Source organism: Sardina pilchardus, chromosome 21, assembly GCF_963854185.1.
Source record: "Sardina pilchardus chromosome 21, fSarPil1.1, whole genome shotgun sequence".
Lineage (NCBI taxonomy): Eukaryota > Metazoa > Chordata > Actinopteri > Clupeiformes > Clupeidae > Sardina > Sardina pilchardus.
Window position 1 is genome coordinate 2,052,573 of NC_085014.1, and position 144,179 is coordinate 2,196,751.

Sequence of the window (144,179 nt, forward strand, 5' to 3'; positions counted from 1 at the left end):
TTACTATGGGCTAAAATATGGAGTTTTCACAAATTTATTTGTGTTGAAATACCTATGCGAGTCATTTTTAGAAATCTGCCAGAGTAGCAAATTAATATGTAAAGTTATCCTTTTTCTTTGATTCTATGACAGTCAGTGTCATGCAAAAGTGGATAAAACTAGAATCTCCAGAATGTTAGCTTTCATTTGACACCAAGATTATGTTTCTACTCAAAGGGGTTCTTGTGTAGTAAGGGTTTTATTGTTTGTATGCACCATCAAATCTCTGAATTCTTTTGGCCGAAATGACTATTTCCTTGTTTGAATGGATTTGGAAGGGCTAGCTCTATGGTATATCCGGTAGTGTCACATATCAATCGATCCGTCTAACTCTTAGCATCCCGGAACCGTCGGTCCCATCTCCGAGACTTGCTGCAGTCCCGCGTTATCGTCATTCAAAGCGGAGGTCCCTGATTGACAGCTTTCTTGCCCAATCCCCTCCGGTTACGGATATCTCGACAACCAAAGGTCGCAGAGAGACATGGGAGGGCTCTATGAATGCGGAAGAGGCAGACGAATCTTCGGATGTTTTTAGCTTAGCGATAGCACTTTGCTATGGAATGCTACGCGGCTATACAGATAAGTTTCAAGTCGCAGATTATTTATTTCTAGTTTGTTGCTTTTGTATGAACTGTATTATACATCTACCAAACGTATTATGGATAAAACAACGTGGATATTCCATTACTATGGGTTCTTACGGACATGTGAAGGCCCAGCATTCTATGGTTGGCAGATCGCTATGGGGTCGTACAAGGACTGTAAGGTAAGGAGTCACTGATTCGAGATGGGTTTGGTGGGAGGGGGGGTACAGTACAGTACAGTACAGTAAGTTTTTTTTTTTTTCTTTTCATAACGAACTATACATATCTTGATTCGTGAGAGTCTAAGCTTTCAACCGATATGTGACATGACTATGGAACTTCGTGATATGATGCCTAAAATTATGGGAGGGGGGAGTGGGGGAGGTGTGGGGGTGGGGGGTGAGTCGTGAGCGGCACGCCCGTTCCAGTACTGGATAAATCACCTAAAGATGATTTTTTAGACCTATTTTTAGTCAACTTTTACCAAGGGTGCCAATAATTCTGGAGGGTACTGTAGGCCTATACTAAATAATGTAGTCAAAATTAGAACTGTATGTTGGTTTAAGTTCAAACAAAACATGTCATGAACTGAGAAAATCCATGGTTCTACATCATTGTTGGCAAAATGATCATGATAGCCTATATATTTCAGCCATATCTGGTTTAGAGTAGGCCTAGCTACTTTGCTCCATTATAAATGAGTTTTCTTTAGGCCTTACAGACTATATTGTAATATGCTATAATGTTTGAAACATGTAGGCCTATCTCAATTTATCAATAATTCTCATAAAAGTCATCAGATGTCGTCATTTAAGGGGTTATTTTTTAAAATTTTCTCCCGGGGGGGCATGCCCAGTGCACAGTGGCTAACACTATAATACCTGAACTATACACCACAGTATACACTATAGCAGCGGTTCACAAACTCCCCCCCCCCCGCCCACGCCCACCTCCTACATCCTTATTTGGTGCTCGTGCGCGGCGGGGGGGGGGGGGGGTGGGGCGATTGGGGATTGGGAGGTCGTCGGTCCAGTGGTGGGCCGGTCCAGGAGAAAAATGCCAGGGCCCAATTTTGTTCCCAGTCCGACCCTGCCAACCACTTATAACTCCTGAGTTAATCATGAATTATAGTATTAGGAAGTGGTTTTTAAAACATGTATTCACATCCTTACTAATCATTAGTGCATATGTAACAACTGTTAAACTAGAAATGCAATTCCAAGGAATTACCAGTGCATGAAAATGCAAAAAAAATATAGATAGATAATGTAGATATGGTTACTAAGGTGTAGCTATGGTAAACATGGTGGTTGCATAGTTTGAAGAGAGTTGATAGTGTTAAGGTAGACAGTTTAAAGCTTAAACATTCCTGTTCTAACTTAACTAATGATTTCCAACAGGTATGTTAAAATGTTAACTATGCTAACAATGATAACCAGGTTGATTGGTTTACTTAGCTAATGATTTTTAACAGTTATGGTAAAAATGCTAACTATGTTAACAATGCTAACCGGGTTGATCAGCCAACTTAGTTGATTATTTCTAGCAGTTATGCTAAAACTGTTAACTATGTTAACAATGCTAACTTTGCTAACAATGCTAACCAGGTTGATTAGCTAACTTAGTTGATGATTTCTAACAGTTATGCAAAAAATACTAACAATGCTAACTATGCTCACTAGCTAACTTGCTAGTGAGGACTTTTATTTTGAAACATTTGTTGCTAGGGTGTCCATGGTGGCCACTATCAAGAATAAAGCAGTTACTGCAGTATAAACATGTTGGTTGCTATGGAAATGGTCATAAACACTTAATTTTAATGGTTGCTATGTTGGTTGCTAGGTACATGGAGGTTTCATGTAGTTGACTGGAGGCATAGTGGATGATAACTGACAGTTGGAATGGTTGAACAGTTCAATAGTTGAGTAGTTTCAATGGTTAAATGATTTAATAGTGTATTATTGCAGTGAGGACTTTTGAAACAGTTGTGGACAGAGGAAACAGTTCAACAGGATATGTAGTCTTCAGAGAGATTGTATGCTTAAAGCCTGAGAAAATGACAGTTGGTGCCCAGGTGGCCGGCCACCTGGCGTAAGATTCTAATTGCTGCCGTGATGTCATAATGGGTAATGTTAAGTCTATGGGGAAATTGTTAATAGTTTTTATTTAATAGTTCAACAAGTATAAAAGTTACAAAGTTGAAAAATACAAAGCACACATGGCATAAGCAAGACCTACGCAACAACATTTCAATGAAGTTTCTACGTTAAATGGTTGAAGCTGAATTGCGAGCGTTAGAAGAAGAAGTTTAACTAGAAATGCAATTCCAAGGAATTACCAGTGCATGAAAATGCAAAAATAGATAGATAATGTAGATATGGTTACTAAGGTGTAGCTAGGGTAAACATGGTGGTTGCATAGTTTACAGAGAGTTGATAGTGTGAAGGTAGAGTTTAAAGCTGAAACATTCCAGTTCTAACTTAACTAATGATTTCTATTCATGTTAAAATGTTGATTAGCTAACTTAGCTAATGATTTCTAGCAGTTATGCTAAAAATGCTAACTATGCTAGCAATGCTAACTTTACTAACAATGCTAACCAGGTTGATTAGCTAACTTAACCGATGATTTCTAGCAGTAATGCTAAAAATGCTAACAATGCTAAATTTGCTAACAATGCTAACCAGGTTGATTAGCTGACTTAGTTGATGATTTTTTGCAGTTATGCTAAAAATGTTAACTATGCTAACAATGCTAACCATGCTAACTAGCTAACTTGCTAGTGAGGACTTTTATTTTGAAACATTTGTTGCTAGGGTATCCACGGTGGCCACTATCAGGAAACAAGAAGTTACTGCAGTAAAATCATGTTGGTTGCTATGGAAATGGTCATAAACGTTTAATTTGAATGGTTGCTATGTTGGTTGCTAGGTACATGGAGGTTTCATGTAGTTGACCGGAGGTATAGTTGATGATAACTGACAGTGGGAATGGTTAAACAGTTAAATAGTTGAGTAGTTATAAGGTTGAATGATTTTATAGTGTATTATTGCAGTGAGGACTTTTATTTTGAAACAGTTGTGGACAGAGGGAACAGTTTAACAGGATATGTAGTCTTCAGAGAGATTGTATGTTTAAAGCCTGAGAAAATGACAGTTGGTGCCCAGGTGGCTGGCCAGCTGGCAGATGAGTCTAATTGCTGCCATGATGTCATAATGAGCAATGTTAAGTCTATGGGGGAAATTGTAATAGTTTTTAACTAATAGTTTAAAAAGTATAAAAGTTTCAAAAAGTTAGGACATCCCTCCGATGTCCTAAGTAAGATCTACGTAACACAGTTTGAATGAAGTTTCTACGTTAAACGGTTCAAGCTGAATTGCGTGCGTTAGAAGAAGAATAATAAGAAGTTGAAGTAGAAGACTAGGAAGAACAGTACAGTGCATTTTCATGCACTGTAACTAGAGAATGTAATTCCAGGGAAATTACGAGTGCATGAAAATGCAAAAATGTACAGATAAATCATGTAGATATGTTTACCAGTGCTAACCAGGTTGATTAGCTAACTTAGTTGATGATTTCTAGCAGTTATGCTGAAAATGCTAACTATGCTAACAGTGTTAACTATGCTAACAATGCTAACCAGGTTGACTAGCTAACTTAGCTAATGATTTCAAGCAGTTATGTTAAAAATGCTAACTATGCTAACCATGCTAACTTGCTAGTGAGGACTTTTATTTTGAAACATTTGTTGCTAGGGTATCCATGGTGGCCACTATCAGGAATAAAGAAGTTACTGCATTATCATCATGTTGGTTGCTATGGAAACTGTCATAAACGCTTAATTTTAATGGTTGCCATGTTGGTTGCTAGGTACATGGAGGTTTCATATAGTTGACTGGAGGCATAGTTGATGATAACTGACAGTTTGAATGGTTGAACAGTTAAATAGTTGAGTAGTTTCAATGGTTAAATGATTTAATAGTGTATAGAGAGCCGAAGTCCCGCCCCTTCCGTTTGCCTCCATGGGACCTATCTTTGGATTTTTTTTTAATGGCAGTCAATGGAGAAATATAAATTATTTTCTGGTCCCGATTGTCTTCTGCCTTGAATTACCCATATGATATTTGTCAATTTTAATGACAATTTTTCATGTAAAGACATTTGAAAAGTATGTTGTAACTAGTGAATTACAACATTGTGAAAGATCGTGTTTCCAACGACTACAAACACATCAGTCGCGTTAGTGACGTTAGACCAATTCACAGCCACGGGCGCCAGCAACAGGTCTTATTTGAGCTTCCCCCTTGCCGATGAAAATATCATGAGTCAGAGGATTAAACACACCAGATAAGTTGTATTTCATTCATAGACTGTACAAACACTGCTGTTAAGTGACTTAGCTGGCAGCAAGATGTAACCGTTAACTGGCATAGTAGCTAGCTAACTAGCCAGCCTCTCGTTTGCTAGTTGGTGACGTGCATCGCTTGAGACAAGAGATGTAGTCCACTGAACGGATTCGCACAAAACTTACATAACGTTTAAAGTCTAACGAAAAACAGAACTTTATTAATGTGGAAAATTATCTTTTAAATTCCCACACATCATATGTGAAATGCACGGTCCAACTCGAACGGGACCAAAAAATAATTGTTATCTCTCCATTGACTCCCATGCATTAAAAATCGTAAAATAGGTCCCATAGACCGGAAGTAGAAGGGCGGGAATTCGGCTCTCTATTATTGCAGTGAGGACTTTTATTTTGAAACAGTTGTGGACAGAGGAAGCAGTTTACAGGATATGTAGTCTTCACAGAGAGATTGTATGCTTAAAGCCTGAGAGAGACAGAGCTCCTGCAGGTGGGACTGGCCACCTGGCATAAGATTCTAATTGCCCTATTATGATGTCATAATCCAATGTTAAGTCTATGGGGAAATTTTAATAGTTTTTATTTAATAGTTCAAAAAGTATAAAAGTTACAAAGTTGAAAATTACATAGCTGAAGTCACCTGAGTAAGACCTACGCAGCGCAGTTTGAACTAAGTTTAAACGGTTGAAGCTGAATTGTACGCACAAAAACGTAATAGTAGTTATAAAAATAAAGATAAGAAGAAATCGGATAACAGTAGAGTGCATTTTCATGCACTGTAATAATGAATAGTATTTCATTAACAAAATGTTATTGCATATTATATTAAGTATTAGCAACAATTTATACATATTTTAGAAATAGGCTTATTCACTATAAACAAACCAATCATAACTTTGTGAACAAATGCTTAAGTGATGATAAATAATGCATGAACAATTAATTCCTAATGATGAACAAACCATTAACCAATAGGTAACAAATGCTTAATAGATGATGAATTGTGTGTAGTTATTATAAAGTGTTACCCAAGTTTATTTCCTGAAGTTAATTTTGTATATTGTGCCCATGATTCATATTTTTCAATCTAAAATGTAAACACACAACAGCACCTCACTTGACTCCCGATCCATTCCTACACACCCCATATGACTCCTGCTATGCTCCCCCCTTCCCCATATTCATTATACACAATAGACACACAGTTAGATTTATTAATACTTTTTAATAATATGGTACTCCGTTTTACACAAAGTACAACATAGTCTGTTTGAATGAACAACAACATGCTCATGAGCAATTAAGCAATAACACAATTTCTACTCATCTTTGTATTATATTCTTGGACAAAAACAACTCAGTCAGTCCCCCTCACTAACTTAGCTAGCCTACTTTACAAATGATCTCTTGCACATGCTGTGATGCAAAATTCAAAGTTGATTAAATACCAAGTTACACACCAGAAATCATGGAATAGTGAAACTTGTCATAATGGGAGAGAATATAAATGTGGATAAATGGTATTAAGTATAAACTTAATTTGTTCATTTCTTAGTAATTTTACCAAAAGGCCAAAATCCAAAACTGGTTCCCTCTGTATTAGAATTCTTCAAGTCGGCATTGTTATTCTGGAAATCACATTCTGAGACTGTAACTCCGTCGACCTCCCTCACCAGTGTAGCTACCTTCCCAATGAGCTCTCTCACCTGCTGCTTTGCCTCCTCCTTGTCCCTGTTGTTGAACACCTGATATCTGTTACCACAATTCTCAATGAGTATCTGGAGGTGTCTGTCGGTGCGGTTGACATAATTAACAATAGTCTGATTACCCAGGTCATCCCCATGTGTGAAGAGGATGATGGTTCTATCCTTTAATTTGGGCCCCAGTACTCTATCTAGCCTCTCTAAAATGTCTCTCTCTCCCTCAGTGAAGCGGCCAATCTGAATGGCCAGCAGGTACACACGCGCACCATTCCCACACAGCTCCTTGCATTTCATAGCTTGTTTCAATTGATCTGGATGCTCATCATCAGATAAATCTGGAGTGTCAATGATGTTTATATTTGCTCTAACATTAATTGGTTGTATCTGGCATTTAGTGGTGATAGGGATGGAGCTTGGTTCTGCTCTAAATCGTTTCTCCCCCAGGATGGTGTTTCCACTGCTGCTCTTCCCAGATCCGGACTCTCCTAAAAGCACCAGTTGGACACCTGCACAAATAAATGTCACAAGCTCTTAGTACAGTTTTGTCCTGTATCATTGTATCATTGTTTTCAAACAGGGGGACCAAATTTATATTCTGAACACAATGACTGGGGCAGGGTTTGCCAAAAACCTCCTTACACATAAACTATACCTTAAACCTGTGTAATGATTTGTGGCAGAATGTGCTTAGGTAAGTGGCTTGCAAGGTTGGTGAGGGCGACTCTTAGCTATACCTTAAAGGAATAGTTCGGAATTTGGGACATAGGACCTTATTTCCAACTTAGTCGGGGTGATATAGGTCGGTGAAGACCATTTTCAGTGAATTTCTGCCCTTCCTTGAGTTGCAGCGTTCATCTCCTGCTAACCTGTGCCAAGATAACGCAAGTCAACGGTAACATCCAGCCTGCCACTGCATGCGTTGTGAACAGTGCAGCAATTTCTGGAAATGGTGGAAGTCGCAGTAACCTATATCGTGTTCAATGCTGTAAATCCGTCTGTTCCAGAATATTTGGTTCATATTGTCAATCTTTGGTTTTGGTGTTTATGCAACCGGGCCCTGAAGATTTAACAAAAGTCTGAGTAGCCCTACGTAGAAATTAGGAAAGTATATGTAAAGGGAGATCAAAATTTGTTTCCTTCATTCCCCAAAGTCATCTCAGCGCGAGAAAAAAAACATCGCGGAGAACGTGCACTTTTAATTGGTCGTTAACTCACTGTGAGTCCTGTGTATCGTAGCAACGAGCACAATACTAATGTGATGAATCCAGTGGGAAAATCTCATGTAGGCCTAGTTTCTAGGCTATCGTTTATTTTTCGCGTTTGTCTCTATGATATAATTATTTTTAGATGCAAAAGTCTAACTGACTTAGCCAAAATTTGTCAGATGGCGGCTCAATTTGGCTTAGAAAATTATTGGCTGGCAAAATTATTTTTCGTTAATAGTAAAAAGTAGCCTTTTATTTCAGGTAGTTTGTAATTAAAAACTATTAACAAAAAATAATAGTTTGTCGACGTTGAAAAACGGTCAGTGAATCCAAACGCAAATCCAAATGTAAGTTACAACATTCCGCTCGTGCCTAGATATGAACCCAGGCCGACTGCGTATTGGGGCGAGGGAGCTACCGTTGCGCCACTTGACGTTTCACACTTTACACATCATTGTATTGGAAATAGGCCTCTGACGAGACGTAACTCAATCAGTCCAGCAAATATGTAATAAAATGCTTATACAGTCTGAACTTTAAAAGATAGCCTACAACTATAGAAGATATACAACTTAGAAGATATACAACTATGAAAGTAGGCTACGTAGGCATACTAAGTAGGCCTAAGCCCAAATAAATGCATAAGAACAGTTTGCCCGCAGATGAATGATTTGTCCGAAACTAATTTAAATTTGACGGGATTCATCTGGAAATAGCCTAATTCATAAGAATTGCTTGCCAATATACTTTGTCAGATGAGCGCAGATAAATGATTTGGCCGAAACTAATTTAAATAAGCTATGACGAATTTCAGCTGAAAATAATTTTTACACACGTGGGCCTGCCTAATAGAAGAACGTCGCAACGTTTTCAAAACAAACTTGCATTTTACCACTGTAAATCGCCTCCATAGACTATGCCATGCAAATGAAAAATATGTATTAAAAATACATATTGCACATATATAAACTATATGTTTATGGTAAAACATTATTCTCATGCCTGACTGACAGAAAACTCCCTTGCGACATCTGCTGTGAGAAAAGAGAAGAGCAGTCTGAAAAAAACATTGCGGAACAAGACTATAGCAGCATTGTCACATAAGAGGAGCAAAATAGCTCTAAACTAGCTTGTACCGGTGTGCTTTTGATCATGTAAAAATACTGGGTGACAAAACACGCGTATTTAGGAAAAGTCGTGAACTTAGGGTCCTGGAATTTAATCGAGTGAAAAGATTTATTTATTTTTTTAAATCACTGCAGTCAAAAGACCGCAGCCCGGTAGTTCTAGGTATATCCAGGTCAAATCTACACGGCGCTTCTAGTAATATGTCTCAGCGGTCAAATGACCGGCGCTTGGCGCTTCTAATGTTAAGCACTTTATAATTTGCCCATATCAGCTGTGATGGTACTGCATAATTCACAATACATTGTGAAAAATAAAGATGATAAAACAAAACCTTGAAACATACCTTGATCAAGCTTGGGAAATCTCTGATGTTGATGCAACCTTGCCTTCTTCCCTGTTAGCAGTTCACGGAAGCAGTGCACAGGAATCTTGTCAAACATGACCATACAGCTTTTTATAAGTTGCTGTGTGGTGTCACCAATTACACATTTAGTATCTAATCCTTCCAATTGATTTGGTCTATTTCCATTGTATATAATGTTGTGAGAAATGTCATTTCCGAGGATCCTCTGCCACTCCTCCAATTTTACCCCTTGATTCAACAGGTAGACGTTAGGGCCAGGGTAGCACAGGTGCATGAGATGAAACAAGTCTTTTTCATCAAATCTTGATGCCTCCGGGGTGCTGATGATCAAAGTGTCGCCCTTCATTGTAGACTGACATTTGACTGGTGATTGGACATTCCCATCCACTGTCCAATCACTGCCCAACACAACTATGATAAACTTGGCTGAAAAAGACATATGGACATTTTTGTTAAATGTCAACTTGTTACAAGTCTAAAGCGATGTCAGAAGTCAACTAGAAATGCAATTCCAAGGAATTACCAGTGCATGAAAATGCACAAAAATGTAGATATGGCTAATAAGGTGTAGCTAGGGTAAACATGGTGGTTGCATAGTTTAAAAAGAGTTGATAGTGTTAAGGTAGACATTTTAAAGCTTAAACATTCCTGTTCTAACTTAACTAATAATTTCTAACAGGTATTCTAAAATGTTAACTATGCTAACAATGCTAACCAGGTTGATAAGTTAACTTAGCTGATGATTTCTAGCAGTAATGCTAAAAATGCTAACTATGCTAACATTGCTAACTATGTTAACAATGCTAACCAGGTTGATTAGCTAACTTAGCTAATCATTTTAGCAGTTGTGCTAAACATGCTAACTATGCTAACAATGTTAACTATGCTAACAATGCTAACCAGGTTGATTAGCTAACTTAGCTAATCATTTTTAGCAGTTATGCTAAAAATGCTAACTATGCTAACAATGCTAACCATGCTAACAATGCTAACTTGCTAGTGAGGACTTTTATTTTGAAACAGTAGTTGCTAGGGTATCCATGGTGCCCACTATCAGGAATAAAGAAGTTACGAAAGTATAATCATGTTGGTTGCTATGGAAACTGTCAAAAACGCTTAATTTTAATGGTTGCTATGTTGGTTGCTAGGTACATGGAGGTTTCATGTAGTTGAATGGAAGCATAGTTGATGATAACTGACAGTTGGAATCGTTGAACAGTTCAATAGATGAGTAGTTTCAATGGTTAAATGATTTAATAGTGTATTATTGCAGCGAGGACTTTTTTTTTGAAACAGTTGTGGAAAGAGGAAACAGTTAACAGGATATGTAGTCTTCACAGAGAGATTGTATGCTTAATAGCCTGAGAGAGAGAGGGCTGCTGCAGGTGGGGCTGGCCACCTGGCATAAGATTCTAATTGCTCAACGACCCGATTGTGATGTCATAGAGGCCAATGTTAAGTCTATGGGGTAATTTTTAATAGTTTTTAATTTATAGTTTAAAAAGTATAAAAGTTACAAAGTTGAAAAATTATAGCAACCCGATCCATTAGAAGACCAACGTTACAGAGTTTGAATGAAGTTTCTAAGTTAAACGGTTGAGAGGAATTGCGGGCAGAAAAAGTGGTAAGCAGAATAATAATAACTAGAAATGCAATTCCAAGGAATTACCAGTGCATGAAAATGCAAAAATAGATAGATAATGTAGATATGGTTACTAAGGTGTAGCTAGGGTAAACATGGTGGTTGCATAGTTTACAGAGAGTTGATAGTGTGAAGGTAGACAGTTTAAAGATGAAACGTTCCAGTTCTAACTTAACTAATGATTTCTATTCATGTTAAAATGTTGATTAGCTAAATTAGCTAATGATTTCTAGCAGTTACGCTAAAAATGTTTATTATGCTAGCAATGCTAACTTTACTAAAAATGCTAACCAGGTTGATTAGCTAACTTAACCGATGATTTCTAGCAGTAATGCTAAAAATGCCAACTATGCTAACAATGCTAAATTTGCTAACAATGCTAACCAGGTTGATTAGCTAACTTAGTTGATGATTTTTTGCAGTTATGCTAAAAATGCTAACTATGCTAACAATGCTAACCATGCTAACTAGCTAACTTGCTAGTGAGGACTTTTATTTTGAAACTTTTGTTGCTAGGGTATCCATGGTGGCCACTATCAGGAAACAAGAAGTTACTGCAGTATAATCATGTTGGTTGCTATGGAAACGGTCATAAACACTTAATTTTAATGGTGGCTATGTTGGTTGCTAGGTACATGGAGGTTTCATGTAGTTGACTGGAGGCATAGTGGATGATAACTGACAGTTGGAATGGTTGAACAGTTCAATAGTTGAGTAGTTTCAGTGGTTAAATGATTTAATAGTGTATTATTGCAGTGAGGACCTTTATTTTGAAACAGTTGTGGACAGAGGAAGTAGTGAAACAGGATCTGTAGTCTTAATGAGATTGTATGCTTAAAGCCTGAGACAGAAGGTGCCTCTCATATAGCGTTTACGCGTCCTCTCTCGCTCCTCACTGATCTACATAAAGAATGATGGAGCGGCAACAATGGGATAGTCTAGCCCAGAGGTCGGCAACCTTTGAGACATCCAGTGCCAACTTCAACATTTCTAGTCAATGAGTGTGCCACTATCAACAATAATGGTTAAAAAAAACACACAAAAACAACGGGAATATACTTCTACAAAGTTGGATTTTTTTTTTACATTGAAAATGTGCTAATAAAATAAAGATGTAATTATTATTATTATTATTATTATTATTATTATTATTATTATTATTATTATTATAGCCATGCATAACAAACGAAACGGCCACATTTTATAGGCAACAGCAGGCCTATTTAACTGAACAGTGTGGGCTGAGGCTAAAATGAATCATAGGCTAAATGTCTCAATTAAAAGGTATATCTTGCCTACCAGTCAGTGTGATCCCTGTCCTTGCTTTTCTTGGCAGAGCTTTTTTATCTGGGGTTCGTGGTTTGTCACTGTCAGTCTGAGATTTTTATTTTATTTTTTTGCTGATGCTGGTGAGGTGTGCCAGTGATTATGCCTCGGCGTGCCAGCAGTGGCACCCGTGCCATAGGTTGCCTACCCCTGGTCTAGCCCTTCTTCTATCTTTCTTTATGTAGATCATTGAGGATCGAGGAGCGAGGGAGGACATATAAACGCTGCTTGAGAGGGACCCACAGTAAATACTTTAAAAGTTGTATGTAGATAGTCTAATTAATGTTGATAGACAGAATGTTTATTGGATGTTGATAGGCAGATTGTTTAATAGATATTGATTTGACAGTTTAATGGTGGATGAGTGAATGGTCTGAAGAAGATGAATGGATAGAAGGTTGGATGGAATGTGCCTTATATTCTTGTTAAGAGAGACACTGATACAGCTCTCTGAGAGTAGTTGACACAGGTGTAATCAATTTAACTGGCTAGTCTTAAAGGGATATTCCGCCATTTTTGGAAATACGCTCATTTTCCACCTCCCCTCGAGCAAAACAATCGATATTTACCTTGTTCCCGTTCATCCAGCCATTCTGTGAGTCTGGCGATACAACTTTTAGCTTCAGCCTAGCATAGATCACTGAATCGGATTAGACCATTAGCTTCTCGCCTGCTAGCTTCATGTTTAAAAGTGACTAAGATTTCTGATAATTTTCCCATTTAAAACATGTCTCCTCTCAAGTTAGAAAGTGCAATAAGACCAACTGAAAATGAAACCTGGCGTTTTTCTAGGCTGATTTGACATGGAACTACACTCTCATCTGGCGTAATAATCAAGGCAACTTGCAAACGTACCATAGGCGCAGTGATATCGTACGCAGCATCTGAAAATAGTCCCCATAGACATCAAGCAGTAGTAGTGCCAGTAGCTGCAAGTTGCCTTGATTATTACGCCAGATGAGAATGTAGTTCCATGTCAAATCAGCCTAGAAAAACGGCAGGGTTCATTTTCAGTTGGTCTTATTGCACTTTCTAACTTGAGAGGACACACGTTTTAAATGGGAAAATTACCAGAAATATTAGTCACTTTTAAACATGAAGCTAGCAGGCGAGAAGCTAATGGTCTAATGCGATTCAGTGATCTATGCTAGGCTGAAGCTAAAAGTTGTATCGCCAGACTCACAGAATGGCTGGATGAACGGGAACAAGGTAAATATCGATTGTTTTGCTCGAGGGAAGGTGGAAAATGAGCGTATTTCCACAAATGGCGGAATATCCCTTTAAGAGAGCCAGAGTGTACTCTTAAAGCCTGAGACAGAGTAAATAATTAAAAAGTTGAATGTAGATAGTCTAATTACAGTGCATGAAAATGCACTGTACTGTTCTTCCTAGTCTTCTTCAACTTCTTATTACAGTGCATGAAAATGCACTGTACTGTTCTTCCTCGGTCTTCTTCTTCTTATTATTCTTCTTCTAACGCACGCTATTCAGCTTCAACCGCTTAACGTAGAAACTCCATTCAAATTTTGTCGCGTAGGTCTTACTTACGCAATGTGGGCTTTGTATTTTTCAACTTTGTAACTTTTATACTTTTTAAACTATTAGTTAAAAACTATTACAATTTCCCCCATAGACTTAACATTGCTCATTATGACATCACGGCAGCAATTAGAATCTTACGCCAGGTGGCCGGCCACCTGGGCACCAACTGTCAGTTTCTCTGGCTTTAAGCATACAGTCTCTCAGAAGACTACATATCCTGTTAACTGTTTCCTCTGTCCACAACTGTTTCAAAATAAAAGTCCTCACTGCAATAATACACTATTAAATCATTTAACCATTGAAAGTACTCAACTATTGAACTGTTCAACCATTCCAACTGTCAGTTATCATCCACTATGCCTCCAGTCAACTACATGAAACCTCCATGTACCTAGCAACCAACATAGCAACCATTAAAATTAAGTGTTTATGACCGTTTCCATAGCAACCAACATGATTATACTGCAGTAACTTCTTGTTTCTTGATAGTGGCCACCATGGATACCCTAGCAACAAATGTTTCAAAATAAAAGTCCTCACTAGCAAGTTAGCTAGTTAGCATGGTTAGCATAGTTAGCATTTTTAGCATAACTGCAAAAAATCATCAACTAAGTTAGCTAATCAACCTGGTTAGCATTATTAGCAAATTTAGCATAGTTAGCATTTTTAGCATTACTGCTAGAAATCATCGGTTAAGTTAGCTAATCAACCTGGTTAGCATTGTAAGTAAAGTTATCATTGCTAGCATAATTAGCATTTTTAGCGTAACTGCTAGAAATCATTACCTAAGTTAGCTAATCAACATTTTAACATGAATAGAAATCATTAGTTAAGTTAGAGCTGGAAAGTTTCATCTTTAAACTGTCTACCTTCACACTATCAACTCTCTGTAAACTATGCAACCACCATGTTTACCCCAGCTACACCTTAGCAACCATATCTACATTATCTATCTATTTTTGCATTTTCATGCACTGGTAATTCCTTGGAATTGCATTTCTAGTTATTCTTCTTCTAACGCACGCAATTCAGCTTCAACCGCTTAACGTAGAAACTCCATTCAAACTATGTCGCGTAGGTCTTACTTACGCGATGTGGGCTTTGTATTTTTCAACTTTGTAACTTTTATACTTTTTAAACTATTAGTTGAAAACTATTACAATTTCCCCCATAGACTTAACATTGCTCATTATGACATCACGGCAGCAATTAGAATCTTATGCCAGGTGGCCGGCCACCTGGGCACCAACTGTCAGTTTCTCTGGCTTTAAGCATGCAGTCTCTCAGAAGACTACATATCCTGTTAACTGTTTCCTCTGTCCACAACTGTTTCAAAATAAAAGTCCTCACTGCAATAATACACTATTAAATCATTTAACCATTGAAACTACTCAACTATTGAACTGTTCAACCATTACAACTGTCAGTTATCATCCACTATGCCTCCAGTCAACTACATGAAACCTCCATGTACCTAGCAACCAACAAAGCAACCATTAAAATTAAGTGTTCATGACCGTTTCCATAGCAACCAACATGATTATACTGCAGTAACTTCTTGTTTCCTGATAGTGGCCACCATGGATACCCTAGCAACAAATGTTTCAAAATAAAAGTCCTCACTAGCAAGTTAGCTAGTTAGCATGGTTAGCATAGTTAGCATTTTTAACATAGCTGCAAAAAACATCAACTAAGTTAGCTAATCAACCTGGTTAGCATTGTTAGCAAATGTAATATTGTTAGCATAGTTAGCATGTTTAGCATTACTGCTAGAAATCATCGGTTAAGTTAGCTAATCAACCTGTTTAGCATTGTTAGTGAAGTTAGCATTGTTAGCATAATTAGCATTTTTAGCATAACTGCTAGAAATCATTAGCTAAGTTAGCTATTCAACATTTTAACATGAATAGAAATCATTAGTTAAGTTAGTAGTGGAATGTTTCATCTTTAAACTGTCTACCTTCACACTATCAACTCTCTGTAAACTATGCAACCACCATGTTTACCCGAGCTACACCTTAGTAACCATATCTAAATTACATTATCTATCTATTTTTGCATTTTCATGCACTGGTAATTCCTTGGAATTGCATTTCTAGTTAATGTTGATAGACAGAGAGTTTAATGGATGTTGATAGACAGATTGTTTAATAGATGTTGATAGACAGTTTAATGGGTGGATGAGTGAATGGTCTGAAGAAGATGAATGGATAGAATGTTGAATGGAATGTGCCTTATATTCTTGTAGAATGGAGAGACACAGCTCTCTACTGAGAGTAGTGGATACAGATACAGGTGTAATCAATTTAACTGGCTAGTCTTAAGAGAGCCAGCCTGAGACAGAGTAGATTGTTTAAAAGTTGAATGTAGAACGTCTAATTGATGTTGATAGGCAGACTGTTTAGAATGGGTGGATGAGTGAATGGTTTGAAGAAGATGAATGGATATAAAGTTGGATGGAATTAGGAGGACTTATTTTGATACTGTTGTGCACAGAGGATACAGGGGAACAGAATATGTAGTCTTCAGAGAGATTGCCTGAGAGAAACTGACAGTTGGTGCCCAGGTGGCTGACCAGCTGGAGTAAGATTCTAATTGCTGCCGTGATGTCATAATGAGCAATGTTAAGTCTATGGGGGAAATTGTAATAGTTTTTAACTAATAGTTTAAAAAGTATAAAAGTTACAAAGTTGAAAAATACTTTGCCCACATCGCGTAAGTAAGACCTACGCGACATAGTTTGAATGGAGTTTCTACGTGAAGCGGTTGAAGCTGAATTGCGTGCGTTAGAAGAAGAACTAGAAATGCAATTCCAAGGAATTACCAGTGCATGAAAATGCAAAAATAGATAGATAATGTTGATATGGTTACTAAGGTGTAGCTAGGGTAAACATGGTGGTTGCATAGTTTACAGAGAGTTGATGGTGTGAAGGTAGACAGTTTAAAGATGAAACGTTCCAGTTCTAACTTAACTAATGATTTCTATTCATGTTAAAATGTTGATTAGCTAACTTAGCTAATGATTTTTAGCAGTTGTGCTAAAAATGCTAATTATGTTAGCAATGCTAACTTTACTAACAATGCTAACCAGGTTGATTAGCTAACTTAACCGATGATTTCTAGCAGTAATGCTAAAAATGCTAACTATGCTAACAATGCTAGATTTGCTAACAATGCTAACCAGGTTGATTAGCTAACTTAGTTGATGATTTTTTGCAGTTATGCTAAAAATGCTAACTATGCTAACAATGCTAACTATGCTAACTAGCTAACTTGCTAGTGAGGACTTTTATTTTGAAACATTTGTTGCTAGGGTATCCATGGTGGCCACTATCAGGAAACAAGAAGTTACTGCAGTATAATCATGTTGGTTGCTATGGAAACGGTCATAAACACTTAATTTTAATGGTTGCTATGTTGGTTGCTAGGTACATGGAGGTTTCATGTAGTTGACTGGAGGCATAGTTGATGATAACTGACAGTTGGAATGGTTGAACAGTTAAATAGTTGAGTAGTTTCAATGGTCAAATGATTTAATAGTGTATTATTGCAGTGAGGACTTTTATTTTGAAACAGTTGTGGACAGAGGAAACAGTTAACAGGATCTGTAGTCTTAATGAGATTGTATGCTTAAAGCCTGAGACAGAAGGTGCCTCTCATATAGCGTTTACGCGTCCTCTCTCGCTCCTCACTGATCTACATAAAGAATGATGGAGCGGCAACAATGGGATAGTCTAGCCCTTCTTCTATCTTTCTTTATGTAGATCATTGAGGATCGAGGAGCGAGGGAGGACATATAAACGCTGCTTGAGAGGGACCCACAGTAAATACTTTAAAAGTTGTATGTAGATAGTCTAATTAATGTTGATAGACAGAATGTTTAGTGGATGTTGATAGGCAGATTGTTTAATAGATATTGATTGACAGTTTAATGGTGGATGAGTGAATGGTCTGAAGAAGATGAATGGATAGAAGGTTGGATGGAATGTGCCTTATATTCTTGTTAAGAGAGACACTGATACAGCTCTCTGAGAGTAGCTGACACAGGTGTAATCAATTTAACTGGCTAGTCTTAAGATAGCCAGAGTGTACTCTTAAAGCCTGAGACAGAGTAAATAATTAAAAAGTTGAATGTAGATAGTCTAATTAATGTTGATAGACAGAGAGTTTAATGGATGTTGATAGACAGATTGTTTAATAGATGTTGATAGACAGTTTAATGGGTGGATGAGTGAATGGTCTGAAGAAGATGAATGGATAGAATGTTGAATGGAATGTGCCTTATATTCTTGTAGAATGGAGAGACACAGCTCTCTACTGAGAGTAGTGGATACAGATACAGGTGTAATCAATTTAACTGGCTAGTCTTAAGAGAGCCAGCCTGAGACAGAGTAGATGATTTAAAAGTTGAATGTAGAACGTCTAATTGATGTTGATAGGCAGACTGTTTAGAATGGGTGGATGAGTGAATGGTCTGAAGAAGATGAATGGATAGAATGTTGAATGGAATGTGCCTTATATTCTTGTAGAATGGAGAGACACAGCTCTCTACTGAGAGTAGTGGATACAGATACAGGTGTAATCAATTTAACTGGCTAGTCTTAAGAGAGCCAGCCTGAGACAGAGTAGATTGTTTAAAAGTTGAATGTAGAACGTCTAATTGATGTTGATAGGCAGACTGTTTAGAATGGGTGGATGAGTGAATGGTTTGAAGAAGATGAATGGATATAAAGTTGGATGGAATTAGGAGGACTTATTTTGATACTGTTGTGCACAGAGGATACAGGGGAACAGAATATGTAGTCTTCAGAGAGATTGCCTGAGAGAAACTGACAGTTGGTGCCCAGGTGGCTGACCAGCTGGAGTAAGATTCTAATTGCTGCCGTGATGTCATAATGAGCAATGTTAAGTCTATGGGGGAAATTGTAATAGTTTTTAACTAATAGTTTAAAAAGTATAAAAGTTACAAAGTTGAAAAATACTTTGCCCACATCGCGTAAGTAAGACCTACGCGACATAGTTTGAATGGAGTTTCTACGTGAAGCGGTTGAAGCTGAATTGCGTGCGTTAGAAGAAGAATAATAAGAAGAAGTTGAAGACTAGGAAGAACAGTACAGTGCATTTTCATGCACTGTAATAATAAGAAGAAGACTAGGAAGAACAGTACAGTGCATTTTCATGCACTGTAATAAGAAGAAGAAGACCGAGGAAGAACAGTACAGTGCATTTTCATGCACTGTAATAATAAGAAGTCTAGGAAGAACAGTACAGTGCATTTTCATGCACTGTAATAACAATTCCAGCATCCCAGTGAAAACACACACACACACACACACACACACACACACACACACACACACACACACACACACACACACACACACACACAACAAGACAGGTATCTAAATGCATGGGAAATGTCATCCTTCATGTATGTCTTGGGGCGCTATGTTATTTAAACAGTGACATGGGCTGGGGTACAACTACACCCTGCTTCTCTCATCCACAGGAATGCAAGCTAGCGAACATCCATGCAAAACAATACAAATGACATGATTACAATAGGAAACATAATTATAATAAAGATATTGTGAAATATCTCTCAATGAGTAGTTATTCACCATCATTTAAAAATGGATAATGAATAGTGCAACAAGGCGTTCCTATGTCTCTTACAGTTTTTCTCAAATGCTAAAACACTTTTCACAAACGTTTCCTCCATGTTCCCCAATGTCTAAACACAATACCCTTTTCTAAAGCTACATAAGCACAACCACACCACCTCACTTCAAAACTCAAACTTTCACACCAAAAGAGCAGCTCGAAGCTTTCAAAAATGTAAACACTATACACATCATTACACACTACAGCAAAACAATTGAAAACACAATGCTCAATTTGTGAGAAGGTTCTTTGTTTCATAACTGCCAATGCAAAAAAAAAAAAAAAAGCTTTAGAGTAACGGATCTTCTTAGATCTCTTCAGAGGATTAGGCATTTGAAGAGTTTTTTTTCCAAAACGCTATATCCACCATTTTACTAATGAATTTTCATAAATATATTTATATTTGTATATAAATATATGTATTGTATGTTTTTCAAGGAATCTCAGTGAAACTGTATGGGTTATGTTTACAGTACTTACAGTAATTCACCTTTACTCAATAAAAACAGAACAACTGCATTTTTATTGATATTACCTGAAACACACAATTACTGTAAATACAGTAACATGATTTGTTACAGTACAGTAATGTTTTCAAAAATGGATTCATAGCGTTTTGGAAAAGAGCTCTTCATTTAGAGTTGTGAGTTTCATATGAAGAGTACAGAAAATTCTGCAAGTACACTACTGTAACACAACTCAGTGCAAAAAATTAGAATCTATTGCACACAACAGTACTCTTGAAACATGATCAGGGTGTGAAGTAACATGTATTTTATTTTCTTCATTCACACCACACACACACACACACACACACACACACCCCATAGTCACTGTGCGCATTAGCAACAAGTGTCTTAAATATTGAGTCGTTGTGTGTAATAAATGACGCCTGATGTGTTCATTGTGTTCAGTTATTGCTGACTGTGGCAAGCATTTTGCATCACATGAGCTTTCATTTGAGAATGTTTTGCAACATGTGTTTTAGCAAGGAAAAATGTGCTTAGATTTATGAGAACGGAGGATTGTGTTTTGTGAATTGTGTCTTCATGTGAAATGTGTTTATGGTATTGAAAAATTATGGCTAGATTTAGTAAATGTGTTTAGACAACTGGTCATTTGGTTTAGAGGATTGGCTTTTGTGTTTTAGCATTTGAGAAAAACTGTTATCAGTAATGGGTGTGTTTTCTGTCACTGTCACTTTAACAGCAAGCAGCGCAACTTCCAACAGGACATCTGTATTTTGATGGTCACCGGCACATTTGAAGGAATCTGCTTGCACGCGACCGTATGGATCAGACTAAACCAGGGGTCGGCAACCCGCGGCTCTTTAGCGCCCCCCTGGTGGCTCCCTGGAGCGTCTTCAAAAATGTATGAAAATGAATGGAGTTCTGTAGGATGACAAACATTCTTTACGTTTTCCAATGCTGTAAAAATGCGCATACTTAATATTAAAGTTAAACATTTCTGTCAAAGAAGATTTGATAGGCTGCAACACACGTTTCAGGGCGGCGCCATGCAAGGCAGCTGGCTGTTGTAACTATGGTTGTAAACAAACCGGCAGGTGTGTCATCATGGGCCATGAAAGAGAGAGAGATAGCGGATGAGAACAGAGGATTCAAAGCAGAATGGACCGAATCATCTGCTTTTGTTGCCAATGCGGAAGGATTGCCTACATGTTTGCTTTGTGATGAGAAGTTGTCCAACAACAAAAAGAGTAATTTAGAAAGACATTTTAAGGGAAGGCATGCTACATTTGCAGCATGACCACCCAGTTGGGACTGAAGCCGCTTTCAGACAGACGTGTATTTCCGCAGTGTTCACAGACTTTTTACGGTTCTTTTTTTTCCGTTGTGCTGTCTGAATGCATATGTCCATATATCTACTACCGGAACTTTTCCTGCTGCCAACCTAGTCATGTTTCCGTAATGTTGCTGCCACAGCTGCTATGTGAATGCAATCGCGGAAAAAATCTGCACTTGTCAGTGATGATCAAGGGAAGTATTGTGCATTTAAAGCACCCAGTGTTGGGAAGGTTACTTTAGAAATGTAATGTGTTACAGTTACAAGTTACCCTGTTTAAAATGTAATAGTAGTGTAACTATTTGGATTACTTTTTCTGAGTAACGTAACTAATTACTTTTGATTACTTTTCCGATTTTTTAATGATATATATAGTCCCCAAATCCATGCGAAGATTTCGGCCTTGGTTTACAGGCTGCTGAGCAGTTCTGTACAATCGCACAAGGCAGCAAGGGCATTCAATACATGAATTAGCATCACATTTTTTGTGAGGATAATACAATGATAATCATAACACGTTTACAGGCAGGCATGTAGGCCTACGCTGATGGCTCTGTAGACATGATAGAGCCTATCAGAAGGTCCCGTGTCAAACTATGGCTGTGGAGGGAAACAGTTCTTTTTACATACAATATTCTTTGCAAGGTTTTGCTGACAATATTGAGATGTACTGTAATTCAAATTGTAATTTTGAAAAATGTCAAAAGTACCTGTAATTGAATTACACATTTTTCTACAGTAACTGTAATATATTACTGTTACATTTATTTAGTAATTAAATTACGTAACTCAATTACATGTAATGCGTTACTCCCCAACACCGATGTCACTGAACAGTTCTGTTACGGGGTCTAGTATAGCTGATGACTTTTAGTATGACATACATGACCCCGGAAGTTAGAAACTTGTACTTGCGTTTTCAATGCAAGCTGAGACTGCACCTAATATGAGTAGAAATAGAGTTCTACTTTATTCAAACGCACAACATGGTGTCAGAAGTTAGTGGACTTGAGCCTTTGTTTATAATTTAGTTAAGTTACCGTCAAGTGACCTAGTAGAATATGTCTCGTGGATCGAGTAGCGATGCCTCTGCTGCACAAGCGGCCACGATGCCAGGCATGGCTGCTAATATTCCGCCGCCTTCGCCCATGAGTTTTGCGGGTGTAACCTGCGTTGTGTAGAACCACCGCGGTCCAGCCCTGCACACACCCGGACTCGAATCCGGGAGACAGCAGCACCTCGGATCGGGAGTTGAGTGCGCTAATTGCAATGCAAATTGCCCAAAGCACGAGTTTTCGAATTGGTGGATGCGAAGCAGGCTTTCTTGCAGTGTAGGCTGGATGAAGAGAGCAGCCTCATGACCACTTTCTGGACCCCCTGGGACAGGAAACGCTGGCTTAAACTACCGTTTGGGGTATCTGTGGCCCCTGAGGTATATCAGCGCAAGCAACATGAGGTCCTAGCTGGGCTGAAAGGAGTTGAACACATTGCTGACGACATTCTGGTGGTGGGATGCAGAGACACAGATGAAGAGGCAGAGAGGGACTATGACCATAAACTGCAGACATTGATGGTGCGCTGCAGAGAGGTGAAATTACGGCTAAGCTTGAAAAAGCCTACAGTTCAAGGTAGCTGAAGTTCATTTCCATGGACACATTGGAAGTTGTGGACACAATTTGAGTTGTGGAGCAACGTTACGGCTATGTCTTTTGACCATGTTATATTAAACATGACTTATTAATACTCAATGCTAAATATAGCATTATACAGTCTCTGCTCTGTTTCGGGAAGTTGCAAGAATCCACATTGTTCTATTAAATAATTAAACAGCCTTCCAACAGTTTGAAGCGGAGCTTGCCACTGATTAGTTTCGGTTTCTGTCGCGCAAATACGCACACGTATGCATGCATTCAATGAACACTCACCTAGTTGTATTGTTCTATGTTTAATCACACCAAATTAGCAAGTATTTCCTCCTGATGGCAGAAATGTTTGTTTTCGTTGCTACAGCAACCTGTCAGATCTGTTACTAATGTGACCCAGTCTGAACAGAGCCATATCCGATTTGGAAACTTGCTAAAGGCAGTGTGAACAGTCAGCCCTAAAAATCGGATATGAGAAGGAATCAGATTTGAATCAGATTCGTCTGCAGTCTGAACACGGCCTATGTGTATGCTCACTGGCCCTCATTTATCAACAGAGCGTAGAAACCAGCGTATATCTGAGTGCAGAAATCATCTTACGACGGGGCTCACGTGTGATTCATTAGACTTTCGTATCACTCCAATTCCAGCGTAAGAATAAACGTTTGTTGATAAATGTGGCGGCTGGAAACAAGCGTGATTTAAATATCACGCCCCTATATTATGCTCGTTTTAATGGCCTCGCCCCTAGAATTTACGGCATGAAGGTGCATTATACGTCCAAGAGAGATCAATAGTGATCTCGAGCCACAGTGACATCCAGCTGAACCTTGTTGATTTTGACAGCTAGAAGCTGTCATCAAGGAAGGCGGGAAACTAGAACGATTTATGCGCAACAGACTTTATTTTCGCAGAGAGAACGCGTCATACTATAAATACATTAATTATAAAACTGAACGACACTGAAATTTGCCCTTTGAAAATAATTCAAAATAGGCTATATATGCCTAGGCTTAACTCATGAATTTTGCGTTTGCCAAAGGGAAAGTAATCATCGCCTATGGCTATTCTAAGCCATGAAATGTGTCAGTATAATATGCTACATTACAGCAAATAGGCTGCACATGTATAGGAAAGGTGTTATGTCCGAGATAGTCCATCAATTCAACTATTCAACTTTCTAATGCACCGCCGATCTACTGCTGCGCGATGCTATGCCGCCTGAAAAACTTGCGTACACTAGTTGAGACTAGACGGGAGATTTGAGCGTAGCCACCGATCACGTTCACATTGATAAATGTCATACTTTGCGTGGAAACAAGCATACGCCTGTTTTACGCCTGTTTTTGGTCGTAAGCTCTGTTGATAAATGAGGGCCACTGTGTTCTCTGCCGTCACTGTCACTCCAATATCAGATCACACACACACACTCACGCAGGCACACACTCACACACACACACATGCGTGCGCGTGCACACACTAGGGGTGGCACGGTTTTTGAAAAATGCTCCGAACCGTGCGGATGGCATGTCACGGTTCGGAGTGTGTGTTCGTCGTATGGTTCTACGGTTATGCGTGCAACTTTACCAAACAGTAGAAGTAAACTCATTCTCCTTGGCCCGCTCTCGTGCGTTTTCAATGAACACGAGCCCTCAACATGCACATTTAATCCAAATAAAACATTCACAATCGTGAACGCAATGACTCACAGAAGACGACTAGCTAAATTACTGCTAAAATACTGTGAAATCCGGTCAGCATCATTAGTAGGCTATGCTGCAGACATTTGATTAAAACTCTTGCATTCAAGTTGACTGACCATCTCAATAACAATGTTTTAAACTCCAAGACTTAAAAGGGCCTGTCCCAAGCTTAAGGAGAAAAAGCATTAGCTTACTGTAACAGGACTAGGTCCACGCCCCTTTAGTTAGCTCGGCAGTGCCCTTCTGAGTGGCTCTGGGTAATTGGAGGTGAGCCAATCTGTAGATGGAAGTGGATATAAAGTTCCAACTTGTATTTTGAAAGCTGACGTCGTAGTTACACGACATTGTTTACCTGACTCCAGCCTTCACCGTTTCCCTGTATTGGCCTCTCCTCTGGCCGGTTCTGTGTGTCCGCCGACTTCTTGGACTGCAGCTAGTCGCTGAACATGGGCCTTCATAACTGACCACATCTGAGCGATCTCAGGCGTAACAGGGAGCGGCAACATCAAGGCATCTTGGTTCCAGGTCGAACGCTGCTGTTTTGTTTTGTGTTTGTTTTGTCTGTTTCATTCCGTTTGTTGAATCGGCTGTGTTTAGCTAACCTGACTTTCGCCAGATTCTGTAGTTCGCTGTCTGCTTCACACAAGGATCTGGGACTTCTCGATAGGAGATGTATTTCTGAAGGCGGGTCCTTGTAAAACATCCTCGCATGTGATTTGATAAACCACTTGCCTGTTATCTTGAATGACGTGCTAGGCTTCTTCAAGCTCTTGCCAAACCCGGCCGGAAGAAGAGTAAAAACATCCTTGCCACCAATAAATGTCTTCAAAACTATTCTCTGTTAATCTTTTAAAGAATGAATACTCGATAGATTCGACAAAACGGTTGAAATAGCAGAACCAATGTCAGCTCAAGACTCCTCGCTGCGTGCCGCCATTGTTATTTGAATCAAACACTCACTTCGGCGCTCCTGATTGGTTGCTCATTTTTTGAGATCACTGGCAGGGGTTTGGATTGCCCTCGCGTCCAGACCCTTGTGTGGAGCTCAGCGAAACGCCTCTGGTGGAGCATGGCGGAACTACAAGGGTCTGGCGAGAGTCAGGCTAGTGTTTAGCCACCTCGAAGTTGATTAACTGAAGTGACAACAGGTGTGTTGCTGTTTGCTTACCGAGTGACTACGAATTCAGTCCGGTTGGAGGCTATTCCTTAATTGTTTACACTGCGTGTCATAATTGTCACCATAGGCATGTGTGTAGTGGTTTTATGCTAACGTACACTGTTTGCTGTGACAACTGAGTGCATTTGGAGTGCTGTTTTATTCACTAGTGTTTCATTCCCTCTACTGACCTTATCAAACCCACACTGGAGAGTACTACTACGGACTTTAGCGAACCCACACTGGAGAGAATTCACTCCCTATGTTTTTAATGATAATAAAGAAGAGTTTATTTTTGGACACACGCCTCTCTGGTTTTAGAATAGAATATATACTTTTTTGATCCTGTGAGGGAAATTCAGTTCTCTGCATTTAACCCAATTTAACCGAATTAGTGAACACACAGCACACAGTGAACACACAGTGAGGTGAATCACACAACCCAGAGCAGTGAGCTGCCTGCCCAGCCAGCAGCGCTCGGGGAGCAGTGAGGGGTTAGGTAGGGTGACCAGACGTCCTCTTTTGCCCGGACATGTCCTCTTTTTGAAACCTAAAAATGTGTCCGGGCGGAATTTCAGAATCGTCCGGGATTTTGTTATTCTAACCTAACGTGTTTTCACCGAATTTGCATTGCTCTCTCTTTCATTCACATAGTAGGCTAATCACGCCCTCCCCCTACAGTTCGCTTTGCATTGAGTTGAAGTGTAGAGCCTGACCTTAGAGCTACCGTCATTGGTCGATATTCTCGGCCTAAACATTTAATTGGTTATTCACCTCATCAGCGCACACTTCCTTGTTTACCACTGGCAACGCACAAAACTATCTGGCATCTTCAGCCATGCCGAAACGCAAGTGCAAGTTCACTGACGAATTGAAATGTAATTTCCATGTTTTCGTCTCGGTCGAGATCAATGCAAAGCAGGCAGTTTAGGAGGACTGAAAAGTCATTGGACAACTTTTCAACTTTTAAAATGTCTCATTTTGTGCAATTAGGTTTTATTTTTTATTATTTTTGTTTTACCATTGTTGTGAGTGTGACTATACTTTACATTGTATAGCCTACAAATGTATAGTTTGTTTTTGCACATTTAAAACTTTCAACTACAAAATAGCCTTTTGAGGCAGTGTTTTTCTGTTAGTGTTGGGCAGGCCAATAAAGCTCATTATCATATATCACCATGTATGTTGACACAATTGTATGAATGCACGTGTTCATAGGTGCATATGCCCCCCGCTGAAGTGTCCTCTTTTTTGCAAACTCAAATCTGGTCACCCTAGGTTAGGTGCCTTGCTCAAGGGCACTTCAGCCGTGGTGGACTGGTCGGGGATCGAACCAGCGACCCTCCGGTTACAAGCCCGATGCGCTAACCAGTACACCACGGCTGCCCCAATATATAGTCCTCGGGTAGAGGACGTATCAGATATTAAACTGATAAGAACAGATACTACACTTGATCTTAGCCAAAAGAACGAGAAGCGATCTTCTGTGACCCCGAACCTGTGTTGCCTGGTAGCTTAACACTAGAAGCGCCGCGCCGTTCTGACCCACTTATACCTAGAAGCGCCGCGCCCCGGTCATTTGACTGCTTTGACGACCTACTAGAAGCGCTGTGCTGGTGTGAACTACTTAAAGCGCAGCGAGGCGGTCAAAAGACCGCGGAGTCCTTAGACTGGGAGGCTGTTACTTACACAAAATGACTGCTAGATGGCGCTTCGTGCACGAATCAAATCGTTTGGTCATAAATTCAGTTTGCACTAAGCCATGTATCATTCGTGTCAGACCGTGTTGTTGATAGTCTGTGGTTGTTTCATTATGACATACAGCACGTTTGAGTTATCTGTGATTTGTGTTGATTTGTGTTGTTTGAGGTAAAAACTCTGGAAGAGTTCTTGAACAAACCTTAACCCTCTAACCGCCCGGGTTTTTTTTTATTTTTGCATAAAAATTTCAAAAGGCCATGGCTTGAAAGTGGTCAGAGATAAAGTCCTACTGTAAATGTGAAAATCATTGAGTATGAACTAAAGTTTATGAAGGAAGTAAATTGACTCATCTAATTTGCATATTATGACGTCACAGGATGGCAATAGCATCAAATTATTATTTCAGTAAATACTGGTTGTTGAACACATTTGAGCAGTTTTACTTTGATTTTTGTAATTTCTCTGACATAACAAACAAACAGGACCACAGCCAAATGTAAACCAACAATAGTAAACTATTAGTATTACCACAATCCCTATGTTACTATGCAATAAAGTAGCCTGGTCAAATCAGTTCATTTCGCGGATGACTTTGTAGTTCTTCAGAGCCCTATTTTCACTAGCCCTGCTGTCTGTAACATGAAATTACAGATACTATCATCATGATTATCACTGGCACCGAGCACACCATGCTTATTTGAACCCTTTGGTCAACATTGCTGCAGGTAAAAACTGACGTACACAGGCAAAGACGCACCTCCATTCACAGACGCATCTTGACTGTCACTGCCAATGGACGACCGATCATAATCTCCAAAAGGCAGATATTCGCCTTCAGAATCAGAGTAGGTGACTTACAGACCCAAGACTTCATGGGCCCTATCATGCCAACCGGGCAATGAGCTTTCGCGACTGGCGCAACCTTTAATTACTATTCTCTGCGAGCGCATCCTTCATTTGTCCAGCGCAAATGTACGTTCTCTAAATGGGAGATGATATTGCGCCCTAACGGGCGTGTCAGTGAAGAGAAGAGGTGTGGTCCGGCGCAAAGCTCGCCAGTCGCTAATATATGGATGAAGAAAGTAAGTGCGCCACTGACCAGGAAAAACCTAGTCGGAAATCACTCGCGCATAGCTGAAAGGCTATTATATGAGCGCATGAGGCTTGGGGATATGGAAGAGTGCACAGTGCGCACTTCTTTCATCAGCAGGAGCGCGCGCAGCCCGAATATAATTAAATAATATTTGTCCGTTTCTCGGTTTTAGGTTCGTGTATTGGTCAGCAAAAAGTAGCATACATAGCATAACAACATCCACATGCAAAAATACAACAATAACGTCTAACAGTGACCTGCTCATTTAGACAACATTACACAGCCCTATGGCTAAGTTACCTTCAGTTAGTTTTGTTCTAGCATACCTTTAACGTCTGGCATTAAACAGCTGTAGTGTTCTGGCAACTGTCTACCTTGTTATTGCTCATCTGGAATAACTTCTCTAGCTGCCTCCATCCTCCATCCTTTCTGTTTTGTTTGTTTAAAGAACTTGCGATATCCATGATGAGTAGGCTATTGAGTTAGTGAATTAGCTTCACATTGTGTGCTGATAGCGGAGTAAAAGAAAACAACACGTAGCCTAGTTGCGCGCCTGCGTGCATAATCTCTCCTGTTCAGACGAAATGTGTGCGCGTGGATATAGCTCTATAGCGCATTAAGTTAATTTTGATAACGTATTGACTGACTTTTTCTTAAAATAGAAGATTGTAAATAGCCTGATGGCAGGCAGCTAATGGGATGCTGTGCATATTGGGTGGGTACGGTATGGCATGCCAATTTGGTGTCAATACACACACACACAAGGGAAATGTAATAATGATAACGATCAATAGTGAGAACTGGCTTCTGGCTACTGATGCGGCTGCTGCATTCATTCTGAAATAATCTATTTAAGTCATAAGCCCCGAGAGACCGTAAGCAAGTGCCTAAAACCCCCCTTAGCTGTTCTAAAATCAGTGTAGCCTAAACTATGGATTAGAGTGACTTATTGCTTTTCTAAAACGGTAACTATACGTCGATGTATTCATAGATAATCATTCTTCCGCCAATAAATATTTCTTCCATAGGAATGGTTGCCATGAAACATCGACACGCAGCCACTTTAACTTTTGTGCAAGTTGTGGTAGTGCATTAACGAAATGCGGTCAAGGTGTATGTTTGTGTTGGATTTTATAACAGCATCGAACGCGATTCAGCCAATCATCATCAAGGACTGGAACTATCCGTGTTAGAAAATAATATTCACACATCATGTACATTATTTTCACAATTTCCCAGCATAAAAGTTGGGAAGGCTTAGGAAACCTTGGAATGAGAGTGTGAAATCTAATTGGTTTATAGCATGCTACGCCCAAAAGACACCCACGACTAATTAACTAAATTAAGACAACCCCTTTTCACTTTGCGCTGAGCGCAATGTTCACTTTTCAAGCTGTCATTATAGCCTTTTGCGCTAGGACCGCCCCCAAAGAAACTAGCACGAGTGACTTGCGACAATGCCCAGTTGATCCTGATAATAGAGCCCAATAACACACAACTTTGTTTTTTAACATTTGCCGTTTTTCTGCTTCAATTTGTGCAATACGATCGCGCATTTCACTTCCGCGTTAAAAACAGGAAATGCGTCTTCTTCTTGTGTTTCTCGCGAGTAATACAGGTCCTTGCTGAAAACTTTTTTACTCAAATTTGGGCTTGAATCGAAGCTCTGGATGTCTGCCAACTAGTGGTGGAGAGTACAAAGGCGATTAGTCACCCTCGGATCTACCGTCTGTTTTAATCAGTGATGTTGCTTGTCTTGGGCGGTTAAAGAGGCAAACTTGACTTTCAACTAAAATGCTCTAAAAGTGAATGGGTGGCTAGTTCCAATTCACTCCCCAAATTCACTTCTATTAATTTAATAGGTAGCCTAGTATGTTTGCGCCGCCGAAAATGATCGTACCTGGAACAAAGAGCCTAACAGTCTGGTTTCAATTACACAGTAGCCAGGATTTCAGGCTGCATTTTACAGGCTACCGTGGCTACTTTCTAAAACATTTTTTATTCATTTAGGGAGAGGCATCTTATAGGGTCTAGCTACATCGGAGGGAGGGAGATAGAGAGCTATGCTGAGCAGAAAGATATTCTCCATTTTGTGAATGTGTATGATATGTTTGCGATATCTGCTGAAAAAAAAAAGCTATAGCCTAGGCCTATTGTTTTTACAATTTAAGCTAACGTCTATGTGAATTTGAGATTTAGGATTGAGACACACACTTTAACCAAATCAGTAGAGGAGAACTGTAGTCCACTGGTTAGAGCTTCGGCCTCATATGCAGAGGGTTGCTGGTTCGATCCCCGACCTGTTCATGGCGGAAGTTCTTTTAAGCAAGGCATCAATAGATATAGGCTATATTCTATTCTATTTTTTTCTATTCACACAACTACACGCACGCTGGCGAATTCGAACATTCTGAAACGCGCATATGCGATGAAACATGATTGCGAATTCTTCCACGAGTTGCCTATTAGCCAGCCTGCAGCCTAGCCTATGCAGGGGACAGAGAGAGGCGGTGGTGGTGGGGAGGCAGTTAATTGTCCTCAATGCTGCGGTGATGTCTGTAGTAGCCTAGCCTAGACGAGTGTATGGGGGAGGGGGAATGATCGGTTTCAAATAGGCTATGTTTGCAATGGATAGCGTGTTATGTATAGACCCCGAAGCCATTTGCTTTGAGAATAACGGCTGGCTGATGAAGTAGTTGGCTGGCTAGCTGGCTCAGCCAAAACCTAAACGAGGCTGCAGCCGCCAGCGTTTTCATGACTGATCATGGCTTTAGTTGCCACTTCATGTCTACAGATGTCTATATTGTACTAGATCTCAACACACAATGTTATTGTATTGTTTTGGACAACGTTCTGCACGTTTCACTTCAATGTAGACTGCATGCGTTGTGAACAGCGCAGCAATCTCTGGAAAGGAAACGGTGGAAGTCGCAGTAGCCTAATAGCCTATTGCGTTCAATGTTGTAAATCCGTCTGCTCCAGAATATTTGGTTCATATCATCAATCTTTGGTTTTGGTGTTTGTGCAACCGGGCCCTGAAGATTTAACAAAAGTCTGACTAGCCCTACGTAGGAATTAGGAAAGTATGTAAGGCGAGATCAAGATTAGGCTACGTTGTTTGCTTCTTTCCCCCATGTCATTTTGTCGTCAACTCACTGTGAGTCCTGTGTAGGCTTGGGAATCGGTTCCAGGTTCCGGTTTGGAACCGGTTCCGAACGTTCCGATCCATCGGAATCGTACAGGTCCACACGTTAACGATTCCCTTAACGATTCTGAACGTTCTGTTCTGTCATGCTCAAGCACTTAAACAACATCCATGGCATTAGATACCAGGAGTGCACTGTATTTGACAGTTTGCAAAACGGCAGGCTTAGACTATATCAAAACATTATTGCTACTGTAAGTAGCCTATTTTTTTTCGTTTGGCAAAAATGACAACGTGTTGACTATGCTATCATGAACAGGCTTTTTAGTTAGGGCTCAGCCTAGCCGAATTTAGCCCACTACGTGTTTTATAAATGGCTATTCAAATTATTTTACATCAAACCTGGATTAAACTCTGAAAGAGAATATGCACGAAGTTAACTGGCTATCTGAGGGAGTTTCTGCATGGACAACTAGAAATCACGTAGAGAAGAAGGACAGAACAGCTGCACTGACTTGTGAACGTCAGCTCAGCTGGCTAGCTTTCAAGGTAGGCTATCCCAGTGCTAGCAGGGCATCAGGCTATGTCATCAATTGCCTCTAAATTAAGTGAACCGTCTATATCAGCGAGAAAAATAAACTAAAGGTTTCCCCAGTCAGGAAATTATACTTTCTAATTTGGTGCCATCAATGCAACCCGTGAGCACTCAACGTGCGTGCGTTCCTGCGTGTGAAACTTCACAGTGGATAACGTGGGCTAAACGCTGTCTATGGCTAGAAGCAATGTTATTTAAAACTAACGACTTGGATTTCATGGAAACTGCAGAGACTGCCTAATCCTAGTCTTTGAAAAGAATTATGGAATGCAACACACTTTATATTTTCATTGCACACGTTATAGCCTAGAGAGCCTCAAAACTCCGTTGTCTGTTATGCTTAAGTCACGATTTATTGTAACAGATCTTAGCAACAGCAGCAACATTTCTTTCATTTGGACTTCAAAGATTCATTAGGCATAATACATTTACGCACATTGTTTGACAGGCTTTGTTTCACTGTATATTGACATTACAGTTGACAAAATTGTGGTAGCCTATGATGAAATTGCTGCTGCAATCGCCTTATCTAATGCAAGATTTTACACAAGGCGCACCACGTCGGCTATAGCCTACGGCATATTAAATTAAATTGGTACTTTCTGCAGCACGGAGCTGTGTAATAAGTAAACTCAATTGCGGGTTTGTTGTTTGCAAAATCAGTATTTTTCATATGGTTCAACTTAATGCTTATTCGGCTACACACAACAAATGAACGCTTTTCATGATCCCATGGAATTAAAAACACCTGTTGAATCATTGAGATCAGAAATGGCCCTGGCATTGCAGCCCACCAATTTTTGAGCGTTTTTGATGAGTAGGCCTACAATTTTACTCAATTTGACCTAAAATGTAAACCATGACGTGTTGTTCAAGCTACTCTTTTAGAACACACGACTGTGTGATTAGGCTACAATACGAAGCTTTAGAAATGTTTACTTTTTAGAAATATAAAAGCATTCAATACATTCAAAGCCAACAACTCTCAAAGCCATACTGTATAAATGTTCTGTAGATGGTACAGGAATCGATATGGGAATCGATAAGGAATCGCATCGATAAGCAGACTCGATAATGGCATCGATATCGATAATATCTTAACGATGCCCATCCTTAGTCCTGTGTATCGTAGCAATGAGCACAATACTGATGTGGTGTGTCCAGTGGGAAAATCTCATGTAGGCCTAGTTTCTAGACTCGTTTATTTTTCGCGTGTCTCTATGATATAATTATTTTTAGATGCAAAAAGTCTAACTGGCTTAGTCAAAGTTTGTCAGATGGCGGCTCAATTTGGCTCAGAAAATTATTAGCTGGCGAAATTATTTTTCATTAATGGTAGCCTAAACAGCTTTGTGATTCATCCGTTTATTTCAGATAGTTTGTTATTAAAAACCATTGACAAAAAATAATTTTTCGTCGACGTTGAAAAACGGTCAGAGAATTCAGTCAATATAAGCTACATAATATCGCTCGTGCCTAGTTGCGAACCCGGGTCTCTTGCGCAATAGTCGAGCGAGTTAACATTGCGCCACTTAATATCCTCTAATTCAACCAAATGGAAATAGGTATTTGAAGCGATCTCAGTTTGTCCAGCAAATATGTAAGAAAATGCAAATACACACATACTGAGCTTTAAAAGATTGCCTACAAATAGAAGATAAGATACAACTATGAATGTACGTAGGCATACGCGCTCTACGTACATTAATAGGCTTTGACGAATTTCAGCTGAAAATATTTTTTACACACGTAGCCCTGCCTAATAGAACGTCGCAACGTTTTCAAAACAAACTCGCATTTTACCACTGTAAATCGCCTCCATAGACTATGCCATGTAAATGAAAAATAGTTATTAAAATAAATCACATATATATAATAGGCCTACATATTTCACATATATAAACTATAGCCTATGTTTTATAGTAAAATATTATTCTCATGTCCGACTGACAGGAAACCCTTGCGACATCTGCTGTGAGAAAAGAGAATAGCAGCCTGGACAAACATGGCCGAACGCGAGACAACATAGTGTTGTCACATAAGTGACCGCAAAATAGCTCTAAACTAGCTTGTACCGGTGTGCTTTTGATCATGTAAACATTCTGGGTGACAAAACACGCGTATTTAGGAAAAGTCGTGAGCGTAGGGTCCTGGAATTTAATCGAGTGAAAATATTTTTTTTTTCACTGCGGTCAAATGACCGCAGCCCGGCCGTTTTAGGTATATCTAGGTCAAACCTACACGGCGCTTCTAGTAATACGCGCAGTGTTGGGGAGTAACGGAATACATGTACTGGCGTTACGTATTTAGAATACAAATTATGAGTAACTGTATTCCGTTACAGTTACAACTTAAACAGGTGGTATTTAGAATACAGTTACATTGTTGAAATCAATGGATTACATGAGGATACTTCACTGTTTCGAAGTTGATTCACTCTGTAAACAAATTAAGGCAACTCCATGCATTTTCCGGAAAGCAATCTAGATTAAATTATTTCCATGTTTAAATCCAACCCACGTCGTCTTGCACTAGCCACATTGCACCCGTCAGAACGCAGCCAGCGCGCATTATGGACTCGCCATCGGAGATAACTGACAGCAAATTTGGAGTGAAGTAAGTGTTAGTAACTCCTACTCACCGACCGTGGTTCTTGATGTCTGTTCAAAAGATATTCCCAAGTAGGCCTATTAATTGCTTACTTCGGCCAATCGGTTATAAAGTCTTAGCAATCAATAAACAAAGCCTGGTTCACGTGTTGATTTAGACCTAGGCTACGATGAAACCCATCTTAATATGCACTGCATTCATTCTGAGGTTTTCATTCCAACTTAAAATAGCTCATGGGTTGTTTGTTTGTAAGTAGATTTAGGCTATATTTAAGTTTTAAAATGAATTATGATGCAGCCTACTGTATGCAAGTGTATTTATTATTCTTGCGAGTAGGCCCTAGCGTAGCCTATTTTAACGTGCGGTTTTTGATTGTCATTTAGCGATCACGTTCATTTTTGAGAGCACTGATATAGGCTATGCAGTAGGTGTTTACATTTCCAGGTAAATTGAATCCCACCGACCGGTTATATCTGCACTGCACCCCTCATTTTTACTGGGTTGATGCCACCTAAAATCTCACACACCTTATAATTTCTGGCTATGCCCCTGTTCCAACTTGAATTCATATTCTCGTACAGTATAGGCCTACGTGGGCCGCATTCAGCCATTTGGAACAGACGAACACACCCGAATTTTGGATTTGATGGGCGCATTCCTACACTTATAAAACGCAATTCAATGCGGAAGTAATCCAAGTATTCAGAATACGTTACTCAGACTGAGTAACGTAACGGAATACGTTACAAATTACTTTTTAGGGCATGTATTTTGTATTCTGTAACGGAATACGTTTTGAAAGTATCCTTTCCAACACTGAATACGCGTCAGCGGTCAAATGACCGGCGCTTGGCGCTTCTAGTGTTAAACCATTAACCAGTCTCAGAGATTTCATATTCTGAGGGGAAGAGCCTCAGATGGCGTAGTCAACATGTTGCAAGTTAAAGCAAACCATCCACTTTGCCACATTACCTTGAAACTTAAACACATGTGGGGAAACTGAACAGTCCAACCAGTAGAGTATGATAAGCTTAGCCTGCTACTTTGTTTACAATATTTTGAGGCTTCAACCAGACAGCTGAATTCAAGAGGTGTTGTAATATGAATAGTAGGCTATAATCTGCATAAAGATTGCTGTTAAGAATATCAGAAATGCCAGTATATAGAATGTATAAATAATTACATAATGTGTATATGTTTCAAATAAAGACAAGCGTTACATCTTGTTAAAAAAACATTCACACTATATGAAAGGAGAGCGATAAAAAGGCGATGCAATGGAAAATATGGGTGGACCTACATTTTGTGCTGGTGCACCATCCCTGCCAAATAAATGAAAAGATTGTTGAAACCATCAATGTCTTCCCTCTTGCTGTATCAAAATTTTCCTTAGACAATAATGTGCTTTATGTGAAGTGAAATTCAGTTTGTGCATTATCCCAGTTTCCCAAATATTAACAAAGTAGCACTCACAAAACTGTTCGGAAGTCGCAACCAAGTGTATATTTGCAATCTACAGGAGTAAATGAACAACCCCTTCTCCAGTTGAACGGCCCTGACGAAATGTAGGCTATGCAGCAGAGACGTGCAATAGGCTAATAATTAATTTTACTGTAAGGTAACCCCCGATATCAAAAGCCCTCAAAAATAAAAAAAAGCTATCTTTAAAATGTATAGGGTCCTCCTTTGAAGATAACGTTCAGTTTCAGTGAAGTAGCCCTGTGAGAAACTATAGAAATCCGACAGACAGAGAAAGTGCACATTTACTTGTCATTATGCCTATAAGCTATCATGGCAAGTTCGCTACATATATGCAAATGAAATGGCTTGGATTTGGTGAGTAGCCTATTCAAGTCTTTTTCCCCTCCTGAAGTTGGAAGTGGGCCTATAATGAAATTATTTCCAGATTCCACTCTGATGTACAGTATCTGGTAGCTATGCCTAGTCTTTCAAGGGTGATTAGGCTAATATACATTTATTTATTAGCTCAGGGGAGGGTATTCCATCCTATATGATCCTATCCAGTGAACGCGCTTCATTCAGCCAAATTGTAGTAACGCGACGCTTCAAATTCTCAGTAACGATAACGGCGTTGCAACGATGAGAAAAGTAATTAATTAGATTACTTTGTTACTGACAAATTAACGCCGTTAGTAACGCCTTTATACTTAAACGCCGTTACTACCAACACTGGTGCTCACTCTATGGACACCAGCCCCTCGACATGCACATTTAATCCAAATAAAACATTCACAATTGTGAAAGCAATGACGCATAGAAGACTAGCAAAATGATTATTAAATCCGGTTTGCATAAATAATTAGCATGCTGCACAGATTTGATTAAAACTATTGCATCTCAATAGGCTTACCAATGTTTTCAAACTCCAAAACTCAAAAGGGCCTGTCCCAAGGAGAAAAAGCCTACCAAACTGAACAGTCCGACCAGTAGACTTAAGCTATAGCCAACTATACTTTGTTTACAATATTGACCACCACACAATCGAATAATTAGCCCAGCGTTTCTCAAACTGTGGGGCGCGCCCCACTAGTGGGGCGCAGAGAAATGCCAGGTGGGGCGCGAGCTGACGTGAAAAACCGGAGATTTCTTTTTAATCTGTAGCCTGTGCCTTCCTTTATTGATAATTACGAGAATGCACCTCCATCTCACAAAACAAACACAAACAAGGTAATCTAGACTCTTGTAGGCCTATCATTGACCAGATGAAAATGTTAGTCTGTCCTGGAACCATAGTCCGAAAAAAATGATTGATGTCGGAATTTTAATTGCAGCGGAAACAAAAAAAAACATTGATGTTCGAGACGAGCGCAGTAAATTATCTGTCCGACGACACAATTGCTGTTCTGCGATCTCGAAGAACAACTGCTTGACAAACGCAAACACTCATGTTTTGCCTTGCAAGTGGACAAGGCCACCGACAGTTACAAAGGTGGTTAGTTATTGCTTATGTCCGCTTTGTTAACTTGACAGCGGCCGAAGATATTCTATTCTGCGAGTATGCCAAAAGTATGGCCACTGCAGATGAACTATTCAACGTTGATCTCACCAATTAGTCTACCTGGCAGAACAGGACATCAAATGGGAAAACTGTGAGGGACTTTGCTCGGTTGGCGCACAGACGATAGCAGGTAAAAGAAATGCTATCGTCGTGATAAAGAGGGTAGTGCCCGATGCGCAACAGACAGACTGTTTCATTCAGGGAAGCGCTCGCGTCAAGGCTTGACCTGAATAAGATTTTGAACGAGGTTGTGAGAGTGTTGAACTTCATTTATAACACAATGGTAGCATGTAGTTGGCCCTTTTGCTCTATTATTGGAAATCAGCTTTTTTTTGAAGCAAGGATTGACACCTTGTCAATGACAAAAAACTGACGTTATTGGTCATTGATTTAGATTTTTATTTTCTCTATTTTTGAACTGATATTTATCTTTAGTAGCCTAACTGTTATTTGTTAGGCCTACTGATGTATATTTAGCAAGTGACGTTATAAATATGACAATTTTGAGCTTGACCTATACTTTCTATAGAGCGATGATGGACAGGTGGGGCTCGAGAAAGCCCCCTTGATCAAAGTGGGGAATGAAAGAAAAAGTTTGAGAACCACTGAATTAGCCTAATCGAAACGCCGAGCATAGGCCTATAAGCCAAAGAAAAACTGTTGTCTTATAAATCGTTATGCATATCAATATGTTTTATCTGGACACGTCCAGGACATTTTGTATCACGATTTTGAGCAGACTTTTGTGTTGTAGAATAGAATAGAATAGAATAGAATGTATACTTTTTTGATCCCGTGAGGGAAATTCAGTTCTCTGCATTTAACCCAATTTAACCGAGTTAGTGAACACACAGCACACAGTGAACACACAGTGAGGTGAATCACACAACCCAGAGCAGTGAGCTGCCTGCCCAACCAGCGGCGCTCGGGGAGCAGTGAGGGGTTAGGTGCCTTGCTCATGGGCACTTCAGCCGTGGTGGGCTGGTCGGGGATCGAACCGGCAACCCTACGGTTACAAGCCCGATACGCTAACCAGTACACCACGGCTGCTCCCCTGTATGGGCAGATGTCCTGCCAAGCAGCGGCATCGTTAGACCTGGGCATTCAGGGCTGTAGCCCCGGATCTCAATGCCTTAAAAGTAATGATGAAAATCACCCCAGAGGTTTTTATGATATTCCAAACGAACGCCACGGCTAGCAGCCACCAGAGCCGTATATGTCTCTGGCAGCCACAACTGCAACATTGTTACTAGCGCTGACCTGGCGTTATGGAGTCCGAATCATTTGTTGCAACTTTAGAACGATGTGACCGGCCACCCGGCGTCCAGTTTTGTTTGTAAACGGGAAATACCTGTAGCCTATTGAAGTCAATAAATTACATATAGGGAACTCCAAAAAAGGAATAGCCGAAATATGCTCTTCTACAAGCAACTGGTGCATCCACAGCAGGGGACAAGTTGATCAAAAAGAGAAAAATACCGGAGCAGCACAGTTTATAAGGCTTAATGTTTTTTTTGTTTGTTAGTTTATTGTAGGCTAATGCAAAGTTGCATGACAGTTGCATGGATATTGACCGCTAATGTATACCTGCATAGCTGGGTAAGGAAGTATTGTAAGCTTGCAACTTCTCACGACTTCTGAGAGTTCACTGTCGCGTAAGCAAACCATAAACAAAACGGCACAAAATGCTAACCTTAAACCCCTCCATAATGTAGTGAATGAGAGCGACTGGAAATGTGTCTAAATAAACAGACTGATCGTCTAAATAACGTAACTTAATAGTTAGCTAAACACTAATGCTTTGTCATAGCGATGTTGAAACAGGCTAACTTTGTTATCATTCAACGCTCTCATCATTCTCCGTCAACACTGTTATTTCTTTTATCATTTGATTCACTTTCACAGGCTATAGTTCCTGTTGTAGTTGCTGTCATATTCAAAATTGAAATAGCTGAAAGAGAAAGCACGATAGAAACATCAGTGACATCTTGAGAGACTGCAGGAAAGAAGTGAAACCAGCTTCACTCAAAGACATCAGCTTCCAAAACCCCAAAAAAACAGGCAGTCAACTCTACAGACATAGGCTGGGGCAACTATTAAGCAGCCGAAAATCACAAAAGGCATGTAGTGTGTAGGGAATGTAGGGAATAGGTTAGCTTAATCGTAAACCCTTTGCCACCTGCTGCAAGCCCCCCTCCTTGCTAAAGTGTCTTCTGCAGGAAAACAAAACACCCTCCTATTTTTTTTTTTAGGAGTCATGTTGTTTTACATAGCCCTTATGGCATCACGATGGGATCATTAACCTAACATAGGCACCAAGAAAACTAACACCAGTAGCCTATGTCTGCGTCTGACATTGCATTAGCCTCAGCGTAGAGAGAAAAAAAAACTGTAGGCCTGCCTGTTTGTGTGCCTCCCTTACTGATTTCCCAAGAATGATCTTTCAAGGTTTCCACTAACGCTGATATCGCACAGAGATATTACTACGATACTGACAGGCAGGTTGGCTTGCTAGTCTACTTCTCACAACTTCTGAGAGTTCACCGTCGCGTTCTTAGTAGGGCTGGGATAAACGATTATTTTTTAAACGATTAATCTAGCGATTATTTTTTCGATGCATCGATTAATCTAACGATTCATTTTTTCAGTTCGATTCGATTTCGATTCAATTCGATTATCGATTATCTCCCCACTAATTGACTAATAGCTAGCCTATATGTTGATTTACATATCTGAATGAAATAAAACATGAATGTCTTAACACGCAATGTATGTTTATTGCTCTTAACATTCCAAAATGAAAGACTGTACAAGTGCAAAGTAATGCATTCTAAGTCAGAGGTAGCATTCAATAAAACCTTGAAGCCTTGAAAACACTTGGAGTGTTGTCAAATTGAAGGAGACAAGATCCCAACTGTCATCAATAAAATGACAAGTTAAGTAGAGGCCTATTGTCTTTAGAACTTTGGGGCCATAGAGCTCACTTACACGTATACTGTATACCCCCATCAAATCATCATCATTATGATTATCATTATTACAATTATTATTATGCTGTATTAAGTGTACTTTCACTTCAAAGCAGTCAATGTTTGCAAAAAGTTTGAAAAAATCAGAGACCTGCTGAAGTAATGTAAGATACCGTATAATTGCAATAGCTAATTGTTTTTGCATGGTTGCATGATGAATACTTCTGAAAACAACAGCAACTATATGGGTGCTATTGTTTTGGGATGTTTCCCTCATGCAAGCATCAAACTCTGGCAAATGGAGACAAAATTGACATGCTTTTAATGAAATTCCATTTGAATCTCTGAATGTAAGGATTCAGGAAACACAATACCAACTTGTGTCTATGTATTACGGGCGAGCAGATACAGTAGGCGTCTCAGCCGACAGCGCCGCAGGTTTTACAGAAGCGGCCCGCTCCTAATTTCTAGCATGGAGCCGATGCCGCAACTCAGCTGACAGCGCCGGAGGTTTTACGGAAGAGGCCCGATTGTAATTGCTAGCTGGGAAATGAAATCACTGATCTGGAGATTTTTAAATGAAAGACTAAGGCTACAATCTTTTGACCATATTAAGATTTGACTGAACTACACTCTGCTCTGTCTCAAGAATCCACGTTGTTCTATTAAATGTCGTTAAATAATTAAACAGCCTTCAAACAGGTTGAAGCGGCCAACGTTATCGTTTAGTTTCAGTTTCTGTGGCGCAAACACGCACATGCATGCATTCAATGAACGCTCATACCAACACTTAATTGTGTTGCTCTAAATTTAATCACATGGAATTAGAAAGTATTTCCTCCTGATCGCTGCAACGTTTGTTTTCTTTTTCTGTCGGGCCACGGTTGCTTGATCAATTGCGCAACAAATGATCAGGTGAAGCACCAAGTCTAATTTCACTCCACGCCTCACGGACAAGCAGTCTACATAGCGGACCGGTGCAGCTCTGCGGCCCATAGTTAGAGAAACGCTGCAGAGGAACGACTGCGTGCTGCCTTGCACTTTTGAAAGTCTGAGGAGTCACTCACGTTGCCGCCAATCTTGTTTTGATTTTTGACGACGTGTCGATTCGCATATTTTGAACCGACGTATTCTTTGCGTCGAACTAATCGATTTAGTCGATGCGTTGTCCCAGCCCTAGTTCTTAGACATCAAGATCTTCAAATTTGGTGCTCTAACCACTTGTTTTGATAACAAGTTATGTTATTGCAGTGTAGTGCATGAAGCACAATTATTAACTAGAAAATGTAATTCCCTGGAAGGAATTACCGGTAACACTTTACATTACAGATCGGTAATATGTGGGTAATGTTATGGTAATATGTATGCAATTTAATGGTAATAATATTTTTAAACCACATATTACAAATAATTAATGTGTAATTTCTAGACAATTACTGTGCAATTACCATACAGCAACAATGCAAATAACTTGGGTTTAAGGGTAAAATAAAATGGTAATAACTGCTGTAAATATGTACTTACTGAAGCAATAGATATTTAGGATTTACTTATTGTGACATAATATGTGACCTGTTATCTGTTGTTATGATGTTGTTTATTTCATCATAATAACAGATAACAGGTCACATTTTACCATCAAACTAACTACCACAAAAATGTTGACGATTGTGTAATTGTGCCATAACACTTAGAAGTTACTATGTAATTTAGTCCTTCATAGCACCATAATGTTGGTATAATTACAGAAATATTATGTCACAATAAGTAAATCCTAAATATGTATTGTACGGAGCCCGTGAAGGGTCAGGTGTGTGAATATTTTTGAGTGCACTTTTGCGTTCCCTCGCAATACTTTTTGCGTTCCCTCGCAATACTTTTGCGTTCCCTCGCAATACTTTTTGCGTTACCTCGCAATACTTTTGCGTTCCCTCGCAATAATTTTGCATTCCCTCGCAATACTTTTTGCGTTCCCTCGCAATAACTTGTATGTATGCCCTTAAGCCGCAGGTTCCGTTTGCAAAGTGGGAGGGGTAGAGAGGGAGCAAGGGTGTGTGTGTGTGCGTGCTGGTGTGTGAGATTGGAGTGGGAGAGAGAGGCATGTTACAGGGACCTGAGTGATGTGAATGTAGGCTATATTATAAAGATCACAAAATAAATTTTCTGATCCAAACCACTGTGCAAGTTATTAACCCGCTGCTGTTGTGAAGGAGAGAGGGAGTTAACCCGAGTCAATTCAAGTACCTCGGCCCTGGAGCAGCCAAATATAAGTCTCCCCTGAAATCTCAAACTACTGAGACGTAAACAAAAGTTAACATTGGGCTCCGTACTGTGGCTAGCCTAGGCTACATCAGGTTAATGCGCTGTCAACTCTCATGCTGCGCCGAAACAAGCCGTTTTTCTCACATTGTGTCTCACAGACAAATCCGCCAGTATATTGCTGTAGCCTATGTGAGCCCCAGGTTAAAGTAAAACTTAATAATGTCCAGATTATCCATGAGTTGAACTGCAGTCCATGTAAACCTGTATGGTGGGCTAATGCATGGAGCCCAAGTTGACAGGAACACATACAAGTTATTGCGAGGGAACGCAAATAGTATTGCGAGGGAACGCAAAATTATTGCGAGGGAACGCAAAAGTGCACTCAAAAATATTCACACACCTGACCCTTCACGGGCTCCGTAGTATTGCTTCGGTAAGTACATATTTACTGCAGTTATTACCATTTTATTTTACCCAAGTTATTTGCATTGTTGTTGTATGATTATTACACAGTAATTGTCTAGAAATTACACATTAATTATTTGTAATATGTGGTTTAAAAATATTATTACCATGAAACTGCATATATATATTACCATAACATTAACTACTTATTACTGATCTGTAATGTAAAGTGTTACCGAATTACCCTTGCATGTAAATGCAAAAAGGTTGCTGACTGTGTAAAACATTGTTAGGCCTATTGTTAAAAAGACAACTAGGCTGCACAGAAGAATAGATAAATAACAATAACCCAATTACAATTCCACTGAAATTACTTGGAAAGTCACATTTAAGTGATTTATGAAAATGCATCAAAATTGTGGATATAGGCTATTTTGGAAAATAACTCTTCATTTATTAGAATTTAAAAGACTGAAATGAAGGTGCCTACTGTACTTAAAACGAGTTGCAAGAGCTGACACTTTAGTAGCCTACAGTGACGACTGGTACGGTAGCTTACATAGCCTTCATATCTACACTAATGCAGGTTAAAAGTAGGCCATAGGCTATAGATTTAGACACCATTGGAATACGGAATACAATCTCAAACAACGCCAATCAATCAACAATGATGCAGCAACAGGTAGGATATCTAGCAAATGTAACGTTAGCTTACAGTAGGATATTTTATGTAGGCTACACATATTACAGGATGAGCTAGTATGTTCTTCAAAGTGTTTCCAGGTGTCTGATTGTATATCAGTGAGGATCGAGGCCCGAGGGGCGAGGGAGGACGTATAAACGCTGCATGAGAGGCACCCCATGTCTGCAGCACTCATTCCCAGATTGACACGAAATCACCAGTGGGTGGAGTTATGGGGTGCAGTCACATTGTAGGGCAACACTAAAGCACTTTTCTTCTGTCACAGGCACGCTATTTGTTTATCCAACATATAACATTGTCCACAGACAAGGTAGAGTATGTGGTAACACTTTACGATAAGGGTACATGAATTCTCATGAATTCATGCATGAATTAATGCATGAATCATGCATTAATTCATCCCTTGATATATCATGAATCATTATGACTTAACATGAATTAACTGATTGTCATTAATAAATTCATGCATAAACAACTCATCATCTTAAGCATTAAGTACGGTTGGCACATCATCATGAATCATGATTAATTAAGCATGATCATGATGACTTTTTGTCGGACAAAATCGTGGACGTCATTGTCATGGAGAAAAAAGAAAAGTTATTACACATGAATTCATGTTAACTAAATGTTACGAGTTATCATGAGTTAATTAACTCATGCATTAATTATACATGAAAATCTCATTAATTAATATGAATCAATTGTCTGTCATTAATGACATCAGTTATGGACAACAAATCATCTTGAGCATTAGCTACAGTGGATAAATCATTAAGAATAATGATCAATTACACATGATCATGTTGATTTCTTGGTTTTTGAAATGTGTTCCAAGGGGTAAGTAAACTATACATTAACTCATCATGAACTAATTCAGATAATTTTCAGAGAATATCGAAGAATCCACATTGTTTAAATATAGGCATGTCCTCATTAGCCAAGCATTATATTTTCATTAGTTAATCATGTCTGTGGCCCCTCAGGTAAAGTGATGAACAGGTTGTTATTAAAGTATGTACACCTATTAATACCCTGTGGTGACTGATGGAACATAGATGGAACATACAACTTGTAAAAGTTATCTAAATGCATGTCAGTATTCACCACTTTAGTTGAGGGGCCACGAACATGATGAACTCATGAGCAATTCACCGTTAATTAATGTAAATTGACTATTTATGCATGACTATACACTTTCACACATTTTAAAGCACAACCTGTTCTTCACTTTACCTGAGGGGCCACAGACATGATTAACTAATGAAAATATAATGCTTAGCTAATGAGGACATGCCTATATTCAGGGGCGGAGTGGGACACTAAATCCACTGGGAATATTCTGACCACACCAGCCCCCTACCCGCCGCCAGCCCACTGCCGGCCCAACCCACCCATGCCTTGAGCACGACCTCCTTCCGTATATTATAAACACAAACAAAATGTTGGCCTAATGTAATATAGTCAGTAATATAGTCAATTTATGAAGGTCCAGGTCCAGACTTTCATGTTTCAGTTTTACGGGCATTTGCATGCAAAACATGCAATACACCATTTTTACACTAAATTTCTTGGTTGGGAACTGTCCACATATACTGTAATGTTCACATTCAAAAGCATTTTACATCTCTACCTTGCCTTCTCCTTGGGCCTGCTCCTCTCACTGCTCCTGAACCTCTCACTGCTTCACTGCTCCTGCACCTCCTACTGCACCTTTCACTGCTCTTATCCCTGGGCCCATTGTTCTTACCCCACGTACACACTGTCTCCGTCCGTCAACGGATCACGGAGGTTGGATCTGCCGTATGTGTATTTGCATTTACGTGATCTGATTGGCTGACGGATCCGTCGCTGCCTGAAAAGTTGAACATTTCTCAACTTTCTTGACGGAGGCAACGGAGCTGAAGCGACGGACGGACCCACAATGCATTTCGAGTCCGCCCCATGCAAAGTGAATGAGATCCGTTGACGGACGGAGACAGTGTGAATGCGGGGTGACTCTTCCTCATCCAGACATTACAGTATTTGTCTTTTTATGTTTCTGTTTCCAAAAACATCACCTCCTCCTTTTACTGTGTAAGTGTAATGTAAATGTAAAAAGTAACCCCTGCCACTAAGTCTAAGACAAACTGGAATCAGCTGTGGTTGGCCCAATTTACCCAACATCATCTGTGCCAGTTATTCAATTGTTTGTTTATTATCAGCTGAGACATATTGTTTTTGAACTGATACCATTGCAGAAGCAGAGGTTACTAAGGTTTGGAATTGTTTTAACTATTGTGGGATGTCATGTAACATCTGTAAAATAATAGAAAAACGATCCATCATTTTGTTGAGAGGTATAACTTGTTTGTTCAGAAAATGTAAGCATTGTGGAAATGTGTTCACTGCCTGCATATTGTGCGAAAACAACATGAAATGTGTAAATGGTATGGCCACAATGTGTTTTGAAAACGTTACAACTGTTTGGACAAACGCTATGTTAGTCACTGAAAAAAAAACTGTAAGCCATTGATTCGTTTGAAATGTAGGCTACATGAGTTAACACTAGAAGCGCCGGGCCGTTCTGACCCACTTATACCTAGAAGCGCCGCGCCCCGGTCATTTGACCGCTTTGACGACCTACTAGAAGCGCCGTGCTGGTGTGAACTACTTAAAGCGCGGTGAGGCGGTCAAATGACCGCTGAGTCCTTAGACTGGGACGCTGTCACTTACACATAATGATAGCTAGATGGCGCTTTGTGCACGAATCAAATCGTTTTGTCATAGATTCAGTTTGCACTAAGCCATGTCTCATTCGTGTCAAACCGTGTTGATAGTCTGTGGTTGTTTCATTATGACATACAGCACGTTTGAGGTAGGCTATCTGTTCATTTATTTGTGTTGTTTAAGGTAAAAACTCTGGAAGAGTTCTTTAAGCAAACTTGACTTTCAACTTGTTCGTAGTATTTTTTTTATATAGGCCTATTTCGTTTTTAATAAATATGAATATTAGTTTTTAATATTTTGGAGATTGTTATAAAGATGATTAAATCAATGTCACACACGGTAGTTTGAGTGCAGTTAATCTGCGAATAGGCTATAAGATTCAGTTATCGGCTGAAAATAATCAAGTCGTTGCACCTAGTCATAAATGTAGGCTACCGTCAGAATGATCCAAAAAAGTGCTGAAACGTTGACCATTGTGATTCAAAATTGACTTGACTTGCTGTGACAGATAACAGTTTGGTTTTGGAGTCGTGGGAGAGAGAAGTAGCGGGCTTCTGCAATGTTTTCCGAGGGAATAGTGCTTTGGAAGGCTAATAATAAGGTTAATAATTCCTCCCAATAATATCAAGCTTTACACATGCAGTTTAATAAAAACAACTATCTAATCGTAAATTGTTTTTGAACGACAGTTGTAACTGGCAGCTTTAGACCTTAGACACTCTTTAGGGCAAGGGCGTAGGTTTGGTCTCAGCTTTGGGGGGGGGGACCCAGAAGTGAACTTTTACTGGGAAGACTGTAATTCGTTTTTGTTTCCGTTTAGTTTAAACAATAGCCTCTTGCGTTTATATTACTATAGCCGCGCGTAGAGGAATGTGTGCGGACGACAATTATTATGTAGTATCCACTGTTTAACCACTAGATGGCAAAGTTGTTTCTCAGATAACAGAAGCTACGCATATCTTAGATTTGCCCAGATTATATAGCCTGTTATTTAAGTAACTGTGTATGGGTATGAACCATACTTTGGGAATAATGTCTATACATTTATGAGACATAATACATAAATACCTGAGACTGTGTAATGCTGAACAAACCACAACATTTTATCAACATAAATTATTATGGACATTATACTAGCAAAAAGTACTGCCACAGGGAAGTACTTTCAGAACTGGTCTAGCAATGCAATGACAGTTCTTCATTAAACTGTGAATTCTGTCTCCCTTTTATTTCTCTGCATTGTATGGGCTACACACTAATACCAGAGAGGGTTAAAGCGGAGTTAGTAATGAAGGATCTTTGCTAATACATTACAGAATTAATATAGAAACGAAAATGACTCAGATCCACTGTTTATTGTGACTGTAAGATTCTAACTTAAGGTAGGCTAATTAAGCCTACTTGGTGACTTGGTAAGGAAACGTTGGCATTCTATCAAGATATATATAGCAACTTCTATGCCACTATCCGTGCTGCACACCCCTGCAATGCTCCTAACCTTGGTTGAAATATTACAGACGCTAGGTTTAGCTGTAACAATATCCTGGGTAACATATAGCCTACTATCACTAGTTAATAATATTTTCCACGGTACAATCTAAATTTGAAAGTCTGGTCACTAACGTTACCACTGCTAGTTTGTTGGCTATAGTTATTTGCTTTGTGAAAAAGCTTTGTGTCCCCTTTGTGCAAAGCTTTGTATGTTCTCTTGGGTGGCATGCCATAGATGATCTACAAAGTACAAAAAGGGACAAACATACGTGCTGAAGAGCAAAGGGAGTGTTCAAATGTTTTACTTTTATGGGGTAACCTACGTGTTGGCAGACAGTGGTAACTTACCGTTATCGTCGACACCCGCACGCACGTTTGTCTGCCAGTCAGACTCTGCTAATCTGCTTTGACACTCTCGCGTCCCGTGCGTGTAGCGTTTTCAGCCAATCAAATCACGGCGTGCCTTGTAGGCTTACTGTCGTGCTGGTGCTGGCCGTCGGAACGCAAAAATAAGTTCGCGGAAATATTGGGGGGAACAATTTTGTCATCTTAAAATATTGAATGGGACTAGTCCCATGCGTCCCCCCCTAAACCTACGCCAGTGCTTTAGGGGAGTCTAACAACAAAGTCTACCTCCCTGCCCCCACTGAAGTTTCGCTTGCCGTGAATGTTTTGGCCAAAACTTCGAATTTCAGCTGAAAATAATTTTTACACACATAGGCTGTGTAAAAATCTTGTAGGGATCTTGTAGGGTCTAGCTACCTCGGAGGGGGGTAGAGACAGAGAGAGCAGCTATGCTTTGCAAGTGCGTTGCAAGATGGCTAGAACTACGGGAAGTTGAATGGGTCGAGATTCATTCAAGATGTCTTCTACCACTACATCGAGTTTTCTTTCCAGTGATGATGTAAGCTATTCTAAAGTTCTTTGAATAATTTGTATGATCATGTATGAGTAATTACTCCTCGAGGAACATAGTGACTTACGTTGTCATGCTTATATTGTTTTTACATTAGCTTACTATCGTAATATTAGCATAGCATCAGCTAACAACTTGACAGGACAGTATAGGCTAATGCTTGTATTGCTCTAAAGGCATGAACTATGTCACTAAGTGCAGTGCTTGTCTGTAGGTTAAGTATGACCGTCTTCCCGCTGCTTCTCTGTGTAACGCCAAATGCAAAAACGCATTTTTCCCTAGCGGTAGTGTTTAGCGGTAGCGGTAGTGTTTTATGTCCCTCTCGGCAGTTCATATTTTTCTATACACCGGAAAGACATGGAAGACTTCCTGTGAACGTCCCTTTCAATGTAAATGCCGGGAAGTAATTCTTCGGCCAGCAGGACGAGTCAGATCATTGGCATATGTTATTTTACACCAAAGAGGATCTATTTATGAATGAAAACATTGACTTGAGGTACTAAAACACTTAAAATCCTACATAATGTACCTTTAAACCACATCATGGCCGACAGTGCGGATAAGATGAGCTTTCTCTCCTGGAAGTATGGACATTAATTTTCGCTCGTCGAAATCAAAGGCAGAAACGTAGTGGTGAGTTGTAAAATAGCCTATGTGCAGGTGCAAAGACCCCACATAAGAGTTCAATCTACCTAAATCATAGAAGCAAGACACTTATCTTTTCTATGACGCCAGAAATATCCTCTTTACCTTGTTCGTTTTTTTAACATTAATTTTATTTAATGAAAACATGTCAGTGAACTATGCGTGACTTTCCCCGTTAAAAGCGAATGAAACCTAATTACATTCACGTACCTCTTAAAGTGACAGTCACTCAATGAGACCTACACACCACTCCTGTAGGCTAATGTCAATAAAGACAAGTGTAATCAACATGAAGTGGCCTATTCAAATTACTGATTATTTTTAGCTATAAGTAATTATGCAGATGCTAAAGTACTATTAACTGTTAACAAAATATATATAGTTTATGATTATGAATTCAAAATATGAAATAGAAACAAGATGAGCCATTTTCTGTGGGTTGAGCAGACTAGGATTGCCACTGCTGTGAATGATCTGTGATTTTTTTGGTCACTTTAACCGTGTCCATACCGTTAGGTATGTTATCGATGACATGCATCCTCTGTCAACTGTTGAGTCAGTGACCCACTAGGTCTAAAAAAATATTTTTATTGTGTTTGACGACCCACTAGGTCTAAACAAATATGTTTATTGTGTTTGACTGTTCAGTACTGTTCGTATTTACATCTAAAGCGCAGACATAAAAGTAACTTAAAAGTTACTTTTCTTAGTAACTAATTACTTTTGATATACAGTAACTGGGCAAGTAATTCAATTACTTTCAAAAGAAGTAGCTAGTAACTGTAACTGAATACTAAATTTCAGTAACTTGCCCAACACTGGCTACTTCTATGTAAATTCGTGATTCGGGATTGAGACACACATGTTATCGATTGTGGCGGCAGAGCTGTAGTCCACTGGTTAGAGCTTCAGCCCCTACGCCCAAGAGTTGCTGGTTTGATCCCCGACCTGTGTATGGTAGATGTCCTTTTGAGCAAGGCATCAATAAAGTATATTCTATTCTATTATTTTCTATTCACACAACTACACACACGCTGGCGAATTCGAACATTCTGAAACACGCATATGCGATGAAACATGATGGCACATTCTTCCACGAGTTGCATGTAAACAACAAACCAGCCTACAGCCTATGCAGGGGGCAGAGAGAGGAGGTGGGGGTGGGGAAGCAGTTGTCTATGCCGCAGTGATGTCTGTAGCCTAAGATCATGTCCACACGTAGCAAAACGACCCCCCCTCCCTCCGTGAACTGGTTAGACGTGTATGGGGGAGGGGGAATGATCGGTTTCCAATAGGCTATGCCAAAACAGCCTAAACCTAGCTGCAGCCGCCAAATTTTTCATGGCTGATAATGGCTTTAGTTGCCACTTCATGTACAGAACATGCAACTGAGTCCTGTGTAGCCTATCGTAGCAACGAGCACAATACTGATGTGGTGTATCCAGTGGGAATCGTTTATAGCAGGGGTCGGCAATTAAGTTTGGCCTCGGGCCAGATATTTTCCAAGCCATTACATAGCGGGCCACAAGTTCACAACCAAAACAATGGCTAATTTAATTAATTAATATCGGAGGAGGTAAAAATGATAGGCGCTCTTGAAATGACAGAGCAGAGACATTCAAGCAGGCTGTAGGTTAAATTTGTCGACTGGTCATTGGGGGCGCTATTATATGCCTGTGTCTTTAAAAAATAAAAATAAAAACCACCAGAAAAACATTTCCACGCGTTGCTGTTAGCTGTCAAAAAATGGCACTATGAAAAAATCTGAAGAGAAAAGTTAACAGCGAAAACAGGATCTTTAATGATGAATGGGCAGAGAACTATTCATCCTCCCTAATTGTATTAATGCAAAGCCCACCTGATCTGTAACAACTAACGAGGGTGTCTCTGCATGCAAAGAGTACAAGACGGCACCACGAAACTAAGCATGCTAATTTAAAGGTTGCGTTCCTAAATAACACGCACGCTATGTTTGAAACTCGTGTTTTACTTTTCACAGTTCTATGTGCGTAAATTGCCTGTTTGATGTCAGGCCTGTTTAAAAGAAGTCGTGCTTTAATTATCACCATAAGCCTATGTCTGTTGTTTGAATGACAGCATGTGTTCTAGGGACTAGCTTGGAATTTGCGAACCAGCGCTGTCCACTGACTTCATTTTTTTTTGCATGTTGTGCGTTAACGCTGCACCTCGCTGCGTGCTTCTTCACTCGTATTCAGATGAAACAAATATCTAAGCATTTAGATTGCTTGAAATTCTTCTGTTCTGGAAAGTTACGTTTCAAAATAAAGAGCATGCTGAGACTGGCAGTCCGATTTTTAAAAAGTTTTTTTTTTTTCCATTCTCTGGTTCAAAAGATCTCACGGGCCAGATATTTTTGCTTGCGGGCCGCATCTGGCCCGCGGGCCGCCTATTGCCGACCACTGGTTTATAGGCTATCGTTTATTTTTCGTGTGTGTCTCTATGATTTAATTATTTTTAGATGCAAAAAGTTAACTGGCTTAGCCAAAGTTTGTCAGATGGCGGCTCAATTTGGATTAGAAAATGATTGGCTGGCGAAATTATTTTTTGTTAATGGTAGCCTAAACAGTATTGTGATTCATCCGTTTATTTCAGATAGTTTGTTATTAAAAACCATTAACAAAAAATAATTGTTCGTCGACGTTGAAAAACGGTCAGTGAATTCAGTCAATATGAGCTGCTATACTTCGCTCCTGCCGAGTTGTGAACCCGAGTCTCCGGCGTTGCAGTCAAGGGTGTTAACGCTAGGGATGGGAATTGATAAGATTTTTCCGATTCCGATTCCATTTTCGATTCTGCGAAACGATTCGGTTCTTTATCGATTCTCTTATCGATTCTCTCATTTGGAGAAAATAACAAATCGATCAAGTAGCATCAACTTTAGTTCAGTTCAGAAGTGAAAAGAGAGGCTAGAGGTAGACTAAAGCCTACCTTACACTGACAAGATTTGGGAAAGTTTCTTGAAAGACTGTATTCTTTTGAGTAAAGTCTGAGTGAGGTAAAAGACTACAATCTTTCAAGAATCTTTCCCAAATCTTGTCAGTGTAAGGTAGGCTTAAGACATGTACTGCCAGCCTCTGAGCCAGTCCGCCCCTTGTCACAGTCATCTTCTAAATTAAATGCATGAGATGGTTGCGTTCATTTAATGTTAACTATTAAATAGCAGGTGCTACAACTAGGCAAATGGCACTAACATGAACGGTGAAACAGAAAAAAAGTGTTTGTTTAAAAGTAGGTACTATGCTAAACCAAACCTCTATAATTTCAAAGGTCTATGCAAAACTATACCATATATCCTCAAATTATGGCTAGATTATTTTATTTGCTTAAGCTGCACAAAGCAGAGGACTTTATTTGGGGCAGACGTGCGCTGGAGACAGGCCGTCTGCGTGTTTCATTGTGAGACATGTAGGCCTACCGGTAGGCTATCAAAATCGAAAGATTTTCAATTTGGTTTGGGATTTAATTAATTTTGGACAGTTTGCTTATATTGCTAAATGTTGTAACTGATGACCACTGAAAGCTCGGGGGTATTTGATGCATCACGATTGCGTTTCATGTAGTTGAAACAGTGTCGGTATTTCCACCTGCTGTTTATTACGAGACAGAGCGCCGCTTTCATTCATTCATTGAATGTGGGTGCTGTAGGCTTATGGAAACCTTATTCAGTAGGCATTAGCCAAGTAGCCTATATTGAGTATTTAGGTAGCCTATGCATGATTTAGACTACTTTAATTAAATACGTTGGCTGGAATGCCTCCAATTGTGTTTAAATGTCGTCTCCTGCTTCAGCCTCAGAACGGGGCGGCAAGCGAGTGTGTTGGAAACCCATGGTGTACAACGACTTTTAATTGACAACAATATCAAACCAACTAATCAACAATATAAAATATTAAGAAGAGCTCTTATTTATTTCAGTGAAATATAATTTCGGGTCATAATTTAAGGATTGTAAGCAACGTTTGCAATATTATTTTGGCTGCCAACACACGTTGCATAAAGACCGCAAGTTTTGTCTGCTTTGCGTTCACGGGCTTAGCCTAAAGCCTACTCATTCCATCAAATAGATAAAGACACATGATAGAAACAATACCTTTTTTCTTGTTCTGTTGCTTCTTGATTGCCCTTGCACATAGGCCTAGCCTACACAAAGAGACCAAGAGAGGAGGACTTATGGCTATCGCACCAGTCCGCTCAATTTGCCTGTTTCTGCCAAGGCGGCTATTCAGCTTTCTTTCTTTGATTCTTTAAATGTAAGCCTTTAGCCTATTACTTATTAGGCTATTATTATTATTAGGCTATATCATTTATCATAATCATTATGAAGTTAAGTTACTGCTAAACCCTTTTACAGAGGTGCTGGCGGAGGTTTGCGCCCTCCGAGTGCTTTCAGTTTTGGACTGCATTTGTGCTCTAACGTCAAATGTAGCCTAACTTAATAACCTAACTTATTTAAACTAACTAGCATTTGAGACTGATTGGGCAATGGGCATTGGACGCTGGTGTATATTTCTGCATTAGCCTTATGAAGTTTTGTGTGTTTGTCATGCATCGATAGGCTACATGTCATTGCGCAACCACTGATTGATTTCTTCTTTTGGTTCGGTGTAGCCTACTTACAAAGTCATAGAACTCACTGTAGCCTACGGAAATGTTTCTGCACATTGGTAATATTTCCTCCTGTTGAAGAAATATCCACTTTGCTTTGTACTTGCCCTGTTGTCATCCTTTCGGGTGTAAACCCATTTGTGCTGCATCCATGGCAGTCGGCTGCGCTGAACTCGACGACGCCACGGACGTTGCGTATCTTGCGTAAGCTACGCAACCTGCGTGGCAACGTCCTTCGTGCCCATTGGAATCGATAAGGGAATCGTTTGCTAAACTGCCAAGCGATTCCAAGGAATCTAAACATGGGGAACCGGTTCTGAACGAGAACCGGTTTTCGATTCCCATCCCTAGTTAACGCTGCGCCACTTGACATTTTACAGGCGATACTTTCGGATAGGTGTTTGACGTGACGTAACTCAGACAGTCCAGCAAATTTGTAAGAAAATGCTTATACATTAGTCTGAGCCAGTGGCGTCATGCCCATTGAAGTAAAGGGGGCACGTGCCCCCTCTGATTTTTCGTCCCTGATATTTTTTTATCATAATTTTCCGATTATGCTCCATATAATAATCCATTCCAGAGCCTATAACGACTCAAATGTATTCTTCTGGATGTGTAATAAACCTATAGCTAAAGACCGGCCATCAGCCCTTTTCCTAAAATTGGTGTCTGTAGCATAGGCTACTGTATGTTCCGGTAGAAACGCACACGCACGTTGAGCGCGCATTGTTGTGCTTATGTTGAACACCAGTGTGGTTACAGTTAACGTAGGCTACAATTTGAACAGTTGAACTGCACAGTTTGGACAGCTACAGTCAATGGTGTTGAAGTGGTAAGTAGCCTAGGCTATGCAATAAATCAACATTACATTCGGATGATATTAAAAAGTAGCGGAATTATTTGTGGACCTGTCACCTGGAAATCTTGGTGATGATCACAAAGTTCATCAAACGCTCCAAAATCGCATCTCCAGCTAGGGAAGCCGGCTTCTCAGGGAGTGAATGGGCAGTGGGATGTAGCCATAGACTGTAAAAAATAGGGATGTAGGCCGCCAGGACAAACTGTTTTATCTACCACTCTGAACGTGGCTAGAACTCGTTGTGATTGGAAGCTATGTCGCGATTGGAGAGGAAGAGTTTCAAGTTCAGGGATGCGTTGACGTTAGTTAGGCAGGTGAAGCCAAAGCCAAGGCAAGTTGCAGCTCAAATTCTCGTAGGCTACAGTATATTTGTGAGCAATAGCCTACAGTCGGTTCCTATTTATCCTACTGTAAATGAAACCGTAATGTGGAGTTAGGTTCTACAGAGTTTGCGACTTGCTTTATTTGTTTCAGTTTGCTTCTTTGTAGCCAGATAGCTCGCTATAACACCTGGCAAGGCTGATGTTTACTTGAATTTTAAAAGCCATTTGATAGTCTTCCCCACCGGGGAGATTCAAAATAGAACAGCAAGGCAGATGAACGTACGGAATAGCCACAGAGAAATAACTAGTACCAATAGCCTATTTAAACTTCCTCCAAAGTGAACTGGTATAATGTAGTTAAGCCAGGTGACATGTCTTCTAAGGTAGCCTGTTCTGTAGGTCTATTCTGGGATTTTACCATCTTTATAGCAATATAGCACCCTTATGATTGTAGCATGTAGGAGCACCATGTTCGTTTGTTACATCCCTTGTTTTTGAGTTAGCACGCCACTCCTGACGTCATTAGCTGGGGCTGCAATTGGACGACAGGTAGGAACAGGCACCTGTATAGGCACCTGGGGTCCTTAGCAAGGTAGCTTTCCCGGCTGCTAGCCCAATAGTGTGTTTATTTGGTGGCGTGTGGCTGCTGTAGCAAGGTATGTTGGCGATAACTTTTCTCTTTGTTGGTGTAGCTCAGTATTCAACAGTATTCAACAGGCCTCTGTTTTGTTAGCATAGGATCTACCGGTTGGGACTGTTTTGAGTGTTCCCCCGTGCCGGCAGTTATCAGAACGCGTGGAGTAATGCTCTTCCGTCCTTGTGGACGAAGGTACGCTAACGTTGCATTTCACAGTACGTGTTTTAGTTGTGTGTGTTTTGTTTTTAATGCCCAGCTCTCTGTTCTTAACCCTTTCATGCACGCATTATGAAAAAAAGTGTCTAGATTTTTTTAGTATTGATTTTATTACTCTATATGAGCCCAATATTGAAAATCAGTTGGAATTTTTTAAAAATATGCTTTTATATAGAAGTTATGTTATTGTCCACGTATGTGGACAGTGCGCAACAAAGGGGTAAAAAAGGATAAAATGCAATGACAGAAAATGTGGAAACTTTGGCCCTCTACTTCCTCCATACTACCCACCCAGCCCTCTACTACCCCCATACTACCCACCCACCTCTCTACTACCTCCATACTACCCGCCCAACCCCTCTACTACCCCCATTATTGCTCACCGACCCTCACCCACCCCTCTACTACCCCCATATTACCCACCTCTACTATCACCACTACCCAACCACCCCTCTACTACATCCATACTACCCACCCCTCCACTACTAATCCACCCACACCTCTAGTACTCACATACCCACCCCTCTACTACCCACCCAACCCTCTACTAACCCCATATTACCATACCACCTTGGCATTACCACATGTAATTAGGTCATTATTTATAAATATGTTTACCAAATGTTTGTTTCTTTGTAATTTAAAGCAATTAAAATCATATTTGAAAAAAAAAAAAAAAAAAAAGTCCTAGTTACAAAATCTAATTTTTGGCCATTTAACTCCTCTGTTGCGCAATGTCCACATACGTGGACAGTTGCTTTTTAGGGTCTACAAACTCTATTTTACATCCGATTTAATTTCTGAAAACATAGAGTTGTTCAACACACTCTCCTGTACAGCATAATATTTTTTTTTACATGATTTTGCCTTCTTGAGTACTAGCTTTTTACAGATATGCCTGGAGCATTCACCATATGGCCATTACTGTCACTCATGTTGAATTGATGATGTCATCAAGCAGTCAATATTCCAAATATAAGATGATACATATTGTTAATATATTGCCAAGGACCTACTAAAACTGCCCTGAAGTGGATTGGTGTATATCAACATGATAAATAAGTAGAAAGCAGAGTTAAAGTTACTGTCCACGCATGTGGACGTTGCGCATGAAAGGGTTAATCAGCATCTAGCTGGATAGCGTGACTGCGGACGGAGGTGTTTGGAATGCATGTAAAGCCTGCGATCGTGGTCACTTAACGCTGCTACAGGTATGTGGTTAACTGTGCCGGAAACCATGCTTTGTTTTATAATGCAGTAAGACGTTACTAATTCAGTGTTACCGAGTATCTGGGGGGGGCTTACGGGTATCTCTTATTTTGGGACTTGGTTATATTTAAAGGGGAGTTGTGTGTTTTACATTGATCAATCAGTATGGCCAACGGCCACACATGTTAAATGAATGTGCCTTGGGTGCTCAAATAGGTGTATTTGAAGGTGTATTTTTTGTGTGTGTTATTGCGTAGGCCCACCTGCTACACTATGCAAGCTGCTGTTCTCTTTTAGTTATTACTTTGGCAAATATGTATGTGTGAATGTGCTGCTCACAACCCCTGCTGTATTTTGATTGTAGGTTTGTTTTCTTTTGTTCTTTTCCCCTCTGTCCTGGTGGCTAGAGGGATTTAGCGTGTTCTGTCTAGTGAGCCACAGGCTAGGGGGGTTACTTTTCTTTTTTTTCTTGTTTATGTTTTCTTGTAGTTTGTTTGTCTCCCCCTACCCTTAACTTAGTTTGCCCCGTACTGGCCAATCCTAGGTAGCCGATACCAGTCTATGCCGGGTGGCCTGTCTCCTTCTGTTTGGAGTCACCAGAGTGTCATGTGTGAGAGTGTGCGCTCAATAGCGACTTTAAGGGTGTATTCACACCAGGAAGGTCCGTTAGTTCACTTATTTGGTCCGGACCAATTTCTTTTTCTTTTTTTCTTTTTTAGTGCGGTTCGCTTTCACACCGTGATTAATTGCAACCGGACCAGAATTTATAAACAAAAGCACATGTGCAAAGGTCGTTCAACCAATGGCTGGTAAACGTGTAGGTGGGGTGAAGAATAGGAAGCCAAAGTCAAAGTTGGCCCACGTAAATACTATGTTTGCGTACTGTACTCGTTATTATCCTAGCAATATAGTTTATACAGTTACAGCTTTGCAGAAGTGCTTGAGCGTCAAGACCGTTTGATGCAAGTTTAACAATCATGCTCGTAATTTTGCAACGACGAAGACGTCCAACAGAACAGCTGAGAAGAGCTCTCATGTGTGTCCAACATGCTAACAGCAGGCCTACGGAAGACGGAACGGGTAGGAGATGCAAAATCAAATTATTGTTGGCAAAAAAGCGTTAGCCCACTGCTTCTTACAGCTGTTGTGCATCACGGAGCTATCCTACATTTCCCATAATGCGGGATACGGGAGCTCGTCAAATCCAAAAAAGGTAGATCTCTGTAACTGGGTCGGATCGAGGTCGGTCTGCTTTCACACCATAAACGAACCGCACCAGGGTTCGATAGGAACCGCTCCGAGACCACCTCCTCAGCTGGGTCTCGGTCCGCTTGTTTGGTCCGCACTAGAGTTCGAGTGATTGTATTCACACCAGTCAAAAAGGTCCGAACCAAGCAAGAAACGAACTTGAGTTCGTTTTAATCGAACTAAACAAGGCAGGTGTGAATACCCCCTCAGTCTTCTTGGATATCGCATTGGTTGCGAGGTTGCAGTGTGTAGTAGTTGGAACTCTTATTGTGTGCTGTGTAAAGGTTGTGTTCCTATTTCACGTGTGTAGAGAGAGAGACTGGCCTGCTAGTGTGGCCTTTCTCGGTGGCTCGGCTGGCGGTACATCAGGGCATAATAATAATTCCCCTTATGTGTTTATCTATTGCTAAACCAGTGCAACACTTTTAAAGAAAACCAAATGCCTCTTTAATAAAGCTTCTATTTTTGTATTTTCCTAAACTTGTGGATGTGTGAGTTCATGGGACAGGGTTCCCCTTGCTCTAGGGCAGGCATCACCAAATGGCGGACCGCGGTCCGGGTCCGGACCCAGTGACGGTGCTGTCCGGACCCGTTGAAATTGTCGGCCTAATATTATCAAAGAGCATCGTCCGTAGCTAAGCCAATCAACTCGATTGTTTACCTTTCAGCAACAGAGAATAGGCCTAGCGGGAGAGAGAGGAGATGAGAGAAAATGGCTTGCTCAAAAATGATGGTGAAAACCGAACTTTTAAAGATGAATGGACGGACGGACCAATACGTTCGTGCTGCTGTGAATATGCGCTGTGAAACTGTGGCGACGTTAGCGTGCGTCACTGAGATCAAACACGGGTCGTTAGAGGAAAGGTAGGCTACACGCAGAAGTCTGCAGTGAGGGCAAGTAAAACTTGAAAAGCACTCCGAGAGCTAACAAACAGAACAAACGCAAACCCCGATGAAAACATTACTTTCCTCGGCGGAGGTAGGATAATAATTATCAAATTGAAAGCACACTATGACAGGTCTACTCGTGTGATCACGCATGCATGTACAGGCAAATTAGTGTTCGTTAAAGATTGCGTGGATTTTGATGCAACACAAAAGAGCATTTAGCGATGGGACAGCAGCTGTGAATGAGTGCTTAATGCGGCTGCAGAAACTTTACAGATCCCATTGTCAGCTTCAACAACAAGATTCAAGAACATCTGAACTATTAGCAGAGGATACTAGAACGCAGTATGCAAAGGTCTTTTTTTTCTTTTCTTAAAGATCCACTTTTATTTTATTCAAAAGATTCGGAATGTTTTACATTAGGCCTAGGCTGCTTGAAATAGGCCCTAAGTTCAGGCTGCTCAAAGTTATTTTGCACTTTATATTTATTCTATTCAGAATAAATTCAGTGTCTGTTGTCTGTCTTTCTTGAAATGTAGGCCTAGTAAAGACAACTACAGTATTGTTTTGCATTCAAGTACCATTCAAGTTAAGACTTTTTGGTATGTTACAAGCATATTACTTTGAAAACACTTGAAATGTAACAATACATTAAATAGGCCTAGAAATGTACATGCATTATTGATTTTATTAACTTCAGGGTAGCCTACACTATTTTCAGTGACAATTTAAGATTCGGACCTTTGTCGGGAGGACATTTTAGTAACTGGACCTCTTTGAATTTTAATTGAATACCCCTGCTCTAGGGTATTAAAATCAAGGGGTGGCGTAGTCAACCACTAGTGGGCGCTACAATCTGGCGTAGCCGGCAGGACGATTCTCTGCAAAGTGTTGCAAAAGGTTTGGTTTTGTGAGCAGCAGTGTGTGTGAGTATTGGTGTGTGTATTGGTGTATAGAGAACAGCAGCTGGCAAGAAGATGGCAGAACTCGAACAGCTACGAGATCGCCTGGAGCGTCTTCAAGCCGAAAATGAAAGACTTTCCAATATTAGAGACGATGGTGCTCAGGCTGGGCGACAGACTCTGTACATACCTAGAGAGAGGCGATGCCCGAAGTTTTCTGGTACTTCCATAGCAGGGTCTTTGTCAGTTGAAGAGTGGGCCGAGGAGGCCGAAAGGTGTATTAGATCGAGGCATATGTCCAGTCACGAAAAAGCAATATTTTTGTATGATCACCTTGAGGGCGAAGCACGTAATGAAATTAAATATCGACCTGCAGACGTCAGAGAAGACCCTAAGGAAATTGTTAAAGTTTTGAAAGAAGTGTATGGATGGGCTAAGTCTTATGTGTTTTGGCAGCAATGTTTTTTCGATCGTAAACAAAAAGATAATGAGTCTCTGTTTGAATTTTCACATGCATTAATGGAACTCATGGAGAAAGTCAAATTGTCAAAACAAGACTGTATTTCTAATCCTGATCAAGTTGTGAGGGATCAGTTCTGTGAAAATGTTCACGACCATACACTGCGAAGAGAGCTTAAGAGGTTGGTGCGGGCTAACGAGGGTTGGACTATTTTAGATGTGCGACGTGAAGCTACCAGGTGGGTGGAGGAGGGCCAGGCAGGGCGGGATCGAGGCCATCGTGTTGTGGGACGTGGCAGTGAAGCACATGTTACATCTCAGTGTGAGGCTACTTTCACTCAGACCTCAGAACTAGCTGAATTGAAAAACTTGGTCCTAAAGCAGCAGGCCCAGCTAGACATGTTAGTGAAACAGTTGGGGCAGCCTACCACCAAACCCTTTGCTTCTCAGTCACAGAGAGGAGGTCGCTTTAGGCGGACTCCCGATGGCCAGCCAATCTGTCTGCGCTGTGATCAACCTGGGCACATAGCGCGGTACTGCCAGGCTGCTCAGCCCCTACCAACTAAGCCCACCTCCCAGCCGTCCTCTGATAATTTCTCTAGCTTGTCCCTGCCCCCTGTCCGTGGCACCACTGGCCTACAGGGAAACTAAAGCCCCCCAGTGTGCAGAGCCATGCACTGGGAGGGGAAGTCTCTGGCTCTGTTTGTTCGTCCTCTTATAGCCGGTTAGTGGGGAAATGTCCTTTTTTGAATGTCACTATGGAAGGAGTGACTGTTCCTTGTCTTGTTGATACGGGTTCAATGGTTACGACCATTACTGAGAGTTATTTTAACAAGCATTTTGTCCATTTGCAGCGAAGAGAGTGTAACTGGTTAGGCCTTAAGGCAGCAAATGGCCTGGATATACCCTATAGTGGTTATGTAGAGATGGATGTAGTTGTAGTGGGGCAGTGTATTCCGGGGAGGGGGGTACTGATTGTAAGAGACCCTGAAGATACCACTCTCTACCATCGTAAGACCATAACACCAGGTATTCTAGGGATGAATGTGCTCGGTGAGTGTTACAAGGCCCTTTTTGAGCAACTGGGTCCCCAGCTCTTTCACTCCCCCCTAGTGAAATCGGTGGCCCCGGCAGCTCGGCAAGCTTTGAGGCAGTGTGAGAGGATTAAAGCCGTTATCGACGCCCCCAAACCCTTTAAGGTCAGAGTTCAAGGGCAGACCGCGATCTGTCTCAAGGCTTGTGCTCTAACCCTGGTTCCAGTCACATGCCCCCAGCTGGAGTCGGTGGAATTCTTGCTTGAGCCGTTAAGTTTCGAAGAGGAGCAACTGCCAGAGGGCCTGCTTATGTCCCCCACACTTGTCTGTGCCCGAAAGGGACTCTTGTATGCACCTGTCGTCAATGTCAGCAATGCCGAAGTGTGGCTACCCTCACGTCGTGTCATTGGCACAGTGCAGGCAGTGAGGGCAACCTCTGCCCAAAACACATCCATTGCTGTAGATCCCTCCTGGGAAGAAGGCTGCGCTTATGTTTCAACCCAGGAAGTGTCCCCACCTTCTACCACCTCCGTCCCCGTCCATGACTTTGTTGGATTAACTCAGTCACAGGCCTCCCAGGCCCAGTCCTTGTTGGACAAGTATGGTAGCATCTTTTCTCAGAGTGAGGGCGACTTGGGGTGCACGTCTCTAATCACACACGAAGTCCCTATGCTAGACGATGCCCCCGTTCGCCAACCCTACAGGCGAATCCCGCCATCCCAGTATGAGACAGTGAAGGCGCACATTCAGCAGCTTCTTAACAGTCAAGTAATTAGGGAGAGCTGTAGCCCCTACTCCTCCCCTATTGTGCTTGTAACTAAAAAGGATGGGAGTCTAAGGCTTTGCGTCGACTATCGTCAACTAAACTCCAAGACCCGCCGTGATGCGTACCCTCTCCCCAGGATAGAGGAGTCTTTAGATGCTCTGTCAGGGGCGAAGTGGTTCTCCACCATAGACCTCGCTAGCGGCTACCATCAAGTTCCAGTGGCGGAAAAGGACAAACACAAGACTGCCTTTTGCACCCCGTTCGGCCTTTTTGAATTTAATAGGATGGCTTTTGGCCTTTGTAACGCCCCCAGCACCTTTCAGCGACTTATGGAGCGCATTTTTGGGGACTGTCGCTACCAGTCTGTTCTCCTTTACCTTGATGATGTCATAATTTTCTCCGCCACCGTTAGCCAACATCTAGAGCGACTGGAAGAGGTGTTTACAAGGCTGGAAAAGCAAGGGCTGAAGGTTAAGCTGTCTAAGTGCAAGTTTTTCCAACCTGAAGTGGGGTATCTTGGCCACGTGGTCTCCGCTAATGGGGTGGCTACCGATCCGGCGAAGATTGAGGTCGTGAAGGAGTGGAGGCGTCCAGGCCACCTTGCGGAGCTCCGGTCATTCCTTGGCTTTGCGAGTTATTATCGCCGTTTCGTGGAGGGCTTCTCCAGGCTTGCAGCTCCCCTGCACCAGTTGGTGGGAAAGCTTAGCGGACCTCGACGGAAGGGAAAGACCCCCCCAATTCCGCTGACCGATGCATGGGATGAGTCTTGTGAGAGCGCCTTTGAGTCACTTAAGAGTAGGCTCACCTCCGCTCCCGTCCTGGCGTACGCCGACTTCCAAAAGCCCTTTATTCTGGAGGTGGACGCTAGCCATGGGGGTCTGGGTGCCATTTTATCACAGGAGCATGATGGGAGGGTCCGGCCTGTGGCATTCGCCAGTCGAGGGTTGAAACAGACCGAACGGAACATGGAAAATTATAGTTCCATGAAGCTGGAGCTACTCGCTGTAAAATGGGCAGTTACGGAGAAATTCCGAGAATATCTGCTCGGGAACCAGTTTACCATCTTGACAGATAACAACCCGCTCAGCCATCTCCAGACCGCCAAGCTGGGTGCGCTTGAACAGCGATGGGCCTCACAGCTTGCATCTTTCAATTTTACCTTGAAGTACCGCCCAGGCAGGAATAATCAGAACGCTGATGCATTGTCCAGGCAGTATTTGGAACGCTTCTCCTTTGGCACTGCGGTACCAGTGCTGGAAGCCTTGACCAAGAGGTGCCAACCATTAGTCATGGATGGTCTCTGTGAAGAAGTGACTGCTTTGCCTGGGCGTACACCTCAGGACCTTCAGAACCTGCAGGAGGCTGACTCTGCCATCGGACCCGTCCGCCGCCACCATCAGGAGGGGCGATGGCCGTGTGCTGAAGAGCGTGCATCACTGCCTCAGGCCAGCAAGATTCTCCTCCGCCAGTGGGACAGCCTAGTGGAGCGAGAGGGGGTGTTGTACCGCCACGTTCAAGCCTCAGGTAGTGGCCCCGATGTGCTTCAACTGCTCTTGCCTCAGTGCTTACAAGAGGAAGTTCTGAGAAGCGTCCATGATGACCAGGGGCATCAGGGTTTAGAAAGGACCCTTCATCTCTTGCGGGGCCGGTGCTTTTGGCCGAATATGGCTCGAGATGTGGAGAAATGGTGCCAGAGGTGCCAGAGGTGTGTCCTGGGGAAGGCTGTACAACCCAAGGTGCGGACATATTGGGGCACGTTGCAAGCGGGTCGGCCTAATGAGATCCTGGCCATGGATTTTACATCCTTAGAGCCTGCAAGCGATGGCAGAGAGAGTGTGCTGGTTCTAACAGATGTTTTCACCAAATATGCCCAAGCCATCCCTACTCAAAATCAAAAGGCACCCACTGTAGCCCGTATCCTATTGCAACAGTGGTTCCATAGGTTTGGCCCTCCAGCGCGAATACACTCGGATCAAGGGCGGAATTTTGAAAGCTTGGTGATCCAACAGCTCTGTCAGATGTATGGGATCCAGAAAAGCAGAACGACACCCTATCACCCACAAGGAAACGGCCAGTGCGAACGGTTTAACCGGACACTGCATGACCTGTTGCGCACATTGCCAGCGGCAGAGAAGCGGCGGTGGCCTCATCATCTTCCCCAGCTCACCTACGCTTACAACACGACTCCCCACCAGACCACTGGGCACTCCCCGTACTTCCTCATGTTCGGCCAACACCCTAGGTTGCCCGTGGATTTCCTCCTCGGCACCAATGGCATGCCTCAGGACGTTGACAGTTTGGAGGAATGGATCAAGGGGCACCAGCAGAGTGTAAACATGACACAAGAACATGTCCGGCAACGAGCTGCTGAGCAGGCGCAGAGGCGGAATCAAGGCAACAATGACCGGGCGAATGACACTGGGTTTCGTGAGGGCCAGCTTGTGTTTCTGCGCAATCATGTCCAAGGGCGAAATAAGATTCAAGACCGTTGGAGTGCCGATGTGTTTAAAGTACTGCGGGGTCCCAGAGGTACCGGTGTCGTTTATACAGTGGCCCCATTGGAAGGAGGACCATGCCGGCAAGTTCACCGGGCCGAGTTGAGGGCAGTGCCAGAGGGGTGGCAGCCAGAATCTGACAGAGACGCCCGCCCAACGGTACGTACCACTAGAGCGGGTGCGTTAAGAGCCCCGGCTCACTCTGACATGGATCCATCCGACGACTGGGGGATAGTGTACCACGAGGAAGGACCCCAGGAGGCCCCAGCTCTGGACACCCCTGTTTTGGACGCCCCTGTTTTGGACGAGACGGAGGACATGCACAGGGACCTGCCTTCCGCTATGCCAAGACCCAGTGGACCATTAGCAGGTCAAGGAGCGTATTCCATCCAGTTGCCCGAAGGCCTGGAGTCACCTGGGGCCCCTCCTCATGAGGACGTAGATGGCCAGATTGAAGATCAACCATTGCCTTTGCGGCGTGCCATCAGGTCTACGGCAGGGCGCCACCCCAACCCCCACCATCTGCCACAGAGCCTTGCCATAAGAAGTGGAGAGATGGAGTCGCAAAGTGAAGAGGAAGAGGAGGCATAAACTGCATCGTCGGGGCGCCGATTCACTTGGAGGGGGTGGATTGTAGCATGTAGGAGCACCATGTTCGTTTGTTACATCCCTTGTTTTTGAGTTAGCACGCCACTCCTGACGTCATTAGCTGGGGCTGCAATTGGACGACAGGTAGGAACAGGCACCTGTATAGGCACCTGGGGTCCTTAGCAAGGTAGCTTTCCCGGCTGCTAGCCCAATAGTGTGTTTGTGTGGTGGCGTGTGGCTGCTGTAGCAAGGTATGTTGGCGATAACTTTTCTCTTTGTTGGTGTAGCTCAGTATTCAACAGTATTCAACAGGCCTCTGTTTTGTTAGCATAGGATCTACCGGTTGGGACTGTTTTGAGTGTTCCCCCGTGCCGGCAGTTATCAGAACGCGTGGAGTAATGCTCTTCCGTCCTTGTGGACGAAGGTACGCTAACGTTGCATTTCACAGTACGTGTTTTAGTTGTGTGTGTTTTGTTTTTAATGCCCAGCTCTCTGTTCTTAATCAGCATCTAGCTGGATAGCGTGACTGCGGACGGAGGTGTTTGGAATGCATGTAAAGCCTGCGATCGTGGTCACTTAACGCTGCTACAGGTATGTGGTTAACTGTGCCGGAAACCATGCTTTGTTTTATAATGCAGTAAGACGTTACTAATTCAGTGTTACCGAGTATCTGGGGGGGGCTTACGGGTATCTCTTATTTTGGGACTTGGTTATATTTAAAGGGGAGTTGTGTGTTTTACATTGATCAATCAGTATGGCCAACGGCCACACATGTTAAATGAATGTGCCTTGGGTGCTCAAATAGGTGTATTTGAAGGTGTATTTTTTGTGTGTGTTATTGCGTAGGCCCACCTGCTACACTATGCAAGCTGCTGTTCTCTTTTAGTTATTACTTTGGCAAATATGTATGTGTGAATGTGCTGCTCACAACCCCTGCTGTATTTTGATTGTAGGTTTGTTTTCTTTTGTTCTTTTCCCCTCTGTCCTGGTGGCTAGAGGGATTTAGCGTGTTCTGTCTAGTGAGCCACAGGCTAGGGGGGTTACTTTTCTTTTTTTTCTTGTTTATGTTTTCTTGTAGTTTGTTTGTCTCCCCCTACCCTTAACTTAGTTTGCCCCGTACTGGCCAATCCTAGGTAGCCGATACCAGTCTATGCCGGGTGGCCTGTCTCCTTCTGTTTGGAGTCACCAGAGTGTCATGTGTGAGAGTGTGCGCTCAATAGCGACTTTAAGCCTTCTTGGATATCGCATTGGTTGCGAGGTTGCAGTGTGTAGTAGTTGGAACTCGTATTGTGTGCTGTGTAAAGGTTGTGTTCCTATTTCACGTGTGTAGAGAGAGAGACTGGCCTGCTAGTGTGGCCTTTCTCGGTGGCTCGGCTGGCGGTACATCAGGGCATAATAATAATTCCCCTTATGTGTTTATCTATTGCTAAACCAGTGCAACACTTTTAAAGAAAACCAAATGCCTCTTTAATAAAGCTTCTATTTTTGTATTTTCCTAAACTTGTGGATGTGTGAGTTCATGGGACAGGGTTCCCCTTGCTCTAGGGTATTAAAATCAAGGGGTGGCGTAGTCAACCACTAGTGGGCGCTACATAATATTTATCTAATTTATCTAAATTATTGCAACATCGCTGATTGTGCCCCCTAAGAATTTTGGCTTGCATGACGCCCCTGGTCTGAGCTTTAAAAGATAGCCTACAAATAGAAGATTAGATATACAACTATGAATGTACGTAGGCATACGCACCCTACGTACATAAATAGGCTACGACGAAAATAGAATGACCAAATGACCGCAGCCCGGCAGTTCTAGGTATATCTACGTCAAACCTACATGGCGCTTCTAGTAATACACGTCAGTGGTCAAATGACCGGCGCTTGGCGCTTCTAGTGTTAACTAGCTTGTGATATTTTCCGTCTAGCAAGTAGCCTACGTAGTTGAGCTTTGCGTCAATGTTTTTTCATTCTGTCAAATTTACCTGCACTCGTAATGGCCGTAGACTAGGCTACGGATAGCCTAAATCTGTTTTGAGCATTTAGATGCATGCTCCTCCAGCAGTCGCTTCTTCTTAATTCTGCCTTTTTCAGCCCCCTCTTTCTCTTTCCTCTTCTTGCCTTCCATATTAATCAAGCAAACACCTGCTAATCCGTTCACTATCAAAACGCTACTTTCACGAATAGGCCTACAGGCAAAGGGGCCATGCCATTAGAGGAGGGGCCGCTCATCTATCCCCCTACATTTCTGTAATAGACTTGACCTAGCAAACGTATTTGCCATTCCCAGGAGGCTTTGCTGTTCTATTTTGAATTTATTTGTGGCCAAAAGAGTTAAATAACACTTTTAATAATATGAAGAATTAAATGAAGACACCCAAGGCTACCCACAAGTGCACTGATGGGAGAGAACTGAGATGAATAGGCCTGTAATTAATATGTAGGGTAACCATGACTAAGGTATATATCGCAACTAAATGGTTTAAATAGTGGTTGGTTTCCAAGTAATTTTGGAATTTCAGGGGATAGAGCACTTGTGAAAATATCTTATGGTTGTTCTAGCGGCCGCTCAGGCACGTCTTGGGTCCGTTCAAATGCAACATCAGGCCGGCCGGCCTGGCGGGAAATGTTCCGAATCGGCCGATTACTACTCCGCCCCTGCCTATATTTAAACAATGTGGATTCTTCGATATTGTCTGAAAATGATCTTTACACATTTTTCAAAAACCAAGAAATCAACATGATCATGTGTAATTTATCATTATTCTTAATGATTTACCCACTGTACCTAATGCTCAAGATGATTTGTTGTCCATACCTGATGTCATCAATGACTGACATTGAATTCATGCTAATTAATGAGATGTTCATGTATAATTAATGCATGAATTAATGAGTTAACTCATGATAATTCATAACATTTAGTTAACATGCATTTATGTAGTATTACTTTTCTTTTTTTCCATGACAGTGATGTCCACGATTTTGTCCGACAAAAAGTCATCATGACCATGCTTAATTAATCATGATTCATTATGATGTGCCAACCGTACTTAATGCTTAAGATGATGAGTTGTTTATGCATGAATTCATTAATGACATTCAGTTACTTCATGTTAAGTAATAATGATTCATGATATATTAAGGGATGAATTAATGCATGAATTATGCATGAATTCATGACAATTCATGTACCATTATCGTAAAGTGTTACAGTTGCATGATTTTATGAAAGCTAGTCAAATTTGTAGTTTCTTATGTCTCATTCCATCGAACTACAGATTCGCTACCTAATCTGGTAAATTTACATAGTGCGGTTATAGCTGATAGAGGGCTGCAAACTGTGTTGCTGCAAAAGTGCCGTTCACTCTATTACGAGTTGATGAACCACTGAAATGATTTTGGAAATATTGTTGTGAGGTACAAAAAACTTGTTAGTGTTGCTTTAACCCTCTGGAGTCTAAATCCCCCACTGGGGATTTGAAAACTGTTCCAAACACACATCTCAATCTCTGCTAGTTTTGGTCTTGGAAACATATAAGTGACACCATTAGAAATCTTGGTAACACTTTACTTGACGGGTTCGTTCATAACATATTCATAACAGCTGTCATGAACTGCACATGAAACATTCATGACTGCTTTATGAAACATGACTCAACATTCATACCAACACTTTCATGAATGTGGAAGACAAAACGTCAAAAACTTGTCAAAATAAAAGTCCAACAATCGCAAAGCAGCATTGCTGTCTTTTTTGTTTTAGCCAACCTGATCATGTCACATCTTAGTCAAAGGGGAAGTCCAGTGTCCAGGAGAATTCAGTTTTTTGTTAGTCTGTTTTTTAACTTCTGAAGAATGCATAATTGTCTACACCAATGACTAAATAGATATATAAAACAGGAATGTCCAACCATTCAGAGGTCCACAGATGGTCAGTATACTAGTTCACTCCCCAGTATGATGAATACTTCACAACTCGTATAGTAAAGTAACATTTGAAGTAGACTTCATAAAATATTCATGAGATGTTTACAAACGCTGGAGAGGATTCATAATAGCCTACCCTGTATATGGATTAGATTGTTGGACTTTTATTTTTCGTCATTTTGTCTTCCACATTCATGAAAGTGTTGGTATGAATGTTGAGTCATGTTTCATGAATCAGTCATGAATGCTTCATATGCAGTTCATGACAGCTGTTATGAATGTGTTATGAATGAACCCGTCAGGTAAAGTGTTATCGAAATCTTTAATCACCTAGTTTCCAAATATATATGTTTTAAAAGAAAATGTATCTATGGCACTTTGTAAAAACAATAAAAGAAAATCCTAGGATTTCAGTCCTCTCACCTGCAGCAGGCCCATTCAAAAGGCCCATTCAACTTAATTTGCATTTGAAAGAGACACTCACTAAGTGGCACATTTAGTCTGACTTTTTTCCAATTTTTACACATTTTTTAATGTTCTTGTTACTTATACAGAGCCAACACCGTTGTTTTCAAGGTTCAAACTTCAAAAGTCTTAGCTCGATATATTTATAGTGTGTTTTTTACCTTTGAACTTTGACATTTGAAAATCGTTTTTTAAATAGTTGTGTTTACACTGAATATGATAAAAAGTAATTTCATTACATCCACTTTACTCACATATAGTTATTGTGGAGGACCTCTAGAATATAACCATATGTGCCATTTCTGCACAGACATTTTAGTTGGATGAAAAACTCAACAACACCTAATATGAACTGGACAAACCCCAACATTTTTTTCAACTTTTTGCCAGTGACCGTGCCTTTTAGATCGCCAAAATATAGCCCTTGTGTAGACCGATAATTTATTATGCTACACACTGACAATAACATACAAAATACCTTTCTCTAGTTACCTGATAAACTAACTCTCCAAATTAATCAATTAATATTGAAAGATTATAATAAACTACAACACCATAATCTGTAATGCAAATCTTACCATTTGACATGATGCTGTGGAATCGTGCCTGATCTGCAGTCTGTTTAAAGAACAGATTGCCGATCTGAGTTTATACTGTTGAAGAAATAGGTGGAGCACTGATGAGGTGGAGCATATTGGCAGTGTGATTCTATTAAAGGACCAGCACCGAACATGTGCATTACATTTCTACATAGACATCTATCTGACACAGAGCGAGAATGGGCAGCTCATCATCTCTCCCTGAAGGTATTGCTCTTTAAAAAAAAAAAAAAAAAACATGGATCCATATATTTAGTTTATTTTTAATGGCAACATTTGTCCATGTGCTTAAGTTGTCATTTTAAGTTTGTAGCCATATTCATATGATGTTGAGAATATGGATTATTTGCTGTCTCACAAATACTGCAACAGGCAGTTTAGTAATAGTTTAGTAATACCTATTTAATACCATGTGATGATTTTGATACTATGTTATATGTCATGTACATCTATGGGGGTCTCCGGAGTTTGTCCGTATATTCAGTCAATGTTCAATGTGTGTTTGTGTTTGTGTGTGTGTGTGTGTGTGTTTGTGTGTGTGTGTGTGTGTGTGTGTGTGTGTGTGTGTGTGTGTGTGTGTGTGTGTGTGTGTGTGTGTGTGTGTGTGTGTGTGTGTGTGTGTAAATAGGTCCTCCTCTGAGAATCGTGCTGATTGGGAAGACTGGAGTGGGGAAGAGTGCTGTGGGCAACACCATTCTGAGGAGGAATGCATTTCTCTCAGAAACCTCCGCAATATCAATCACTGATGAATGTCAAAGACATAGTGTTAATAATTCAAGATTGCTTGAAGTGTGTGACACACCTGGTATTTTAGACACAGGTCCAAATGAAATACAAATCAGACAAGAAATACTTAGATGTATTAAGCACACCTGTCCAGGACCCCATGTGTTCCTGCTGGTGACTCAGGTGGGCAGATTCACTAGGGAGGAAGAGAAAGCAGTCAAAGGCCTGCAGGAGCTCTTTCATAAAACAGCTTCAGACTATATGATAGTACTGTTCACTCGTGGTGATGACCTGGGTGAACGGAGCATTGATAACTATGTGAGAAATGGCAGCGATAAACTGCAGGAATTGATAAGGAGCTGTGGTGGACGGTATCATGTGTTCAACAACAAGAGCAGTGACTACACTCAAGTCATTGATCTGGTGAAGAAAATAGACACAATGGTGAATGCAAATGGGGGTGGTTACTTTACTAATGATGTATACATAGAAACACAAAGAGTCATCAATGAAAGAGGGATTGACTGCAAAACAGAAGACTATATCAAACCTTCTATCATCCAAATGTGGCATACAATGGTGGCACGTTTTCTAATCAGTATGCGGGACGACTGAAGATAATTCGATCATGTAACACATTGTTCAATAATGTGATTAGCCAAGTTAAATGGTATTGTACTATTGATGGATGACCAAAGCGATGAAATTACCTTCCCATAATAATGGCATTTTTATGTAATATCCATTTTAATTTTTAGATGATTTTCTTTGTAGATGATTTTTTTAATTTTTAGATGATTTTCTTTGTAGATGATTTTGGTATGTATGTGCTTGGGGGTGGGGATCAGTTGGTTGGGTAGAGGTGGATATAATTTGTATATTGTCTTTGTCTGGATTTTGTACAATTTGAAAACATTTTTCTTTAAATGTATTGTAGAATATTTTGTTTAATGACATGTTGATTGGAGTTACTCCCCACGAAACAGAAACGCCAAGAAAAAAATTGTGGTGGAATATCCTTATATTATCTGAACATGCATCAAGTGATTCTGTAACATGTCTGTATGAATCTTATGTGATAGGCCTAAAGGAAATCCTGCCACAATGCTTTCTATGTTAATAAAAATGCTGAGAACTATTCTATTGTGCAGACATGTTTCTTTTGATTTACATCATAGTATAGACACAAATTGCTAAGCTAAACAACGACAACGAATTTGCATTTCAAAGAGACACTCACTAAGTGACCCATTTAGTATGACTTTTCTCCAATTTGTAGTAAAACTACTAAATGTTTTTGAATGTTCTTTTTACTTATATGTAAGCTAACAACGCAGCTTGGACTAGCCTACTGCCACTCGTAACTCGCAACAAACAGGGGCTATCTCTCCCTCCCTTGAAAGTCCTAAAAACTTCTGCCTTTAACCTCCAGATTTAGCAGTGGACTGCTGTCGGATTTAATTTGAAGTCGTTGTTGAAGAAGTAGTTTACTGAAATAAAATTGTAGGCCTGCTAACAATTCCAAATCTCCTCTGTCCTTTAAGACACTTGCTAACGTCATCTGACCTCGATGAAACTCATAATTAATTATCGCACCTAACGAAACGACTGATAGAAAGGGAAAGACGAGGAGGATGGCTTCCCTTTCTAAGGTGCAGATGAATCACAGTTTGACCGCGACCGTGACATTCCCTAATTTGATTGGTTGATTGTCTTCTTTGTTTACACGTTACTTGGTGATAAGGAATCCAACTGGAGCTGGGTGCCACATGGAGACGACAGGAGTGTAATTACTGTGTTTCACCACATTCCATGCATACAATTTATGGGGGCGATGTTTCACTCATTGCAAAATACAAAATGAAACGGGAGATGACAGCACAGAAAGAATGCACAAAACCATAAAACGATTAAATGAAGTGCTGTATTTACAATAGCGATTGTCTGACGAAATACGGGAAGCATGGCTTCCCTTGGCTTCTGGGAGAAAACGCCACAGTATATAGTTTCCTACTATATATTTATAATTTCCAACTATAAATATAGAGTTTCCTTGGAGATGCACCGATTGCAATTTTTTGGCCGATTCCGATTTCCGATTTTTCATAGAATTTGACCTGCCGATACCAATTTTAGCCGATTCCGATTTAATTTCTTCTAACCACTTTACAGCACAAACAAAGAGTTATTTTCTAGCCTATATTTTCTTTAATACAACATGTTAATATAGAAATGTAATCAACTTATCAATGGCTGGTAGAAAAATGTGAATAGACAGATTTTTCTTCAAGTCTTCTTCAGCTGCAGTATTCCCAGTGTGGGACATTCATTTCACACATACAAATAGAAAATTTTTTTTTTCTTCTCACATCCAATATCCAACTGTAAATATCTTCAGAATACTGATAACTGGAAAGCTTGGTGTACATAGGTGCTACATAGGCTGAGATGTTGGAAAATGACAAAGAAAAAAAAATCATTTTGAGAAGCCTTGAAACACAAAAAATGACATACAATGGCCGGGTTTCCCAAAAATGTTAAGAAGCTCTTAAGTGCTAAGAACTTCTTAGGAGCGTTGTAAGAATGTTCTAAGAACGCTCCTAAGAAGTTCTTTGGACTTAAGAGCTTCTTAACGATTTTGGGAAACCCGGCCATTTTCAGTCCACACTCTTCTTTCGCGATTGCTTGCGGATACTAAGGAAGTGTCCATATTTGGATGGCATAACGTCATGCAGGAGAAAAGCAGCTTTCCAACGACACCATGCTTGATAATGTTTTGTATCACGGTTGCGGTAGTTCAAGACACGTTAGAATGCTAACTTTTGGCGAATTTAGAAGAAATATACAGGCGTGATCAGACAAAATGTAATGAAATAAACCTCTAAATGTGTAAATCGGACTTAGATGTTGTAGTAGTGTGAAAGAATACATGATAAGTTGGCAAACTGAAGCAAAACTAGGTTTATTCCTGCCGTGTCTCGCCTTAAGTGGAGTATAAAGGCTATGTCGCCTCTTTATTGATAGCGATTGTGGTTCAGCTGTGGACACGCAATTAGCGGCATGGACGGGCTTTGATGAGCGCTGTAACTTGAAGTGACAGCTTATCTTAGTAAATTCCATGCAATATGGCAAAGCACAGCGTTCACTGCATAGGAAAACTCAGTATTAGCGCTTTATCCAGATTCCAGCCTGTTGGCCTTTGCTAGCTTCATCAAACTTTGCAAACTCAGCTGTGTGATGTTATAAGTACGTGCGAGTGAATTTGACTGGCATAAAATTGGCAAGCCTCAGACTGACCGGCCGGTCGACCAGTCATGGCCGATCACGTGAAAATCGTCCGATTCCGGTCACCAGCCGATCGATCAGTCCATCTCTAGTTTCCAACTATATATTTTGTCTCAAACATGTTCCTACTGAATTTTGATCTACAGTGACTGGTGTGCCTGGTTTTATGTACTGGATCTTGTTGGTCTTGATTGATGCTGAAGCATTCAGAGTTTCTTCCACTGGAACTAAGGGGCCAAGCCCAGCTATTCCAACATGACTGTGCAGCAAGTAAGCCCCAAACTAAAGGCACCTAATCCTAACCCTAACCCATGCCTAACCCTAGCGCCTTCCAGGTAGCAATGGCAGAAAATACCAAGAAACATTGCAATCAACAGCTCCCCCGTTTACACATGTAGTGAACTACAACGTCTCTGGTTTCAGTTGCCCTTTGGTCTTGCCACCCTGCTGAGGGCTCAGTCCTGGGTCTGTCTTGGACCGCAGCAAAATACCTGAAATACCTTTATCTGTCAAAGGAGTAATTCTAATCTACTCATGCTTTTGATATATATTTAAGGTCTACATGTGAGAAATAAAGTATTGCATTTGTAGAAGAGTAAAGTTAATACATCTGATGTGTCTGTGACCTGGGATGATTGATGCATTCTATGATGGGATGCACCCTCAACCCCTGCTCTCAGATAACAGAAACGTTCTAAAGATTTGGGGGTTTACAGATGAACGGCCTCTAAATGTTAAGTCAGGCATAACGGCCGACGAGGTGACCTGTTTGTTTGAAAAAATGGCGGGTTGGAGGTTTGGAACTCTGGCGACGTGCACAGAGACATTATCTCTGCCGAGACATTATTTCCATTATCCCGCTTATCTCCCGTTTTCAACTATAAATACTGTATATGTGGATATATATAGTTTCCAACTATATATTTATCATTTCCAACTATAAATATATAGTTTCCAACTATATGTTTTGTCTCAAACACATTTCTACTGAATTTTGATCTACAGTGACTGGTGTGCCTGATTTTATGTACTGGATTAAATTGGTACTTGATGAATTGATTTGATCTTTACATGAAAAAAGTGTATCTATTTAAGCAACCACTGTGATTTGTCTGTGGGACACTGAAATGAACACTATGTCAGACCAAAGCAGTGTGAAGATGACAGAATTCGGCGCTATTAATTTGCTATAACATGCACGTACATTTCATCCAACTCCCCAGCACTCTGAGAAACACTCACCAATAAAGTTATCACGCCCCTCATCTTAGACTTAAATGATTTATCAGTAGATTAAAATTCAATCAGCCCTATCCCTTGGTCAGTTTATATATCATTGTCAAGATTTCCATACATGTTTGTGGAGCTTTCTTCCACAACTAAAGAAATCAAACTCAAGTATGTAAACTGTACAAACAGACAACTATATGCTTCAGCGTGGGCTAAGGCAATAAGAATTCTACTTAACACAAAATGCTTTTTCATGCTTTCAGTGGGCAACTTTGCACAGCAGTGTTTCTTCGGGTACCCATATTCAGCACTAGAATCTCATATTACTACTGTGCTGTACATGCGGTGCCGGTTCAGACCTCCATGGGGCCCTAGGCACAATTCTGTTAACGGGCTCTCCTACCTGTACTCTGAGGGACACAATTTAACCATTTATAACAATATATGATGTGACAATTCAGTGCTCCCAATAAAACCATCCCACCCCATTTTGGATGTCTATGGAAGTTACCAAATACGCTGTTTCTCAAAGTCAAGGAGGGGTCCTTCAAAGAATCAAAGAACACAATGTCTAGATGGAACACAAAACCACACTGGTTAGTAATATGCCTTGAGCTGCACATACTCCCTAGTCTTGTGTACAGCCTTTCAGTTTCATGTAGTTCACCACTTGCTTTTTCTCACGCACTTTAATGATGCGTGTGCAAGTGCATCTGTCTGCATGTGGTTTTCTGTTTCCACAGTGCAAGGTCAGAAATCTGGATACCTAAAACTATGGAGGTGTCATGTTGACAAAAGCTGTTGTAATCGCTCGATAGTGTTTTAAGCCCCAAACTAAAGGCACCTAATCCTAACCCTAACCCATGCCTAACCAGGGATGGGGAGTATTTCTAATACATGAAATTGAAATACGTATTTCAAATACAAAATGCTATTTTGTAATTTGTATTTTATTGAGATGATGAAAATGCCAAAGAACACAATGTCTAGATGGAACACAAAACCACACTGGTTAGTAATATGCCTTGAGCTGCACATACTCCCTAGTCTTGTGTACAGCCTTTCAGTTTCATGTAGTTCACCACCTCCTTTTTCTCATGGTGTGTGCAAGTGCATCTGTTTGCATGTGGCTTTCCGTTTCCACAGTGCAAGGCCAGAAATGGAGGTGTCATGTTGACAAAAGCTGTTGCAATCGCTCGATAGTGTGTTAAGCCCTAAACTAAAGGCACCTAATCCTAACCCTAACCCATGCCTAACCCTAGCGCCTTCCAGGTAGCACTGGCAGAAAATACCAAGAAACATTGCAATCAGCAGCACCCCCGTTTACACACGTAGTGAACTAGAACGTCTCTGATTTCAGTTGTCCTCTGGTCTTGCCACCCTGCTGAAGATGCAGTTCCGGGTGTGTCTTGGACCGCAGAAAAGTACCTAAACTCTAACTATACATGTATCTGTTAAAGGAGAAATGATAATCTACTCATGCTTTTCATATTAAGGTCTACATGTGAGAAATACAGTATTGCAGTTGTAGAACAATAAAGTTAATGCATATGATGTTCCTGTGACTTGCGATGATCGATGCATTCTATGATGGAATGCGCCCACAACCCCTGCTCTCAGATAACAGAAATGTTCTAAAGATTTGGGGGTTTACAGATGAATGGCATCTAAATGTTAACACTTGGAGGTCCGGGGCCTTTCCAGGCACTTTGAGGCAGTCAGCTATACCTTGAGATTTTTAAGGTTTTCATAACTAAAAACATCTATGCAAAAGTGGCACATATGGTTATATTCTAGAGGTCCTCCACAATAATTATATGAGAGTAAAGTGGATGTAATGAAATCACTTTTTATTATAATTCAGCGTAAACACAACTATTTAAAAACGATTTTCAAAGGTTAAAGGTCAAAGGTAAAAAAGACACTATACATATATTAAGCTAAGACTTTTGAAGTTTGAACCTTGAAAACAACGGTGTTGGCTCCATATAAGTAAAAAGAACATTTAAAATTGTTATGTAGTTTTACTACAAATTGGAAAAAAGTCAGACTAAATGGGTCAATTAGTGAATGTCTCTTTCAAATGCAAATTAAGTTGAATGGGCTTTCTGAATGGGCCTGCTGCAGGTGAGAGGACTGAAATCCTTGGATTTTATTTTATTGTTTTTACAAAGTGCCATTGGTACATTCTCTTTTAAAACACATATATTTGGAAACTAGTTGATTAAAGGTTTCTAATGGTGTCACTTATATGTTTCTTGGACAAAAACTAGCAAAGATTGAGATTTGTGTTTTTCAACTCCCCAGGGGGGGATTTAGACCATGTCTACACGCAGCAAAACGAACCCCACCCCCCCTCCGTTTTACCTGGCAGCGTTTCAAGAGTATTTGCGTCCAAACGGATCCATCTCAATTCGATCTCAATTCGACTCAACACGCTACTTCATGTTCCAGGCCTTTACGTGGCGCTGTTTCAGTTCACCAAATCACCAAAAACATTAGAAAATAACTGGTCCATTCATTTTCTGACAACAGGTTGCCATACACCTGACACATAGCCTACGCAATCACTTACTTTGAATTTATTTCAACCGTTCTGTCATAACCTAACACCTGGCAACGTAAACCCAAATAATAAGGAAACCGGTGCAGTTCACAGCCGAGTCTCGCAAGCAAGCGGGCTAGTTTGCCTAGGCTAGGCTACTCCAGAATTAGCTGTTGTGAAATGGTTGGAAATTGAATTGATTAACACATCACAAACTGTTCTTGAGTGTTGGTAGCCTAACTTGTGTCCTCGGAACAAAATCTGACTGCAGCTTTGTCAGGGATAACGGCCGACGAGGTGACCTGTTTGATGTAAATAATGGCGAGGTGGAGGTTTGGAACTCTGGCGACGTGTGCAGAGACATTGTTTCTGCCGAGACATTATTTTCATCGAACAGGTCACCTCGAAGGCCATTATCCCGCTTATCTCCCGTTTGTTTTCATCTCCCGTATATTTAGCGTATCATTTTGTTCCACCGCTGCCACTTCTGTAGTGTTTACTTCCTATTATTAAGTAAACGTTTTCATTGCTAAAACTGTCTTGATTGTAGAACTACTTTCCGCAGATATCAACTAGGCTAATTTCTCAACTTACAGGACAAACTGCCATTGCTAGTTTGAAATGGATGGTTGCTATTGCCAAAGGCCAGTTGTTAGTTCTAAATGGATGGTTGCTACGGCCAAAAACCAGTCATTAGTTCTATCTCTCCCGTTGGAAAGCGGGCATATCCCAGGATTCTGATGAACTGAAAGATTGCTATTTTGTAGCCTACATGTCATCCAATTAGCTACAATCCACCTCCGTCTAATCCAATGTTACTACTGTATGTTCAGAACGTCTGTATGTCATCTTGGATGCAACATGACAGTTCCTCTAAACTTCACAATGAGTTTGGCGAATTAATATTTAAGTGTTATACGAGCAACACATTGGAACTACTTCAAAGGTAGCCTGTGCGAAGTTAATGGACACCCCATCAGCCAATCAGAGAAGAGAATCCCATTGTTAAGGGAGATAAATATGTTTAGGTGTTGGATCTACAATCCACCTCCGTCTAATGCAATGCTACTATGTTCAGATTCTTCAGAACGTCTGTATGTCATCTTGGATGCAACATGACAGTTCCTTTAAACTTCACAATGAGTTTGGCGAATTAATATTCAAGTGTCATATGAGCAACAATCACCAATAAAGTTATAACGCCCCTCATCTTAGACTTAAATGATTTATCAGTAGATTAAAATGCAATCAGCCCTATCCCTTGGTCAGTTTATGTATCATTGTCAAGATTTTCATACATGTTTGTGGAGCTTCCACAACTAATGAAATCAAACACAAGTATGTAAACTGTACAAACAGACAACTATATGCTTCAGCGTGAGCTATACGGCAATAAGAATTCGGGGTAACACTTTATAATAACTACACACAATTTATCATTTATAAAGCATTTGTTAATTATTAGTTAATGGTTTATTCATCATTAGTAATGTATTGTTCATGCATAATTCATCATCAGTAAAGCATTTGTTCACAAAGTTATGAATGGTTTGTTCATAGTAAATAAAACAAATGTTTGTAAATACATGGTTTATGCCTTATAAATAATGAAACAACCATTTATAAATGAAATCATCTCCCTATTATGAACCAGTTACAAACTATTAGTAAATGCTTTGATCATCATTTGTAAAGTATTACTCCTATGTTAATTCTCATACTGTAATTCATGATTAACTCAGGAGTTAGAAGTGGTTAGTTAATGATTTTTGTGAGCTCATCTAAAGTGAGGACTTTATATGCCTTGCTACATATTTACAAATGAGTTATAAAGGTTACAATTGCATTTATTAAGACACTTTCATCCAAAGAGACTTACACTATCAATGAAATTAAAGAGCAAGGCCACAATGGTGGCACCCGGGGATTAAACCCCCAATATTCTTAGGCTTACAGCACGCTAGCCCAATGCCTTATCCACTACACTACGCCTGTTCATGGCTATTGTAGCTGTAAATTCAGAAATATAAAACAGATGCGTGTCTTTGCTATATTATAATTGTGTTTATAGGCATGATTTACAGATGAGAGTTAATTTAGGAAGTATGCTTCAAAATTAAGAACACAGCATTTAATAACATGCTTAACAGTGTGTAGTAGAAGACACTCTTGCACAGTTTTATGTGTTTTTAACTGAGCGGATGTTATGTTCTTCACTTCACAACAAACAATCAATAAACACCAGAGTAAAGTGACAATGTTTTTACTTGGTTAACTTCACTTCAGTATACGTCAGTCAATTATTTACTTGTATGCTTTAACTCTCTAACTATTGTATCAATGTGCTGCTTAGTGCTACATCAAATGTAGTCATACGCATAACAGGAAAGTAGTCCTCTGAAAACAAGTAAAAGTAGATCCCATCTATGTCAGAATAGTAGCAGAGGTAGTGTAGTGGTTAAGGAGCAGGGCTAGCATTCTGTTGCCTGTTCATTTGAAGGTTCGAATCCCAGCTTCTGCGGTTGTGGTTAATTTAATTGACACTATTGTGTATGTCGCTCAGGATAAAATTGTCAGCTTAATGAATGAATGTGAACGTAGTATTTACAACTTATTTGCAAATGTGTAGCAAGGCATAAAAAGTCCTCACTTTAGATGAGCTCACAAAAATCATTAACTAACCACTTGTAACTCCTGAGTTAATCATGAATTATAGTATTAGGAAGTGGTTTATAAAACATGTATTCACATCCTTACTAATCATTAGTGCCTATGTAACAACTGTTAAATAATGAATAGTTTTTCATTAACAAAATGTTATTGCATGTTATATTAAGTATTAGCAACAATGTATGCATATTTTAGAAATAGGCTTATTCACTATGAACAAAAAAATCATAACTTTGTGAACAAATGCTTAAGTGATGATAAATTATGCATGAACAATGAATTACTAATGATGAACAAACCATTAACTAATAGTTAACAAATGCTTAATAGATGATTAATTGTGTGTAGTTATTATAAAGTGTTACCCTTCTTTCTAACTAATTACACAAAGATTGATTTTTTAAATTCCAACCAGTCTAGTTGTCATCATGCCTTTTTTCAGTATTACCAGGTTAATCACAATAATTTCAAAGTAAATAAGATGAAACTGGACTGGAAAAGAAAGTCTGGATTATTCTCACTTTGTTAACAACTACTTTCCAAGTAATTACACAATAATCCATTTATTATTAATTCCATTCATTCAAGTTATATGACCACGACTTTTCTTCAGTATTACCAGGTTACTCACAACTATTTTCTAAGTAAATAAGATGAAACTGGACTGGAAAAAAAAGTATGAATAAATTCACTATTTGAGCTATTCTTATTTACACATTCATTACACATGCATTACACTCTATCTTCAATAGTTTTCAATAGGCTAACTTTCAGTTTCATGTATCTAACGTAATACAACCAACATCCAAGCAGTAAATAAATCATACATAAACAATGGTTTTGTTTTGCATTAAAATAAAATACCAAACCCTATACTGTAGCCGGCAGTTATTCAGTAAATAAAATAAAAATGAGTAGGCTACCCTACCAGTGGTCAGAGTTCGTGTTGCAGGCCTGTAACGTTGCTAGTGAATAAAATAGAATAGAATATATACTTTTTTGATCCCGTGAGGGAAATGAGTTTCTCTGCATTTAACCCAATTTATCTCCCTCAACAATGGAATTCTCTTCTCTGATTGGCTGATGGGGTGGCCATTAACTTCGTATAACCTGCTACCTTTGAAGTAGTTCCCGTATCACACTTGAATATTAATTCGCCAAACTCGTTGCGAAGTTAAAATGAACGGTCACGTTGCATCCAAGCTGAAATACAGACGTGCAGGACCATGGTAACATTGTAGCATATGACAGAGGTGGATTGTAGCTAGTTGGATGCCATGTAGGCTATAAAAGTAGCGATCTTTCAAAGTTAAAGTTAATCAGAATCCTGGGATATGCCCGCTTGACAACGGGAAAGATAGAACTAACGACTGGCTTTTGGCCGTAGCAACCAGCCATTTAGAACTAACGACTGGCCTTTGGCCATAGCAACCATCTATTTAGAACTAGTAACGTCAGTTTTGTCCTGCAAGTAGAAAGTTGATATGTGGCGGAAAGTAGTCCCACAGTCAAGACCGTTTTAGCGACGTTAACGGACGCAACGGTGGAATAAAACTATGTTCTAAATATACAGGTTATGAATACAAACGGGAGATAAGCGGGATAACGGCCTTCGAGGTCGACCGGTTCGATGGAAATAATGGCACGGCGGAGGTAACTCCGTCTCCGTGCTTCGCACGTCGCCGGAGTTCTAGACCTCCACCTAGCCATTATTTCCATCGAACCGGTCACCTCGTCGGCCGTTATCCCTTACTTAACTGAACACACACAGCACACACACAGTGAGGTGAATCACACACTAACCCAGAGCAGTGAGCTGCCTGCCCAACCAGCGGCGCTCGGGGAGCAGTGAGTGAGGGGTTAGGTGCCTTGCTCAAGGGCACTTCAGCCGTGGTGGACTGGTCGGGGATCGAACCAGCAACCCTCCGGCTACAAGCATGTAGCCCTAACCAGTACACCACGGCTGCCCACAAGTGAATGTTGAAGCCTAAAACCAAAACAGCTCTTTCACGCCACGCCAGCAGCACAACAAAGACAACTCAGCGTGCAGGCTAGTTATGGTGGATGGACAGATGTCTTCAGCGAGACTGTAAATATGAGACAATTATATTCAATTTCATTATTTTTTTTTTAATTTTCGTTAGTGTTGTACTCTCGTTACCATCAATATTGGAAGTACAGACAAGTGCCTAGTGTCGTTGGATAACACCACTTCTGCTCTTGCTTTGTTCACACTGTCAGTCAATATCCGATTTTTTGCTTATCTGGATTGTATCTAGCTTGAATATTGGGTAGTCTGAATGGCACAAAACCGCATGAAATGCGATTTTTCCAATGCTGATTCACACGTCATACAAAGGTGGTTTCAATATGACTTACTATCGGATATGACTCAATCTGAACAGTTGAACCACTTGAATAAGATTTCAACGTGCCCCTTTCGTCATTTTTAAATTCTTTCTGAACTCTTAGTTAGAGGTACTGCTCAAGAATGCCCCTTATCCGCCTACCAGATTCCATTAGAAATTGCCCTTGACTCAAAAAATACCCTCCTTTTAATGGTATTATAATTAAAAACAAGAGCCACTAAAATTTCAGTGAATGTGCTAATGCTTTATTAAGCAATGCAAATACAGTCAGAAAATGTTAGTAGCATTACAATTGAAGAGGCAATACAATCAGTTTATTTTCTGAAACTTCCATTTGTAATTTATATTGAACAGACCAAACAGTAATAGTATAGCAAAATCTAAAAGAAGTTTAAGTACAGACAAAGAACAGGAAAATGTCTACTTTCAAGTCTAAATCAAGAAATTCTTTCACATCAGAAACTAAGAGAGGGACAGTGCATTGCATACTGGTTAGCTGGAACTAAGGGGAGAGAGAGACAGACAGACAGACAGACAGACAGACAGAGACAGAGAGAGAGACATTGCATGCTGATTAGCTGGACTCTACTAGGGGCAGTACATGACTGAAGATGATTTTCATGGAAAGTTCCTCAGATATCTCAGAGAAAGGCCACACAACTCTGTGATGAAAACTTGAAGCTGCTGCAGAGTGCTAGAGATGGTGGGGCACCGATCCATTCATCAAGCAGGAGTCTGTCCAGTGCTGACATGATGTTCCTCAGCACTTTTCCTCTCTTCCGTCCTCCTTCTCTCCTCCCTGTCTGTCCTCTTCTCTTCTCCTCTCATACATTCCCCTCTCCCCCTTCTTTATGTTTTGTTAAAGCAACTTTTACACCAGTATATATTATTTTCTCCAACATTTCTGTAATATTCTCCACCATTAAAGGCCCATACATCCCTCCCTCTAAGATTGATTTTGTAATAATCTGCATCCCTTAAACATTTATTGAGATGACATTTACAAATGGCACAATTAATGCAAATGCTAGCTTCTAAAGGCGGCATAGCAACAATATTCAAGTGCAACCTGGATGTTCCTGAAATGCAAAAAAAACAAAGAAAAAAATTGAATGACTTGATTATGAAATGGAATGATGTAATGATACAATGATGTTTTCTATTTTAGAGCAATCTGTATTTAGCAGGCTCTCTTATCCAGAAGATATTACGTTTATGTTTCTACACAGTATCAATTTATACAGCTGGGTATTTACTTAATCAATGAGGCCATTACTTAGGGCTGAATAGCTGTCTCCTGTCTGGGAACTGAACCAGAAACCTTGCAGTGATATGTCCAGTTTGTTAACCCTTTTACCACACTGACAGAGACATTTGCTGCCATTGTGTTAGTAGATAGACCAGGAAAGTGGCCTACTAAACAATAGTTATTTCTAATTATTCTGTCAAAAAAAAAAAAAAAAAATCAATAAATTATTGGATTTCGTTAAATGCCCTGATCTTATCATCAACACATTCTGCTGATCTTGTTTGGTATGATCTTTGATCAGAGCCTCATTCCAGTCAGAGTCTGGTAGTAAGTTAAAGAGAGAAAACAGGCATGCCTTTGACAGATTGCTTCACCAATAATTAAATTGTAAACTGTCCTGAGAATTGGGCAGTAGATGTAAACTTATATTTAAAACAAAATGCAGCAATTATTTTGAAGCTGACTGTACCTATTGTTCAGATTTAGTTTTCTAGAAATATATGCAAATTATTGAATATTTAGGTAAAACTGGTCTCATTTGCATATCTAAACATCACATTTCAGAAAACTTGCAATACAAAAAATGTTTGCCTTAATGTGAGTAAACAACTGTGAAAGTTTCAATTTGATATCTATAGTTTAAAATTTTACCCATTTCACCAGTAGTAAATCCCAATGGCAAAATGCATTGGAAATTGCTACCTTTGACCTTGAAAAAAAGTATGTTCCACTAAATATAAATGGGTAGATTTTTTATATGTTAATTAGATATACCTAGGGATCACAAAAAACTTGGAATGATTACTATTGCAATTAGTTATGGGTCAAACGCTAGATTGACTGGCCTATAAGTCTGACCAAGAGCTTGTGCTACACGGTTTCTCCAAGCGCTTGGTTGACCCGCCTCCTTTAAGTGCCTCAATTTGCTACTGGTCGATGTCAAAGCGGTTTGCCGAGTTTAAACCAATAACAACACTCTTTCCTCTGCCTTCAACACGCCTCTACCCAGAGCCGTTGGGAGCTGCTCAAAGTTGATTGGTTCTCGACCAAAGGGGGCAGTTCCGCAGATTTGGGGAATTCAGGAATCCTTCCCAATTAGCAGTTGACCAGACCAGCGACAGCAACGCCGAAGGTGTTACATCACTGGGAGGGCGTGCCAGGCTAATTTTATATAGCTTATAATAATAACAATAATATATAAAATTGTATTGTATCGTGACCTTAATATCGTGTAGCCTATCGTATCGTGGATTGAGTGTATCATTACATCCCTACTTTTAACTCTTTTTAGTCGCTCTAGTCGCCCAAATTTTGCCGCTGGTCGCTTTTGTTGCTTTGGTCGCTCGTCTCCATTCAAAGTCAATTGCTTGCAATTAGCATGGTTTTATTTCAGTTAGCCTATTACCTGGTTTGAATTGCATTGAGCTCAATGAGAATGAAACCAGCTAATAGCTTAACTGAAATAAAACCATTATGATACTTATTCACAAACAAAATTGATGTCCTTAAAGGTTGGATATATCCTCATTTTTTCCATTTAAGGCATTAAGATCAATTTCCAAAAGACGATTTTATACAGTCAACTTTAGCATGTGTTCCAAAACTTATAGAGGTAACTGTATTATTATGAAATGTCTCCATTCAAGAAACTAATGATGAACTTGACTTACTTACCTTAAAACACATATATTTTGACCTTTTAATTGCATTTGTATTAGGTTTTAAGCCTGAAATACGGAAAAATCTCCAAATTACGGCCATTTTGGACGCCATCTTGAATATCTCAGAGAGCACAAGGGGGATTCACGGGGACTTTTAGTATGTTATTCCTAAAGGTATTCCGAACATATCCTGAAAAATTCAGCTTGTTACTAATTTGTTCCGGGTTTTACTCTATTTTGAGCTAATGCTCTTGGACTACTTGGCATGGAGACTGAACTGGGTTTTATTGAATGTGCACATGGAGAAAGTGAAAGACAAACATCTAGTTGTGCACAAAACCACATACAGAATTGAATTTCATTTAGCATGTGCACCTGACCCCATCTCAACTGACCTTTCTTCCCACCAAAATCAGAGCAACACAAATTCTGGATGGAACACAAAACCACACACGTTAGCAATATGGCTTGTACAGCACGTCCTCCCTAGCAGTCTGTATGGCCTTTCAGTTTCATGTAATTCACCACTTCCTCTGTTTTGTGTTTGCAAGTGTACTGTGCGTGTCAGCATGCCTGTGGCTTTGTGGTTCCACATGATGCTGAGCTACTTTCATTTCAACATTTTTGAATGAAACCAACATGTCTTACCCAAGCGCATCATGCACTTGCTTTTCACCAACTATCAATCTTTATCAAAATCATATGCTATCATTATTTGGTTATCTGTATATGTGCATATACGTATGTGGGTGGTTGACATGACATGGCCTTTTTTTGGTCTAGAGTGTCAAACTGAAGTAAAGACATTTCTAATCTGCAAATAAATGTGGTCATATTGTTCAGAAAAACCTGTTTTATATGAACATATGGACCATTCATGACAGTCATATTCCTATTTCTCAACATTTTCAGCCAAACCAGGAAAAGCTCATATGGCGTGACTCTCCTGATCCCATTTCATAAAGTTTGATTTTGAATTAAAAAAAAAAATAAGATTAATATATTTTCCCATTACTTAAATACAATGAATACCAAATATGTCTACTTGTAGTCTGTAGTGTTTAAAGTCCAGGCATAATATTTTTGAACAAGCCATAAACAAAAACATTTTGTCCCAAAAATCAATATCATATTGTGTGACCCTAAATTATGTTTTTTTAAATGTGCAATTGTGTGGAGACTGTTAGGGATAGGGGGTCCTTCTTCATTCAGGAAGTATAATAACTTCTCAGAAGGACATTGAAAGTTTATCTGGTGAGTTATCGCTCATATTTCTTTCAATAAATCAAGTATTTACAGCACGCCTATCAAAAGTTCCACTTTTCACTGTCTTTTGGTGTGACCCATTTTTCAGGAAAATTTCAAAAGTAAATCGTTTTTTGGTCAAAATTACCTTTAAATCTATATGTTACCAAGTTACAGTGAGCATATGATTTTGGTCCTAGCAAGTAGCCACAAGACTCATTGTTCTGCTAAGTGCATGAACCCTCATATGGAGTGACCCCATATCATATGTTGTGATGGGGTTTTGCTGTCACACCATATGATTTTATTTGTGATTTATTCACACTATATGATATAATCTGTATTTTCCTACATAAATAATCTTTTTCAAACATATGTATAACTTATTGTTTAGTGTTATACATATTTTAACATTTAGCATTTTGTAAACATGTATTATTTAATATGTGGCACCTTGAGTTTTCAACGGTGATCCTTTATGTGATATATTTGTCTTAAATTATTATTTATTGTTTGTGAAATGCATAATTTCACATTTTTGCATTAACAGATTGTTATTTGGTGTGATTTATCATATGGTGTGACACCATATCATTTGGTGTGACATCAAGAAACTACAAGAAATTATGAAAATAAAAAGGCTTTGGAAGTCCAAATCATACAAATCTGAATGGATCATATAGGAAATAGGGTCAGCAAACATTGTAGGCATTTTATTTCTTTTGTATCAAGAAATGTCCAAATTATTATGAAGTGTATTGAAAGATTGGGGACAAATGCCTTTCTTTGTGTATTGATGAATAAATATACTGTAAAATATAATACATTTCCACAAGGGAATGCTAGATCTTGATGAAGTAAAGATAGAAGATGATACACTGTACAGTATGTACTATATGATACACTGACTCACATAAAAAAAGATATACCTCATCATAGTTTTACACACAATAACTTTCATGTCACACCATATGACAATTTGAGTGACTAACACAAGACATTAGTGAATAAATATGAATTCCATTACAAATTCTAAAAGATAATACATATTTTGGGAATGGGAGAGTCAGTACAACAGAACTAAGTGATTTCCATGCATATGATGTGGCTTTTTTCCCAAAAACTTTTTTTCGGCTTAAAACGTCAACATATGTAAATAATGTTGTATCTATAATCCAAGGGTGTTCTGGTGCACTACAGCTTGAATGTCAAACCATTTCTATGTATCTGTGGGTAAAAGCACCAGCCAACTGTATACATTTTACTGAACATCAGCCAACTTTTACACACCTCTTAAACTAGGGCTATTGTCACAGATGGCTCAAAACTGGCCAACTGTTGACCATTGGCCTCTGGTGTGACAGTCTGTAGCCTGCAAACATTTAGGTTGTTCCTTCTTATTTCTAGATGCAGAAATACTCTGCAATACTCTGTCTCCAACTATTTTGCTCTCTAACACGTACCCGTTACTACAGTGCTTTTAAAACATATTGCTACTGAATTTTGATTTTCAGTAACTGGGGTGTCTGCATGGTTTTACGTACTGGATTAAATTGATACCGCATTGAATTGGTTTTGTCTTTATATGAACAAAGTGTACTTAATTAAGAATCCACTGCAACCTTTCTCTGGTAAACTGAAATAAACATCCACAGCAACTTGAGTCTGCTTCAGAAACCGTCAGACCACAGCAACTTGAGTCTGCTTCAGAAAGTAATTACCTTACCACCAAGCTACTGAGAAATGTAGTTAAGCTAGTAACTTTGCAACAAGAAGTGAAGCTACTGCCCATCACTGCCAGTAATATTGTTCAAAACAGTACTAAACCTCGTCAGTAGCTTGTTCTGTGTCCCTACACAGAAAAATGAAGTAGTCAGCGAACCCAGAGTTTATTAAAGAAGACTGTTAGGAACACTGACCAACTGTTCCCCACCAGCTCCTCCAACCCATTAGCGCAAGGATTCGTTATACTGTACACATGTGGTCAATCAATTTGTGCAGCACGACATGTGTGACTTTTGTGCAAAAAAGGCAAGAAAATGTTAATGTTTGCAAAATAACGATATTGAAAAAACGGTCATATAAAGAATAGGATCTTCAATACGGCCAAAAGGTTGAGTGCAACATGAAACGGTGATCGTTTTAATTTTAGAATCCTTATCAATGGCAAAATATTACATTAATGAGTGCCGCTGTGTGCCTGTAGCCTAGGCCTACTCACATTTATACTACAAAAATGACCCAATTTTCATACACATTCATCTTTCCAGCGGTGAAATGCTCCTCATGTGAGGTACACCAAAGGGGTCCCTACTAAGCTTAAATTGAGTTATGCCCCTCAGGGTGTAATCTGAAAAATGATAACGATGGGCAGCGGGTAGGTCAGAGTAACTGTTCTTATGAGGTTAAGGTTGGGCAAATCGAGGTTTCCATTGTGCAGTCAGGTCAAGAGGTCACTATTCCCCTTCCCCTGATGCCGCTTGTTCCAGGGGGGATACCAGGAAGCATGGGTGTCACTGATGTAATGGCCCCTGTAAATGGTTCCATGTTTGTGTGTAGACAGAATGCCTATCTTCCCCCTAATTGTTAAGGTTCATGTTATTTAGCTTATGTTGTTCCAGCTCTAAGGACTGTGGAGAGAGGACACTTGGTGGGTGAGTCTATACACCTGAGAGCTAGGTGTGATGTTTTCTGGCACTGCAGCATTGCTGCAACACCTACACAGAGATTCTTTGCAGCCCTAATTCCATCCTATGGCCTAACTGTGGTACTTGATGAGGTTAGAACTATTGTACACTCTATTGACATACTAGCAAATGACACTGCAGGCAAGCTTTCAGATATTAACCAAGAACTATATGTGTTGAGGCAAGTGGCCCTCCAGAACCACAGCGCCCCCTACAGTTCACTCATTATCAAGCACAAATAGACCCCAGGTTGTTTTATGTCCCTAATGCCCCTTTAATTATACTCTACGTTGTGTTTAGTCTAAAAGAAATGAGATGTCACTTGGCATGGAGACTGAACTGGTCTTATTGAATGTGCACATAGAGAAAGAGAAAGAGACAAACATCTAGTTGTGCACAAATCCACATACAGAAGTGAATTTCATTTAGCATATGTGCACCTCACCCCATCTCAACTGACCTCTCTTCCCACCAAAATCAGAGCAACACAAATTCTGGATGGAACACAAAACCATGCATGTTAGCAATATGGCTTGTATAGCACGTCCTCCCTAGCAGTCTGTATGGCCTTTCAGTTTCATGCAATTCACCACTTCCTCTGTTTTGTGTTTGCAAGTGTACAGTACGTGTCAACATGCCTGTGGCTTTGTGGTTCCACATGATGCTGAGCTACTTTCATTTCAACATTTTTGAATGAAACCAATATGTCTTACCCAAGCGCATCATGCACTTGCTTTTCACCAACTATCAATCTTTATCAAAATCATATGCTATCATTATTTGGTTATCTGTATATGTGCATATACGTATGTGGGTGGTTGACATGACATGGCCTTTTTTTGGTCTAGAGTGTCAAACTGAAGTAAAGACATTTCTAATCTGCAAATAAATGTGGTCATATTGTTCAGAAAAACCTGTTTTATATGAACATATGGACCATTCATGACAGTCATATTCCTATTTCTCAACATTTTCAGCCAAACCAGGAAAAGCTCATATGGCGTGACTCTCCTGATCCCATTTCATAAAGTTTGATTTTGAATTAAAAAAAAAATAAGATTAATATATTTTCCCATTACTTAAATACAATGAATACCAAATATGTCTACTTGTAGTCTGTAGTGTTTAAAGTCCAGGCATAATATTTTTGAACAAGCCATAAACAAAAACATTTTGTCCCAAAAATCAATATCATATTGTGTGACCCTAAATTATGTTTTTTTAAATGTGCAATTGTGTGGAGACTGTTAGGGATAGGGGGTCCTTCTTCATTCAGGAAGTATAATAACTTCTCAGAAGGACATTGAAAGTTTATCTGGTGAGTTATCGCTCATATTTCTTTCAATAAATCAAGTATTTACAGCACGCCTATCAAAAGTTCCACTTTTCACTGTCTTTTGGTGTGACCCATTTTTCAGGAAAATTTCAAAAGTAAATCGTTTTTTGGTCAAAATTACCTTTAAATCTATATGTTACCAGGTTACAGTGAGCATATGATTTTGGTCCTAGCAAGTAGCCACAAGACTCATTGTTCTGCTAAGTGCATGAACCCTCATATGGAGTGACCCCATATCATATGTTGTGATGGGGTTTTGCTGTCACACCATATGATTTTATTTGTGATTTATTCACACTATATGATATAATCTGTATTTTCCTACATAAATAATCTTTTTCAAACATATGTATAACTTATTGTTTAGTGTTATACATATTTTAACATTTAGCATTTTGTAAACATGTATTATTTAATATGTGGCACCTTGAGTTTTCAACGGTGATCCTTTATGTGATATATTTGTCTTAAATTATGATTTATTGTTTGTGAAATGCATAATTTCACATTTTTGCGTTAACAGATTGTTATTTGGTGTGATTTATCATATGGTGTGACACCATATCATTTGGTGTGACATCAAGAAACTACAAGAAATTATGAAAATAAAAAGGCTTTGGAAGTCCAAATCATACAAATCTGAATGGATCATAATAGGGTCAGCAAACATTGTAGGCATTTTATTTCTTTTGTATCAAGAAATGTCCAAATTATTATGAAGTGTATTGAAAGATTGGGGACAAATGCCTTACTTTGTGTATTGATGAATAAATATACTGTAAAATATAATACATTTCCACAAGGGAATGCTAGATCTTGATGAAGTAAAGATAGAAGATGATACACTGTATGTACTATATGATACACTGACTCACATAAAAAAAGATATACCTCATCATAGTTTTACACACAATAACTTTCATGTCACACCATATGACAATTTCAGTGACTAACACAAGACATTAGTGAATAAATATGAATTCCATTACAAATTCTAAAAGATAATACATATTTTGGGAATGGGAGAGTCAGTACAACAGAACTAAGTGATTTCCATGCATATGATGTGGCTTTTTTTCCAAAAACTTTTTTTCGGCTTAAAACGTCAACATATGTAAATAATGTTGTATCTATAATCCAAGGGTGTTCTGGTGCACTACAGCTTGAATGTCAAACCATTTCTATGTAGCTGTGGGTAAAAGCACCAGCCAACTGTATACATTTTACTGAACATCAGCCAACTTTTACACACCTCTTAAACTAGGGCTATTGTCACAGATGGCTCAAAACTGGCCAACTGTTGACCATTGGCCTCTGGTGTGACAGTCTGTAGCCTGCAAACATTTAGGTTGTTCCTTCTTATTTCTAGATGTAGAAATACTCTGCAATACTCTGTCTCCAACTATTTTGCTCTCTAACACGTACCCGTTACTACAGTGCTTTTAAAACATATTGCTACTGAATTTTGATTTTCAGTAACTGGGGTGTCTGCATGGTTTTACGTACTGGATTAAATTGATACCGCATTGAATTGGTTTTGTCTTTATATGAACAAAGTGTACTTAATTAAGAATCCACTGCAACCTTTCTCTGGTAAACTGAAATAAACATCCACAGCAACTTGAGTCTGCTTCAGAAACCGTCAGACCACAGCAACTTGAGTCTGCTTCAGAAAGTAATTACCTTACCACCAAGCTACTGAGAAATGTAGTTAAGCTAGTAACTTTGCAACAAGAAGTGAAGCTACTGCCCATCACTGCCAGTAATATTGTTCAAAACAGTACTAAACCTCGTCAGTAGCTTGTTCTGTGTCCCTACACAGAAAAATGAAGTAGTCAGCGAACCCAGAGTTTATTAAAGAAGACTGTTAGGAACACTGACCAACTGTTCCCCACCAGCTCCTCCAACCCATTAGCGCAAGGATTCGTTATACTGTACACATGTGGTCAATCAATTTGTGCAGCACGACATGTGTGACTTTTGTGCAAAAAAGGCAAGAAAATGTTAATGTTTGCAAAATAACGATATTGAAAAAACGGTCATATAAAGAATAGGATCTTCAATACGGCCAAAAGATTGAGTGCAACATGAAACGGTGATCGTTTTAATTTTAGAATCCTTATCAATGGCAAAATATTACATTAATGAGTGCCGCTGTGTGCCTGTAGCCTAGGCCTACTCACATTTATACTACAAAAATGACCCAATTTTCATACACATTCATCTTTCCAGCGGTGAAATGCTCCTCATGTGAGGTACACCAAAGGGGTCCCTACTAAGTGTAACCCTATGTTACAGTTTATGGCAAAATGCCAGTCTACGCCACCTAAGGCCTTGCACCTTAAGATGTATAAACTACGGTTAGCTCAAGGTTCCCCAATACAGGTGAATAGTATAAAGATGAAGCAGAGACGTGCATTCCAATTGAATGGGCAATGTTTATTAAATCAACTGGCACCAAAGACAAAGCATCAATTAGTATGGCTTTATTACACAAATATACGATATTCTAATTAAAAGCATCTAAAACAAGCATAAGACAGATTGTAAATGGCAAGACCGAGGTACTGGCTGTCACAATTGTATGACACTAAATTTCATTAATGGAGAGCTGGACCAGTGACTAGTTACCTGGAGAAGTGGGGGAGGGGAGGTCAACACAGCAAATCACTCCCAGTGCTCCAATATCTAGAATCACATCGCATACACACAGGCACACACACAGCAATTCATAATAAATGTGAAGGTGCTCATTAGGTCTACTTCTAATTCACCTCAAGCAGTGCAGAAGAGTAACCCCCGTCAAATAACCCCACAACACTGGTACCACGTTCACCGGCTCCTGTTGATAGAAGGGGGAAATGTAAGCCACAAATCAGTTGCACAAGCTACTTGACCAGCCAGTACCCGGAAGCAGAGCGCAGTAGGAAAGCATAGGCCTAATACAGTCTGAATTCTCTCATTGCCCACTCAAACCTCGGTAGGCAACACACCACCTTGCATACAGCTGCAAGATGCTAAAGAAACAAAAGAAACTAAACAAAACTAATAAGCAGGCAAAACAGCAATGGCAAACTCCTGTGAATATACACACACACCGTTAGCGTCAGCCCATAGCAACAACATACACGCATACTTAGTTCGCTGGTTTTATAATGTGTGCAAGTTGGTGACATATGCATCGTACCTGTATCTTAGCACATAATTAAGCACGCACAAACAAACTAGTAGCCCTCGGACACAGCAGCAATCGTTGTCCTGTTAGCGATGCATGCCCACGCCACAGCCAAACACAGACAAGGGGAAAACCGGCAACTCACACCAGGATCCCGGTCTTGTTCCCCACCGATAGACACCCAAATGAGACGAAAACGAGCCTACCCTTGACTGTCACTTCCGGGTTTTATACTGACACACGTAAGTAAGAGTGGCTACAGGTGTGTGAATCGTAGGTTGAAGTGAACGCAGCAGCTAAAATGTAAACAGAACTTACCCGGAAGTAACCAGCCAGGGCAGTCATGTCACTCGATGGTTACATAAGCTTAAATTGAGTTATGCCCCTCAGGGTGTAATCTGAAAAATGATAACGATGGGCAGCGGGTAGGTCAGAGTAACTGTTCTTATGAGGTTAAGGTTGGGCAAATCGAGGTTTCCATTGTGCAGTCAGGTCAAGAGGTCACTATTCCCCTTCCCCTGATGCCGCTTGTTCCAGGGGGGATACCAGGAAGCACGGGTGTCACTGATGTAATGGCCCCTGTAAATGGTTCCATGTTTGTGTGTAGACAGAATGCCTATCTTCCCCCTAATTGTTAAGGTTCATGTTATTTAGCTTATGTTGTTCCAGCTCTAAGGACTGTGGAGAGAGGACACTTGGTGGCTGAGTCTATACACCTGAGAGCTAGGTGTGATGTTTTCTGGCACTGCAGCATTGCTGCAACACCTACACAGAGATTCTTTGCAGCCCTAATTCCATCCTATGGCCTAACTGTGGTACTTGATGAGGTTAGAACTATTGTACACTCTATTGACATAATAGCAAATGACACTGCAGGCAAGCTTTCAGATATTAACCAAGAACTATATGTGTTGAGGCAAGTGGCCCTCCAGAACCACAGCGCCCCCTACAGTTCACTCATTATCAAGCACAAGTAGACCCCAGGTTGTTTTATGTCCCTAATGCCCCTTTAATTATACTCTACGTTGTGTTTAGTCTAAAAGAAATGAGATGTCACTTGGCATGGAGACTGAACTGGTCTTATTGAATGTGCACATAGAGAAAGAGAAAGAGACAAACATCTAGTTGTGCACAAATCCACATACAGAAGTGAATTTCATTTAGCATATGTGCACCTCACCCCATCTCAACTGACCTCTCTTCCCACCAAAATCAGAGCAACACAAATTCTGGATGGAACACAAAACCATGCATGTTAGCAATATGGCTTGTATAGCACGTCCTCCCTAGCAGTCTGTATGGCCTTTCAGTTTCATGCAATTCACCATTTCCTCTGTTTTGTGCTTGCAAGTGTACAGTACGTGTCAACATGCCTGTGGCTTTGTGGTTCCACATGATGCTGAGCTACTTTCATTTCAACATTTTTGAATGAAACCAATATGTCTTACCCAAGCGCATCATGCACTTGCTTTTCACCAACTATCAATCTTTATCAAAATCATATGCTATCATTATTTGGTTATCTGTATATGTGCATATACGTATACTGAGAGATTGAGATTGATACTACTACTGAGAGATTTGATACTACTGAGAGATTGAGATTGATACTACTACTGAGAGATTTGATACTACTGAGAGATTGAGATTGATACTACTACTGAGAGATTTGATACTACTGAGAGATTGAGATTTGATACTACTGAGAGATTGAGATTGATACTACCACTGAGATTTGATACTACTGAGAGATTTGATACTGAGATTTATCCTGAAACTTCTACTGAGATTCATCCTGAGACTTCTACTAAGATTTATCCCAAGGACTTATTCTAAGAACCATTACTGTGAATCATATCTGTCAGTTATTCATACCTGAACTGTTGACCATCTGATCTCTCATGACCATTAAATTATTCTGTAGATTCATTGTGTATTCTTGAGTGTCATTGTGCTGCTATTTCTACATTACCATTTCATTTCTGGACCCAAGCACATTGTTAAAGTATTAAAACAAAGGTTACTGACCAATATTCAATTAACATTTTATTTGTACTGACTATCATAAGCTAACATCAAAGATAGTAAGTGGTTTTCAAGAATACTGTAGGCCTATGTAATCTGAATAATTCTGCAAGTAATTTGTAAAGCTGACTTTTGGATATCCTACCCTCCATTTAATTGCACAATACAGCTGTTTTGTATATTATAGTATATAGTGTGTGTATACATATATATTATATATAGAATTTTGAGTTTTCAGTCAGTCTCAGCCTACACACTTGTTCAATACATTTAGTTGCATGGTACAGCATATTAAGTAGTTTTGAAGCAAGCATGGGAAGAAAAGGCCGCCGTTCAGAAGCTCGAAAAAAACGATGGCAAAAGTTGGTTCTCACTGAAGTTGAAACAACCGGTCAGTCTTCATGTACACAACATGAGTTGGAGATCAGAGAGGAGCTCAGTGTCGCTCAAAGTGAGATGGAACAGAATGGCATTTTCTGTGTCATGGCATCACATAGCCAAGCTCATAACAGGTATGGTGTTAACGCCAGCAAGCAGTGCACATGCAATTCCTTGACATTTCTTGCTGTTCTTCATCACCAAACTGTGCTGAATAGTGATGATCTTGACTACGTTTTGCAGAAAGGTAACTCTATGTATAGTGATGTACATATAACGTTAAGCAGAGGTGGCAATATGGCACCAGCTCATTTAGCTATGGATGAGCTACCTGACAGTGTTGAAATCTACGGAGAGGTCTATCATGTTCACAAGAACCTATCGCGGTATGGTTATCTTAGACAAGAGAGACCTGATCTTGCAGACTTCTTAAAGCTCTCTGACAGACGGCATTGCTTATCAAATGATGTCAACTATGCATTACTAACTGTAGGGAGCCTTACGATTGCTTTGTTTAAAGACAACTGTGAGAGATATGGGTGGTTTGATCCTCACAGTAGGACAGCTCATGGACTCCAAGTTGAGAATGGTACTGCAGTGATGATGACCTTTAGTAATTTCACTGATATGGTAGACCGGCTGCTTTTGTTCTGGGCCCTGGTTGACTCAAGTGATGAATGGATTTACGAGTTGATGCCGGTATCGTTCACATCTGATAGGACTATTCCCAGTGAACAGACAGACACCATTAATCACAATGTGCAGCCTGCTGTATCGCCAACAATCCGCAATGAACAGACTGACACCATTAATAACAATGTACAGCCTACTGTTTCGTCAACTAAATGTAAACGTAACAACGATCGAAGAAAGGAAAATTCAAGATTGAAATGTCAAAGAAAAATGTCAACCAAAGAGAAGAACAGGGCAAAACATCAAAAGTATTATGAAAAGAACCGGACAAAAAAGCTGGCGTATGCAAGAAACAGATATGCAAACAACATTGAACACAGTCAGCGTAAGAAAAGTCACCACAGACATCAATACATGCATGATCCTACCTATAAATTGCACAAAAAAAAATACATTACTAGTCGTTACGCTCAAGATCCAATTTTCAGATCAAAGCAACAAGCTTATATAAAGCGCTGTTACAACTGTGATGAAAATTACCGTTTGAAGAAACAAGCTTACAATAAGCAGCGTTATTCACAAAGTGATTTCCGCTCAAGACAGAAATTGGCCATGAGAAGCCATTATGCACGCATTCTTAAATACAGACAAAAAAAGAGAGAAACTTTTACTGATAGATACAGAAATGATCCCCGTTTCAGATATTATCGGTATCTACAGAGAAATAAGTCTGTCAATGACCAGAAAATGCTTCATAAAATGCGTTGTGCTTTACATACACAGCGCAAGTACCATCAGATCAGATCAAATCAATCCGAGCAAGACACTGCACAGACAACACCAGCAGAAAGCACCCTTTTGCACTCGAGCATTGCATCTTTCAGAATGGCTGTACAGAATGGCCCTACTTATGTGTGCACAGTATGTCACAGAGCTTTGTTTTACAATCAGGTGAAAAAGTGCAATCGTGAATCTTATCAAAGGAACCCAGACATGGTGAAGAGATGCTTGACAGGGAAATATGTACATACGTGTAGCGATCAGTGCAGTTCCCGTGAATCTTGTTGTTCACCCGAAAAAAAGATAGAGTGGATTTGTTATAGCTGCCAAGACAACTTGAAAATAGGAAAAATTCCACAGATTGCTGTAATCAATATGTTAGAACTCTCACCAATTCCCCCAGAACTCAGCAATATGAATATACTTGAGAGGTACATACCATTTGCGAAAATAATCAGTCTCCCCAAAGGCCAACAGAAATTAATACATGGTGGAGTTGTATGTGTCCCCTCAGAAGTACAATCAACGGTCAATGCTTTGCCGAGGCCCAGTAGCCAGTCGCAGCTTTTGAAAGTGAAGTTGAAAAGAAGAATGGCCTATACAGGGCATTACCAGTTCCAGACTGTTGACATGACCAAAGTATTACAAGCCTTATCAAAATTGAAAGAGAGTCATTCTGAATACAAGGACATACAGTAATTTCCCGCATATAAGCCGCATTGTGTATAAGCCGCAGGACAGTGTTTTATGCAAGTTAAAAAAAACAAAGCCATATTAACACCATATTAACTGCCCCCCTGTATTGACCTCATAGCTGAAGAAATTTAGCAAGATCAATGTATAAAGGCTGGCTTACATTGCACGATTTTGGCCTGTTTTAACAGTCGGCGACTACATTTCCAAAATCGGGCGGAAATCTTGAGAGTTGTGCTAGAATCGCAGCGCGCTCCCGTCATCTAAATCGTTTAGTGTAAGGTGCCAATCTTAGCGGTTTTAAGTCCGTCGGAGGCAGTCTTTCTCTAGTTTTGCCGTTACGACAATATCAAACATGTTTGATATTATCGGAAGTCTTTTCAGTCGTGGCTCATGCAAATAGTGACGTGAACATTAAAAACCAATAGTAACCTCTCACGAACACGAAAACAGGAAGGGGCAAAATAGGCGACAGCTGTAGCCTATATGATTATTTGTTATTTCATTTCTTATAATTTATTAGTCGGCTATTCTACGAGACAGAACAACTCTATATCTGTTAGTGATGTCACACATCAAACAATGCTGCAGAAACGCGAAAAAAATACTTTGATATGAGTAGGCTATCATGTGATTTCCTGTTAATGATGACGTGTAGCCTATTGCACGATGGAAATAATTTGAAGGAATCTAGCAGCAGTCTTGTAAATAGTGACCCACAGTCTTTGCAAAATCCTAATCTGAGACTGGCCTGTGACTAGACTGTGGCTAAAAACTCAATGAATTGTCTTTAGATGTGAGAGGGTCTGAGACTGTAGTCTTTCAAAAATCTTTTCCAAATCTTTGCAAAGTCTGGCAATGTAAGGTAGGCTTAAGCCGCGGCTAATAGTCGGGAAATTACGGTAAGTATAAATGATGATACGCTGGTCTTTGAGGACGGAATGAGTGGCATGGCAGATGAGAATGACGAGCTCAGTGTAATGGAAACAGATGCATTGGACGACAGTGACATGACTGAAATAGAAAATTTGGAGAGAAATATTGTAGACAATCAGCACAATATTGAAAGCCAGGAGTTAAATGATGAACAAGATTCACCCGACATTGAGCAGGGTACAAGTCAGCAGAATGGTAGTTGCTCAATAGATTCATGCTTACAGCCAGCTGATATTGCACAGGAAATTATGACATTCGGAGAGGCATATTCACCGTAGCACCAGCTGAAGGAAACAGGCCAGTGAGTTTTTTCAGAGTTCCTAAACTAGAGGCAATGGCTTTCCCTGTGCAGTTCCCCACTGGAACAAACACTTTAGATGAAACACATAGATTCAGCAAATTATCGCCAAGCAGATACTTCAATGCACGTCTTTTTTCTGTTGACAATCGATTCGCTCTCGACTCCAATTACATTTTCTTTGCACAGTTTGTCACAGAAATGCATTTGGCCAAGTCTTCTATGTCGATTCAACTCCGTAAAGGAAAACCCATGACCAGAGATGGACGCAAAATAACAGCAAGAATGTTACAAGACAAACGGGAGGTTGAGAAACTGGTGCAAAGCAGACATGCGACACGGTTCATGCAGCCTTTAAGGGGGACACCTGCCTACTGGGAAAAGACTCTCAGAGATCTCTTTGCAATGCTTCGACAGCTGGGTACCCCAACATTCTTCTGTACATTTAGTGCTGCCGAAATGAGATGGGTAGAGGTCATACAAACAATAAAGGCACAACAAGGAGAGCAGGTTGACGTTTCTGAGCTTGACTGGGCCTCAAAATGCGAGATATTGCGTAGCAACCCTGTCACCACCATGCGCATGTTTGACAAACGTGTTGATGCACTACTCAGACACCTGATCCTGTCACCAGCACAGCCCATTGGTGAGGTTGTTGACTACTTTTTCCGGGTGGAGTATCAAGCTAGAGGCTCACCACATATACATATGTTGGTTTGGTGTAAGAATGCACCTGTATTTGAGGAGGATCCAGATGAGAGAGTGTGTGAGTTTGTTGACAAGTACATAACATGCCAGCTGCCTGATCCAAACACAGACCCTGAGCTTTTTAAAATAGTTACAGAAGTGCAGACCCACAGCAAACGGCACTCCAAGTCATGTAAGAAGGGAAATAAGCACTGTCGTTTTGGATTTCCTAAACAGCCGGTAGAGAACACATTCATAACACGACCGATGCCAGCTGAGCACATGGACGAATCTGAAGATGAGGCAGATTGTGACCGTGCCTACATGTCACCTGAAGATGAGGCAGATTGTGACCGCCCTTACATGTCTCCTGAAGATGCCAAAAGAAAACTGAAGCCTGTGTGGGAATTACTGAATGATCCAACAACATCATGTGAAAGCATCCAACAGCTACTTGCACAATGCAACTTAAACTATAAAGAATACTTAAACTGTGTCAGTTCATTAACAACGTCCAGCACACTGGTGATGAAACGTAAACCAAAAGACTGCTGGATAAATGGCTACAACCCACATTTGCTGAGGGCATGGAATGCAAACATGGATATTCAGTTCATCCTAAACCCTTACTCCTGTCTGTTGTACATCTTGTCGTATATATCCAAAGCTGAACATGAGATGAGTGAGTATCTGAAACGAGTTGTGTCGGACACCTCTCAATCCACTACATCTGATTGTGACGAAATGAAACAGATCATGCAAGCATACACCAAAAAGAGAGAAGTCAGTGTTCAAGAGGCTGTTGCACGGGTCTGTAGCTTGAAACTGAAATCTTGCTCTCGAAATGTGATATTTATACCCACTGATGACAATGCTTTGAAAATGAGCGTCCCTTTAAGGTTTTTGAATGACAGAATTCCAGAGTCAGAGAATGTTTGGATGTCTGGATTGGCAGACAAATACAAAAACAGGCCCGATACTGAAGAGTTTACAACAATGTGTTTGGCCGAGTTTGCTTCCACATACAGAGTGGCGTACGGAAGGCAAAAACAAGGAAAGAAAGTTTTACCTCTCCAGAATGAGATGGGATTTATCCAGAAGCGAACTGGTAGACCTGCCATCATCAGATACGCCCGATTTTCAGAGACAAGAGCTCCAGAGAAATTATATGGCACGTTACTCAAACTGTACCTCCCTTACCGTTCAGACTCACAGTTGAAACCCACAGGTTTTCCAACGTACGAGTCATTTTACAAAACAGGTTCTGTAAGGCTTCCTGGAAAAGACGATCCAGAGAATGTATTTTCTATTGTGAAAGAGAGAAGATCACAGTTTGAAAAAAATAGTGAGGCCATCGAGAAAGCCATGGAGAATTTGGAAGAAAATGGGCCTGTAGAGGATGCATGGACCACCCTTGCTCCTGAGACAGAGCTTCTTCGCCTTGAGTGCATTTCAGAGCGCGAGGAAATAACCTCAGACAATATCAATGAACAAGACGATATTCCGGAATACAGCACAAGTACAACAAGCAGAGGAAGTGCAGCACCAATGTTTGAGGCTCCTCAAATAGACCCCACTGTTGTCCGAAACATGTACCAAAATCTAAATCAAATGCAAGCATCCATATTCTATATAGTGCGTAAGTGGTGCATGAGACGTGTGTGTGGACAGAATGCTGAACAATTTTTCTACTTTGTCACTGGTGGAGCAGGAACTGGTAAATCTCACCTCATCAAATGCATCTACACAGAGGCATCAAAGATACTCCGCAAGTTACCCCGCATCACAGAGGAAAGAGACATGTCCGTGCCCACTGTCCTTCTCACAGCATTTACTGGCATAGCAGCTTTTAACATATGAGGCAAGACACTGCATTCTGTCCTGAAACTGCCAAGAAGCCTTAAACCACCTTACCAGTGCCTTGGAAACTGTCTGGATGAATTGAGAGCAACCTTATCCAGCATTGAGATTATTATCATTGATGAAGTGTCCATGGTATCAAAACCACTCTTTGCATATGTCAATTGGAGGTTACAAGAAATAAAAGGGAGTAGAAAGGCATTTGGTGGTGTGAATGTGCTAGTCGTTGGCGATTTTTACCAACTCCCTGCGCCAGGTAAAGCTAAACCACTCTGCGTATACGAGGATCATGTTATTGATTTCTGGAAGGATCACTTCCAAATGGTCACTCTCACAGAAATAATGCGCCAAAAAGATGATGTGCCATTTGCTGAGCTGCTTAACAGAATCAGAGTGAAACGCAAGGATGAGCCATTGACTGAAGCAGACAGATCTCTACTTTCCCAGGCCATATGTCAAGCTGAGAATTGTCCCAAAGACATCCTACATGTTTTTGCTACAAACAAAGAAGTGAATAAACACAATGCAGACACCATCTCTGGTCTATTCTCAGAATTGGTCAATGTTGAAGCCCATGACTACAGAAAAGATCCTCAAACTGGCCGTATGGAGAGGCAGAAAGCACCCTTTGAAGGACGTAAAGGAGATCTACCTGATAGACTGCAAATTACTGAGGGTGCCCGAGTGATGCTCATCAGAAACATAGATGTAGAAGATGGACTCGTGAATGGCTCATCTGGAAAGATTGGCAAAATCGTTTACCAGGTCCAAAATGGCAAAACAGATGTGAAGATGATAGGCATTGAACTAGATGATCCAAACGCAGGCCAGAGACATCGCAACAAAGTCCCAGGCAGATCAGACAACCTGGTGTATATTGAAAGAATGGAGGAACGTCTGAGCAAAAAAGGTGTCATTAGATTTATGTTTGGGATTTCTTTATGCTATAGTGTGACCATTCACAAATGCCAGGGAATGTCTCGTGCCTCAGCCGTTGTGTCATTGCACCGAATCTTTGAACCAGGTATGGCATATGTGGGTCTAAGCAGAACTACCTCATTGCATGGACTGCGCATAATTGATTTTGACGAAAAAAAGATTTACTCAGATCCAGAAATATCAATCTCTGTGGAAAGTATGCCGAGAGCAGATTTTGGAAATGCTATGCCCCTTCTCCACCATGTTCAATCAAACAGTTCATCATCAGGTCTGACACTTATTCACCATAACACAGAGGGACTGTCAGCTCATATTGAGGATGTCAAGAAACACCATGAAATGTGCCTTGCAGACATACTGTGTTTTACTGAGACACACCTTTTTGGCACATTTGTCCCAGAAAACATCCAGTTGGAGAACTATCGTATGTATAAGCGCAACAGACACATGTCATACTCTACTCTTTCTCATCTAGCACAGAAGAATGGTGGGGGAGTTGCTGTGTTTGTGAAAAGCCATGTTCAAGCCCATCATGTGCCATACATACAGGGTGTAACTGACCTTGAATTCCTGGTGGTGAAAGTGACGACTCCAGTTCCAGCACTAATTGCAGTGATATATAGACCACCAGATTACAGCACAAACTTATTCATGCGAAATCTCTGTCATCTGTTGGACTCATTACATGTCATAGCTGATGGCCCAGTTATTGTCTGTGGGGATTTCAACGAGGACCTGCTGGCCAATGGAAGGAAACCAATCTATGAGTTGTTCCAGTCTAGAGGGTTCACAAATCTAATAACCACCGCAACCACTGAGAAAAATACACTTTTGGACAATATCTTCATTTCTGATCCCCAGCATTGTGCCCATTCAGGTGTCCTTCAAACATATTACAGTTACCATGATCCTGTATTTTGTATTTTAACTTGATCATTGAATTCACCACCTACTACTTCTGTGTCTTGCTGTAACCTATTATACTGTACGTTAACTACAGAATGAAAACAAAATCTGATATAAAATAAATTGAACATTTTGAGTGAAGATATACAATAGTTATATTTATGGTCAAAAGAAAAAATAAGTTTTTAGTTAATGTATAAATATATAGTATATAGCCTAAATAAAAGCATAAGCATAAAGCATAAAACGAGCGAAAACGAAAAGCAAAAGCAAAACAGGAGATGAAATCGACAATCCTGCATAGTTTCTCTTTAAGCTAATCCATACATAACTATTAGTTGATAAATTTGTAACTACACATGCAACATGGTCATTGCCTCGTTTGCAAACAATGTACAGTATATATACATTTTTACATGTATTTATTGACCCCCCCCCCCCCACACACACACACACAAACACACACACACACACACACACACACACACACACACACACACACACACACACTCCCTTATTTTAGATGGCCATTTTATTATGTATTATTTATTTATTGCACATGGAGTATTGATTGATTGCACCAGCCACTTTCCACTATTTCAGGAATGCTGTTTCTTTGTGTCAGTTTGTCTGTGGTCTTTGTGTCCTTGTTGTTGATATTGTTGAGCCACGCTGAAGATAATTTCATTTCAGATAATAAAGTTTTTCTGATTTCTGATTTCTGATTTTCTGTTTTTATTGACATTTCCAATAAACCATTTTGGATATATGAAAATGTTATTGTGTAAGTCATGACACAGCTTAAATATATCTAATACCTTACTTAATACTTATAGTAGCATTAATTTCAAAATGGTTTTTAATGTTATTTTCTAAATATATGTAAACACCCTTTAAAGCTATTTTTAAATGACTGGAAGTAATATGCAACAGCATAACATTTAAACAAATATGTGCTATCTTGACCGTTATGGCATCGTTAACAGGATGTTAAGTAGTTGTTTACTTACTTTCAAAATGATAATGACAAACAGTATTAATAAGATATTGATAAACAATTCAAGTTTGTTGATCAAGATAGGGCTAATATGGTATTTTACGTAGCCTATGTCTAGCCAATAAAACAGTGATACAACTAAAAGTGGATAATCTCAAGGTGAACTGCGCGTATGGCGGTTTAATGTTTAATTGTCAGACATAGGCTAAAGGTTAATAAAGATTTAACTAAATTCATTAGACTACTACAGTATTTACATACACCCTTCACTTGCATAATGTCTAATTAAGGCTGTTAATATTAACTGCTATTAACTTTTACATCAGCAAAAAAAAATGCTCATGAGTAGTTTATCATATTCATGATAGGCACAACTTCGCTATTCGGTCCAATTTTGCTGTCAAAACACTGGGACTGTAATTGGGTTATTGTTATTTATCTATTAGCCTATTTAATGTATCATTGTCTTTTTAACTAATCCAATGTTTTACACATAAACCTTTTTGCATTTACATGCAATGGTAATTCCTTCCATGGAATTACATTTTCTAGTTCATGTCTGCTGTCATTGAAGAATTCATGTTTAATAAAGAAGAGTAATTAAAAGTGATTTGACTGTCACTCGGTGGTGGATTGGGCTCCGAACCCTTAGTATAGTGAAGACGGACATTGTCATCCTGATCTTCTTTTCAAACACGTTCAAATAAACAAAATTATGGGTGCAGGGTGACTGGACATTAGTTTTATTTATGATTAGTATTTGATAGACCCCCACAGATATTTGATTTTGCTGCTTTAATGGGAGCCATTGCTTACCCTATGGGAGCTCAGCTCCCACGTAATTCGAACACTGTGAGGCATCCTTTTTATACAGCACTGCAGCGAGCAACGGGAGACGAGACTTCCCCACCTGGCCCGATGACGTCATCCGGTTGCGTCCTGGAGGGAGCAACAAGCAGGCCTTCGCTTAGAAATCATTGTTTTGCTTGACTGACCAGTTTTATCGAAAACAGTAATATTTCCTCCCGCCCCCAGTGTCCCTATCCGCTATTTCAACCTTGCAGTTTGTTCAATTTCAATTTCAATTTCAATTTCAATTTAATGTCGCTTATAGAGCGCCAATACATTACACATGTCTCAAGGCGCTTTACAGAGTGTTAGACATTCAAAGAGAGCCCATGAGTAACAGGGGCAAGGAAAAACTCCCTAGAATTGGAGATACATATAGGAAGAAACCTCAGACAGACCCACGACTCAAGGGCCCAACCCATCTGCCTTGGGTCAGTTACAGTACAGTCATTTGTAGTTTGAAAGTTACAATGAGAATTAACGTTCAAATAGTCCAGTGTAGGGAATAAATTGTCCATTAGTAATCCATTAGTTATTTCGGAAGGTGATGGGTCGCTGAGATCCGAGGGCCAAAGATTCGGGCAGGGAACCACAGCAGGCGATGGTAGGGCAGTCATAGGGATGTGACTTCAGGTGTGATGAGGGACAGGCACAGAGATGGTTGATGGCTGGTAATGGTTTACCTCACAGGTGAGGTATAGGGGAAAGGGAAGAGAAATAGAGTGTGTTAGTATTACTGTAAGTCATATTAAGTATTAATAAGTATATCAATGGTGATATAAATGGTTATACTATAGAGGGTTTACAAAACGCTTTTACACACCTCTTTTGTGGGGACAGGTGCGTAGGAATAGGTTACCCAGTTAAACCCGAAGAGGCATCCCGCACATCGTCCACCACGCATGCAAACATCCACCCATCCACCACGCACGCAACATCCACCCACCCACAATGCCCCCCCCAATGCCTCCCCCCCAGGCGAACCCACACACCACCCCCGAACCGCGCGTCGGAGCAGCATGGCTGAGCATGGCCAGCCAGAGTCCGCCCACAGGCGGCGCCACCCATCCGCAGACAACCCCCCACCACCATCCGCGAGCAGAGAGAACGGGGCCCGCGCCAGCCCCACCCCAACCACAACACCGCACGAACACACACCACGGCCCGACCAGGACACACAATCTGATCCGCCCTGCCGCCCAGGCCCCCTGGTAGCAGCGCCCCCAGAGCAAAAGTCCAGAATGCTTCATGTCTTTGGACGTGTCATCCTGTCATCCTGTTGACAGGGTCGGGAGGTGTATGATGATTGTCCAATGATTTAAAATCGTTAAAATCATTGGACATTGGTGTAATGTAATTAAAATCGTTAAAACCATTGGACTTCCACTCTAGAAACACCACCCCAAGAAGGCCCGGGCCGCAAGCCCAATACAATGCCGCAACATAGCCCTCCCCTCCGCCATCCACTCCCAGCAATCCCACCTCCCCCGTCCCCCCCATCCCACAAAATGCACAGCCGTGCACATCTGATCAGACCGCATGCCCCAGCCAGACCGCCAATATACGTCCACGCAGAGCCACTGCCGAATGGAGCCGACACGAACCCCACCCCCCCCCCCATCTACAGACGGCGACGGGAGGCCCCCCGCGGACGAGCAACGCCACCCGCGAACGGACCCCGACCGGCCCAGAGCACCCAGCCACACCACCCGGGCGCGCAGCCCAGACATGATGCGCAAGCCCACCCGGGGAAGGCCCATGACCGAAACAGCGCAATTGGACAAAAGCCCGCATGCGCAATGAATGAACAAATGCCCGCATGCGCAACAGACAGCACGCGGGACCCTCCCCCCCAAGCTACACTATAGAGGACAGGACAGGGAGGGAAGGAAAGAGGGAGAGTTGAGAGAGACAGAGGGAGAGGGGAGAAGAGGAGTTGTACGGCATGCCACATAAGAAGTCCATGACAGGAGACGATCGTTCCCTGTTTACATCTGGAAGGCTGAGACGCATAAAGAACAAGAAGAACCACGCTTGCAATTTATATATTTATATATAGCCTATATATGTATAAATATACACGCTAAAGCTCTGCAGAGAAATATGCAAGCATAAAACGAGCGAAAATGAAAAAACTAAACCGAAACTTAAGATGAAATCGCCAATCCTGCATAGTTTCCCTTTAATATGGTGTGAATGGGCCAGCGTCAAGTCTCCTTGTGTTGTGAGTGTGTGTTTTTGTCTTGAAGAGCGGCCGTCTGGAAAGAGATGGAAAGAGATGTCCGTGGGAGGAGAACGAAAGTGAAACGCGAGACTCTACTAACTAAAGGAAAGTAAACAATCAGGCTACCTGTGTGAATGGGCTAGCAGCAAGTGAGACTGTACGCTGAATGTGCTTGCTTGATCTTTGCAGTATGGCAGAAGCTGGAGACTGCTGAGCTGCCAGCTAGCCACCGGGGAACGCTAACTAATAGCGTCTTTCCACTGGGCATTTTCATAACGGTACGGTACGGCACAGTACGACTCTATCCTGTTTGGGAGCATTTCGACTGCGGATTAGCGGGTGGAGCCGTTACTATTTTTAGTACCTACTCGTACCTGTTTCAGAGGTGGGTCTAGTCAGGACTAGTCGATACTAAAATGTTACGTGAACAGTGCTGTCCACTGATTGGTCAGATAAATCACGTCATGCGCGCAACGAAGGCCCAGGATCTTGACCGATCTTGACCAGTGCCACCACCAGTTTTATCTATGCACTGCTTGACTTGCTAGTTCGATGAGTTGCGATAAACGATAATAGTAACACAGGACACCCTCCACTCGTTCCGCTAGGACCATGCATTTAATTAGCCTACCTTTCACTGCCTTGCAATCAGTATTAAAACAGCTCTGCAAAGTTAAGATTTGTTAAGAAAATAACTTAATATCAGACAATGCTGCTGCCAGTTACTGTCTGGTTACTAGCGAGCTAGCTAGCCTCCTAGCTAAGGTAACATTTTAAACGGAGAAGTGTAATGTCTTTGAAGTGACAATTACCTGAATAACTTTAGTGACGTTAGTTAAAGTGGGTAGTTTATACTCAAGTGAACTTGCAACAGTATATTCAGTTTAAGCGAAGTCCCTCAACTGTTAGTGACCTGGTAGCACATTGCTGTATTGTAGTGATGCGCGGTTCAGCCCATTACCCGCGGATATCCGCGGGTTTACCCGCGGGTCGGGCGGATTTGGGTAGGCCTAGTAGTTTTTTCTAAACATTGCGGGTGGGTCGGGTCAAAACAGTAAAAATGGACATTTCTCACTTGGGAACTTATTACATATTAGGTGCATCGAATTAGGCTAACATTTTGCATTACAGACTTTCTCAATGGCATGCACAACGCAGGAGGTGTGGTCAAGCGCAAAACATAATTTCTCCCAAATTCAGCATCCAATTGCGCCATGCGTGACTGACTGAAAAAAGTCAATCGCGCATACGCTATTTTATGGACATGTAGCCTATTGATCTGGGATATCGAAGGTTGTGCACAATGCGAGAACACCTTGCTTCTGTCATATGCACGAATAAACAGCTGTGCTCATGCAAAATGTGTTTATGCTTGCCAGCGTTTCACGCAAAAGTAGCCTATGAAGTTGCAAGGGGAAATATTAATGGACAATCATTATGTCCATGAAGATGATTTAACACTATGTCAAGGCTGCAGATTCCAATGAATGGCGTGGACGAGCGCAGATTGTAAAAATGACAGATCATTTTAACCACTGCTGTCCTCACGTGGGAGAATTAGACTAATTAGGCTACGAAAGACGTTAGGTGCGTTTTTTCTCTCCTCGGGTCGGGTCGGATTTGGGTCACGATTCGAACATATTTTTTGCGGGTTGGGCGGGGCGGTTTGGATCTCCTGAAGAGTCGGGTTGGGTGCGGGTTTTTAAAAAAGCCCACCCGCGCAACACTACTGTATTGCCATAGTATAGGGTGACCAGACGTCCCGGTTTTCCTGGGACAGTCCCGATTTTGAGTGCCGTGTCTCGAGTCCCGACAAAAGCCCGTCGGGACGCTAATATGTCCCGGTTTTCAACAACCACTGTTGAAGTGTGGTTTTAATAGCCCGATCACTACTTAAACCCATGTAGAAACTAGCATAAAGCGTCCGATGTATGATTTGTGTGTGTGATCGTGTGCCAGTCAATCGCAACAGTCTGCACAATCTTTGCAGTCAACGTTACATTGTTTCATTACCTCGTTTTAATGGCTAGCAGGTTACGCTACGACAATGCTGAAGAGAAAGTCATCATTCTCAATAACCTATTAGTCCGTGAGCCAGAGGGGTTGGTCGTTAACAAAAAGGGGGTAAACCATACCTTTACTGAAAGCCTGGAATCTCAGCTTTTCAATGACGTATAATGGCCATCTGACAAGAGTAGCTGTTTAGAGTTTCGTTTTCAATTTTTTTTTTCATGCATAGGCTAGATAATAGGTGAGGAATGTTTAGGAGTTAGACAGTGGAGGCTCTATAATATCTGACTGAAAGTGCACAGAATTTGTGCATTTACACAGCAATATTTAAGACATTTTCTCGGGGGTGAAACCCCCGAACCCCCACTACCTGGGCTTAAGGATGGCTCCGAAAAAAAGTTTCACCTGTTGCATGTTGACGTTACATTTGATCAGGCACAAAAGTGTCCCAGGTTTTAGTTCACCGCATGCTGGTACTGCGTATGCTGGTAATTGTTTATGTCTCACTGGCGCCATGTCTGAAACCATCCCACCCCATTTTGGATGTCTATGGAAGTTACCAAATATACGCTGTTTCTCAAAGGCTATCAGAAAGGAAGGGTCATGTACCAGTGCCCCTCCCCACCTCCGTTGACTCCTTGCCACCACAAAGCCATAACAACATGGAACACACTACTGGAATACTTGCTAATAGCGAAGCAACAACCCCCCAGGACCCCATCTGGCAGATGGAGACTCTGGACTTTTATTCCTTGATTTCCCATCACCACACACACCCAATAACCACCCCACCCAATCCAACTACCCAGGCCACCCAAACCCACCTAATATCCCATCCAAATCCTCACCTCATCATTCCACCACCCAAACAAACTCCCCAGGATCGCCCACATACCCGTCACCATCCCCACTCAAGCACATGATGCTCCATGCAACAATGGAGAGACTGCTACCAGCAGCCAGGCAGATTTTTAACAGCCCAAGACCTTCACCTCCACGCCCTCCCCCTCCTCATGCAAAAGGATCACCTAAGCAGCAACAACTTCATGAGAGTATTGTATGACATTCTGTGGGTCCCTGCAATAGAAATGGTAGTGACAGTAGTTTTGAGAACGTGCCGGGACCCAGTAAGCCTATGTCAGTTTCTATTCCTGTTCTGACAAGTAATAGAAGACTAGCACATCGAGCCTACAGGGTAAAGCAGTCAAATCTCCTACCTGTACCACTACAGCCTCAGATTTCCCCAGTGGATCATAGCTCCCCAAATCTTACAGCAAAACTAGCTCTCCTAAACATCAGATCTCTTTCAAACAAATCATTCTTAACCCTCCTGTTGTGTTCCGGTCAAATCTGTCCGATTTTACACATTTTGTCCCTGAAAAATATAGTTAACTTAATCTGATTGTCATGAGATTTCATGACTTTGTTCACATGGGGCATCTGAACACACAAAATATTTTTTGAGAACTTTGATGCAATTTTGTGTGTTTTATTCAACTTGTGTACACCTGTGGTGTTCCCGGTCAAAAATGACCGGTCATTAGAAATGAATGGATGTGACTACAAAAAGTGTATAAAATTGAGTTGAGTGACTTCTGTCCTACACCCACACATGCATGTGTTGCTGGGCACACACAAAAAGTGATATTTAGTGGCTTTTGGTGTACATTTTGGAATATAAAATAAATTTTTAGTTTTACTTTATGTCAAATATAGTGGTAAAAAATATTACCCCCAATGATGGGATGGTCAATAATATTACTGCCCATGTGATTTGTTTGTTATCAAAACACACCTAATTAACCAATCAGCTTTCAAACCACTCCTGTACAGTTAATTGGCTTCATAACAATACCCGAGCATTCAATCAGCATAAAAGGACTCAAGGCACAAGGCACTTGTACACATTATCGAGGGACTAATCTTACTGACCATGTCGAAGACAAAGGAAATCAGTCTTGAGCTCAGAAAGAAGATAGTGGAAGATCATAAGGGGGAAGGTTATACTGCCATTTGCAAGCATTTCACAGTGTCTAGAACTGCTGTACGTTGCATCATTGTCAAGTACAAGGAGACAAATTCTACAAAGCAAACCTGGGCGTGGTTGTAAGCACAACATTTCAAGAACTCTGCAGAGGAAAATAGTCAGAGATGTCAGCAAGAAGGCCGGACATCTGCCAAGATGATTGTTGCTGACCTGGCCTCTTTTGGAGTTGATATTTCAAGTAACAAAGTTGGGAGGGACTTTCATCATGGTGGGCTTCAGGGCCATCGTCTCAGAGGAACCCCTTTACTAAAAAAATGGCACATCACAACTTTGAATTTTCCCTTGGGGATCTATAAAGCATCTATCTATCTATCTATCTATCTATCTATCTATCTATCTCTCTATCAGACTGAGATTTGCACGTGAGCATTTGAGAGATAAAAAAATGAGTTCTGAAAGTCTGTGCTTTGGTCTTATGAGACTAATCTGGAACTGTTTGGGCACATGGATGTTGTTTATGTTTGGCGAAGAAAGGGAGATGCTTTCAACCCTAAAGGCTGGCTTACATTGCACGATTTTGGTCTGTTTTAACAGTCGGCGACTAAATTTCCAAAATCGGGCGGAAATCTTGGGAGTTGTACTGAAATCGCAGCGCGCTCCCGTCATCTAAATCGTTTAGTGTAAGGTGCCAATCTTAGCGGTTTTAAGTCCGTCGGAGGCAGTCTTTTTCTAGTTTTGCCGTTACGACAATATCAAACATGTTTGATATTATCGGAAGTCTTTTCAGTCGTGGCTCATGCAAATAGTGACGTGAACATTAAAAACCAATAGTAACCTTGCGCGAACATGAAACAGGAAGGGGCAAAATAGGCGACAGCTGTAGCCTTTATGATTATTTGTTATTTCATTTCTTATAATTTATTAGTCGGTTGTTCTATGTGACAGAACAGCTCTATATCTGTTAGTGATGTCACACATCAAACAATGCTGCAGAAACGCGAAAAAAATACTTTGATATGAGTAGGCTATCATGTGATTTCCTGTGAATGATGACGTGTAGCCTATTGCACGATGGAAAAAATTTGAAGGAATCTAGCAGCAGTCTTGTAAATAGTGACCCACAGTCTTTGCAAAGTCCTAATCTGAGACTGGCCTGTGACTAGACTGTGGCTAAAACCTCAATGAATTGTCTTTAGATGTGAGAGGGTCTGAGACTGTAGTTTTTCAAAAATCTTTTCCAAATCTTTGCAAAGTCTGGCAATGTAAGGTAGGCTTAAGTTGAACCCCACAGTTCAACATGGTGGTGGGAGCATCATGCTGTGGGGCTGTTTCGCAGCCTCAGGCACAGGGAACCTTGCTCAGGTGCATGGCATCATGAAAAAAGAAAATGAAAATTTTGAAGTATAATATGCAGAAATTGGCTCTTAGACTAGCTGTAGGTCGTTGCAGGGTCTTCCAACAAGATACTGTAATTATCCAAAGCATACATCAAAATTGGTCCAACAGTTGCTCAAGGATACCAGAACCCAGGTCCTGGAGTGACCCACACAGAGCCCAAACCTCAATCCAATTGAGAATCTGTGTCGGGTGCTCAAAGTGAATGTCCATGTTCGGAAACTATGCAGCTGGAACAATTCACAATGAAAGAATGGGTCAAAATGCCTCAGGAGACCTGTGCCAGCTTATTAAAGAACTACTCAAGAGATTGTTGTCAGTTGTGGCTCAGAAAAGGCAGGCTATTGACTATTAATGGTCATTCTTTACAAATAAAATCATACCGGTCAGTTTTGACCGGGAACAGAAAAGGCATGATTTTGTGCAACTGTGAAAAAATTGAAATGGTTTCAAAACAAATATTATTTTAAAACTTGGACATAATGCACTCTGTGATATAATAACCCAATATTTTTTATCTGAATGTTTATTAGAGCCAAAATAATGCATATATAATGCTATTTTTACTAAAAAACGACTTGTATGAGCTCAGGTCAATGAGGCCTACAGGCCATAAATAGCAAATAGAACTTTAAAACATGTAATGTTCACAAGAACTTAAGCTAGTTAAAAGATCCATAACAACATAAGATAAATATATGTCTTATTATGGATTTACAATCAACTAAAATAGGGTCGGTCATTTTTGACCGGGAACACAAAAGATGTGATTTTGTGCCACTGTTAGAAATTTGAAATGGTTTCAAAACAAAGGTTCTTTTTAAATTTGAACATGAAGTATTCCATGATAAATAGCACAATATATTGATATTAATGTTGATTAGAGCCAAAATAATGCATATATTAGGCTATTTTTACTAAAAAACGACTTGTATGAGCTCAGGTCAATGAGGCCTACAGGCCAGAAATAGCAAATAGAACTTTAAAACATGTAATGTTCACAAGGACTTGAGCTAATTAAAAGATACATAGCAACATTCGGTGAATACATATGTATAATTATGGATTTACAATCAACTATACTGGGGTCGGTCATTTTTGACCGGGAACACAAAACTGATTAACATGAAATGAACACAACAGGAGGGTTAATTAATGATCTTATTTGCACATACAACCTTGATTTTTTACTCTTAACTGAGACATGGTTAGACCAAGCAAACAGTGCTGCTACCCTCATCGAATCTGCTCCACCAAATTTCAGTTTTTTGAGTGCTACCAGAGCAAATAAAAGAGGAGGGGGGATAGCTACAATTTTCAAGGCATCCTTTCAGTGCAATCAGTCATCATTTGGTGAATTTACTTCATTTGAATATCTGTGTGCAAGCATTAAGTCTTCTCCTCAGACTACTGACTATTTACAGGCCTCCAAAACATTCAGCTAAAGTCTTTCTTGAAGAGTTCGGTGAACTGCTATCAGTCATTTGCATAGAGTTTGACTGATTATATCAGGGGATCTAAACCTACATGTGGATAATCTTGAAAACAATTATGCCAAGGAATATACAGGAGCCAACACATTCTCAAGGCCATACAGTGGGTACGGGTTGAGAATGCACCTTCTCCAGCGGGACTCCCGAAGAGATCCCGCAGGCCGTCAAGCCGATTTTTTTCGAGGCTAAGGCAATGTACGCAAACAACCACCAGGTGGCAGAAAGTTTCATCCCGCATTTCAAAATGATGAAGACCGCATATCCGTCAATAGTCGACTCCTTAATCTCATTTAATCATTACAATGAAGGTGATGGCTGGCGAAATTATTCAAACGACGTTTCAATGAATCATTGTTGAAATGAATGAAAATGGTTATAGAAAATCGCCTACAGCCTAACGCCGACATAGCTGATTCTTTGATTGATTAAGCTGTTTTGATGTAGGGGATGGGTAAACTGACGCGCTACAAACATGTAATATTAGTAGGACTAGCCTACTTAGACACTTTAGTCATAGGCAACGTTGCCATGTTAATTTGGGCTAGAAGTGCTTGCTTGTGGTGGCGCTCCTGTCCGCTGCTTCTCCCGAATTGTGTGGCAAATTTGTCAGCAATCAGCTTAAATGTCAAATCATATTTATTTCTCTTTGTCGCCATGGTATTGGGGGAAACGCGGAGAAACGAGACGGTCAGTCCTCGTATTTTTTCTTCGCGTTTCGTTATAAGAAATAGTTAGTCTTCTTCCGTATTGAACAGATAGGCTACGGGACGCTCTTTGTTCCGTATTTTAAGGAACTACTCAATGCACACACACTACAATGAAAAACACACAAAGAAATCGCTAAACATATAGCCTACAACCAAATGACACTTAAATGCAGCGTTTCTCAAACTATGGGCCGCGAAACGTGGAGACTGCTGCTGGTCCGCGAGACATGGAGTGAAATTAGGTCCGGTGATCTGATAATTTGCTGCGCAATTGACCAAGCAACCGCGGACCGACAGAAAAAGAAAGCAAACGTTGCTGCTATCGGGAGGAAATGCTTGCTAATTTTATGTGTTTAAACATAGAGCCATACAATTAGGTGTGTCTGTTATTATGATAATTTTCGAGCATAACTGCTTGTCCATAGCTCAGTGACAGGTGTTAATAGCCTTGCCATAAGCACTGCTGTGGAATGCAGGTGCTTCTTTTATTATGCGGTTAGAGCATAAGCGCTTACTCATATAGACCAGGGGTCTTCAACCTGTTTCAGCCCAAGGACCCCTTGGCTGTGAGAGAGACTGAGCACGGACCCCCACACCTGGCACACCTCAAATCATGCCTATAATTTGAACCGTCAGTCATTAGTGCCTACATGCATGCACGTACGCGCACGCACACACACGAACGCACATATTCTAAACATAAGTTATTATTAACAGGGGGGAAACTGCTTTATACAACTCGTTTCTGATAATTCTTTACATAGTGTTGCATAAACTCGCCCTATAATAGAATGAATGCCACAAGGGTCAACTAAGGTGGATATGTAAGGGATAATCAACGACGCACCGTGCGTTTCTAGGAAAATAATGCACGTTTTAAGTGTTAATAAGGTCCCGACGCCGCAGGCATTATTGCAGTGCATTATTTGCCTATAAACGCACGGCGCGGAGTTGATTATCCCGTTTATACCACTGCTACTGTCATTTTCGTTTATATTGCCGCCGTCTTATACAACGTTGCTGTGTTTACCGTTACATTTACATTGGCGAATTAATATTCAAGTGTGAGAAGCTCCGCTTTAACCCTCTCTGGTGGTATAAATTCAGCTAAATTCAGGCAAAGCTTAATTTGCTCAACCTGATACAGACAGAGAGCCTCTGCATCTTGTGTAAATATAACTTGTCTTACACAAGGAAACACAAACACACAAGATTATCGTTATCGTTTCATTTTGATGGTATGACATCGCGGAGAACGTTGGATTAACCCTTAGATGCATAAGTGGGGTCAAAAATGACCCCAGAGGTTGTTTTCTTGCAGTATCTTCTTAATTTTACATTTTTTTCATTTAACCTTCCATGTATTCCTCAAATAGGTTGTCTTTGCCATGAGGCCATTTGGATTTGTGTCTAATTATTATATTTTTAAAGTAATTTCATGTTTTGTATCAATACCACACTGTTAAAAAAATTCCTGTAAAATTACAGTACAGTACAGGCAGCACGGTTGCCAGAACTTTACTGTATATTAAATGAGCAATACAGTACTGTAATGTAGTTTACAGTAGTGTACAGTAATTATAAGACAATACAGTACTTTACTGTTATTATTTTATTTTCAAATTTGACCTATTCCTCAGTTGCATTTAATATTTATTTCATTCATTTATTTATTATATTATTATTTTTTTATTTAGACTTAAGTATTTAAGTGATTACAACATGCATGAATCAAGAAACACATCACAATCTTACATAAAATATATTTATTAATTCTTCAGCAACTCATATTATTGCATTTAACATGTAATTAAAAAAACATCACTGCTGTCACAAGAGGTAGAGAACACAATCCCTCTATGGCTCTGGCTGCCACACACACACACACACACACACACACACACACACACACACACACACACACACACACTCACAAAGTTGGGAGCTTGGAATTGTCCAAAATCTCTTGGTTAATGCTAAAGCATTCAAAGTTCCTTTCACTGGAACTAAAGGACCAAGCCCAGCTCGGGGATGGCCCCTTCCTGTTCCAACATGACGGTGCACTAGTGCACAAAGCAAGGTCCATAAAGGCATGGATAACAGAGTTTGGTCTGGATGAACTTGACTGGCCTGCACAGGGTCCTGACCTCAACTCAATAGAACACCTTTGGGATGAATTAGAGCGGATCCTGAGAGCCAGTCGCCTCGTCCAACATCAGTGTGTGACCTCCAAAATGCGCTTCTGAAAGAATGGTCAAAAAACATACTCTTAAATCTTGTGATAAGTCTTCCCAAAACAGTTGAAGCTGTTATTGCTGCAAAGAGTGAACCAATGTTATCATAAACCCTATGGATTAAGGATGGGATGTGACTGAAGTTCATATGTGAGTCAAGACAGGTGAGCGAATACTTTTGGCAATATAGTATATTTCAAAGGAATTAAATGGATTTAACTGTACATACAAATCAAGAAGAAAAAAATATATACTTACCAAGCATAATTATTCTGGGTGTGTCTGGAAGACTCTCTTCCCCCTCGATGTCTGCCGGGGTTGCAGTGATCTATGTAAAACAAACAAACAAACAAAAAACACTTTCAGTGGTGTACATTACACAATATTTTTCAGTGAAAACTTTGGTAACACTCCATTTGAAAGTGTCAACATAAGTGTGATATGAGCCTGTCATCAGGACATAACAAGTATCATGAACATTTATGGCAACTGTCATTAAGTGCCATTCAATTTTTGTAATGTATGCACCTCAAACAGTGTCAACTTTACATTACAAAAAAAAACACCCATTGACAACAGTCATAAACATTAATGAAGTGCCATTCATTTTGATGATAAATATCATGTCATGTCTATGACGGGCTCATGTCAATCTTATGTAGACACCTTCAAATAAAACATTACCAAACATGTTACTCAAGCAATTGCTGAATTAGCAGAGCAGTACAATTCATCAGTAATATGAGTTTGTAATGAAATACTTTTACTTAACCAAAATGAATAGATGTGTGATAAGAAGAATGCTTGATAAGATTATAGATGTTTGTAACAACAATACTTACATCAGCCATAATGAACAGAGAATCCGTCGACTCTTTGAAGAAGGATGTTAACAGTAGTTTAGGATGGACATACTTGTATGCCTGTGCTCCTCGGTTCAGTTGTCCGCTCCGCTCACTGTAAAAAAAAAAGACAAAACCCTATTAGCAACTCTTGAAGACTTTCCTTAATTATTTCCAGCTAGCAAATAAATGTTGGGCTACTTCAAACAAAATCACATGCATCACTATGATATAAAAACGGCGAATTATGCCTGACAACTAAGCTACAGGGTCAAACATGAACAGATTTGACGTGCTAAAATAATGTTAGCCTGAATCGTCATTCCCTATGGGGGACGAGAGTATCGTCGTTTTCAATCGTTATTCTAGAACACGTAATTACTGTATTCTAAGTGTAAATAACACCAGATACCGATATTTTTATACCTCTAAAATTTAATTCGTACACACACACACACACACACACACTCACTGGTAATCTGTGTAGCCAAGCAGACTTTTGAGGGGGCTAGTCTAACTGAGTAGATGAATCGTCGTTCCCTATGACGAGCGTATCGTTCATTCACACAGATGTCGACATTTTCTATTACCAAATGAATACACGTTAAAATGAATGCTTAAAGAATACAAGATACGTTTAAGTTAAACGAACACCCTGTAGTTATTTAATATGTAGTAAGCTCCCGCCTATATAGCTGTGGTTACATGCTAGCACTAGCTATCTAGAACACATAAGCACCCATTAAACTTATCTTCTTACTTAAGAAAAGATTTGCATGAACTAGAACGTAAACTTGCACGATACGTGGTAAAGCTTGATGTATGTGAAAACCAAACTCACCAAACTGCAATAACTCGGAGTTGCAAGTAAATTCATAACTTCGCCAGTCCAGTCTTCAACACAACAGAGACGTAACGTCGGTTGGCAAAACTTTAGCGAGCGAGGTGGCAGTTGTGGCTGTGTAAATACAGCAAGGTGGCAACAAAGTTACAATAAAGTTACAGCAAAGAAATTTTGATCAGACTCGGTTACAGTAAGCACAAATATTACCCAAAATGCAATATTAACTACAGCACTGTACTGTAATGATATGAAGTGGTATCATACTGTTGAATTTTATTGTACTGTACTGTAAAACCTACAGCCATTTTTAACAGTGCACCGATCCGCATATGTGGGGTCAAAAATGACCCCAAGCATTTTCTATGGAATTTCAAAAGTTAACCCTAGGATCTTTTGATTTTTATCAAGTGTGGCAGTAAGGTATACATTTACTGTTGATTATCACATCTCATGTCAGCAGTCTCACCATCCTGAAGGCTATTTTTACACAACAACATAAATCTAAGTATCATCAAATAATGTGGCGACCAAGCGTTCATAGCGACGCCGCTTTTTGATCCTTCGATGTCCACTCTTCCTATCATTGTGAAGCAGAATTCACCAAGCGATATTTACAGAGGGATTTGTTGATATAGCGTTCTTGGCCTGATTTGTATGACTTTTTATGTCTAAAAATACGGCGAAAAATCATTTTTTAAGCCAATTGGCAGTATTTTCTGATTTACTGGATAACAAAAGAAGATATTCATAATCACCTCTGTAAATGGTTTTTTATTTGATATACTAACACTACAAAAAACAATTTTCAACCTGGCTTTTTCCAATGGTCAGATTCTTCGCAGCAAAACATATTATGCAAATTAGCGCATATTTAATTAGACATGACCTAATTAGCATATGTAAACATAAATACAGAAAACTTGCAATACGTTTTTTTCTCCTATTTATGTGAGTATTCAACTGGTAAAGTTTCATGGAGATATCTCTAAGTTAAACATTTTACCCTATTCACCTATGTTGAGATCATTTTGGGATGTTTACCTTTTTTGCCTTTCTAAAAGCTGTTTTGAAATAAAATGTTAATAAAAAGTGATACATCATATGTCCAACATGAAATAATATTTTTTTGGACAAATATATAATAAAAATCATCATCTTTAACCAAAATGAAAGACATTATTTGAATTTAAAGCAAAAAACGCATGCATTCTAATTGGGGTCATTTTGACCCCACTCATGGAAGAGTGTAGGTATTGGTAGCCTATGCATCTAAGGGTTAATGAATTCACGCAGAACGCCTTGACCCCCGGTTGAAGACCCATGATATAGACTATAACTCAGGGACAGGTGCAAAACCACCAACTGGGATGGATCGAAGGGCAAGCAAGCACTGCCACACAACGTGAAGGCCTTTGTGTTGTCAACATTAAACAGAAAGTTTCCTACGATGGGGAGAAGTGGCCGCAAGGACTGCATCGATAAGATCAACGAATGCCTTCGCAAGCCCCGAAACACCGGTGATACATTTTCTTTCCTTTAATTCAATAAAAAAATGTTTATCTGAAGAACTTTTCCGAGGTTGTCTTGTCTACCAAATCCTAAACTTAAATATCCTAAACTTAAATTTTATCTTATGAGAAAACTCTTAGGGGCAACAGTTAGGCAGTCCTTCCTCCATATCGTAGTAGGCCTATAGGCAATTTATTAGAGGGGTCAAAAAAACTCACAGTAGGCTAGCCTGCTACTTTTTCCAGACTAAATGTGTCACTTTAGTGATTGGCTCTTTCAAATGCAAATGAGGTGGATGGGCTTTTGAATGGGCCTGCTGCAGGTGAGAGGACAAATCCTTTGTTGTTTTTACAAAGTGCCATTATCATTGGCATATTCTCTTAAAACAATACATAAGTTTAGAGCGAACGTTTCAACTATGTTTGCCATGGTAGACAAAAACACTCAAATAAAACAATAGCCTAAAAAATAACTGTAGTGCGTAATGGACACGGCTCTATATCCTAAATAATTTTCGAGGTTCGCCATTTGGTAAAAAGCCAGGTCTATATATATATATATATAGAGAGAGAGAGAGAAAGAGAGAGAGAGAGAGAGAGATTCTTGCATTCTGCATTACCGTGACCCTATACCTTGGATGTTTTTTTTTCTCATTGGAATACAGCAGGACAGGATGCCATTTATCTATCAAACGCAAAAGCTGAGATTGCTGGAAGGACTAGGCTACTCAACAAACTTGTTTTTCGTTTCTGGGAGATCTCGTTATCGTTTTGGATTGTCGGATTTTATCCTTATTGTATATATAGGATGAACAAAGTCCATGGATTTGCTATATTAAATCCAGTAGCCTAATAATTAGGCTATGTGCCACGTCCGATTTCGCAAGTGGTGCAGTAGGCCTAGGCTACATTTAAAAATCGACAGCCGTATGTGAGATCCATTTCATGAAGAGCAATTGTCTTGTGCGATCATGCCCCCTACCCCACACTCGTCTAACCAGTTCACTACATTATAGCCTACCTATATGTGGCACTGAGGACGACTGCCTCTCCCTCTTCTCTCTCGACAGACACCTGAGCCCGACTCGTCAATGTAAAAATGTGCGTGAGTGTGCGCTGAACCACGAATACACATAGGCTATTAACTTTTCTTTTCAGCAGACATCGCAAACATAAAAAAAATCGCAAAACAGAAAATCTTTCATTTTTTAATAAAACGACAACTTTTCTCTTGATGAGTTCCAGAGGGGTTCTTCGAGTGGGTTTCGAACCCCGGTCGCTGGCGTACCTTGCACATGCTCCAACCAGTTGCACCACAGCTCGATTGTTAACATCATTATGCTTTATTCGCCTCCTAGTCGATGGTTACAATGAATCACCCTCACTGCCCTATCGCATATCTGACCATCCATTGTTACAATGTTACAAAATGCGCGATCTTCTCCATGCATGTAGCCTACGGTTATAAGTAAAGTGACAAGCATAGGCATGTATTAAAGAGATTTCTGTTAAATACATTTTATTTTCAGTCGTCAAAAGTGGTGGGGACAAAATCTGTGATAACAAGTGCTGGGTACATGTAGGCTACCCAGCATCGCCGGTTAAAATGAACATATTTTAAAATAGCCTACACGGAAATGCGGTCTTGTAGGCTAACCGTAATGAATTCATGAATTAATCTAAGGTTGCCTTTCGAGTAGCCTATTTCAGGTTGAATTGAAGGCTATTTCCTTCTGATAGGCCTATAGGCGATTTTCTAAAACCATTTTCATTCATTTCAACAATGGTTTATTGAAACGTCGTTTGATTAATTTCGCCAGTCATCACTTTCATTTTAATGATTAAATGAGACGGATATGCGGAGCATTTCTCTCCCCCTCCATTGACCAAAACGTTGCTCTGGCATCTCTGCTGGACTGACTGAGTTATAGGCTACGTCGAGTGAGAGAGCTGTGAGGTAGGCTGTAAACATTCGAAAACTCAACTGCAATCTAACATGCCAAGCGTCATGTCTCTTTTCTCCGCTTGTCACCAGCGCGGTGTCCTCGGGTTTTTCCATGAGCCGAACCTTCATATTATTAGGGCGGTCTATGTTGCCCCCTTGCGGTTGCAGTTTTCCCGATGCTTCGGGAGTCCCGATGTGCGGGAAAGAAAGGAGCATTCTCAACCCGTACCATCTGTACACTCGACCTCATTATCACAAAGGGTCTCAATGTCTCCACAGCTGTTAAAGACCTGGCGTTATCTGATCATTTCTGCATGTTCTTTGATGTGTCTATGTCCCCACACAGTCAGAACAGATCTATGTTGGTAAAAAGGAGAATCATAAATGATAAGACAAGTGTTCTTTTTGAGCAAGCACTCTCACAGACATCAAGTATTTTGTCAGACTCAGTAGAAGACTTATTGGATCACTTTAATGCAAAAATGGCAAACATTATGGATGGCATTGCTCCCTTAAAATCCAAGAAAGTTAAGGACAAACAGAAAGCACCATGGAAGCAAAATCCAGCGGTTAAACTCCTAAAAAGAGAGTGTAGGAAGACTGAAAGAAAATGGCGTAAATACAAACTTCAGATCCACTATGACATCCATAAAGACATGCTCCGCACATATAACTTTGAAATATGCAAAGCAAGACAATCTTTCTTTTCTAACATCATCAGTAGGAGTTTAAATAACACTCGTGTTTTATTTTCCACTGTCGAACAGTTAACAAATCCGCCCTCACAATTAGCGCCCGAACTTCCCTCAACTAATAAATGCAATGAGTTTTCATCTTTTTTTAAAGGTAAAATTGACAAAATCAGACTCAATATATCTGCTAAATTACTCATTCAACACCCGGAACGTCCAGCTACAAATAGAGGGAAACTTAACTTGATGTCAGAGTTCAATTTGATAGACTACGAAACACTTGAAAAAACAGTACAGATTCTCAGCTCCTCCACGTGTGTCTTAGACACCCTGCCTACAAATTTCTTCAAAACTGTTTTTCACCTTATAGCCTCAGATGTCCTTCACATTGTAAACACATCACTGCTGTCTGGCACTTTTCCTAAGTCACTAAAAACAGCTGTTGTAAAGCCACTGCTCAAGAAGAATAACCTGGATGCCTCCATTTTAAACAATTACAGGCCCATATCCAATCTACCTTTTATTGGCAAAATTATTGAAAAAGTAGTCTTTAATCAACTAACCACCTTCCTAACATCAAATGGGTATTTTGATTACTTTCAGTCTGGTTTTCGGGCAAATCACAGCACTGAAACAGCTCTCATTAAGGTTTTCAATGACATACGTCTCAACACAGATTCTGGTAAAACATCAGTCCTAGTGCTACTGGACCTTAGCGCAGCTTTTGACACTGTTGATCACAATATTTGACTACACAGATTAGAACACTGGGTTGGATTTACAGGCATAGTTCTAAACTGGCTCAAATCATATCTACAAGAAAGGAGCTTCTTTGTTGCCATCGGCAACTGTACCTCAACACCAACATCCTTGACCTGTGGTGTTCCCCAGGGGTCGATCTTGGGGCCACTATTATTCAACCTCTATATGCTCCCACTTGGACAAATCATCCAAAATAATTTGATTTCATATCATAGCTATGCAGATGACACACAAATTTACTTAGCTCTGTCACCAAAAGACTATGGTCCCCTTGAATCTCTATGTCAGTGTATAGAACAAGTCAACACTTGGATGGCTCAACATTTTCTTCAGCTGAACAAAGAAAAAACTGAAGCAATTATATTTGGTAAAAAGGAGGAAAGAATTAAGGTTGCCACTCTCCTTGAAACAAAAGGATTGAAAGCAAAGGACACTGTTAAAAATCTCGGTGTATTAATCGACAGTGATCTCAATTTCAACAGTCACATGAAAATGATAACTAAATCAGCTTTTTATCACCTCAAAAATGTTGCCAAACTGAGAGGGCTAATGTCAAAACATGACTTAGAAAAACTCATTCATGCATTTATCTCTAGCAGGGTTGATTACTGCAATGGGCTTTTCACAGGCCTTCCTAAAAAGACCATCAAACAGCTTCAGATTATTCAAAATGCAGCAGCTAGAGTTCTCACAAAAACAAAAAGAACTGAGCACACTACTCCAATTCTTAAATCTCTGCACTGGCTTCCAGTATGTCACAGAGTTGACTTTAAAGCACTTCTAATTGTTTATAAATCAGTAAATGGAGCAGGACCTAAATACTTATCAGACATGTTTCAGCAGTACACACATTCTCGTCCTCTGAGGTCTCAGGAGAAAAACCTCTTAGTAAAACCTGCTGTTAGAACTAAACATGGCGAAGCAGCTTTTAGCTGCTATGCGGCTCAGCTTTGGAACCAACTTTCTGATGACATTAAAAAGGCCCCAACTGCAGCCTGTTTTAAATCTAGACTTAAGACCAAATTGTTCTCAGATGCTTTCTGCTAACTGTCTCTTAATTATTCCATCAGGAGTCTTTTATGTTAATTATTCCTTATTGATTTGCAGGGGCGTAGCCAGAGGGGTGGCTCCGGGTGGCACAGGCCACCCTTGAGATTCAATTGGCCACCCCAAGTGCCACCCCAAAATCCTAGTCTACTATTCGCCATTAACAGTCCCATTCTTAATGCACTTGCAGCGCACTAGTTTGAAATATCAGGGTTCAGAAATATAAGCAATCTCGCAAACATGCTTGCAGTTATAGGCTACATGGCTTATTGTTTTTAGCATGTGAGCTTACAATAGGCCTGCTTGCACTAACACGCAAACATATACAGTATAGTACCTATCGAATCTGCCAGTGCCCTTTTGGCATTTACAGTATCTTATCACACTCACACAAAACCCAGTATTGCGACTGTGGAATCACGTCAACACTGAGTATATGTTGTATCATGAATAGTCTATTGCCCTAATGTAATATTGACATTGTGGAAAGTTAACATAGCTTAGGCCAGTGTTTCTTAACTGGTGGGTTGGAACCCAAAAGTGGGTCGTGGTACTGATCTGAGTGATGGGTCACAGAGCTTGTGGCTAAAAAGAAATTAAAAATCGCCAATTTAAAATGCCAGGGTTAGGGTTAGGGTTGTCAGTCATTGCCATGGCATGGGAACTAATTTTATAAAAGTATGCATCATTTTAAGGTATCATGTTAAACAAGTTGGCTGCAACCCTCAATGCTTGAAGTAGAAAATGGATTCACTTAAATTGAGGACAAAATAAGACATAAACCCCTGTGTGTGGGGTGCACATGATAGCATAAAACCATCCAAACTAAAATGCCACATGTAAACCACTGGCAAAAAAAAACATTTCTCACTTCCACTTTGTAGCGTGAGAAATGTCAAGTATGACTGTGGTGTGAGAATGGGTCAAATAGTGTGACTGTCAAGCTCAAAGCGTGAGAGTATACTCTTTGTCCTTCAATTCATGAGTGTGGTGTTTGGTGCATGGTTTTACTCATGCATGTGTGCTAATTTAACAACTTGAGCCTGTTTCTGTTTATCTACATGCCACCCTTGAATTAACCAATGCCCCACTAGGGCCACCCTTGTTACAAATCTCTAGAATCGCCACTGTTGATTTGATCTTGATTTATGCTTTGTTTTTATTTTCTATTATGATCTTTTTATTATTATTATTATTATTATTATTATTACTATCACTCTTTGCCCATCTATGCTTTTATCTGCTATAATTACTGTTTGGTTTTTGTTTATGTAAAGCACATTGAATGACCTCTGTGTATGAAATGTGCTATATAAATAAATTTGACTTGACTTGACTTGAAAGTCAAGGAGGGGTCCTTCAAAGAATCAAAGAACACAATGTCTAGATGGAACACAAAACCACACTGGTTAGTAATATGCCTTGAGCTTCACGTACTCCCTAGTCTTGTGTACAGCCTTTCAGTTTCATGTAGTTCACCACTTGCTTTTTCTCACGCACTTTAAGGATGTGTGCAAGTGCATCTGTCTGCATGTGGTTTTCTGTTTCCACAGTGCAAGGCCAGAAATCTGGATACCTAAAACTATGGAGGTGTCATGTTGACAAAAGCTGTTGTAATCGCTCGATAGTGTTTTAAGCCCCAAACTAAAGGCACCTAATCCTAACCCTAACCCATGCCTAACCAGGGATGGGGAGTATTTCTAATACATGTAATTGAAATACGTATTTCAAATGCAAAAAACTATATTGTAATTTGTATTTTATTGAGATGATGAAAATGCCTTTGTATTTTGTATCAAAATACTTGAGCATTGTGTATTTTTGTATTTTCAAAATACTGTAAAATACTTTGTGAGACCCTGTGATGACATCTATCTAACTATCTATATGTGACTCTCCACGGCAAAACCAGTCGCTTGTCGCAACAGGCGTTTCTGAGAAAAATGACCATTTATGTTGCTTGTGCTAAAATCGTGTGGGTTTTTTTGGTATGTGTTTTGAAACAGTGGGAGGTCTGCACTGTACGGCCGTGAATACATTTCGCCGAAAAACGTATATTTTCTAGTCTAAAAACGTGAGTTCCTTGAGGTGAGAAATTCAATTCCAGCAGGAAGTTAGACACGGCTCGTTTTTGCCGCTCTATTACAATATTTACAGTAAATGCACTCATTGACAACATGACAACCACCAAGCTATCCGCGTGCTGTGTCGTATACAAGTGAGTACCGTAAATCTTAAAATAACAGCGACCTTACAAAGCGTTCGTGAGTATTGAGCCGACGATCAACTTCAAAGGCAGATTTCTCCGTTTTTCTCTTGGCATGACAGGATGAACTCAACTCCTTTGAATGTTTATATTTCAGTAATGTGACATTCAATTAATTAGATAAAGGTATCGTTTTGAAGGTTAATTATGCCCCTTCGTGAAAACTCACATATGAACTTAGGTGACCTCCCATTCTTAATCCATTGGGTTTAATATGATGTCGGCAGTGTTGGGAAAGTTAACTCTCTACATGAAGAAGTTCAGTTCATAGTTGACACATTTTAAAATGAACTCGTTCAGTTCATAGTTCATAATTCCAAATTATGAACGAAGTTCACAGCTCCGAAAAATGAACTAGTTCAGTTCATTTTTTCAATATGTTGCGAACTATAGCCTACTCTTTTAAAATTGTTGCCATAGCCAGCAATTTCAATGTAGCCATTTTCAGACAGGTTTTAAGCACATTCTTCTATAATTGCTTGCCGCATTTCTGACGGTAGAGGACATTCAGACATGAAGCATGCAAAATGAATATGGTCTCCTGTTGTTCACATCTAATGTAGAATTTCCAATTGGGCTTTGGTTCGCTGGGCAGAAATGCGGCCGCGCTGTCAGGAGAGTGTAGTTTTTACCTTGCTGCATTCGCTACCTGCAGTGTGAGAGATGGAACTGTTCAGTGACATAGGGCGCTTTAAAAGGCTACACGTAACACTTCCCTTGATCATCAAGTGCGATTTTTTCCGCGATTGCATTCACATAGCAGCTGTGGCAGCATTACGGAAACATAGGTCGGCAGCAGGAAAAGTTCCTGTAGTAGGCCTAAGCTAGATATACGGAAATATGAATTCAGACAGGCATAGAATCTGGCATAGACAAAAGAACCACACGCAAGGGTTGGGCAACACTAGTGCTATTAACGGTGTGTTTTTTGCCTGAACCTTATTGAACGAAATTAAAAAAGAGTGAACGTGACGTTCACATACACCAGAATGAACGAGTTTACAGAATCGTTCATCAGGCAGAAATACAGTTTGTTCAGTTCAAGTTCACCAAAGTTATTAACGAGTTCATGAACTGTCGTTCAATGAGCGCGTTCAGGCACAACACTGGATGTCGGTCCACTCTTTGCAGCTATAACAGCTTCAACTCTTCTGGGAAGGTTTAGGAGAGCTTATGGGATTTTTTTACCATTCTTCAACAACAGCATTTGTGAGGTCACACACTGATGTTGGACTGGTTCTCAGTCTCTGCTCTAATCTCTGCCCAAAGGTGTTCTATTGGGTTAAGGTACTGCACTCTGTGGAGGCCAGTCAAGTTCATCCACGCCAAACTCTGTCTTTATGGACCTTGCGTTGTGCACTGGTGCACAGTCATGTTGGTCTTGTTGGTCTTGATTGATGCTGAAGCATTCAGAGTTCCTTCCACTGGAACTAAGGGGCCAAGCCCAGCTATTCCAACATGACTGTGCAGCAAGTAAGCCCCAAACTAAAGGCACCTAATCCTAACCCTAACCCATGCCTAACCCTAGCGCCTTCCAGGTAGCAATGGCAGAAAAACCCAAGAAACATTGCAATCAACAGCACCCCTGTTTACACATGTAGTGAACTACAATGTCTCTGGTTTCAGTTGCCCTTTGGTCTTGCCACCCTGCTGAGGGCCCAGTCCTGGGTCTGTCTTGTACCGCAGCAAAATACCTGAACTCTAACTTTATCTGTCAAAGGAGTAATTATAATCTACTCATGCTTTTGATATATATTTAAGGTCTACATGTGAGAAATACAGTATTGCAGTTGTAGAAGAGTAAAGTTAATACATGTGATGTGTCTGTGACCTGGGATGATTGATGCATTCTATGATGGGATGCGCCCTCAACCCCTGCTCTCAGATAACAGAAACGTTCTAAAGATTTGGGGGTTTACAGATGAACGGCCTCTAAATGTTAAGTCAGGGATAACGGCCGACGAGGTGACCTGTTTGTTTGAAAAAAATGGCGGGTTGGAAGTTTGGAACTCTGGCGACGTGCGCAGAGACATTATCTCTGCCGAGACATTATTTCCATCGAACAGGTCACCTCGAAGGACATTATCCCGCTTATCTCCCGTTTTCAACTATAAATACTGTATGTGGATATATATAGTTTCCAACTGTAGGAGCCAAAATGTACGGTCTCTTTTGGATGTTATGTTTTTGTTTTCCACTGGGTGGCGCATGTTCATTTCTTTCGGTCAGGTATAAAGGTAGGAACTGATGTGTTGTTGGTCAGGTGTCCTACCCGGAAGGGCAAAGGGTTTTGACGCTAACGGCCTGTGTGACTACTGTACCTGCTGATGTATTTGGACTCGTTGGAATAAATGGATCACCTTGATTCAACTTGAAGACCGCTTACAGGCGTCTTACTTTAATTCACAGTAAGCCAACAGTGTAGTTTAGCCACTGACTTTAGGCAACATCTAGCGCGTCAGCCATAGCCACCACCCGCGTTTGGGCACCTCAGTAGTTCCGGATCAGTACAGAACTCCTTCAACATTAGTCAAAACCCTGCGATAGTTTGTAATTAGTTCGCACGTCGGAGTCTTCTGCGCTTGTGGATTTAGGAGCATGAAGAGCCTTCCTTGTGGATTATTTGTTTGGATTCGTGGGCAATGACAAGGAGTTTCGTTTCGATGTGGATTGGATACCATACATGAGTGCTGCTGCCAACATCAGCTGATGACTACAGGCGCCCGACGAAAGGGGTATGGTAGCGCTACAATATTTAATGGCCATTTAATTATTTTATTTTGTGTGCACACAGTACCCGGGTACCAAAAACATCAGTGTAAATGCCGGCAGACATTTGACTTTGGGATTTCGTGCGTCGTTCGGACTGATTGACTTTGCGTTGCGTTACTGATTTGATTTTTCTTTACGCCGACTTTTTCTTCGGCTACATCGAACTGTCGTATTTTTCCTTCGAACTCTCGCCACAATGGACGTGCGTGATAAACAACAAACAGCTGCTAGTAAACCTAGTAGTGTTGTTTGTGGCGATCAGCAAAGTAAGCGTGCAAACGCTCTTGCTGATAAACTTGTGACTTTGCAGGCGGACAGAAAATTAAAATTGGACAATGCAAGTGTAATTAGGAAAACTGTGGACGGTTTAAAGCACGACATTCCTCAATTACAAAAGGCTTTGAAATGTTTGGTTGAGAATTGTAATGATGCAAAACGCATTCATGAGTCATTGTTGAGTTTGTTACCTGTTGAAGAGCAAGAAAAGCATGATATTTGGTTTAAAGCAAAAATGATCTCAAACAATGATGCTATTTCTGAAATTAAGGTTTTTCTGGCTAAGGGCTCTGAAAATGTTCACACTGGTTTACCTGCTGTTTTCAATGCTGGTTTGCCTACTGAAAATAATGCTGCTGCTGATACTGATGGGGGGCTTGTGAATGTGAATGTTGAGGTTAAGGCTGTGCATGATGCTGATGCAAGTGTACCTGTGAATGGCAATGGTGCGGTTACAGCTGTAAATGAAAATGTTGAACGTGGCACTGGTATTAACCCAAATGACAGCATTTCCAATGTGGCTAGCAGAAGGTCACATCGAAGTGGTAATAGTGGCAGGTCAAGCACACGCTCAGCCAGGAAGCTGGCCCAGGCAGACAGAGCGGCACTGGTTGCTCGACAAGCTGTTTTAAAGGAGAAACATGCCATTGAGGAGCAGGAGCTACAGCTGAGGAGGAGAAGGGAGCAGCTTGATCTGGATGCTGACTTGGCGGCATCAGAAGCTAAGCTAGCAGTGCTGCATGCCTCTGACGGAAGGAGTCACTCAGCAGCACCCTCTGATGGCACGAATTCTTATTTGCAGAAGGAGAAGGTGAAAGTGGCTAATCTTAATCCCAGTGCAATGGAATTTAAACCTGCTCTACCACAGCAAACAACACACCTCTCTGCCAAAGGCCCACTACCACCTACAGTGGGTACGGGTTGAGAATGCACCTTCTCCCGCGGGACTCCCGAAGAGATCCCGCAGTGCGTCAAGCCGATTTTTTTCGAGGCTAAGGCAATGTACCCAAACAACCACCAGGTGGCAGAAAGTTTCAACTGCATTTAATGATGAAGACCGCATATCCGTCAATAGTCGACTCCTTAATCTCATTGAATCATTAAAATGAAGGTGATGACTGGCGAAATCATTCAAACGACACTTCAATGAACCATTGTTGAAATGAATGAAAATGGTTATAGAAATCGCCTACAGCCAGCGTTATAAGAAATATATAAGTAATAGTTAGTCTTCTTCCGTATTAAACAGATAGTCTACGGGACGCTCGTTCCGTAGGCTATTTTAAGGAACTACTCAATGCAGCGTTTCGTTATAAGAAATATATAAGTAATAGTTAAAGTCTTCTTCTGTATTGAACAGATAGCCTACGGGACGCTCTTTGATCCATATTTTAAGGAACTACTCAATGCACACACACTGGGTAAACTAGCGCGCTACAAACATTAAAATGTCAAATCATATTTATTTCTCTTTGTCGCCATGGTATTGGGGGAAACGCGGAGAGGCGAGATGGTCAGTCCTCGTATTTTTTCTTCGCGTTTCGTTATAAGAAATATATAAGTAATAGTTAAAGTCTTTTTCTTTATTGAACAGATAGCCTATGGGACGCTCTTTGTTCCGTATTTTAAGGAACTACTCAATGCACACACACTGGGTAAACTGGCGCGCTACAAACATTAAAATGTCCAATCATATTTATTTATCTTTGTCGCCATGATATTGGGGGAAACGCGGAGAGGCGAGATGGTCAGTCCTCGTATTTTTTCTTCGCGTTTCGTTATAAGAAATATATAAGTAAAAGTCTTCTTCTGTATTGAACAGATAGCCTACGGGACGCTCTTTGTTCCGTATTTTAAGGAACTACTCAATGCAAACACACTACAATGCAAAACACACAAAGAAAACACTAAACATATAGCCTACAACTTAATGACACTTTAATGCAGCGTTTCTCAAACTATGGGCCGCGAAACGTGGAGACTGCTGCTGGTCCGCGAGACATGGAGTGAAATTAGGTCCGCCTCATCTGATAATTTGCTGCGCAATTGACCAAGTAACCGCGGACCGACAGAAAAAAAAAGCAAACGTTGCTGCTATCGGGAGGAAATGCTTGCTAATTTGATGTGTTCAAACATAGAGCCATACAATTATGTGTGTCTGTTATTATGATAATTTTCGAGCATAACTGCTTGTCCATAGCTCAGTGACAGGTGTTAATAGCCTTGCCATAAGCACTGCTGCAGGTGCTTCTTTTATTATGTGGTTAGAGCATAAGCGCTTACTCATATAGACTATAACTCAGGGACAGGTGCAAAACCACCAACTGGGATGGATCGAAGGGCAAGCAAGCACTGCCACACAACGTGAAGGCCTTTGTGTTGTCAACACTAAACAGAAAGTTAAACACTAAACATTAATAGGCTATTAATGTCATAACTATTAGGCTATCATTAGGCTTACTATGCATGGCTGTAGGCAGCTTTGAGTCCACTGAGATCTGGACCTCATCGGTTTTGAGAGCTGGAAATGCATGTGTTTGCTAAATATCGGTTGTTGTGCATGTTGCGTTCGCGACTCGGGGAAGTGAAAGCAGTTCTGTAAAGACATTGCAAGTTTTCATGCGCAGCTGTAGCTGATTGTGAAAGCCGATTGGAAATACATAAGTTTAGAGCGAACGTTTCAACTATGTTTGCCATGGTAGACAAAAATACTCAAATAAAACAATAGCCTAAAAAATAACTGCATGCGTAATGGACACGGCTCTATATCCTAAATACTTTTCGAGGTTCGCCATTTGGTAATATGACCTATTCTTACTGACAATAATTTAGATTGAGCACAACTAAAGTTGCACGAAGGCAAAATACAGTCCTAAAAGCCTATTCTATATAGCCTGGCCAATATTGTAGATGTGCAATAAAAGCAGCATTTGCGTGCGTGCTTGCCGGTGAGGTGTAGCCTACAAAAATGAGCATAACATCTGATTATTAAAGTATGGCTATAGGATGGTTGGTTTAAAATTCAAGTGTAGTAAAAAAGTTTGTGCACATCCCCGGTCAAGGTGCAGAACAAGAGTAGGCTAAATCATAAAAAAAATGGAAAAAGGTTCGCACACTTGAAATCCTTCTTTTTTGATTTTATTTTATTTTCTTTATCACAAAGGAATGACGTTTCGACCGTGTGGTCTTCTTCAGATTAAAATTCAAGTACGTGCGTTATTTAACCCCTCGAGACCGACTGCAGTCTGCTGACACAGCCAGACGACTCTCCCAACCCATTCATTCGTTTTGGCCGATATAACCCATTCATTCGTTTTGTGCGTATAGATTCCTGCATGCTGCATTACCGTGACCCTTAGCCTACCTTGTGGATGATTTTTTCTCATTGGAATACAGCAGGACAGAATGCCTTTTATCTAACAAACGCAAAAGCTGAGATTGTTGGAAGGACTAGGCTACTCAACAAACTTGTTTTTCGTTTCTGGGAGATCTCGTTATCGTTTTGGATTGTCGAATTTTTATACTTATTGTTTGGACTTATGGACAATGAACTTTGAGGGGTGGTTGTTAGTGCTTTACAAAGCTTTGTGTTAATAAGTGTCGGTCCTCCTATCCTTCAGCTCACTGCGCGATGCAGTTGCGCATAGTGGCCACGAAGTCATTAGCTGTTTACGACACAATACATGATATTTGTGTTTTTCGTGTTACTCTTGATTATAATAAGAGGCAAATTGTTACAGGACAACTTAAACTGACTTCCCCAATGCTTCCCCGCAGCACATTACATTTTAATATAGGATGAACAAAGTATATGGACTTGCTATATTAAATCCAGTAGCCTAATAATTCTATGTGCCACGTCCGATTTCGCAAGTGATGTAGTAGGCTACGTTTAAACATCGACAAACGTCTGTGAGACTACCCATTTCATGAAGAGCAATTGTCTTGTGCGATCATTCCCCCTCCCCCACACTTGTCTAACCAGTTCACTAGACATTATAGCCTACCTATATGCTGCATTGAGGACGATTGCCTCCCTCCCCCCTCTCTCTCGACAGACACTTCCTGACACTAGGGCTCGGGATCATGACATCAAAACTTCGCGGGCAGCTTCACTCCTTAGTTTACTATGGATTACTATGGATTTACTCCCGCCTTTTAGTGTGTTCCTGTTACTTAGTTTTTGCCTTCTTGGTCGTATGTTGCTGTGTAGTGGGGTGTAACAGTGCAACCCACGATCGCAAGAGGAAAATAATAAATCGCTACTATATTTCTGCTTCTTGTCTTGTGCATCTGAATGAATGGATATTACGTTCAGTGCGCTACCAAATGGCGGCGATATTCCTAGAGTTCAAGGCGTGTGCCCGAGCCCTATTATGTAAATGTAAAAATGTGTGTGTGTGTGTGTGTGTGTGTGTGTGTGTGTGTGTGTGTGTGTGTGTGTGTGTGTGTGTGTGTGTGTGTGCGCGCGCGCGCTGAACCACGAATTCACATATTAACTTTTCTTTTCAGCAAACATCGCAATCATAAAAAAAATCGCAAAACTTTTTAATAAAATAATGCCTCTTGTCTTAATGGGTTCCGGAGGTTCGTAGAGTAAATTTTGAACCCCGGTCGCTGACGTGTGATTAAGATGCCTCATCCAGTTACGCCACCATTCGAGTATCAATATCTTCGCACTTAGCCAAGAAATATAAAGGATTCAGTCAGTCGAGTTCATTTATTCGCAGCATGCACTTGAAACGCCGATCAAAAGTTCTGACATGTTAAACTGACGTTAGTCATTAATTCACCACATGATAAAATGCTGTTATATCGACGCACAGTAGCCCACGGTAGTCTATGTCTATCTCTGAATCAACATGAACATGCATAACGAGATCCATATATTCTAAGTTGCTAGAAACTTCTTTTGCGGAACTAGGCCTACTAGTCGATGGTTACAATGAATCACCCTCACTGCCCTATCGCATATCTGACCATCCATACAATGTTACAAAATGCGCGATCTTCTCCATGCATGTAGCCTACGGTTATAAGTAAAGTGACATGATAGGCATGTATGCCTATTAAAGATATTTATGTTAAATACATTTTATTTTCAGTTGTCAAAAGTGGTGGGGACAAAATCTGTGATAAAGTGCTGGGTAAGCTACCCAGCGTCGCCGGTTAAAATGAACATGCCTCCGTTTTAAAATAGCCTATAGGCCTACACATTTCTAAGTATTCCTAGCATAAATGTAGCCTAAATGTCCATCTTGTCCATCTCTTTCGTCTTCGCCTTGACAATAATAGCCTATTCACGGAAATGCGGTTTGTAACCGTAATGAATTAATGAATGAATCTAAGGTTGCCTATCGAGTCTTTCAGGTTGAATTGAAGGCTTCTAAAACCATTTTCATTAATTTCAACAATGGTTTATTGAAACGTCGTTTGATTATAATTTCGCCAGTCATCACCTTCATTTTAATGATTAAATGAGACGGATTAAATGAGACGGATATGCGGAGCATTTCTCTCCCTCTCCATTGACCAAAACGTTGCTCTGGCATCTCTGCTGGACTGACTGAGTTATAGGCTACGTCGAGTGAGAGAGCCAGCTGTGAGGTAGGCTGTAAAACATTCGAAAACTCTGAAACTGCAATCTGACATGCCGAGCGTGATGTCTCTTTTCTCCGCTCGTCACCAGCGCGGTGTCCTCGGGTTTTTCCATGAGCCGAACCTTCATATTATTAGGGCGGTCTATGTTGCCCCCTTGCGGTTGCAGTTTTCCCGATGCTTCGGGAGTCCCGATGTGCGGGAAAGAAAGGAGCATTCTCAACCCGTACCATCTGTAGCAACATACTGTCTACAGAAGCATGCAGGAAACAGACTGAGCAGTGGTGCAATGACGTTCTGAAACAATACACTATGCCTCAGCTACCACATGGAGCATCACATGGAGCACAATCACAGCATGTAAGGGCTGCACAACCACAGCAGGTGAGGCCTGTGCAACCGTCTCCCATCACTAATGCCTCACACAACACAGCAAGCTCACCAGACCTACTGGAAATCATGCAAAGGCAAAATGACATCACAGCCGCTCTGGTCCATGAACAACGCATCTCATCTCTACCATCAAGAGAGATACCAGTGTTCGATGGTGACCCTCTCCAGTTTCGGCCCTTCATGAAGGCCTTCGAACAGGGTGTGGAGAGTAAGGCTGGCAAAGGAGACTGCCTTTACTACTTAGAGCAGTTCACCACGGGTCAGCCCCAGGAATTGGTGCGCAGCTGCCAGCATATGGTGCCCGAGCGTGGCTATGTAGTGGCAAAGGGCCTCCTCACTGAGCACTTCGGCAACCCATACAAGTTGGCAACCGCCTACATGAACAAGGCTTTGGCCTGGCAATCTGTTAAAGCAGAGGATATGAAGGCACTGCAGGCCTACTCTTTGTTTTTACGTGGCTGCTGTAACGTCATGCATGAGCTGAGCTATGTACAGGAACTGGACATGCCTGTAAACATGAGGACCATTCTCTCAAAGCTGCCGTTTAAAATGAGAGAACAGTGGCGCACTACAGCTCATGACATTATGGAGAAAACGCATGACCGAGCTCACATCTTTGACCTGGTGCAGTTCATTGAACGACGTGTCAAAATTCTGTCTGACCCCTTGTTCGGCGATATACAGGATCCACCCTCCGCCTCACCTATGACTAAGCCGCCGTCAAAGTTCAAGCCCCAGCCTAGGAGCAGTGTAAAGGGGAACATTGTTGCTGCGACGGACGTGTCTGATGAAGGCCAGGACCAGACTCAGGATGAGGATGAGGAGGAAGTGAAATGCCTGTGCTGTGATCGTCGCCATCTGGTGGAGGAATGCAGGCAGTTCAGAGGCAAGAAGCACAAGGACAAAATTCTTTTCCTAAGGCAGAAGGGAGTTTGCTTTGCCTGTTTGCGCACTGGACACATGAGCAAAGACTGTGAGCAGCGCTTGACATGTCAGATCTGTGGAAAGGCTCATCCAACTGTGCTTCATATTAAACAGCAGCAGACCCCAGAACAGTCCAAGGATTCTGCTGACACCCAGCAGTCCTCCAGCGATATATGTGCGCATGCAGGGGCCGGTAGAGACCAGTGTGTACTGTCCATTCTACCTGTGAAGCTGAAGTCTGCCAAAGGAAGCCGCATCATAACAACTTATGCCTTTCTAGAACCTGGTAAATCAGCTACATTTTGCTCTGAACACCTCATGCAAAAACTCAATCTTACAGGCAAGAAAACCAGCCTCCTGTTGAGGACAATGGGACAAGAAAAGGCCGTTGCTGCGTACACCCTCTCTGGTCTAGAGGTCTCAGAGATGAACAGTGACAACTTTTATCCCCTGCCCGAGGTATTCACACAGAAGAAAATGCCTGTCACTGTGGAAAACATGATCACATCTAAGGATCTGGCTAGGTGGCCCCACTTGTCAAAGGTACACATCCCAAATGTGAAGGCGGATGTTGGCCTGTTGATTGGCACCAACGCACCCAGACTATTAGAGCCCTGGGAGGTCATCAATAGCCGCGACAACAGTCCGTTTGCGACTCGTTCAGTCTTAGGTTGGTCCGTAAACGGTCCTCTGAGTGGAAGCAGTGGCGCACCAACACCCTCCGCCACAGTGAACCGCATCTCACTTCAAATACTTGAACAGATGCTTGTGAGTCAATACAACCACGACTTCACGGAAAAGGCTTCGGAGGAAAAGGAAATGTCTAGAGATGACCTCAAGTTTATGGAGACAATGGACCAGTCAGCAAAACTGCAGGATGGAAAGTACTGCCTGAAGTTGCCGCTCAAGAGGAAAGAGGTGTCTTTGCCCAACAATATTGCTGCAGTGAAGCAGAGGATGCAGGGCCTGAGGAGAAGGTTTCTAAATAACCCAAGCTTGCACCATCAGTATGCTGACTTTGTGAATGGCCTTATCAGCAACAACTATGCAGAACCTGTGCTGCTGCCAAAGCGTCAAGGTGAACCTGGTAGAGTTTGGTACATTCCCCATCACTCAGTCCATCACCCAAAGAAAGGTACCCTTCGGGTGGTGTTCGACTGTGGTGCCACCTACCAAGGTGCATGCTTGAACAAAGAGCTGCTTCAGGGGCCTAACCTCACAAGCTCCTTACTGGGAGTCCTGCTGCGCTTCAGAGAGGAACCTGTGGCGTTTATGGGCAACATACAGGCAATGTTCCATCAGGTGAAGGTCGCAGAGGAAGACAGAGATTTCCTCCGCTTTCTGTGGTGGCCGAACGGAGACATCACTCAGGAGCTGCGGCAGTACAGGATGACCGTTCACTTGTTCGGTGCTGTATCCTCGCCAAGCTGCGCTAGCTACGCACTGAGGAAAGGCGCTGACGACCACCAGTCTGAATTCCCCGCTGCTGTATGCAAATCCGTCAAGGAAAACTTTTATGTCGACGACTACTTGAAAAGCTCTGCCACAGAAGCAGATGCTATTCAGACCATCAAGGACCTGACTGCACTGTGTCAGAAGGGAGGCTTCACCCTGGAGAAGTTTGTCAGCAACAGCCGTGCTGTCTTGCAGGCCATTGCACCAGAAAGAAGGGCTAAGGATTTAAAGGAACTGGATCTTGACCGTGACAATCTGCCAGTAGAGAGAGCCCTAGGTCTACCTGGTGCGTGGAAACTGACTCATTCCGTTTCAAGATCGAACTGAAGCAACAGACACTTACCAGACGTGGTATGTTGTCCACCATCAGCTCAGTGTATGACCCTCTGGGTTTCCTGGCCCCTGTCACATTACCTGCTAAGATCATGCTACAGGAGCTATGCAGGAGAGGAGGTGGATGGGATGATTCCTTGCCACCTGACATCTTATGCCAGTGGAACTCATGGCTGGAGGACTTGGACCTGCTCAACACCTTCAAGATATCCAGGTGTGTCAATCCAGCGACGTATGGCAAGGTTGCTCGAGCCCAACTCCATCACTTTGCCGACGCCAGCGAAGCTGGGTATGGGACCGTGACATACGTGAGGATGTTGAATGAGCAAGGTCAAGTACAAGTCTCCTCTCTCCTTGGCAAAGCCAGAGTAACACCACTGAAGGCAGTGACAATTCCCCGGCTTGAACTGACTGCAGCAGTTCTCGCTGTGCGGATGGACTCCATGCTGAAGGAAGAACTGAAGTGGACATTCGAGGATTCTGTCTTCTGGACGGACAGTACTTCTGTCCTCAAGTACATTAAGAATGAGGATAAGAGATTTCACACGTTCGTGGCCAACAGGATTTCCACTATCAGAGAGTCATCAGAACCAAAGCAATGGAGGCATGTCGGTTCCAAAGACAATCCAGCTGACGACGCGTCAAGGGGATTGAGGGTGGCAGGTTTCCTGAAGACCAGTAGGTGGTGGGAAGGGCCTGCATTTCTTTGGAAGCGTGAGGAGGACTGGCCTAACAATGTCTTTGATGTTTCCCTGAGTGCTGAGGACAAGGAGGTGAAGAGAGAGGCAGCCACGAATGCCATCAACGTGTGCAATGCTGTTACACCAACTGACCAGCTCATTAGCTATTTCTCTGACTGGAAGAGGCTCAAGAAAGCAGCTGCTTGGTTTCTACGTTTGAAGGCCATTCTATTGGAGAAGGCTCGCTGGAGAAAACAGCTGAAGGGGCCTGTGGCAAGTCAGTCGAGTACAGCTGATGGCCAAAGTTTCACTGTGACACCCAGGGGTAACATCCTAACAGTAGACGATCTGCTGGAGGCAGAGAATGCAGTAGTGCGCTATTCCCAGCAGCAGCAGTTCAAGGTGGAGATTGCTGCTCTGTCCTCCGCAAAGGCAGCAGTGAGTCGCCAAAGTCCCCTGTACAGGCTTGACCCAATCTTGGTCGATGGCCTAGTAAGAGTTGGAGGAAGGCTGAGTAGAGGAGCAATGCCAGAGGAGTCCAAACACCCTATTATCCTCAGCAAAGGGCAGAACCTCGCAGCACTCATCCTCAAGCATGTCCATCAAAGCCTAGGTCATGCTGGCCGTGCACACACAGTGTCATCTGTGAGGAAGAAGTTCTGGATTACTAAAGCAAATGCAGCTATCAGGAAAGTAATCTCAGAATGCACTTTCTGTAAACGTTACCATGGACGTCTCCTGGAACAAAAGATGGCGGATCTTCCAGAGGTGCGGGTCCAGCCAGACTTACCCCCCTTCACCAACACTGGGGTAGACTACTTCGGTCCTGTGGAAGTAAGGAAAGGAAGAGGAACTTGCAAGCGGTATGGAGCCATATTTACCTGCTTAGCCAGCAGAGCGGTACATCTGGAGGTGGCAGCTTCCCTGGAAACAGATGCCTGCATCAATGCTCTGAGGCGCTTCATAAGCAGAAGAGGGCAGGTGACTCACCTGATCTCAGATAACGGTACCAACTTCATTGGAGCAAACCGGGAACTGAAAGAAGCGATGGCTGCGCTCAACCACCAGCGGATTGAAGGAGTCCTCTCACAAGCTGGAATACGCTGGAGCTTCAACCCACCAGCAGGCTCACATCATGGTGGCGTCTGGGAGAGGATGATCCGCATGGTGAGAAGGGTCCTAAGTTCAGTGGTACGTCAGCAGACACTGGATGATGACTCCTTGCATACAGTGTTTTGCGAGGCGGAAGCTATTTTGAACGACCGACCTCTTACCAAGCTTTCAGACGACCCAACTGATCTAGAACTGCTTACACCCAACCACCTGCTCTTGCTAAAGGGAAAGCCCGCTATGCCACCAGGAGTCTTCGAGCCTCATGACCAGTATGTTAGACGAAGATGGAGACAAGTGCAATATGTCGCGGATTTGTTCTGGAAGAGATGGGTCCGAGAATATTTGCCACTGCTCCAAGAACGACAGAGATGGAATGAGAAGAGGAGGAGTCTGAAAGCTGGAGACATAGTTGTCATCATGGATGCCTCTGCCCCCCGTGGATCTTGGCCCCTTGCCAGAGTGCTAGGGGTATTTCCTGATAGGCAGGGCCTGGTGCGATCTGTCAGGTTGCAGACGAAATCCAACGTCATTGAAAGACCTGTGACCAAACTCTGCTTAGTTCATGGAGTATGATTCTGAACGTGTTATTACATTGTACTTATCACTTGGTGTTTCCTACATTTTGGTTCCTTTTTTGTTTTCATTTATTTGAATTGCTGTGTCTTCCTGCCATCATCAATTAGGGGCCGGTGTGTAGGAGCCAAAATGTACGGTCTCTTTTGGATGTTATGTTTTTGTTTTCCACTGGGTGGCGCATGTTCATTTATTTCGGTCAGGTATAAAGGTAGGAACTGATGTGTTGTTGGTCAGGTGTCCTACCCGGAAGGGCAAAGGGTTTTGACCGCTAAGGCAACGCTAACGGCCTGTGTGACTACTGTACCTGCTGATGTATTTGGACTCGTTGGAATAAATGGATCACCTTGATTCAACTTGAAGACCGCTTACAGGCGTCTTACTTTAATTCACAGTAAGCCAACAGTGTAGTTTAGCCACTGACTTTAGGCAACATCTAGCGCGTCAGCCATAGCCACCACCCGCGTTTGGGCACCTCAGTAGTTCCGTATCAGTACAGAACTCCTTCAACACCAACTATATATGTATAATTTCCAACTATAAATATATAGTTTCCAACTACATATTTTGTCTCAAAC

The 144,179-nt window shown here is 40.8% G+C and overlaps 2 protein-coding genes, 1 long non-coding RNA gene and 1 pseudogene across 3 annotated transcripts; 1 reads left to right on the forward strand and 3 right to left on the reverse strand.

Annotated features, from left to right (window-relative positions):
* Positions 1-6,215: 6,215 nt before the first annotated feature.
* Positions 6,216-71,381, reverse strand: LOC134069117 (GTPase IMAP family member 8-like). Its single transcript, XM_062524982.1, has 3 exons — positions 71,349-71,381; positions 9,369-9,815; positions 6,216-7,198 (listed from the first exon to the last, which is right to left on the reverse strand). The coding sequence occupies exons 1-3, from the start codon at positions 71,356-71,358 to the stop codon at positions 6,534-6,536; spliced, it is 1,122 nt and encodes a 373-aa protein (XP_062380966.1). The 5' UTR covers positions 71,359-71,381; the 3' UTR covers positions 6,216-6,533.
* On the reverse strand, positions 27,235-27,349 carry LOC134069541 (U2 spliceosomal RNA; annotated as a pseudogene).
* Positions 71,382-71,526: 145 nt separating the features above from the next.
* LOC134069167 (GTPase IMAP family member 4-like) lies at positions 71,527-73,225 on the forward strand. The gene is made up of 2 exons (XM_062525046.1): positions 71,527-71,576; positions 71,998-73,225. The coding sequence occupies exons 1-2, from the start codon at positions 71,549-71,551 to the stop codon at positions 72,708-72,710; spliced, it is 741 nt and encodes a 246-aa protein (XP_062381030.1). The 5' UTR covers positions 71,527-71,548; the 3' UTR covers positions 72,711-73,225.
* Positions 73,226-119,439: 46,214 nt separating this feature from the next.
* Positions 119,440-121,329, reverse strand: LOC134068447 (uncharacterized). Its single transcript, XR_009936710.1, has 4 exons — positions 121,262-121,329; positions 120,421-120,535; positions 119,837-119,906; positions 119,440-119,586 (listed from the first exon to the last, which is right to left on the reverse strand). It is a non-coding gene; the product is annotated as an uncharacterized LOC134068447 (long non-coding RNA).
* Between the last annotated feature and the right edge of the window lie 22,850 nt (positions 121,330-144,179).

What these genes read in the sequence shown, in the direction of transcription:
- LOC134069167 (XM_062525046.1), top strand. Translation starts at nt 71,549, where the DNA reads ATGGGCAGCTCATCATCTCTCCCTGAAG. An exon ending in CTCATCATCTCTCCCTGAAG is followed by an intron (nt 71,577 to 71,997) that starts GTATTGCTCTTT and finishes GTGTGTAAATAG; the next exon opens with GTCCTCCTCTGAGAATCGTG.
- LOC134069117 (XM_062524982.1), bottom strand. An exon ending in ATTTCCCAAGCTTGATCAAG is followed by an intron (nt 7,199 to 9,368) that starts GTATGTTTCAAG and finishes TTATTTGTGCAG; the next exon opens with GTGTCCAACTGGTGCTTTTA.